The 125,479-nt window shown below is 38.8% G+C and overlaps 2 protein-coding genes across 5 annotated transcripts; both read left to right on the top strand.

The window, feature by feature from the left end:
* The first annotated feature begins 4,392 nt into the window (after positions 1–4,392).
* On the top strand, positions 4,393–16,953 carry TRAM (translocating chain-associated membrane protein 1). Its single transcript, XM_071585849.1, has 8 exons — positions 4,393–4,639; positions 4,744–4,929; positions 5,019–5,134; positions 5,334–5,549; positions 5,780–5,889; positions 8,974–9,118; positions 10,319–10,509; positions 13,446–16,953. Exons 1-8 carry the CDS (start codon positions 4,511–4,513, stop codon positions 13,550–13,552), a joined length of 1,200 nt encoding a protein of 399 aa, XP_071441950.1. The 5' UTR covers positions 4,393–4,510; the 3' UTR covers positions 13,553–16,953.
* A 19,015-nt stretch (positions 16,954–35,968) lies between these two features.
* On the top strand, positions 35,969–118,967 carry LOC139688342 (leucine-rich repeat-containing protein 26-like). Of its 4 annotated transcripts, none has more exons than XM_071585854.1 (5): positions 35,969–35,984; positions 41,282–41,519; positions 101,372–101,677; positions 110,140–110,677; positions 116,565–118,967. In XM_071585854.1, the coding sequence occupies exons 3-5, from the start codon at positions 101,378–101,380 to the stop codon at positions 116,873–116,875; spliced, it is 1,149 nt and encodes a 382-aa protein (XP_071441955.1). In that variant the 5' UTR covers positions 35,969–35,984; positions 41,282–41,519; positions 101,372–101,377; the 3' UTR covers positions 116,876–118,967. The 4 variants fall into 4 exon arrangements, with proteins under 4 accessions (XP_071441955.1, XP_071441954.1, XP_071441953.1 ...); XM_071585853.1 differs by lacking the exon at positions 35,969–35,984 and adding an exon at positions 40,731–41,123; XM_071585852.1 differs by lacking the exon at positions 35,969–35,984 and having other exon boundaries at positions 40,731–41,519.
* Positions 118,968–125,479: the final 6,512 nt, after the last annotated feature.

Raw genomic sequence — 125,479 nt, forward strand, 5'->3', positions numbered from 1 at the left:
GCTTGCAGCATCACAGAAGCGGAGTGAACCGGTTAGAACAGGGACTTGGAATGTTAGGATGATATTGAGGATATGAAGACTAGACAACATTAAGTAGGAGATGATGGGAGAAAGCATAAGAGGACATAATTTCGGGTGTTCCTGGTGGTAAACATGATAGCGATGGCAGGTGAAGGAAGAGATGGTAGTGAGGTAGGGGAATATGGTTGAGGACCAAGAAATGAACACCGGGAGAAAGTGATAGAGTTCTGAACAATACAGGGGTCAATCATTATGAACAGTTGGTTTAGATAACACAAAAGGTATAGGTATACATGGAAAATTCTCAGAAAGAAATCAATTAGACTCTGAAGAAGGAAGACACTTTGCTTACCAGCATAGAGTATTTTTATTACAACCTAGGTTTTGTTAGAGCGTAACATGAAAGACTCTTCATTCTCAACGAGCATTGAAACACGGGCGAAACTGTTGTCAGAAAAACAACCTACGCGGTGACATCCCGAGAATGAAGTCTTTTATCTGAACGCCGCGAAAATCTACGATCCCATAGAGCGTAACATCTTCAAGTAAAATTAGAATCTTAGAACACATATTTGCAGGGAAAGAGAGGGGGGAGAAGAGGAGGAGAGAACAAAGGATAAGGGTGGGAAAGTGAGGGAAAGAATGCATTGGGAGAAGAAAAAGGGAAAGGAGCAAAGGAAGGAAGACTGGAGTAATGACAAAGTTTGATCTACCCGTTAATCGCATGATGATTTGGTGGGGGATCATGGGAGAACACTAATGGTCTGATGTAGGGTGGGTTGGTGATGGGCTAGTCAGCCAGTGGGTAAGGGGGGTGAAAGGGTTGATCATTGGGAAGTGTCATTTTGGACAGCTAGAGGAATATAAAAATTCATTTGTCAAAATATATGCTCCTGAATTGGCGTGCTGTAGCCTCTCAAGTTGTTCTAGTGCATCCAGGTGGCATCCTTTCTTCTATGCATATAGTATAATGGGGGAGAAGTCACTTCTGAGGCCACAATTGCTCAGGTATTTGGTGAAGAGGGACGAGATGTTCTTCCTAAAGCATGCCTGGTGTTCCTTCACCCTTGTCTCGATCTTCCTTCCTATTGTAGAAGACAGGTTTCACCTTGTCCTCCAGCCTCCTTAGCACTTTCAATAAAATATTGCCTAGGAAAGGGAATCTTCTCCACTGAGGTTGTTCTTCTGTGGCACTGCCATACATGGCAGACTTGGACTGCTTTTCCCTATTAAGTCCATTGATTATGCTTTCCCTATAATATTGATAGCTTCTAAGAGACATGGTGCCTTGAGTTATAAAGCACTGTCAAGAAGTAAAAAGTAAAATTTTCCTCAAGAGAGATGAAAGGAATAAATAGAGGAACTACATGGTAAAGACATTAGGCCAGCAATATTAGACCTAGAAAAATAATATGACCTAGATGAGTACAGTTATGGTCCAGACTTACTCAATGGCAAGAAGAGGCATTAGTCAAATTGAATTCACATGAAGTCATGGCATTAGACAACATTTTCAAAGAACTACTTAAAGAGAATGTGGGAATGATGAAGGAAGAGTTTTTATGGACTTAAAGAGTGAGGAATTTAGCCGGAAGATCTCATCCGATGTTTTAGTGTCTAACCCAAACAAGGGAAGGCAGCCATATGCACGGACTACAGAACAACGAGTTTGGTTACACATGCATCTAAAATGATTCTCAGGATCATCACTAAGAGGATAGTGAAAGAGAGCAGGGTGAATGAGTACTTAGGGAGTTATCAGTTCAGGCTCAGGAAGGAGAGATGCCATTGCAGTGAAGAGGTCACTGGGTCAAGGCAAATGATTTTTACTCTCCGCAATTGTTGAAATGTAATACAATGAGGATGTATTTGTCTGTTTCATAGATTTTAAAGACACATTTAATCGTAAGAATCGGATATAATTAATGAGTGTTGCAGAAAATAGGAATAGGTTAAAGGGATAGGAAGCTAATCCGCAACCTGTACTTGTCACACACTGCTCAGGTGCAAGGGGGGGATGGAAAGTCCGGATGGGCTGTACTTGGAAGAGGACTGAGATGAGGGTGCCCATTATCACCCAAGCTGTTTAATGAACAATTTTACATGGAGGAAATGGTCGGAGAGACATGGGAACAACCGGACATAGAAATGAAAGTCAATGGGAAATCCAAAATCAGTTAGGTTTACAGATGATCAAACTTTAGTTTATCAGTCAGCCAGATGGTTGCCGACTCCACTAAGTGCATAGAAAAGTCAAAGCGATAATATTTATTTATTTATTTAGTAAAAATTGTGCACATACAGCAGGATTGCCAATTTACAGTGACACATATAACAGGAACATATAAGGACACAAACATACAAACATCAACAAGACTATACTATTGAGGGAGGTGTGAGAGATGTGTCAGAGAAAGGTTTATGAATGTGTTGGCTGGGAGTGAGAGGGGGTCGATACTTTCGGGAAGGGAATTCAGTAAAGCGGGGAGACGGAAGAAAAGGGACCGTTTGGTGAGGGACAATCTGGGAACGGGTTGGTGGAATAAAGAGCGGGTAACTCGGGGGGGAACTCTGAAATTGATAAGGGAAATTAGTTCAGGACAGTCGTTAATGGAGTTAAGGGTGTTATGCATGAGTTTTAAATCGGATTTTAGACGTAGAGTGGAGAGATTACAAATCGAGAGCGAGGAAAGAAGTGATTCAGTGGGAAGTGATAAATATGGAATGAGAATAAATGTAGGTAAAAAAATGTTTAGGCAGTTTTCTAGAAAGAGAAAAGCTAAGCTAAATATTAAAATAAGCACTGGAGCAGGTGGAACTGTTTGCCTATTTCACCAATGTTTTGGAAATGATCGAAATAGTAGGGACATAAGGAGAAGAATTGCACTAAGCAAAGAAGCTTCCATTTGGGCAAGAGAATTGATGACAAGGACGTTGAGTAAGGATGTTACAAGGCTTGGCAAAACTTTGATATGGAGCATAGCTATGCACAGCGCGGAAATATGGTCTTTGAAGCAGAATGATAGGCGTGGATTGGATGCTTTTGATGTGTGGGTGAGGAGAAGGATGGAAAAGGTTGAGGACTGAAAGGAAAACAGACGGGGTAGTGCTGGCCACGGTGGGGGAGGAGAGAAGATTGTTGGCAGCGGTCAGGAGGTATGAAAGGTAGTTCCAGGTGGTTAAGATTGGCTATGCGATGTTGAAGACTGTGTTAGAGGGGGTTGCTGGGTAAACAAGGGGAAGGAATAGGATAAGCACGATGGACTGAATGAAGTATGCGGACTCGATGGGGGACTCACGGTAGTCTGGTGCCAAGTTGTTTTTTTGCTAGGAGAGGGAACCAAGTAAATGAATGATTGTTCAGTTGTATCCGTGTCGATTCAAAGCCTAATTCAACCGGAAGAATAACATTAATAATAACCTCTCGGGAATTGTGACATGTGCGTTAAGGGCAGGCTGACGTATACGCCCCGGTTGGTCAAACAAGTGGCAGAGGTTTAAAAAAGTATTCCACGTAAACATTGCAACCATATGTAATTGCTACATATATATGTATATGTAATTGCTACAGTGAATATATGTCCCCTTGAATACTTCAAACGCGTCCTTATGCGTATTACGAGTGATATAGGTATTTATAAATAATATTTTTATCAGTTCTATAGTACAAAGTAAGTGCACATTCTTAACTTTTTATGCCATGGTGAAGGTGATTCCTTTGGCTCTATCGGAAATACACAGTTAAATGAGACATGTATGAGCCTTAAGAACCCGAACATGATTTAACAATGTCGGCGAATTAAAAAAATAACTTGGGCAAGGCAGTCGTATTATAATTTAAAAGAACATACTTTGAAAACAAAAACTTTCTTTAAGAGAAAGTTTAGAGTGTCCAGATCAAGGAAGACAATACGCCCGGGTCAATGAACACAAGCGTTAAAATCCGACTACCCCAGATGACCTAGTTAATAATTTCTATGAAAGCAGTACCTGGCCATTTCCGCTTATTTATAAACGTAACGCAACGGAAACTAACAATTTAGTCAATTCCACGATATAACCTCATTCCATAGCTTACTTTTCATAAATTATCACAAACACCAATCTTCGATTGATGGGCCCAAAAAGAGCAACAGGAAAATAGTAAGTACTCAACACAGCAAATTACTAAAAAGACCTAATTAAATAGAAAAGAATTATGATAAGTTATTCTGCAAAACAAGCTATAAAATTACAATTAAAATTTTAAGTTAGTTTATATTTCATTTAAGAGTATTATAAATCATGCAGAAGAGTATTAAATTGTTGCATTGATAAGAATATGCCAAATCGGCAGCGTCTGGAACAACACGTCTTTCCGGGCTGCTGTCGTGGATGTCATTTAGTAGGATCGGCAGGATATACAGACCGGTTTCCTCAACCACGTAGACGGTGGCTGGCAGCGAGTGGTGTTGGTTCCAAAGGCTGGTCGTGAGGTGCTATCCCAAAAATGGGTCTCAAAGGAAGGAAATCGTCGTCGAAAAACCCTCCAATTTTAAGTCACGAATTTGTTATTCAAAATCATGCCGATATTGTATCGTGCATTGCAATGGTGTTTGTCATAGGACTTATGTTTCAGGTTTGTTCAATTTTCTTCACAGCACACACCGTGTGCCCCAAAGACTGTTTTTGAGGCATATGTTTCGTTGGCATGGGATCGGTGTAATTTTTGTTCTCTTTCAGGTCACATCACCGATTGCATATATGTTTATCGCAGTTCACCACAATGTAACTGCCGACCAACATGAAGTAACTGATATTAGGGAATCGGTACACTATACATATGGATGGAAGGATTTTTGTGCAGTATTTTTCTATTTTCTTATATGCATAGTTATGCATGCAATCATTCAGGAATACGTCCTCGACGTAAGTGCCTACAATGAAATAATTGGAATATATCGGTTTGGCATTGTTTTATTTTATATTTGCCTAACACACTTAATTTTTTACTTTAGAAAATCAGTCGAAAGATGCATCTTTCCAAGGCGAAGCATAGTAAGTTCAACGAATCGGGACAGTTACTAATTTTCTTCTTAGTCTCCATTCTTTGGGGAGGAGATGTAATTTTCAGGTAATAAATGGTAGTTAAATGTTTTCTTAATATTTTTGAGGTTTTTACCAATATCAGTGAATGAGATTTGGCTTAAGTGAAGTTTTGAAACTACAAACCGTGTTCCATATGTTTGCTTTCATGCAAGGTGAATATTTGGTTTGGTATAATTAATCTGTAATAGCCATGCTTACACCAGTTTATTGATCCTCGCTTTCAGGGAAAACCTATTGTTAAATGTCCCTTCACTATGGGAAGGGTATCCTCATACATTGATGCCATTCATGTTAAAATTCTTCTATGTTGTTCAGTTGGCATACTGGACTCATTGTTTCCCAGAGTTGTACTTTCAAAAGGTGAAGCGTGAAGAAATGGCATCTCGTGTCCGGTACGCAGCTCTTCACCTCACTTTCATTGCTGCTGCCTACTTGCTCAAGTAAGTTACTCCTTTAACATTTCTTGATATAATTTGTGATTTAACAGTGTCCTGTGTGCTTATCATTATTTTCTCAATACCCATATCCCCCATTATTGATACTCGAGGATTATGTTCGATTTAATTCTTGAATCGGTCCTGTGTCGGTTTTTATAATAGTTATAGCTCATGTTAAGGAACTCAAGTGAAAGTAGTGCATTGTGTTAACTTGTGTGCTATTTTTATTTCAGTTTTAACCGTGTGGGCATTTGCCTTTTGGTATTCCACTATGTTTCTGAGGCACTTTTCCATGCTGCTCGCCTTGTGTACTTTGCTGACAAAGCTGAAAATGGAAGTAAAGGTGAGAAGCTTCAGATTCTCAGTATTGTGAACTATGTATCTAGCATTCAAACATGTAGTAAATGTATGGTAAATATGATAGGTGGAAATGAGTCATTGTTAGAAACATCTATTTCCAAGCATTATCCTATTGTGAAAAGTATTGGCATCAAGTTATTGAAACTATTACTGAAGAATACCTTTTGTTACTATCTAAGGATGTGTGAAAGTAACTGTATTGGCTTTTAAAATTTGCCAGGGTGAAGTCCCAGTTTTGCGTATGTGTCATTTATGGAAACATACCCTCAAATTGACGAATTATTTTCACGAATGAACATTTGCATTAATCAAGAATTCAGAAAAATGAAATTAAGACTGATGAAGACATTTTTTCCTATGTCATGAGTTGTTTTGGATGAAAAATATTCTTCACGCTTAATAAATATAGTTTAGAGAAACCTTTTTCTTTACTTAATACTCTAGATATAGTGACTTCTTCAATGTGGGTTTTATAAGTCTAGACGCCCATTGTTCTGTTCAGGGATGGGGTAGAAATTATATAATATAGATGTGGTCAACCCCTTGCCACATCATAGGTGACAAGCCTGAGTTTACATCTGCTCACCTGAATTGTCTTGTGAATGATGTTTTAGCCAGATATATTGATACAGCCATCGATGATCTCTTACTTACTGCGGTTTCTCTGAAGAGCTCACAAAATTAGTAATTTTCTTATTTACAATATTGGATTATAACTTTGCTATCCTGTGCAAGAGGCAATTCCAGTTAGGATACAGAGACAATTTTGCTACTTAAAGTTGTCTAGATGCTGTGAACAAAGTTGGGTCTTAGATGCGCAAGCAAAGAAAAGTTAACAGAGGGGTGACAAAATGAAGGATTATTCATCCAGGTGTTAGTATTTTTCCAGAGCCACCATGCTGGAAACCCTAAATATAGGTCAGGAATATTATATTACTTGATAAACCTTTGGTTCACCTGATGGCTTCTAGCAATACCTTCATAACTGACTATTTGTGTGTATGTGCATAAATGAATAAGATTTGCCAGCATGTAATAGTTTCACTCATGATTCAACATCAGCTGAGTGGTACAGGGATGTAATTGAGTTCAACTTTACTTTCTTCAAGAGTCAGTTCTCTTCTCTGGTAAATATTTACAGTTAACTTATAAAATTCCACACTTCGCGTAAACCAAAAGGTGATTTTGTTTAAATATTAATTTATTTAAATTGCATCGGACATACTAAAATAGCTAAATTATTTTGTAGCATAGAATAACATCTTAATTGATCTATAATAATTGATATCATCTTCTTGTAATGGGCAAAGTGTTGCAGTCATTCAGTGTCATAAGTTTTGCAACACTTGCATAATTAGAAGTAGCTTTCTCAAGGCTCAAAAACCCTCCCTACATTTGCTGTCACCCGTATTCTTTGCAAACATAGCTCCACTGTCTGTGTGCCTTCTATTAATCAGCTGAGAAAGTTACCAGGGATATGTACTAAAAGATAAAGCTGACAAAACCTTCTGTTATCCTCGAGGAGTAGTGTGTGGTTGAGCGTTAGAATATTAGCCGAAGGGCTTGGGTTCAATTCCTGGGGATGCTAATGGACATCCTTATTCCTTCACGCAAGCTGTGTAATTTTTCAGTTACCAGTTCTTGGAAAAATTATTGGTGACGTAGGTAATGGAACTGGACTCCTTTTTTATTTACCCTGATGTACAAATTTCAAATGCCATTTGGCTCGGTGCTTGGTTAGCTCTACCTTCACCTATCAAACCAACAATTGGGTTAATTTCTGTAATTCTTTAAATAGGTTATAGAGATTGAATTCGATAAGGTTTGGCATGAACAATTCAAATACCTTTGGGAGGCTTACCTTCCTCCACTCCCGTGTATTATTTAACTAAATGGCAATATCTACCACAGCAAACTTAAGACTAATCACAGATGACACATTCATCACTGCCAAATAATTTTAGGTCCAGCATGCAAAGAATTTTTTCTGCAACTAAAAATTATAATACCACCTGAATGAATGTTAAAAAAATTTACATGAAACCCACAATTGCAGTATGTCTCAATTTTTAAAAATGGATAAATATTTTTAATCTCACTATCCTTTTACCAATATTAATGCTGGACAGATTTGGTCATAATCCCTTTCATTAGCATAACTCCTTTGCCTTCAGCACATCAAAACAAATCGTCACCGTTTATTGCTGGGACCCATTGGTTAAATTTCAACAATTTACTCAACCTTGTAGACCCTAAATTTTCCCTCTTTATGAATGTGTCACATACAGTATAAATTTACTGGGATTCTCATGCTGGCAATTTGACATAGATTCTACCATTAATTTTCCACAAAAATATACAATTCTCTTATTCACCTAAATGACTAAATAATGAATTCTCCTTTCCATTTTCCATCTGATTTGCTTCTCATAATTTCCCATTCTCTTCTCATGAGGCAAATCCTACCAGGTTTGAAAGACAATGAAAGCCATTAATTTAAGTACTAAAGAATACATGATATTTAACGTCTCAATAAAATACACGGAAGTATGTGTTTACTGAAGTGAATATAGCTCAATAGGGAAGTTGCATAACTAAGGAAAGGAAGATAGCCTAAAGTGCAGGAAATAATAAATCAACTATACCTAAGTCTTTCCTTAGTTGCTCTGTAAGGTGCTGAAAAGAGTTAAGTCAAATGGCAGATGTCTTTCATGGAAATATCATTTCCAGGTTATCAACATTTGGTAAATACTATATATGGACTGTTTGAAAATTTATAGACTGCTCAATAAGCTCATGCAGGAGAGAAAATAGGGAAGTTGGAATGTGTTATTGGCAAGTCCTCATGATGTTTGGGTGCAAGAGATCCTTGGAAAACTTATGTTTTTGGCTGGCTAATGTTTTTAGTATTTCCATTCCACGCAAAGACAAGAAAATCAATGAAATGTTACCTAGTGCTTACAATCATAGTGTATATTTATTTACAGTATCTGTAATACAGACTCTATGGAACCTGTTGTTATGATAAATCATATGGCATCATTGAAGCATGTGTTTTTAATTTCAGGTGTTTTTATGGTGGCTAATGGAGTGTTCATCCTTGTACGATTGGCTTCTATCGTTCTCTCAGTTCTTACATTCTGGTATGGACTTGCTCTTGGTGCACCAGGGCTTGATGTGTCTGCTGGTAACTTCAATACTCAGTTGGTCAGGTGGGTATTAGTGTTGATTGTTATTGAAATGCTCTACTACTCAAATAATCAACTGTGAAATCCAATCATGATTTTGATTACAGTTTAATCTCACAATTTATTATGATTTTTGTCAAAAGTAGTTTAATTGTACGAGATAGCTGTATTAGAGAGTATGAATCAGTAATATCATCGTGAAAATAGAAATTGAATAGATTGTGTGAAAAAAATTGAAATTCCTTCTAGAGTGTTTTTCATACTGCCTCCGCTGTGGTTGTTGTTCATATCTATTGAGTTCATTTCAAGTTCCATAGTCTTAAGGTAGAGGTAAGAATTAGTCCTCACCATTATTTAAAGTACAGTTGCCCCTCAAACTTTGAGCCTTGTCTCATGGATTTAAAGAGAAGGTTAACGTACAGTATTGCACATAAACTTGAAGTCGTGTATTGCACTTCAGAACATGGAAACAGGGCAGCTGAAAGGAGTTTTGGATCACCTCCAACTGAGATGATGATATGGAAATGGAGGAAGCAGAAAATTGAAATAGTGAATGTAGAAAGGAGTAAAAAAACTTCACTTTCATGTGCTCCTAAATGCGTGAAGCTCAGGGTGTTGGTCAATAACTGGATAAAAAACATGGGAAGAATAGGATAACTGTTTTAAGAAAAATAATTTTAATTGAGGCAAAAATTAGTGATAGTTATTTTTATTGCTGATTTTTCTAGGGCAATGTTATGGTGCAAAAGATTCATGAAGAGAAATGGTCTCTGCATGAGTATCAGAGCTACAATAACACAAAACCTGCTTCTTAAATACAGAAGAAAGGTTACTGACTTCCCCAGTGGAAATAATTGTGTTTGTGACTTAAGCAGCGGTGATGATGAATGAACATTAATATAGTTGCTAATTTTTAATTGTAACAATCCTATTTTCTTTTTATGAAGTGTTAACATTCGAGTAATTTTTGGTCTGATCCAAGTGTTTTAAGTAAATTCTTACCTGGAAAATCACAGTGTATCTTATGCATCATATAAATGGGCTGGGAAATACAGTGTTTTGAAAAATGAAAAAAACTAGAAATGGAGTATGCAAGTGTACATGCCCAATTACTCTTTTAGGTTTGAATGTAAATTTCTTTTTCTTTATAAATGGTTTTTAAAAATTTCACCGCTTCTGTTGGAAGGGCAAACTAATAAAATGTTCAATTTCTTCCCCACTCAGAATAAATGCATTGGCTGCAGTGTGCCTACTACAAGCCTGGCTGATGTGGAACCTCATCACTCTGCATCTTCGCCGCATGAGAGAACAAGCTCCAAAGAACAGCAATGCAACGGCAGCTTCAATGAATGCTCGCAAGCAGAGGCAGGATCGCAAGAAAGAGGCCCAGTTGAAAAAGAAGAAAGATGCTGACAGTAAGTTTGTAATATAATTTAATAATTAATTGTTTTTTGATTTCAGTTTTTCTATATCTAAATATTGAGGATTATCCCATCCTATTTTGGGTATTACTCTATAATGGCTGTTCACTGTTTTAAAATATTTAAGATTATATTGTTGATATGCATGACAATCAAGTCTCCAGACATTGAAAAAACTCAAATGTGGAAGTACTTAAGAATGTATGAGTATATTAGAAAGTTTCTGGATCATCCAAAAATTGTCTGTGACAATCATGAATTAATTTTTTAAATAATATAAAAGCCCAAAGGTGAGGATGGAAGTGTCTACAAAGATAAAGTTGAGCCGCTTTATATGTAGTCAATTTTGTGTATGTTTCTTGTTTTAATTATTATTTGCCTAATGATGACTTGCCTAATCAGTGAATGCAATGCATCTGTCAAAATTGTTCATGAGACATACCTAGTAATTTGAGGAAATGTCATGAAATGGTAATACATCTTCAGGTACTAAGCATCAATCTGCCATGCTTATTTCTATGGTTCTACCATGCATTTCTTGTTATTTATATAATAAATGAATTTAGCTAAGTTTTATATTCTACTAGTCCATTATAATACCATATATGTATTTTTATGTACTTCTGGATTTTTACCAATTGACTTTTTGGGAGAGGATCCCCATTTAAAATATGTCTGAGAATCGAGTTTTTGCATCTTAAATGGAGATATTATAAAATATAACAGCAATTAATCAATTGAGAATCATTATTTAATGAAAATTGCCATGTAGTGCATGTTTTTTGAAAGTTAAAACTTCCTGCCAAGTAGTGTAATTTTTATGCAAAGTAGGACCAGAAATTTTTCTATTTCTATTTTTAAATTGTCCGCACTAAATTGGCAATAACTGAGAGGCATTTTCAGACCTCATATGCGAAAACCCATGCAGACATATGCTATAGTTCTTATTGAAAGAGTTAATGGTTTTCCTCTTTTTTGCCTTTTCCCGCATGATCTCAGTTACTCCTTTGTGTAACATATTTAACTTATGCATGTAACATGCAGTGAAAAATAATGGCATTGCATGTAGTGAGATAAATCCGTGGATGCTCTGCTATAATTTTCAATCACCTTTCATTCAAGAACCTTATATTGACTTCTTTGATGATATCAGATTTAAATATGTAGTTGAGGTTTGAAATATGAGATGTAGAGAGGTAGTAGTAAGTTGAAATTTGTGATGAAATAGAAAGCTGTTGTGAAGAGAAAGGGAGGTAATGGGCATTCTGAGAGGGTGAAAGTATGGATAAGGAGATCAGTTAAGAAAGCAGAAAATAGGTGGCAAGGGAATTTAAATGTTTGGCAATTTTAAATGCTTGTTTGAACTCACAGACTTAATCACTCAACATTAGTTGTATGCATATATCTTACAAATCATGAGTTGGTTATAAACTGAAAAACTATAGAGCCAATCAATGCTGATCAATACAGAAGTATTTGCATAGATCAAAGACAAAGTGGCCAAAAATTAACAATATGGAAATATGGCTTAAAAGAATTATGGAGCATTATCAGTTCTCAATAGTGGTGGATAAACGTTTTTGAAATGTGTTTTGGTTAAATTACGCAGAGAGTAACCAGGCATGGCCGATTCACTTATGCAATAGAGGGGACTGGTGCCATCATAGTTCAAAATCCTGAGGGTTTTGCCAACAATGTTGGTGAAATGAAAATTTGTTTTTCAATCTATAAAAATGTGTAATTACCATTTTTATTGTAAAATATTAATAACCTTGATTTTTGAAACATTTTGAGTTGGTTTTCAGCGGGTTTTTTTTTATATTCTGTAACCAATCAAGATTTTGAGAATGAGTATCCGATCCTCAATAATATTTATGAAATGAAACTATCCATAGTAAAAAGTCAATTTAGCACATTTTCATCAAAAGGTTTGTTTATTGCACCTTTTTATTTCTTGGAAAAGAACGAAAACCTCTCTAAGATGAATTCCTTCCACAACATTTAATCAAAAATACACATTATTATATTTTTATGGATCTAAACCCTTCACTTCCATCAGAAAAAAAGTACATCTCACTTTCTGCTGTTTATAGTATGCATTATAATATTCATTTTTTTTATTTTTCATTTTACATTTTATTTGGCCAAAGATCATATTACTAAAATACCAGGTGGATGTATGTACAAGATATAAAGCACATCGAAAAGGAGTAAAATGCATCCAGGCTCAATTGAGATACAAAATATGGTACCAACCATTACCTTCAATGTAGCACAAAAACACGCATTAAATGTAACATACTCACAAATATCCATTAAAAATCACGGAGCATTGCCGTAAACTAAACGCATTGTTGTAAACTAAAAGTTTGAACTCAAAGATCAGCAATATTGTTTAGATATTTATCAATGGAGTAGAGCATGTTACATTGTAGTTATCTTTTTAATTTATGTTTGAATGCAGTAGTTCCCTAAGCATCCCTTATACTTTTGTGTAATCCGTTATATATTCTGATGACCATATTCTTGGGCCCTAATTTTATCGTTTTAGTTCTAATATTGCCATAATGGATACTGTGCCTTCCCTGGAGTAATGATGATGATGATATTCGGAGTCAAGGGAATAATTGCTGATGTTGTTTTTTATGCATGGAATTGAAAACATATTATAAATGCTAGGGAGTGTAAGCAAATTTAATTCCTGGAATATGGGTTTACAATAAATTTAGTAAGGTCAGAGGAATTAGAGGTTAATTTTTCCAAGTTAGCATTTAATTTTTTTCTCAGTCGTCATATTTTGATGCCAAACACTAAAGGTCAATGTGATGGGACCTAATCATTCATTTGATCAAAAACATTGCATTTCATTTGTTAGACCTGTTTTAAGTTTAATATTGTATCATAATAATGAAAACCTCTCTTTAAAATAGGCAAGCGAGGAGCTTATGATGATGTGAATGAGCTACCAGAGGTTGATCAGAATACCAAAAAGAACCTCCGAGCAAGAGGACCTGCTGCATCACCAAAGGCAAAATAATAGTGTGGTGTTATGGTTATAAGATGTTAAATTCATGACAACATGTTTATGCATTCAGTGAACATCAAAGGAAAAATTGTGATCATTGAAGTAATAGACTATTTCTAAGGGTTTTCTATGATAAGAAACCTAATGTTATTGAAAATGCTGAAATGCACTAAAAAGCATTATTGAAAGGTGTTAAATTGGCTAGTGGTTACCCTGGATGGACGTTTATCAATCAATGATGCCAATGTAATTCAGTCAACACTAAATGTGAAAAAAATTATCTTGTGGACACAGATGTGTTTGCTCAAGATAAAATATTTTTTCATGGATATGATTTAGTCTTCCACTGTCAGAAAAGGGCCACCATTTGAATTTGGGGAACTACTGTGGCGTTCGAAATGTGATTTCATATCATATTTCAAGGATTTGATAGGAATATTTTTTCATATGTGATAATTTTTTTAGAAAACTAGAAGAAGTGGTGTTGTTACCTCAAGGATTGTATCAATTGCAGGTCACGTTTAAATTTTTTGAAATGTTTGAAGAGCTTTTAGCCAAATTTTTAATCTTCCATTTACCTATCTTCAGCCTGTCATAATTTTGCTTATGAGCTGGTTATAAACCTCTCAGCTGATTAGAAGATTGTTGAGCACAACATGTCATCTGTATTACAGTCCGGTATGTCTGTAATATGTTTTACATTTTTATAAAGGCATTTTTATTCCTTAAAAGACAAATTTGGGAATTATTTCCATAAATTTTGTACTGCACTAATACTTCTGTGATTGCTAATTTGCCTAACATGCTGATTGTGGTGAAACCTTAGTACATATGTAATGGCACTTGAAGTTAATAGTTCTCAAGGAAGTGTTGATTGATTGACAAAAATATAATAGCACTAGGAGAATTTTATGTTGAACTACTTTGGTCTAGCTATGGATTATATAAAAAATATTTGAAAGTTCAATGCTGGAAGACACTTTTTGATGCATATGTGGTTGTAAAATGGAATCACTTCTCCTGGAAATGAATTTTTTGACAAAGACTCAAAATTACTATTTCATATTCATCTGTCTCTCTTCAATTGTCTTCTGCTTAATCAGATCGTGCATTAATTCACACATTAGTGCTAATAAGTTTTGAAGGTTTACTTCAAATTTTATCTGTAAAAATCTATGCTGCAAAATAAGTATTAAGTTTTTTCTATGTCACATTACCTTATTTAGAAAACAAATGAATATAAGGGTAATTTCAATAATTTCTCAGTTTTGAATTTAAAGGCTGCAATTGAGTCACTTTCACGTTTAAAAAAAATGTTTTTTGGTTTAATGCAAGTCAATTTAATGTTAAGCTTATTCTAAAATTGCAAAATGAAGCTTCATTATATGCCCTTTTTTAAATTTGCACATGTTATTTTTCTGTACTTGAAAAAGTATGTCTTTTCTACTGAACCCATGTGTTATTGTTCAAGCCTGTCCATTAATAAGGTTTATTTCATTTAGGGTGTAGAATTCTTGAAACTTTTGGTTGCTATGGTGTACCCCTCAAAGTATCACAATGTTCAATGTTTAGGCTTTCTATATGATTGGTTTGTTTATTTAATTGATGGTCTAGGGTGCATTTTATTTATAAATAAAAATTTTCATAGTGAAATAATTATTGTTGAATTTATAATGCTCAACCAGGAGCTTAAATTTTTGTTATCTTACTTATGCAAAATATTTTTCACTTCAGACTTTAGGACAACAGTTTTATATTTCAGAGCTCCATACTTAATGCATTCAATGCATTTTGGAATTGTGAGTCCGGTCACATAACTATGACCAAGGCTATCATTAGGTTGATTTGACAAAATGCTCTATTGATGCTTATATTTATTTGATGTATGTAGAGAATGTGGATCAAATGTAGGAACTGGTTTTCGATATGGGCTCTTACAGGGTTCGTCCGGAAAATAAGTGTACTGAGCTCAGGAAAAAAATTTATTACACTTTTACATATCTTAAGCTAATATTCCTCAAAATAGGACCCTTGTGAGTCGATACACTTGTTCCAGCGGCGTTCCCATTCCTGGAACGCTCCCGCGAAGGCATCATCGGGAACCTCTCGAAGAATCGTCGTCGACCTCTTCTCTGCCCTCCACGAACATCTTGAGCCACCGAAAGATCATGTTTCTGGACATGGCTGACTCCCCGTAAGCCTGGTTAATCATACCGACAGTTTCGGTAGACGATTTCCCAAGCTTTACCGCAAATTTGATGGAATAACGCTGCTCCAAAAACTTCGGCATCGCGTTCCGTGACGTGGGTCGAAGCGTGCAGGTTCGCGTTAACAGAGCTCCTCACTACACCACAGCTCAGAGCCGACTGCCTTTTTCAGCGTCGCTTGCCAACATACCCCCCTCCAATCGTAGCCCGTCAGAGCGGTGCTGGGCGCGCCTGGAGCGGCGAGCCCAGCCCAGGAGTCAGTAAACTTATTTTCCGGACGAACCCTGTATATAATTTTCTGTTTCTAGTTATATATAACTTGTTTTGGTTTTTTTAAGAATAATTTACTAGAACCTTTTTACAATATCCAGTTGATTTTTTTAATATCTAGTAACATTTTGTGTTATATTACTTATTTATCACTTCTTAATGATAAGTCGCCAAATTTATATGCTCAGTGTTATATAGTTTCGTTTTAATTTGTTGGAAAAGGTTGAATGATGTTGTGAAGATAAAAGGCAGTTATTGTAGATGATTCTTATTGCGTTACAGAGGAGTGTGCAGCAGCAGCTCCTAGACTCCATCATATTCAGCTTAAAACGTTATCTCTCAGTTTCATTGCAGCACATCTTATAGATAATCATTGCCATGTGTAAATACCTGTTACTAGATTGAACAATTTTATTTCATTTTGATTTCTCCCAGGGAATGAATGCCTTCCTTCATTTTCTTTTTGCATTTTTTAACTATTCGCATTATTATTGCATTTCAACCATGAAATAATCTGCTAAATTTAATTTTTGCCAGAGGTTCTGTGATTGTTAAAGGAGTTAGGTTAAGGAGGGGACGTTCTAGTCTCGTCTTTACCCTAATAAGCTGAAATTGACATACTATATACCTTCTTTGTATGGTGTTTATAATAAAATGTCATCATGTTGTACAGAAATCTATTAATATTTTACTTTGACATTTGAAAATCCAGTCTGAGTTGGTATAGTTTTTAGTTTATTTTTTCAGAAAAAATGTATAAAATGTATTATAGAATTATTTGTTATTATCACCATTATTTCTGTGAAAATTGTTACAATTTATCATCATAAGCATTTAAAACTTTCCTCTTTTTTATACAAATGACTATTTCCTATGTTAAAATAGCTTTTCTTAAAAATAATGGTGTTTGTTTCTCACTAAGGTAAAAATAAATTGTGTCCTAATTAATATTTTTGTTCTCTTACTGATGTAATCTCCTTATGCATGCTGCAAAAACGGCAGCTTGAAATTCTGTAGCGGGGTGACTGCTCAGCCAGAAAATCTGAGGTCATGCTTGGAAAGCCAGTTATTTAAAAAAAATAAGGATAAGGGATGAATTTTTTCAAAGTTAAGGGTTTCACGCAGGATTCAGGAATCTAATTAAGCACTGGAAAAACATGACACTGATGTCAAGTGATAGCAGTGATCTATGTGTGAAGAAATAAGGCGGTTAGCGGTCTCTCCTTTTTCTTCCTTCCAGAATTAGGCTCAATGCCTGATTTGGCTTCACTTTAACAATCTGGTCGTTGCAAAAATTGAGCGATTGTCTTTATGAATAGTCAACCATAAGCACTGGTCATGTTATTTCACATACAATTTCCTTTCAATTCTTTTTGTTTGTCTTCCAGCTGGATTAGAAGGATATTTTCCAACTGTGTTTTGTGTGCCAAACTTTTTGGTTGAATGATGATAGATTAAGATGAAGCAGAATTATGTTTAGGGTGTGAATTTTAATAGGGCTCACCCTTAATTTTTATTTTACTAGCTCACAAACATTTTTTTGTTCGAAATTCCAGCAGGGTGCCTTCTTGAGCTCTGAAATAAGGAACCTCAAATGTTGGACATCATTCTTAACTAAGATCAGGGGGAGGTATTGTCTGGGGTATAAGGCTCAATATTACTAAGAACAGGAGGCTCAAAAAATAGTCAAAAATTCTAATCTCAGTAGCAAGTACAGGTAATCCTTAAACTTTATTTCAATTTTTACAGATATTTTCTTGGCATATAATTGGTATTAACTTGTCAATTTTGATTCACTACATAGGACCATACTTTTTAAATAATCACAGTAAAAATTATTTTTAATAGTCTAACAAGACAGCAGCAGTGTTTTACTCTAAATGTTGTGATATTTGTTTTCCTCTAATGTGCTTGTAAGTAGTTAGTTATATGACTTTAAAGTACATTTTTTATGCAGATTTCTCCCAGGCGATATTCATAATTTAAGTGTTTTTATTTTGTTTGAATTTTCTCGATAATTTCATATTGGAGTATAATTTTTTCCTGCAGGAAGTTCATTAAATTGTATGCACTATGCTCACCACTATTAAAATATAATCTATGTATATTTGGATATCATTCCCAAAATGGTGAGAATTCATGATTAATATTTATTTAGGCCCCAATCTATGATAAATTTGAGAAATATTTATTTCCATATTCAAATGTTCTCAAGCCAATCTTGTTAACCAACTCTCCATCTTTTTCTGTTTTTATTTAGCAGGGATGTTATCAGTCGTTATGGCTTTACTTGCATTCATTACCCTTAATCCCCTTCCCATCTTGCCACAAAGTATGCGTGGACCTAAGCTTTCCTCGTCTACATCCCTTTTTTTCTGTATCCAAGCTTGCTGGCCAAGTGTCTTTACCATATAGTTCCTCTATGCATTGTATTTATCTCCCTTGAATCTTTCCTGGATCAATTATTAGTTTAAAAAATGTTTTTCCAAGCAATGATGGACAAAATCTTGTTGCATCTAATTGAAAAAAATGTCCATCCAAATTTAATCTCGTGTTATATATTCAGTGGAGCAGGAAGGTTGCATGTAACGTAATGCAAATATTTATTTAGAAAATTGCTTTGCAAAAACAGTGGAATTTATGGGCCTGCTGTGGGAAGCTATGGTTTAAAGGAATCACTGGAGGTGTAATATAATTGCTAAGGAATTTGTTAGTCTTGTAGATGGGCAATACTTCCAAACATTACATTAATTTTAGATTCATGAATGCTCTTTCTGATGCCAAACCCATATTGATACTTTTGACCTATTGGTATCATTGCTTCGGATAAGGACATTATCTTCCTACATTTATAATTCCTGCTTTTTACTGTGTGACTAGGAAATACCTCGTGGTACAGCAGTGAACATTCCTTAATAACCTTGCAGTTTTTTCAAGCAGTCTAGCTACAATAGTTATCATGTCCATTCAGTCCAATCTATGTGGTAATAATCACTTGCCCATTTTCCTTGACAGAAAAGGTGGTATCAATGAAAATGCTATCCTGGCAGACAATTGGATGATGTGATAAAACAACTTAGCCAAGTTTCAAAGATGAATTTAAATTAATGCATTGCAGCAGATGTGAGGCAAGAAGACGTTATCATCTACCATAACTACTTCATGTAGTATAAGCATGTTGAGGTCATCAATTATCCCCTGACAACCCCTTCCAAATTCAAACCAGGATTGAGTGAAGACTATTTTGTGACATGTGACCTGTATAGATTTTTGATTAATTTTCTATGAAAACCAATTTATTTCATTTGAACACCAACTCGGAAAATCGAGGAGGTGAAGAAGGCTTCTTGTAAGGAATTAAGTGTCAATGATGAATTACAGGATCTCATTGTTATGGTATATGGTTACAGGTGTCTAGGGCTCTTTTCACGCTTTGACTCTGCAAGATTTATCTTGTGTGAAATTCAGTGGGATAGTGGTGACTTCCTCGGAGGTTTCTAGGGAGCTCTTCGGCCAGTTCATCGCAGAAACCTATGGCAATATGAAGTTCACCCCTTCCTTCTTGGGCCTAAAGGAGCATGGTAACTGTAGAGTTTAATTTTTTAATGTTGTATGGGTGATAACTGAGAACGGAAAGCCATTTTTATTGTGTAAGTTATAGTCTGCAATTGAAGACTCCTAAAACTTGAGGACTATTATAGATAGTTTTTTGCAAATTATGACATTTATTCCTAGTGCAGACTACGAAAAATTAACCAACCTGAGAAGATGTGAATGCTTCATTCTCTTATCAAAATTATGAAAGATATTCAGGAATAAGTAAAAGCCATATTAATTTAAGGGTGTAGGCATTTGTATGATTAAGATTTTGAATGTCATTGATGCAAGAAGTGGCCTCATGGAGAGCCAAAATAGTTTCTGTCTGGTACTTCAATAGCCGCATTGGGGTTATATAAAGAATTTTGAAGTGTACAGAGAAACTGAGGGAAAAGAAGGGTACAAAATACCAATTGAAAGATTAAAGCACTGCTGCTGCTTACATTTGACAAACTTCAAAAATTGAGGAAAAGAAGTTTCCCTTGTAAATTGCATTTTGATGAATGGCTCACGGAAATGTACATGCTTACTAATGTAAAGAAGAGGGTGCATCGTACAATTTGTTCAGACTGAGAAGTATTTCCAGGGAAATATCAATTAGAATTGTTTATTTCTGTGAATTCTATTGCCCAAAAAACTCTTCATTCAGTATTTTGGTAATTCATAGATTACAAAAATTGCAAAAAGTAGGCACCTACCTTAGCAAATAAATTTAAAATTTTTGGAAGCATGTAAGTATCATCTAAATACCATTTAGTAATCACATATCCCTGCCACACACCTTTTTGGTGGCTTGCAGGGTATTGATGTAGAAGTGACAAAATGTACATGTTGCATAAGTCGCAGGATATGTGCCTCACTTAAACTCCTCAAGCATCTCATTCAGTACTCTATTATACAAGCCTAATTTCATGTTTTAATATTATTATATACGTGTTTATTATTAAGGTAAATAAGGCATGATTACAAAAATTAATTATAAAATATGAAAAGAGATTAATTCAGGCTTTAATGATGCAATTGAAAATTGTAGATTTGGTAACTTATGCAATCAATTCTTGGTATCCAATTTTCTTTAGTAATAGGTAAGTATAGTTTGGAAGAAATTAAATGGATAATAAGCAATTATCTCCTGAAGTTATTATAGAGGGTTAAAAATGTTTATTATGTACATTAGTACCAGGCCTTGTGCTAATGCTAGTACAAGGGCAGGATAACACTTAATATTTAATATTAACTGGTGTTGAAAACTTATTTGAAACATATAATGAAGTGTTTGGCTTCAGTAGCTGCATTAAAATGATTTGTTGTAATTCAGTGAGCATTTCAAAACCATACTATCCCCTAGTAGAACAAAACATTAACAAACAAATGTCCATTGAATGTTAAATAAGTATCTACATTACATTTGCATATAATCCCTTTTTATGAAAAATATCAATAAATAAATTTTTTTTTAGTAAGATCTGGTGTTTTCATGTTGTATTGAATAAAGAAAGTCGTCTCAGATCTTCCACCAGGTAAGTGTCCATTCTTGCCAACTTTTTGATGCTCTACTTGAGCATTGAAATGTTGGTCAGAATGCTGACTCTCACCTGGTGGAAGACCTGAGATGAATTTCTACAAATTTATCTTACCTTTTCAACCTTAAACCCTTTGCTGTTTAACAACAGGCTAGTAGAATCGATTTACACCAGCACAATGTTTTACTGTGCAATATAATGATGGAAAATGCATGAATTTTTTCTTTGTTAATGTGGGCTTTGTCTGTTTAAATTTTTGGAACTGAATTTTTTAAATGTTTCAGTTAATTTAAGGAAATTATAATTTTATATCATTCTTAATAATTTATCTTCATGTAGTTTATAAAACAGAATTATTTATCATAATTTCCCCAAATTTGTGCCAAATTTCTTGACACCCATCATCATGAAAGGATAATCCTTTACAGATCTTGTGGCTTCACAATAATGTTTATCTCAAAAAAGTATTAAAGAAAGATTTTTTTTGTTCTTCTTATCTATATAACACCATGGGCTATAACTAGTAATATGGATATAAATAGTCAAAATGACTCACTACTATGGATGCATTGTAAATTCCTTGTATCCCCCAATATGTACTGTTAATCTGAAAAAAATACAGATGGGGATTGGAAAATGTAGCTCACTAGAAGCAGTTACTATAAGTTCTACAAGTGTTGAGGAGAGACATGAAAGGACTGTATATAAATAAAGTTGTTGCCAATCTCCAAATTCACTTCATTCAGGTTCATCATCACTCAGACTCAAGATGTATTTGTAAACCAATAGTTACCCAAGGGTTAAGCCATTTTGGATCAATATTAGCATGAATTGAAACAGTACTTTGGTTTATAGATTTTATTTAGCATTTAACCAACTAGTTTTGTCCAAAATAATGCCAATATAAGAGGTGGCATTATGAGTGTCTAACTCTGGAGATAGAGTTCTTCCATTATTTCCAGAATCCTGGGAACCTCCGTTGACATAGGCCACCCTTCATTGGTGCTTTGTTTAATGCGAAGGAACCAAGAACAATGAAAGCAATGGGCATGGCTAGGTTGGTTTTATAATCTCCTTGAGGACTGTGTTGTGCCTTTCTCTATCTCTGAACCCTCTTGCTCTATGACCTTATTATGAGATGAAAATCAGTACCAGCAATTTATAAAAAATATATCATAACCCCAGCAGGTAAGTCTGTGCATATATTTGCAATTGGTTCACATTCATGATAGTCAATACATGTTTTAAATATGAAATTTTAAGAATTTAAATTTATGAAGTATTCTGAATTGTTGGGTTTCACCGCGTCGTTGTTTGATTCAGACAACAGTTTCGCCGAAGTTGCATTCGGTGTCTTCAGGTCGAAGATGAGGGACTCGGAATTTTGCCACCCTTATATAGGTGGTCCTGTCTAGTGGCTGCTCGCTGATTGGTCCAATCCAGTGGACCCTCATGAATTGGTCCTGATGGACCAATCAGCGAGCAGCCACTAGACAGGACCACCTATATAAGGGTGGCATAATTCCGAGTCCCTCATCTTCGACCTGAAGACGCCGAATGCAACTTTGGTGAAACTGTTGTCTGAATCAAACAACGACGTGGTGAAACCCAACAATGCAGAATACTTCAAACCACCGCGGCAAAAACCCACGCAGCCAATTTAAATTTATAGCTACTTAGAGTGTGTGCTGAGTGGTAGGGAGGAGTTTTTGGGGGATTGTGCCACATTTTCATGTTGTGATGTGTTACTTTTGTGATCACTCCAGGTAACTTTTTCAAAAGAAAAAGCCACCAACTTCTAGTTTCAATGCTTGAATAGGTTTTGCGAGGGAAGGAGAGGGACATGGAGACGTATGCAATGAATTTAGAGAGTGGTCTGTGGTGGGTTTTTATTTAAAATGTTGCTCTAAGTGTGGCTGATTTAAGAGGTTAGTGTATTGTGAGGATTTTGTACTATGTGAATTATGCGTTATTTTGAGTTGGTAATTTGTGCAAGGAATTGTTTTTAAACAGGATGGACAGAGCATTAATAGAGGAAGATAAAAGCTTTCAAAATCAGATAGCGGTATCAATATTCAGATAAGGTAAATGAGTATGCATTTGTAATTTGAGCAAGTAGCTGGAAGAAGCCATATGAGTTTTATTAATAACTAGCATGATAAAATTACTCACTGCAGAAATAGAGGAAGGAGAAAACTTATTTAATGGAAGTTTTGATTTGATTTTGAGGAAAAACAAGGTAGACACCTGGAATACGCAGCATGTGGGAAACCAACTATCACCAGCCTGTCTACTCCTTGACCCAATGGTCTGACTGTAATGGATGAAATTTATAATGTGTTGGCCCCTTCTGATGAATAAGCAAACCTGTTAAAGAAAAGGAAAATTCATATGGTTGAACATCACAAAAGGTATGAATCTATGCCAAAACTTAATAGATCATGAAAAAATTACGAAACTCCTCTGACCAAGGTCATTAGAGTGCAAAAAAATACACTCCCATACATGAAGAATGACTTCAATTGATTAGCACCCAACAGGCTGCTTAAGGGGTTCAAACTGCACTCCATGTTCAATTGCCTGCTCAAAAATGAGTAGTAGTTATTGGGGTAGGAATCTGACAACTGAGGTACATATTTTACAACTTCATGAATGAGTGACTTCTTGTAGGGGAATGACTATGTGTATATTGCAGTGGAAGAGTACATTCAATGCTGGTTTCATACAGAAGATGCAAGCAACCAAACCTTAAGACTTCCCTTGATAACAGGTAATTTCCTCCCTCTCCATTTCAAATGACTTCATGGTCACTGTGAACTGCAGGCCACTTATGTATAACTACCAAGTTGACCACCCATGTATTATGGGCATTACTTTTAGGCAAATAAATAGGGTTCATTAATGTTCAAGGTTCAGGGTTTCTCTTAAGATAAATATTATTTTGGCATTTCCAGATGGAGTAAGTGAAAAAGTTTTGAAAGGGAATTCATGAATCTTGGCTAATGGTTGAATGGGTAGAAACAAAATTGGCCGAAAAATAGAATGAGGGCAAATTGGGACTTGAAAAGTATCGGTACTAGAGGAGCATGAGTCTGAAAGGCAGAGTTAGAAGTTGATGCTAAAGGAGGATAATTCAACTCAGAATGGGGAATATTTAGTTAAGATAGTGATATCCCATTCTCTCCAATATTTCAGATGCTTGGAATGTGTTTTATGAGCCAGGCAATCCCATAATTTGCAGGTTGTCATCCCGTATACTTTGTTCATTTGGCCATGGCAGCCCGTGGCTGTGAAGTGATCTCTGTAACAAACATACTTTTTATCAAAGTCATATGAAATTCATATGTGCTCAAGTCATTGGTGTCAGTGGCACTGAGGAATGATAGGCAAAAGGTTTTAAACTCCTTGGAGCAGTTATTGATCAGTTTTCCAGCCTATTAGTGATTATTTAGAACAGCATGAAATATGGTCATTGATCATAATGAGATTAGGGTCACAATGGTATCAGGGTTGAGTTCCATCTCCTCAACATTTTTCCCATCATCTCTTATTTTTTCGTTCTTGTAAAAATTTGGTTTTGTTGTAAATTCCAAGTTGTATCCTTGTAGAGACAGTTGCTTCTTCTATTGTTTATAGTGAATTTGATGGGGAGTGTCAGGAGAAGTAATAATGACTACTACTTCTAGAGTCAATTTATGAAATATCATGCATTAAGTAAGCTTTACAATGATCTCAGACTCCATAACAACTTATTTTCTATGAGGTGCCATTAAGTGGAAACATCTAAAATTTTCAGAGAAATTTGAGAGTCTAAGTTCAAAGCTTTTCATCAATTTTTTGACTTAGAAAGTCCATGAGGCGCAAACAGATTCTTCAGAAGAGTCGAGGGACGCCTTTCTGAAACAGAACATAGGTATTTCTGAGTGACTGAGGGTCACTGAAGCTAATATTTTCTGTCGAATATCATTAGTGAATGTAGAGGCATATATACCTTTAGTTAATTCCTCCCTCTTGTTTTTAACAAGAGTAAAGATTCCTGATGTTAGATGGCTAAACCGTTTACGGTAATAGTTCTCTTTCATTTTGTTCTAGTAGTTCTTTAAATGAATAAAGTTCTCCCGTAGGAAGGAGATCCATTAAAAGGTATTTTTCGACTGGCACAATGGGAATGGGATGAGAATTAAGGAGAGTTGGGAGAGTGTGGGGAAAGTCGTTACTCTGGACATGTTTGAAATGAAGCGATGTCCTTCGGTGTCAGTCCTGGGGAAGATAATCTTTGACGGTGGTTAGAGGGCGGACTCGGCGACGCCTGACTCGGTTGACTGTTCGGTCCAGAAAAAGCCGTCTCCTCCATTGATGAGTCTAATGCAGTTTCGGTCTAATGACGATTGGTGGCCTCGCAAGGCAGAGCTGCAGGTTTGAAGGACACAAGTCGCTCGAGGTGGCGAGTTGAGCCTCATACGAATTGTTTTTAAAGAACTGCTATGACCAAGCTCAAAATTATTGATCTTTGACTTGCGCTCGTCACATGCGCATGTACTAATACGTTGTTTTGAAGACACTGGTGAGGAAAATCCTTGTAATAAGTCAATTCTGTAGTCTATCGATGATTGCTCGATCCGAAGGGATCGGGTTGGTGCGGTGGATAGTCTAATCGCTACCCACCAGAGGTCCGGAATCCTGGCGGTGGCAGAATTTTGTTAAGGCATCTCGATCCCTGCTTAGGTGTCTTGTGGACAGCTTTTCGAGTCGAGGACATCGTCCGTTGAATTGGGCGTTTTTCGTTAATAGTGGGATAATGTCAAGCCCGGGTTTCTCTTCACCCTTCCGCCTTTCGCAGAAAATCCTACCGGCACTAGATTTTTCGCCTATATTACCAGATGGCCTAAATTACCTCACTTGCCTGGTCGCTTTTTCTAATGGCTACCACTACGGTGGAGAGAACTTTCTAACATGGGAGGCCATTACTGCGAGCTTTTCGTAAACAATACGCGACAATTGGTGGTCCCAAAACTCGGTAGAGTTTCAGGCCTCATACGCGTACCATCCGAAGAGAGAGGGAAAGAAAGAACAGGTCCGTACTCCGGCGAGGCTAAAGGAGGATGACATTGTTTGATTGCATGGCGGCAAATAATAAGTATGGAGGAGTGAAGAAGGAATTGGGAAAACAAGAAGTCCACGCGATAGTAATAATTGTTAGGGACCGCCCGAAACCTGCCTTCAATTGGGTACCAACCTACTTGTATGATGATAATGTCATTAATCGTTTTTTGATGTTGTGGCACTGTCATCTGTTTGAAAGTACGTCATTTTGTAAATTGAAAACATTTATAATTTGACATAATTGATATCCTCGGTCAACTCTCGACTTTAACTAACTATAATTTAGTGATGCTCCCACGGACTGATGATGCATTACTTCCATGTACTCATGAGTGCATATATATATAATAGTGAGCAATAGTAAATTGAAGATATTTTCTTGATAAAAAGGCATCCAATAAGTGCTGGTTCTCTGCCCTGGAGTGTAAAGGTGAAAGAATCTCTTAAAAGAGACCTAGAACTTCACGAAGAGTCAAAGAAGAGTTAACGAATTGAACCCATTGGTGACTGATAGCAACCAAGTAAATAAAAAGCAATGTCCCGACGTCGTAGACAGATTTATTCGACGAACGTAAAAATATGTCCAGAACAGGAAATATGCGTAGGTGTGGAGAGAAGCGCGGCAGCACCTGAATCGGCATACTCTCAGATAATGGCGGAAAGTAATCAAAAGCTTTAACTGTTGGCCAACTAAATGTTAATTAGCTTTCCTAAAGGTTTTCACTTCAGGTTAATTAAGCTTTCGTTCGATAGAGAGGGCCACAGGTGCTCTCCCGTTGGAGGCGCCTACACTTTTAGTGCCCACGTAGCATGTGAACATTCCGGAAATGCTCGTACTGTTCATTTTTCGAATCAGAACACTCAGCGAACCTTTAAATGCCAATTATCATAACCATGTTCTGTCAGTGTTCGTATCTGAATACTCCGTGAACCATTATATTCCTAAGTCATGGGGACGTTCAGGGAACTCTCAGCGAATATGCAAAAACATTGCTAAGTTTTCTGTGCAACTGTAAATGTACGAAGATTTCACGGATCTGTCGCTAAGTAATTGAAATGATGAATGTACTTTCATTGTTTCCTCAATTTTGAGTCAATATTGGTTGCCGAAAGGGAATATTTAATGTCTTTTACTTAAATACGAAATTTTTGATGCTCAATAAGTCCCGCATAACCCATGTCAACACCAAAGCACACTTGCAGAGATATTTTGACTGTCATAGTTAACCGAAGTGGAGGACTGTTATCTATGTGTACCTATGTATTTTTTGCAAATGATATTGTGCAATGTTCTTTAATATCCTCCACTGCAAAACCCTCATTGTCTTTCTACGCGGCAAATACGTATCATACAAGGCCGAAATGGTCAATGGATATCAGCCGGTTGAGCCGTTTCAGAGAATATGAAAGTTACTGGCTCTTGTCATGTTTATGTTTATCGGGTTTATCTTGAATTTGCTTATATAGGTGTTTATGAATGAGGTTGTATTCAGTTGCGGAAAAATAGACAATAATGTTTCTTTGGAAGAAATGTTTGTTGTTTTTCTGCTGATGCAGATTAACGACATCGGCATTTACACTTGAAATGTACTCTTCATATTCCAGGTAAGATTTTGATCTTTCAGAATTTTCTTAAATGAGACTCATGTAATAATGAAATGAACGAAATATTTCGTAGGATGCCTTCCATAGATTTTTTAATTGCGACGCCCGACGGTTCATGAATGCTCATATATTAATCTAAGTTCAAATATCCCAATCTCAAAGTTTATCAAAAAAAGAAACGTTTTGCTCATTGGTCTCATAAATGGTAGTTCATCTTTAAGTCGTACTTGGATATCATCCTTGAGCAGCAGTGATAATTACGATCACGGAAGCAAAATGGCTTGAGTGAGTATAAATTATTATACATAAGTTTTTGCGCAATCTCTTCTTTTTTCAAACTATCCTCTGTTTTCATCAATAGGCTCTGTACCCCAAACCCTCTGAAAGCAATTATGATGTCATTGTAAATAAGAGGGTAGGTTGAAAAGTAATGCACAGATGCTTGCAGATCGCGAACAAAAACAAATAGCAAGATCGGGCAAAAAGTACATTAAAGTACAATTCTTCAGTTTCAAAATCATATATTTATTTTTCGGAAAGAAATATTGAAAATTGAGGTGAACCTGAGTATGATACGATGTAATGAAATCCGGTTGGTAAGATTAAAACATTAAGTGGAAGTAACAACGTTTCAATTTTTCTCTCCGTAATGGATAAGTCCCGCAAAGTTAAGCTTGAAATTACCAATTTTATCCTTCCATTTAATTTGATTAAAGCTTGATCATCCGTATATCTAATTGATTGGAAGAGTATTGCATTGCATGCTTTCCATGCCATTTCCTCCCCATGTTTGTTGAAAAGCACGGATGATAATGATAACCCTGTCTTATCCATTCCCCTGCCTGGCACTGCAGATCTTGATTCCCCATCCGCTACCGGCACCTGTGCAGCCTGAGATATAACGGTTTCCGAAAAGTTTCCTAACCTTTCAGTCTACTACAGTAACCCTACAGTCTTTGAAGTACATTCATTAGCTGTACTCAATTTACTCTTTACCTCTGGAAACCCACGTAGGAAACAAATGTACCATGTTCCATTCTATATTTAGTTTTATTAATAATCTCCATTCGACTTCACGTGTATCTTTCCTGCTTCTGAAGCTTGAACTAATCATCTCCTCAGTAATCACTTGTGTGCTACTTTATCCTTTTGTTGATGATCCGAAATGACATCTTAGCTGCGTGCGAAATTAAGCTTATTGTCCCCTAGTCCTCACCTACTGCTGCTTTTCCCTTTTTGGGATGCGAACTAATCCAGAATTGAGGATGTCTCCCGAACAAATCCCCATAAAGAGCCCATAAAATCTTTTTCCCACGTTGTCCTAAACCCTAAGACTGTTCCTTGGGGAAATTATCAATCCTTACTTCATTCTCCCCATTGATATCCTTAAACTGTCTCTTTATTTCTTTCAAGTATGCCAGAAAATTTTTATCCTCATATCGTAATCTGTTTTTGTATCTAAACTTGGTGGCTTAATATATTTACCATATAGCTCCTTGACGTATTCTTTCCATTTTAAAAACATTTTCTGGGCTCATCAATAAATTTACTCTCGTATTTCTCAAAGAGTGCACAAATTTTCCTTTCTAACTTTCTGTAACTGGTTTCACCCTCCTCTACATCGCATCTATTTCACTGTCTCCCTCAAGTCTCCATGTTTTCACTCGTGATTATACTTTTCCATTCATTTACTCAAATACCTTCCTAACCATGTCTTTTGAAATCCATTAATTTCCACTCCTTTTTTTTATATTTCTTTTGTGTCTTTTGTGAGTTTCGTTATGTCGTTTAAAGTTATGCCCATCGTTCTTCAAGAGTACCCCTCCCATGGCCCTGGTCCAGGAATTTTATGAATAACTTCCTGGTATTCCTTCCTTTTCGTCCCAGTTAAGAGTTTTGGCATTCAGTTTTCTCAAACGTTCCCCTTTTTATTTTCATATAACTTACAGGACACTTCATGAACAATACATTGTATTCTGAATTAGCTCCTTTCCAGGAAACGTCCTAATAGATTTTGCTGTTCCTAAATGTATATGTAACGTTAATGAAACCTAAATGATTATCTCCTGAGATTTCCTCGGGTTTAGTGACTTCCATTACGATGTTTGAGAATAATTTTTAGTTATAACTAAGTTATTTTCTTGCAACAGTTAGTTGTTTTCTTTCTACTTTCATCCCTTTGTTTCTAACTCGTACTTCACTACCCGAGTTCCATTGCTTCCTTCCCCTACGACTTCATTGCAATCTCCCATCAATATCAAGAGTGCCCTTTCATGGAGTACTCAAAACCGCTTCCTCTGTTTGACCATATACACTTCCTACTTTTTCTTCCTTATGATTACTTATCAACATGTACACCTGAACAAAAACCATGTTTGTTAGTTCAGCTTTAATCAGCTCTCTTAATATTATATCACTCATCTGGCCATGATTACTCTCTTTTTGTGATAATTTGGTCTCTTCAATCCATCTATCTTTTAGTTTATATGATAGCTAACGGATATATTTAGCAATGAGCCAAAATACTAGCATAAATCTGACTTGTTTTAATTCTTCTGTAAACCATCGCTCGCTTTCTTTCACCCCGCTATCTATTACTCTGCAAACAATGTTCTCCGATTTCTTCCAGTATCACCTTGCACAGGTATATTACTGTATGTCCGTTCCTCATTTCCTGCTTGATATTTTATAGCTTTCCTCTCGTGAAATTCGTTTTAACATTCCAAGTCCTTATTCTAAGAGTTTCCCTCCTCTTCAGTTCCCCAGTTGCTTATAGTGTTATTAACGCGGCACCATCATTAGGCATTATTATACGTTTGTCCCGAGGGAAGGAAACCGTACATTCTATTCTCATACTTTATAGAGGAAAGGTTAATATTTTCAATTCTTTATAATGACGCACTCACATTCATGGCCGCCAACTGGGGTCAGAAGCACCTGCTGCCATCTTACTGAGGTGTTGACGCTGCACGGACTACCTTTCGTCTGGTTCCTTCCTTCAACATGGATCAGGATCAGTTATCATTGCTCCCACCAGCACAGCCCAAGGGATCATCATTACAATCTAGTTTTTTTGCCACGCCAAGGTTTTAGCATATCGGAAAGGACTAAACATACGAGGAATATTAAATAAATTGTGATCATACGAGGTAGACTCAAGTGAAAGCCGTAAAACTTCGCTACAATTTCGAAATATCGTGCCAATGCCCATTTTCGTTTTCCAAAGTGATAGCCATGATTTGACTAGTGATAAGTGAAGGTAGCATGATACCAAAACGTAGCAATACGGTGCAACAATAGTATAAAGATAACCGCTCCACTTTCAACATGCACTACGGAGAAACAGCGATTATTTATTCGTTTTTCATAAGTGAGGGAGGGAACATCTAAATTCATCGACGAATGAAATTTCAGAATGGTGATTCACCTTTTTCACTTTAGCGATAACGCCTGGACTCGGAGTTCTTAAACAGTTTTATTTTCGTATCAGACTCCCCTCGCCGGGTCAGGCACACACCGTGATGTGACAGCAGAGATTTTAAGAGAAGTTCAAGCTATGGTCTTTCTTGGGGTATCCATGAACTTCCGAAGCGCTGAAATAATTCTTCTGTACGCTAAGAGCTTCTGTACGCTATACACGAAAATTGTATGAGCCAGAACCTTTTAAAAAATATGTTATTTTGTATTATATTACTGGCTTAATCTATAATGTGAGGACTACATAAACTATAAGTTTGATTTCCCATGCAGCTAAATTGGTTCTCAGGACCATCAACAAAAGGATGGAAAGCAAGGCCAATCATTACTTAAGGGATGATCAGTTTGGGTTTAGGGGGGGCAGAGGCACGCGCGATGCCTTTGCACTAATGAGATTATTAATCGAGAGGAATATAGAACACAACCAGGAGGTATTTGCCTGTTTCGTAGATTTCGAAATAGCGTTTGATAGCGTGAATTGGGAAAAACTAATGGGTATATTGCAGAAAATAGGAATAGATTGGAGGGACAGGAGGCTAATCCGCAACCTGTACATTTCTCAGACTGCTCAGGTGCGAGTGGGGAACGGGGAGTCCGAATGGGAAATGTCAGGAAGAGGTGTAAGGCAGGGTTGCCCATTATCACCGTTGCTGTTCAACGTAAATGTTGAGGAAATGATTAAAGAGGCATGGAAAGAACTGGAAGTAGGAATGAAAATTGGAGGAGAATTCTTAAAATCAGTTAGATTTCCTGACGACTAAGCTCTAGTTTGTCAGTCAGCCAAGGGGTTGCAAGCATTGCAGAGAGAATTGGAAACTCAGTGCGATAGATTTGGGATGAGAATCAATACATAAAACAACGGTTATACGGTTTTCCAGAAAGATAAGGGCTAAGTTAAATATTAAAAGAGGAGGGTAAAAATAAGATCAAGTGGAACAGGTTACGTGTTTTTGAAGTGTTTTGGACCATAATGGTCAACGTAGTTAGGACGCAAGAAGAAGAATTGCACTAGGCAAAGAAGCTTTCACAAGGAGGCGTGGAATTGATGACAAGGACGTTGAGTGAGGATGTTAAGTAAAGGCTCGTGAAAACTTTCAAATGGAGCGTAGTTATGTAAGGCACAGAAACATGGTCACCGAAGTAGGAAGATAGACGTAGATTGGAGGCTTTTGAAATGTGGGCGTGGAGGTCAAATGGACCAAAAGGAAAATAAACGAGGAAGTGCTAGGTATGGCGGGAGAGGATAGTGGATTGTTGGGAGAAATCCCAAGGAGGTAGGAAAAATGGATTAATGACATATTGACCGGCAGTAGGATGTTGAAGACTGTAATAGAGGGGAGAATGTTAGGCAAACGGGGAAAGGGCAGGAATAGGACAGGGATGTTGGACGGGATGAAGGGAGGAAGAAAGTACACGAGATAAAGAGGAACTTGATGTAGAGTAGAATACTGTATTGTGTTTTGTTAGGATTCACAAAATATTTATTTGGTAGTTGTGTCCATCCATAACCTACCTTAATCGGTAGATTACTTATTAATGTGACTTACTTTTCATTCATATGACCCTGGATTTGCGTCAGCGGCTGCCGTTGTAAGTTGAAACTGTTCAGTAGGCTTACCGCAGCAATACTACTCTTGGTGATGTAAACATTGACACGGCTGCCGCCATTGCGAGAGAAGATCATCGAATAATAAAATATTGAAAATTTAATTGGTTGCCACCCAAATATCGATCAAAGGAAAATTGCGTACGAGGCGTGTTCAAAATTAATGTCAAGTGTATACCTCATCCTCCCTATTGTTCAGACCCCTAGCCCTGCAGTGATTTTTTTCATTAAGGATATCAGTCCAGAATCCTTATGTTTTTCCCAATTATTTTCTATGTGACATTGTAAATTTATTGTTTATTTTTTCGTATTTTCTTGATAATAAGTGGGCTATCAAAAATTGTACACACTTAATTGTACTGATTATTTACGTATTTAGGCATGTATGTGGCAAGAGGTTAGGTGGAAGAAGGGGCTATCTAGTCTCATTGTCATCCCAATAAAGACGTTAATTATTATTATCCCGTGTGGCTTTTTTCTGTTGTCCAATGTGAAAAAAGAAATACGATTTATTTATAAATTTGCAGAAAAGAGTAAATATATTTTACATTCGTTTTTTAATTGCTTTTTTTCGATAAACAGGAGAAATTAAATACTTGATGTCCCTATTTCCATGACTTTGTATGCAACTTTATGGTTCCAATGCTATGTTTTGTGAGGTTTTTAGTATACCGATTTTGATTTATTACAATTTATTTTATAATTACAAATTTTCAGTATCAATTCCTAATGTGATATAATGCCTGATCTCAGAGGTAGATGACAAGTCGCGCACAATTCATCCCCTGCTTCTTTATCGTGTAGTCCTCCATATGGCCTATTTTCCTGTGTTTCCTCGACACTTTATCCGCTCATTTGGTTTTCAGCATCCGCCTGCTGCACAATGTTTCTGAGGCTCATATTTTCCTCCGATCTGCTTCTCTATAGGTCCATGTCTCTGATCCATAGAGTACCACACTTCACACGAAGGCTATCTCGTCTTTCTGTTAGTAAACTTATCTTCTTTTAGCATAGTAGGTTCCCCACCCCTACAGACGCCTTCGCTCAAAATAACCTGCGATAGAATCTGTTCAAGCCTGTTCTATTTCGTTTTTTCCTCCTTTTAGGTGAAAATTATATTCCCTTGACTTTATCTCTTCCTAGGTGAGCAATTGCTATTCACACCTCTCTTCCGAATTCTATGATGATGTTTACATTTAACTGTGCTGATTAGGCCAGTAATGGTTTGCCTGGCACAGAGTTGTCATTATTCAGAGTTGCTATTTTTTAATGCTATTCCCACCATCCCTTCTGAAGCAAAGGATTATTCGCATTTCGAAGGATGCCCTCAGCCTGAGTTGTAAGTTGACCCTCTCTCTTTCCAATTTTAAACACAATAGACCGAAGTACCCGAGGTGGTGCACGTAACTACTCTTGTAATAATGCGATCACCAAACACTTCCAAATATATTTTTTGGGACAAAATACCTTAATCGGGAAAATTCAATGATGAACGAAGGAGGTATCGGAGCAAAGTTGGGGTGTTTTATATTCATTTTGAGTTTAGGTCAACTTTCTGGCACATTCAAATGTGTACCCACAAGCATTTGTGAAGGGTTTGTCAAAATCAGAATCCAGCTTATTATTTCCATCATACATGTATGGGTTTTTACAGACGGTTTTTTAATGAACTCGAATTGTGCTAGAGAGTGAATCGAGCACTTAATTCTGCAGACATATACACTCATTTGATTGTATTTTAGTGATCTCATGTTCCGGAATAGCATGGAGTATTTGCAATTACATTTCCTCGATCGCAAAATTACTCGTGAATGGCCAGTGTCATTCAAAAAGTCTTAGCCTGCCTCGCTGGCTGGCTGGGTGATTCAATCTGTAATTTTCCCAACATCCATGCCTATGACGGGACGCAAACCCATGAACTTTGAACTAACAGGACAACGGACTAATTATAAACAAAATAACTCACCCGCCCCTGCTATCTTTGGCTGTACCGACTTCAAGATAATTGATCACATCGGTTGCTTCCTAACTTTATGGCATTCCAGGTCAAAGTAATTTATTGTTCGCGAACTCATAAAATCACTAATACCGGGAAAACTGATTACCCTATTTTCAATAAAAATTGTCATCAATATTTTTGTCTTCTCGGGTGGAGTTTATGGTGCACTACTCGCTTGCCTACGCATTGAATGGGAAAGAGGCTAGAAGGCTTCAGTCAAACCGGCTTCCGATTGAAGACCTTATGAATGAATCATGTTTTGGGTGGACTTGAATGCAGGATACCATCAGAAAACAGACAAACAAATGGAGAAACATCATAAGACACAGATGTTGCTCATTAATTAAGTTTTTACCCGATTTTGGTGGACTAACGGACGGACCCTACCCTAGCTCAACTCCTCCACACAGCTGCCCGGTAAAAAAAATACATACCCGGCGGGGAATTATTGTGTCATTCACACGCATTCAGACCAGAAGCCGTACGCGATCTTCCGTTTCCGGGAGGACATCGAACCCTACCCTTTTCTCATACCTGTCGCGACCCCCACGATAATATATCCTCACTCCTTCATTCAACTCCAGCTTTTGAGGAAGGGGGGGCTGCTTCGACCGACTCCAGGGGCTCCACGCGCACGCGAAATTTCCTAAACACTCCCCTCTCCCGCACCCTCAACCCCCTACCCCGCCCCTCCCAACCACCCGCTTCCCAGTAGTCTTCGCCTCGCGCACGCCGCGAATATCGACTCGCCAACTGGGGGGGGGGGGGGGTCGCCGCCATGCCCCTCTCTCCCGGCGCACGCGTGCTCGCCGTACACCCACGGTGCGCCCCCCTTTGGTGTCTGCTGCCACCCCCACCTTTTCACTGGGGGAGAATTGATGGAGGGGGGACTTCGCACACGACGGCACCGAAGCGGTTGAGCCCCCCCAAATGTTTTCCCCGCTTCTCCTTCGACGAGGGAGGACGCGGCGATCGCGCTGATCCGACCACGGACAGGCTGTCTCCCACGTGAGCCGCGGACTTGCCTCGGATGCACTGGCGCTGCTACCCGGGACAGGTGAGGGACCTCCCCCGGTGTCAACCACTCCCCCCCGCCCCCGATTATTTCCATTCCACCCCTCGCTTTTGTCACTCCCTAGTTCTCCATTTCACGAATTTCCAGTATTTCGGAGTAAACGTAATGTTTTAGTGTACTCGTAGATCTCAACATACTGGTGCGAACCAAATTTCGATTATTTACTTGTGCTAATGCCTACATTCTTGCAATTATTTGGTTGTGAATCCCTGTTGGGCGGGGGTCTCTTGGTTCACCTGTTTCTTAATCCTCAGACGCACGACGTAAATTCGTCAAACTTTTACATAGCCGCAACCTTATCTATAGCATTTAATTATCTTTCTTTTATCTCTATTTCCCGGCCCTGGTCATCTCGTTGACTAATGAGGACGCCGGTTAAGTTGAAAGCCGAGGGTTTCAATTCATCTCGAGCTTCAACGATCCGATGTCATTTGCGGAAGTTTCTGTGAATGAGTGCAGGATGTGATATGGCCGAAGGCAAGTGAATTTATTGCACATCTATTGAATCAAACTGAACTTCAGTGATTCTCATTCAACCACCGTGCTCATTACACCCTAAATGTTATGACTGAAGTAAACGGGCAGTGTCAGCTAAGGGCTATTGAATATAGGGACGGAACAATATGTACAGTGGTAGGCATGGGCTTATTATTAAAAGTGTTACCTCAACTTCGCTAATGGTAGCAGTGGGAATTCATTGGCGCGAATACCACTCATTTATGGTCGCCTTTGTAGAAAAGACCATAAAACACGCCGATTTCGGCAGTCTTTTGATTTAATGCTTATTTCTTTCTTTTGAATTGAGTAAATTCACTTAAGCTGTCAAATAATTCCCACGTTTTTCATATATTTTGTTAATCATACGGTGTTTTATCCTTTCGAGTTAACTTTATTGACTGTTTTGGAAATGCAGACGACGTTTTTATTATTTTGATTTTGCGTTTTTTTCAAAATGGAAAAGCTTTATCAAGGTTCCACAGATATCTTTCATTTGCTCCGCTGTTTTCGAAGCAAATCATGACCATCAAGAATTATAATAAGAGTTTTCAGGCATTTTATAGGCGTGAAGTCTTGATGGTGTGCGGAGGATGTTTACGGTGGGGGAGGACTTTGGAGGTTATGGGACGCTAGGGCTGCAGCTTCATGAGGCAAGGTGAGGAGGGTGTGGTCAAGGGTGGTGGTGGGTGGAGTGAAGAATTGTGAGGGATGATTAGCGGGAGAAAGTGTGATGTTTCGGGAGACGTTTGGGGGTACAAGTTTGGTGAGGAGATAGTCTTTTCGTGAGGGTAGGAAAAACACAGTGAGGATTGGGGAATTCCATGAATACAATTAATTGCTCGTTAACAACTGTAAAAGGCTGGGAGGTTTGCCCTTGAAGGATTTCAATCTGTTCCAAGTCATCGGGTCTGGAGTCGTTGCTAACTTGTGCAGGATGTTTGGTTCAAAGTCACTTTCGCGGCCGCAATCAAGGAGACGTTTGGCGAAATTTGAAGAGTTATCATGATTTATGAAACATAACCGGTGCTCTTTGATTCGGGTGTAGAAATTCCTGCGGGGGGTTTTAAAAACATGAATTGCAATACAATCAATGCACTCAGGTTTGGACACTCCGCTGTGCTTCATTTTGCATATTTTATCTTTGGTGTTACATGAAAATTTTCCTAAAATTCTACAGCTGTAGAATGCTGTAGCTGAATTCATCTCACCTTTTGGAAAAAGTTTCGTAACTTCCGATTAAATCATGTATTCCCGGGGAATAGGATTTTAACCATTTCACCTTTCCTTCGTTTCCTTTTTTTTGCTGTACATTTGATTGATGGCAAGACGGTTTACTTTTTTCCGGCACATCTTCTCTATTAGTTACCATAAAGCAAATCGCCATAAAAAACGGATACCCTGGAGCCCGGGTTCGATTCTCGGAAATGTCTCTGGAACCCTAAGCTTCTCCCAAGTCGAGTAATTTTTCGGATACCAGATCATCCTAGGAAACCAAAAGCGGCATAGGGAAAGAAGCTGCTCTCACCCTGATTCGTGAATTTCTAACGATCTATTCAAGCCAAGGTGAGCACGCTACCCTTTCCTATCAAACCAAACTACGGGTTGATTACTTTGGAGGTATATTGATATATTTTGGAGACTATAGCGACCGTTATAATTTGGAAAAAAATCCTTGCACTCTACCCCAAGAAAAACTTAAGCATGCTCATTTCCAATAGAAATAATATGATTATATTGTTTTGCTTTTACTGTGTTATTCACCAACGCTGGTGACGAAAGAAGAAAGTTGAATTTTTTAAGTTCTTGCCGAATGAGATGTTTAAGTTTCGTTTTTTGAAGAATATTTTTGAATAAAATAATTATATATTCTCCAGATCCATCAACTTGAGTGCGAAAGGGCTAGTAATGCTTCAGAGATAAGAAAAAGTTCAGGCATTATTTGAGTCAGTTGAATCGGAAAATACGATGTCCATCAACCGTTTGTATCTTTCACTGATAACCTTTATTTCCGCTTCCCAGTGATCTCCTTTCAATCTAATCTCATTTTCCATGATTATTATTATTCAAGACCTCAATATTATTTAGAGCCATCTGCGAGTATCTCTGATTGAGGCGATCGATTATACGCATATATTTCGTCATTGAACATTATACCGTGCAATGTTCGTAAACCTCTGTGATTCCGTATGTTAATTTCTAAATAATATGGGGCCAATGTTTTTCAGCAATATCAGCTAATCGTGTTTGCGCCTCCAAATGGCCACGCTGTCTTCAGTGCTGGATAAATGGATTCCGAATTTTGAGTAAAGATGTCACTGTGTCCATTTCCACTAAAATATTTTTCTTTCACAGCCCAGTTTCAATAATACTGTTGTCAAACATTGTCAACAAAAAACATGAGTGATAACAGTGTTTTGTTGCTACCGTCAACAGGGGCTGAGCCAATCCTGTTGATCAAATTAACTTCGAATAATAATACTCTTACATCGTCGCTCGCTTTACCGCGTTTTCTCTTAGGGCGGGCATTTCCCCACTATCCCCACTAATGTCACAATTGCCTTACTGAAGGGTTTTCAGTATCTGTCAAATACGTTAGCAGTACGTATTCCATTTAAGATATTTGTCCTTTCCGTTACTTTGCCGTATTTCCCCCCCCCCCCATTGCCAGAAGTCCAAAGTGATCCACTTCCTTTCCCGTGGGCAAGTAACCTCCCCTTCCCTGACCCCATACCCCACCCCATGCTCTCCTCCTAACGATACCAGACCCCCCTCCCAATCTCCTCCTCTCCACCCCCACTCCAAAGGAGAGAAGGAGGGGCCGCAGGGGAGAGGGGAAGTGGGGGGTGGTGAGAGAGGGAGAGTATTAGTGCAACTCCTCTGCCTGGGGGCAGGAGTCCACCATCGTCTCAGCTCTCTATCGCATCTCCTCCTAGTCATATGGGATTCAAATGCAAAGAACGGACGTAAGAGAAAGAGACATAGTATATCATATTGACCAATAAGTCCAGTCCCGTCGAGATATCATCAAACGAGCCCGTCTCTCAAAAATTTCCCGGAGTGCCTGCTTTCGCTTACCAGTGACCAAGTGCGGTGAAGTCGTCGGCGTCGCGATTGAGCGAAGCGCGTTTCTCCGCAGACGCATGCGCATGGAGTGCGTAAATCGCGCACACCGACTGAGGTTTCGCGGTGCGAATTTTTGTAAATTTTATTTTATTAGATTTTTTTGTCCAATTTTAATTCGGGCCCTTTTCAAACCGCGCACGCGTGTGACCGCACGACGCCTGTCGTGGAATGAGACACGCAAACCTTCGGGGCTGGGGGTTGAGAACCGCTACCACCCCCATCATCCTCTTCCTCCCCCGCTCTTTCTTTCTTTCCACCCCCACTCTCTTTCCTCGTGTCTGACAGCGGGCTTCTTCATGGACGTCCCTATCAGTTCCGGAGAAGTCCTGTATCAAATGGTTCTAATAATACAGGAGGGGGGAGGTATTGAGGGAATCGGAACTGATTCCTTAAGAGATGCGATTTCAGGGAGTGCCGTCGGCGCGTCAACTACGACTGCGTACACTTCAGTGCACCGTTGTCTCTCAGTGCTTCGAGGCGTGGTGATGTGGAAAGTGAAATAAAATGGGAAATATAAAGAGTGCGACGGTGTGCTGAAACAATATCGTGTGATGCAAGCGCCTTTGCGTTCGGCATGACGTCAGGCTGAATTTTCCGTCGGCAGTGAAACAATAACCCCCCCCCCCCCTTATACCCCGGTCGCAAGACGAATAGGCACCAACCGAACCCCTGACGGGCGATCCGTTTCTTACGCCGCTCCTTGTCCAATTTATCGCTTGAGCGGGTGGGAGGATGGTGGCGGGGATTAGCTCACGGAACATCGGAGACAAATCATCTTCAGAGTTTTGAGCTAACGAGCCCTTGGCTAATAGCATCGAGAGTGGTGAAATTACGACAGGAATACGGCGAAAATAGTAAATGGAGGCGTACGGAAGTGTGTCCGTCTAAACGGTCCTCGCTCGGAAATGGAGTGGAAGTGACGCGTCCTCTAAGTGAACTCGGTTTCGTTTTCACGACGTGGGACATTCAATTTTTGCGAAGACCATAAACGTTCGGTTAAGCGGACGCGAGGGGTGCGCTGGAGCGACGGGGTGGGCGGCGGAGGGGAGGGCGAGGCGGGGGAGGGCTGGTAGCGAACGGAGCTACCCGAAGAATAGCTCGTAAACCAATCTCATTCGTGCTCTCAAAACTATCCCGCAAACGTCTGTACAAAAGCAGTATCTCGAGAGCAAAGCGAGAGCGGAAGACTTTTTGTCTTCTCGCGGAAGGAGAATTGTTCATTTTTTCCACCGTTTCTCCTATCCGTGGCGTCCCCAATTGAAAGGGTTATGAAAGATCCTTCGGGTTCGAAAAAAAGTCAACTCGGTGGAAGCGAAGGACGAGTTGAGGAAGAGAGAAAAACAAGCGGGAATCGGTGAAGGATAGAATTGGTGTTTTTCCATAGATACACCACCTACCTAATCGCAATTTTTTTTCTCTCCTGTCGAAAGCGATATTTTTTTAACTATATGGATTTTTTGAGAGCGGTAGTAGAAATCCGAGGACACGAATGACCCATGGGTGAGCCCGAAGGATAGGGGAAGGAGAAAAGGGCCCCACAGTCCCCCCATCGTCGTCCCTCAACGCTCTCCTCCCCTCCCCCCGCCCTTCGCAAATCCCTGCACTTTCCGGGAAAGTTCGAATTTTCACCCTCCGTTCCCTTTGTTTCATTTTACCAGTGGGAAGGACGTTGGGAAATCGCTGAAGACGAAGGAAGGGTTGCTTCGGGGACTTTGGATTACCGTACCCCACAGAGTGCTTCTCTCTCCTCAGCGACCGCTGGCCCCAGCGGAGCGGTAATCGAGAGGGACCGAATTGTGAGAGAGTCAAGTGCTGTGGACGAGGGGAGAGAGAGAGATAGAGGATCGAGACCTAGCAGAGGGACATTCCGTCGAGGAAGTGGGAGGCTGCTGAAAGGTGAGTCAAAAAACGTGAAAGAAGTCTCATGGGCCGCTGACTTTCCGGCAGCCCCTTTTCCCGATACCCCAACCACCCCCCTCACCCGGATTAATCACCACAGTGGGTACACCTGCCACCGTTTCGCAAAAGGTGCGTCTTCCATCTTAAACCCTTCCTACCCTCGCGACCGCCTGTTTTCATGACCCAACGGACAAAACTCCCTACCATTCGACACATCCTCCTCGTTAATCTTCCTCTCCCTTCGGCATTTTCTCCCAACCTCCCCTTTTCCCTCGCCGCATTCGAGTTCGTTTGATCGTTGCCCCTCAAATGAAGTAAGGAACGTTCCCTCATGGAATACTGGAGTATTGCACTGTGCCCACTTTTTCCTTCAGCAAGGCAGGTTCACAATCGAATATTGAAAATTGTTTGATTGCGATCGGCCGCCGTCCCGGACACTGTTTACAATTTTCCTTAACGACCTTTCGAATCGCGAAAATTCGTTCGATCCGAGGTTGGCTTCGAACTCCTTTGAAGTAAATGGGACTCTTTTTACCCCGCCGTCATATTCTTCGGTCTTTTAAAGAGGAACCACACGATGTCGTCAGTAAATGCGTGTTTTCTTGGTTCACCATCCGAAATACACGGAGTTTGCCAGTTAACATGTGTTTCAATGGCACCACTTGCGTTATGACCGGACGTACCACATCACGCTTGTTTTCCAATCGGAAACGCTTGGGCCAAACGAAGGACAACCTATTAGCAATTCACGATGCTTTGGTAATTCCTACCCCTGCCACCTGCCCCCAGATCACTTTGTTCCCACACTGTGCATACGACTCAAGATATTTCCTTTACACCATTTTAATTTATTAATTGAATTCACTGTCTCATATTGATTTTCACTCTTTAACCAGGATATTCTTTGTTTCCGCCATTTATTTAGTTTGGAATAAATAATACCATTTTATGATCAACGGGGATTAGTTTTTAAAGATTTCCATTTAACTTATTTTTTGGAATTCTTACTTTTTGGGGTCTTGTTAAATTAGTTTCCTTCTTAATAATAACACCATTTATCACCATCAAAGAAGCATGTATGTAATGCTTTCCGAATTATTTTCGATGGTTGCGATATTATTGAGCATCCGTTTTCGTTGCATATTTCGATGGTGCGATTCACACATCATTGGCCAGTTAATTATATGCGGGATACCACCTCTCCCTCTAAATGCGCGGTACACAACTTTCAGTTTGTAATTATAGCACAGTGTAGTGGACCGGCCCATGACGTCGAGATCCTGAATCTTAGGAATTTTAAGTTTTAGCAGCACATTCCTTCTCACGATTTCACTTTAACGCGTGAACTCTATTAACTATGGCTGTACCGTTCATTTTGCGTCTCGACGTATTTCCTAAGGAAGAGTCTCTTTCCTTCGCTTGGGAAAATATTTTTACCCACGATGTTTTTTTCACACCATTTCCGTTTTTGAAATTTGACAACTTTAGCGATTATTGTATGTCTATTCGTATTCTAATGGCATATTTTTCCCTGGAAAATTTATCGTGTGTAGTCCCTTTCTTAGACCATATGTTGGGAATTCCATCTTAACGGGAACATTAGTCATTTAAATTTAGTAGCCAACCAAATCAGTGGATCTTCTAAATTTCACTTGTATTACGAATAAATGAGAACGTCAGACAAGATTTGATGAAATCAATATATATATATATATATATATATATATATATATATATATATATATATACATATATATGATGGTTTCTGTATTAGAACCAGAAGAAATTCGCTTTTTATTTGAGCTATGTATGAGGAACAGCATCATACCCATGTACAATTTCAACGTGTAGTTAATTATTAAAGGACCAACTTAATTAACGTGTTTGAGGTATGTGAATTCTGGTGAATATTTATGACTTGCAAAGGCGAAATGTTAATAACCATACATCTACCTCACGAAACATCTAAGAATATGACTAATGACTAATCGAGCAATCGAACTGCTTTGGTTTAAGTCCATAAAAATAGATCAGAGTTATCATAGAGAGCAAAACAAAATATACCTTACCATTGTATGAGAGAACTTGAAAGCCAGAAAATTGGTCATCACACTACAAGTATTATTTTAAATACAGATTAAAAACATTTAATCAGCCGTAAATAATGTCGTTAAAGGCACGGTGAGTACACTTTTTCACGTGGCACGACTGCGCCACATTAAATGAGGGCGTAAAAGATAATTAGTGTCATCATAGCTAAGCCAAGAACTCAATAATTTGCCTTTTAAAGTTACCTATTCTGAAGATCTCGTTACTACTTTCTCTGTAGGGAGAAAGCTTTTTTTCTGTAGAATTTCATCGTCATAAAGAAAACTCAGATTAACGCCACCGGTTTTAGGCTGAAATTTCGTGCCGTCCTCCCATCAAAAGTGCTAAAACACGTGCTAACAATATCTCATTAAACCCTTTCCAGCTAATGAAGTTCTCGTGCATGGAGAAGAAATTCGAAGTGAGCCAATCCGAAATGCTCGCACCTGGAATGACGTAATGGGAAAATCGGAAGCTGTGCTCCCTGGGAGGTCGGAGAGAATTTATGACGGTCGTTAACATTTGTCGGCTCGAAATCAGTGCTCTGAAATCCGAATAAAGAGTTTGATTGATGAGGCACATAACATCGACGGCTCATCAAGTTGAACGCACGCTGACAGTTACTTCTTTGTTACTACCATTCTGATTACCCGAAAAAAACTGAAAAAAGTCGTCCGCGTGATCCTTGAAATTGTCTCCTTAAGATTCCTTCACGGTCCACCAAAGTTCACCTTGTTTACCACTTACCCTCGTCTGTGAATGCCACAAAGTCGGCGTGGGAGGCAAAGGTAACATGAGAACGAAACTTATATAGTTTTTCATTTTCCCTAGGGCCTCGGCATTTTCCTTTCCCGTTGAAAGACAAAACCGGACAACTTTTTCAATACCCCTCCGCCGTTAAGAGCTATCTATAAGCATGTATTTCCCACCCGTTCCATTTTATGTTAGCCAGTTGAAGAGAAAGATGGGGAGGTTAGAACGGCTATCACTGTCTCTACTCTCATTCGTCCTGATACCACTTCCATTCGGAAGTCCGAACTGGGAGTATCGTACTATTGATGGAGCTATTTGTAGAAATGGAACGAACACTGGAATTCCAACTAGAGGGAACATTTAAATCATTTCGGATGTGAATTTTACTGCGCCATCAACCATCTGAGGATCCTGGTTTTGGGTTCCCCCTCAGATTTGCGCGGCGCTTAACTCGATCTTCGTTTATCCTTCCTCTGCCCTGTTTTTTTTTTGTTTTTAGGCGTTGGGTTAGTCCATTTTCAACTCGTCGCAGAAACATGAATGGCCATTTTTATCTCCTGGACCTATTCATTTGCTTTATGGGTCAATTGCTGGAAACGTTTTTACTCTTGTCGTCTGCCTGGGAAACACCATCCGATATATTCGTAACAAATCATATGAATCTTCACGTTGCGTCGATGTGGACTAATACATTAATACTCTCACTTTGAGGACGAATCTTGTTCAAAAATGCTACCCACTATTCCGGGCACGTTTTCACCATTCAGTTAACATTACCCGTATTAAATGCTACACAGTTTATTTGATCTCTGCGTATCAGTTTTACCGATTCGTTGGTTTTTGTTTGACTTCCACACACATTCGGTGCCTATTGTTCACATCAAATTTAAACAGACAAGGAACATTGATAATTATCACAGTACAGTACATGGTATTAAATCACAAACTGTCACTCTCTAAGATGGGTTAAAAGATTGTTAAGAATAACTTGTGCACGGTAATTAACGTAACCATAGTAGAGGAACTGAACTGAATTTTCCATAATTTGAGTGTTAATATAAAATAGAAACCCTTCACGTGTCATTTTTCTGAGTATTTTTGCTGTAGTGTCGCCCACTTTTAATCACTGTAGTTCAACGACCCTTCTGTGCCATTACGCTTAAAATTCCGTGAGAATTAAGTGGCCTATCCATGAAAGTGAGAAACGAATTGTCAGCTCTGAATGCTTGTATCAATCAAATTGAACCACCAATCCCTGTTCTCTAAGAAGCCTTTCTGGTTCTTTTCTCTCCATCTTCGTTCAAAGCCCCGTTTCGCGCTCAGGCAGGAGTCGGCCGCAATCTCCGTTTATTGCCTACTTGGACTTGTCTGTCCTATGGCTTCGGCCCGTGTTAAGCTTTGCAGTGCAGCGTAAAATTATGACTTGAGTTACGTGGTCCTATTTGATGGAAGCCTTACTCAAGAGACTAGGGATATTGAGGGAGGTATCGATACGTTATGTTTAAAAAATATCGTATTCCCGATAAATCGTGTTGCGTAAAAACGTTTGCACAACGTAAGTCGTGGCCAATGTGGTGTAACTATTATTTTTATGAAAAATAATGCTGAATCAAGTCAGCGCCGATGCACGCGCATTGCAATTTCAAATAGAAGTTTCAAGAAAGTGAAATTTTGATTAAGAACCAATCAATTACGAACCTCATTTATTCCTGTCTCTAGTGCCACATATGCTTATAGTGTATTTATTCTTGTAAAATGGGCACAGTACTAGCAAAGGGATATACACTACGATAAAGGTAATAATTGCAAGTCCATGCTGTTTGAGAAGTAAGGGACTTGCTCTAATTTTCCCGAAAAACAAGGTAGTGGCGTATAGGTGTAGGTCATAAAGAAAAAACCATAATCACTAACATTTTTGATGATTACTTTGGTTTTTCGCTTTATGTACCTTCTCTAACCTTTGGTTTGGTTTCTATTATTTATTGAAACTCCCAGTTGCATTGGTTATATGTCATAGGTGTCTAGTGTCTATCATATTTAGAGCAATGCTTCACAACTCTTCAAATATTACCTTACGATTTTATATATCTCGCTTCGTCAACTCAAATGGGTCTTAAAGTCCAAAAGCTGCTGTCCATTTCTTCTCACGGATTCGTCTCTATGGGAATTTTTCCCTTTCAAATCGAATTATTTGAAATACAGATCCAGCTGACACGTAATACTGCTTGTGTGATACGTAGTTATGTTGAATCCTGTGTGGCTTCTTCACAGCCTCAGATGTGCTCCTAAAAGCAAATGCCACTCCTGAGGGGCAATCACGAATCTTTATAACGCACGAGAATTACGGTAAATATTTGGTAACGCCACAAATAACGAAAAAACGTTCACTGTTCCTCAGATTTCTAATTACGGGGTGCAAGCATGACGTGATTCTCCTCATAATAGTTAACTCTGAGAGCTAATTAAGTGCCAAATATTTGTATAATCTTGACAATGATATGACACGTAGCGCTCAGTCTTTTAATATTTTTTATGAAATGTATACATGAAACTTATACGATGATTTGCTCTTTACGAATTTTTCTCAACATGACATTTTTACTCTCTGTAAAAACTTCACTCCAGGTGAACATCATGGGAGCAATCTGAACCTTCTTATGTTATTTATACAATGGCCGACTTATCTTACTTTACTCAATCTTTCTAATACTTTTTCCTACTCACAGTAGTTTTAAAAGTTGCAGGATACATTTACATCATTAACCTTCTTTTAATATTCCGACCAAATTCCATTTATTCTTGCCACTCCTCCAGTAACATAGCATAACATAACTCCTGGGTTATTTCGAAATTATGGGTGCGCGGTCATCTTCGTGTATGACCACTGCTCAAAAGCAGAAAAAGGTTGTTCACACTTCAATGCTGACTCCTGGAAAGATCTCAGGAATCAGTGATACTTGTATTTATATATAGAATTTCTTATGGTTGCGACTAAGTCCGCCCAATTATTAACCCCGTTGCGGCCAACTCCAGTCCCACCACCGTCTCATCCCTAACCGTCCCCTCCCCATCCGATTCCAGCACCACTCGGGCTATTCTGGGAGAGATCTTTCTTTTTATATATCATCAGAAAATGTTTTCATATGAATTCAGTACGTGACTAATACGACGCGCTGCTTCCAGCCCATGAAAACTCAGCTGGTTAACCCATTCTCTTCGCTCGATTCCCTTGAGCCTACAAGCGTCGCGTTCTCTATCGAGGATACTGGACCTAAAGTTAATTAAAAGCAGCATTCACAAAAACTCATTTCTTAATTATTATTTCTTAGGTCTTCACGTTTCTGAGGATGAATTATGTGACATCGGCGGCATTTCAGTGTCAGCCATGTCCTTGCAATGCCATAGTTGCCTCATGTTAAGACTAAGTCGCATTAACATTGTCGTTCAAACATAAGGTCACTCGGAAGCATCGAGGGATGTGATCTTGGTGCAAGAAGTATGACAATCTACCACCTTTCGGAGCCTATCCCGGCTCTACAGAACATGGGAGAGTCGATTGATTTTTCCGCTGTGGTTGCCCGCTCAGGTGTGTACATACTCATTGCGTTCGTATCTAAACGCGCGGGCTTGGTCACGAACAGCGTATTGTGGTGAAATTTCCTTCGGTAGATATATATTATTGTTTACAGAAAGTCTGTTCCCTGGGGGCTTGAAGTCTGTTGTTGTGATAATTTTGACGCAGAGGTATGGGAAGAGGTCGATCACTAGCCATGATGTTTCATAGTTTCGAAGGCACAAACAATTTTGTGTTGAAAGATAGTATTTTGAGAGGTGTTTTTGATCCTTCCTAAGGAAGATATATATATATATATATATATATATATATATATATATATATATATACACATATATATACACACATATATATACACATATATACATATGTATGTACATACATATATATATGTATATAATTATAAAGTAATCTACCGGTTAAGGTAGGTTTATGGATGGGCACAACTACAAAATAAAGATTTTGTAATTCCTAACTAAACACGAAGTCTAGCAACCTACTCTGCATCAGGTCCCTCTTCATCTCCGAGTACCTATGTAGAAATACACACACACATATATATATATATATATATATATATATATATATATATATATATATTCCATCGTTTCTGTTCTTTACTAGTTCCAACGCTTAGGCGTCATCATCGGGTATTTGAAGATGATGCCTAAGTGTTGAAATGCTTGTTCTTCATTTAATGTATATTCGAGTTGATAAACTGCGTCGCAGCGATCGATAGAAAAAAAATGAAAAATGCTGAGTATGATTAAAAAGTAATGGAAGGCGTCCGTATGAGCCCATGTGCAAAGAATTAAAAAATACCAGACGCATGAAAAGAAGTCTAGAAAATGGAGGACAAGCGAAAGGATGAAACGGTTGAGCGCTCTCAGCCACAAACCCCACCCCTTGCGTCGCGGGTGCCCGCTTCGAACCAACTAACCCTTGGATGTTCTTTTGTGATCGGAGGACATTTTTTCTAGACCGGCCGTCTTTGAGTTTGTTTTGTGTGCCCCTGATCAGTCCTTGTACTAGAAGAAAATGGGGACCATGGGTATATCAATCAAATTTATAACACAAGGGTGGCAACGGGACAGCTGAGATCTCAATTCACACCCCGTCTTTTTAACTCTCATCTCTTTCCCTGTGGGTGCATCTAAGGTAATATCATAGAAAATGGATTAACTAAATAAGACGATGGATTAAAGTAGGCTACACAAAAGTACCAGCAGTGCGGGTACAGCTAGTAGAGGTTCGAGAATTGGTCGAAATGCACTTTGACTCTGGCTGATGAATAGATACGCCCTCAACTGAAATCAGGTGGATCCTCTGTTAGGCCATCTTATGGTGACCCGTGTGCCTCCCCTAATGCTAATATGCTATGAATACGTAGCCTTAAACGGCAGAACCACCGCTACCTTTTCCCATAGAAATTCCATGTTAGAGGAGGCGCTCGAAACCATGAGTTGCGGAATAGCTGACGCATTAACCACCAGATAATTCCATTCAGTCATGGGTGTCACATTTAAATGGAGCACTTGGACAGATCAGGGAAAGGCTCAGGTTATCCCAGTCAGGATTAATTATTTCTCTCATTGTGTGGGCTAGTGAGATCCACCCTGGACTATCGTGTTTGGAAGTCGTTTTAAAGACCATGAGTTTGAGGTCTTCGGCTGGATTCCCTCGGGGGATTTTTGCCAGTGAGAGTCGCGCTTCATCCGTCTGAGTGTCTTCCTTCCGAGGCGTCTTCTCCTCTCCCCCGTTCCATCACCACGCTTCCAACGCTCCTCCCCTTTCACCATCATCCCCGCTGTCGCTAGAAAGAATTCCACCTCACCGCACTTCCCCTTGGGAGGATTTCTCTTAATCGTGTTTTTCCTCTGGATTATTCCTTCACGCCGTCCCGGCACTCGGGGCGGATTTAAAATTATCATTTGAGGAGTCGGGCGAGCCGTGTAAATTCCCACTTGTGCGGATGCCTCACCTGTCACCGCAACCTCAGCCCCCCGACCCGTGCGTGTACGTATGCGCAGTTTGCGAGACGCTACCCACCCTCGTCCCACCCCCATCTCCAACGCGAACCTCAACGCTTTCCGTCGGTACCGCTTTAAAAGTCCCGCGGAGGAGTGTCCCAATCGGTCGACTCCTGGAGGTCGCTTTCTTTCGTGTCCCGGCCGCCACGCAGGGAACCGCGGAAGGGAAATTCTTGGGCCGTCGAATCACGCCCGCCACCGCGCCTGTCAGAGCGGTGTGCCGCCACTACCTGCGACAAGTGCGCATGACAGCGTTGCCGACTGACCAGTGACGTGTGTCCCGCTTTGGGCGTGCAAAAGACTGTTAATAGCGCAGTAATATAATGCGCGCGGCCCACACCCGATGGCACACTTTCTTGTTCTTTGATGACTCTTTTCTTCCGTCGCGTGTGACTCAACGGGTTCGCTCGTGGATGGGAGTTAATTAAGAAAATGCACTTTTCTAAACTCACGACGGATTCCAATATCGTTCCTTGTAGCCGCGGAAAATTTTCGCTATTGCGGCCGATACGACTCTAATGCGGAGTAAAATACGTGAAGACGGGGTTCACATCATGCGACAGGACTAATTGTTCAATGTCTGCCGCGTGAGACATACCCAGTCAAAAGTTCCCTGTGACTAAGTGCTTCCTTGTCGTTAATTCTTTTCGGAAAGTAAAAGCTATTTAGTTTTACCGTATTTTTCGAAAGAGGAAAATAAAATCTTTGCTCAACCGTATCTGTTATGGGCATGATAGAGAGACATTGGAAAATTCTCGACAAGCATTTTACTCTGAAGTGCATAAGGCTTATCAGGCCTTGGTTTTCTTTCTTGAAGGCTAATCTCTTATCTTACCGTCGTTACTCCTGAACATTCTCTAGCTTAATGGAATCATATTACTCCTGTGTTTATTCTTCCAGTAGAATTATTAATGAGTACATTACGTTTTAGTTGGCGTAGGCATTCCTGTAGCTACATCTTCGGAGCGCCGTTGAAATATTTGATCTCGGTTCCAATTTTGTGTGCATTCGTTCTCTCATTATTGAACTCATCTCTTGCATTGCAATGCCAAAGAAAATCAAATTGTCCATTGAATAATAAACTTGAATAATTCTTGGTAAACGATTCATTGTCATTTTTAATTCGTATTTTTAAATGATTCATTATTTATGTTTCAAAACCTGGGTTCTGGGTTAGCAGTGACTCTATCCCGTCGCATATGATCAATTAATTGAATGGAAGGTTCAAATGGGGATCTTCTTTCAACATCTCCAATGAACCGAATCTGTGACGTTTTAACTGACCTTAGGCAAAGTGGTTGTTTTAATCAACTATTTCCTAACTATTTATCCTCTAGCATGAGCTATGAGGGAGCGGCTACACATAAAGGATCTGACGATTGGCGTAATCACAACTGGTGGCTGTGCAGCTGAGTTGTTACATTACTTCATTATTAATGATTACAGGGGACTTTCCCCTGGCGGGGCTCTTAGCAGGCGAGGCGGGGAAACGAACGCTCTTGCGATTGGTTTTCCGATTTCCGCAATGGTGGCCCTTCATTCATTTAGATCTTGGTTGTTTGTGAATGTTTTAGTAGTTTATGATCCAGTGATCAAGACCAAGCGTGCGTGTTTTTTTAATTACTGTTAAAAATTGAATTAATTCAAAGTAAAATAGTAGGTGGGGAAGAGACATTGGCTCTACTTACTAATTTCCTATTTTTACAAAACGGTAACTTTTGTTCTGCGATGAAAATTTTACCTTATTATGGCCAGTAAATTTTCGCTGTTTTGTATTTGGAGTATATTCTGGATTATATTTTATTTTTCAATCATTATCTTTTGGCGACTCATTTCTTCAATTCTTCGAACGACCAATAGTCGTGGATCATTTATCACTCGTGACTTATCTTTATTCATTTTGCTTTTTTGACCCTTCCGATGATGCAAGCACCAACTGAAATTATCCATTCAAAGAATCTCGAGTAGCACCCAATGATACGATATATCTCTTCACAATGGAACTGTAAATTTTTCTTTTTCTATGGTTTGAGATTTTTTTTCACAATTTCGTGATTTGGAAAGCCACTCATAAATATTCTTTGCCGCTTCATTCTTCCCACCTAATCTCCGGTGTTCAAGCTGCAAGGTTGCTGTGAGCTCTTTCTCCGTGTAGGTGATAACGATGTCACGGAGGAGTTGTTTATCAAGTGAAAGAGACAGACGCAATCGGCCTCTCGCCTCTCTAACTTGCCTACCTAATAAAAAAGATAATAGATTCCCGCGGCGCGAAAGTGGCATCGTGACGTTTACCTTTTAGGACGACGTTAAAAATGAAGTTTAATTGAGGGAAGGACGAGAGTAAAAGTGAGCTCTTAGCGGAATGGCCAAAAGTTAGCGTCCCTCTTTCTCACTCCGGTGACTTCACTTGAGAAAACATTTCGTTTTCATTTGAATTTCAGCGCAGAAATATTGCTTGCACAACTATTAAGTTATGCTTGCCATACAAAGAAAGGATTTTTTTCGTTTACGATTCGAAGCTCAATCACACCTAATCCATTCGTTTCCAAAATAACAATTATCAGCTTAACCATGAGTGTTGATAATACCAAACCTTGGGATTACTTTGATGTTCCTCCCAAATATATTCTTCTGTCGATTTGTCCTCCACATTTCTGCGTGCTTCGTTTTGCTCGAGCTTTTCTTTATCAGTTTCAATACTGAATTTTACCACTTATTTCGTATTATAACAAAGAATAATAATCAATTGATTATATCCTGTGCTATGAAATTTAACGACCTACGTGAAAAATATTTTGGCTATTTTGGCTATTATGTACTCGGAAGGTACAAAAGAACAGATAGTGTGACAGAAATGTTAGATATACTGAAATGGGAGAGTTTGAAAACTAGAAGAAAAAGGAGTAGGTTAGGCGCGATGAATAGAATTGTTAAAAAGGACGAATCGTGGTAAGATTTATGGCAAGGGATAGAAAAGCCTAACTTTAAGGGAAAAAACGACCATAATTTCAAAATAAAAATAAGGACTCGAAAAACAAATAAGAAAAAATACTCTTTCTTAAATAGAACTATAATTGATTGGAACCAGCTGCCTGGAGGTTTTTTTGAGCCCTTTCCGTCCAATTTTAGAAGTTTTAAGTATAGATGTAAAGCAGCCACTGAGTAATAAACTTCATTGTAGTTATGAAAATATTGTTTGTATGTGATGTGGAAGTGTAATTGTATGTAAAAATATTTTGTCTCTTATCTGTTTTTATAGTGCATGTATGTATGTAATTTTCGCTGTAAGAGATAACTGTGACCAAACTTGACCGTTGCCACCAGGAAAATCGCCTAATTGTAACGTAATTGTGTAAATAAAATATATATTTTTGAGATAATAGCCAAGTTTTGGATGTATTGCGTTGTTTTTTTTGGGTAACACTGATTATCATTGCAACACTCTACATTGCTGCACAATCGTACCTATTCTATTTTTTACATATTTGACTACGTATATTATGCAGGCGGTATTTTTTCGGTGCTTCCGATTCAACCGTTTCGTTTTGCCCGAAAAGAGATCATAACCGCAGTTGCAGAACACTATGATCATTGTTTTTGATATTAATTTCAATAAATACCAAATATATTTATAATACGTACAGCGTAGCCGCCCTCAATTGGGAAAAACGTCTCGCTTGCGGCTTCTCGTAAAACTTCGTATCAATGCGGCCTTTCGACCCCTGGGACCTTTGCCTCATGATAACAGATAGCTAAGTTCAACCGGGATGAGATACTAAGATATTTAATGTTTTGAGGATATTTGACGGAAAATATTACCCATTGTCAATGCTTTTACTTCTGATTTTCCGTGAAGTCAAAGAAGTCTTTGTTGCTTTTAGAGATAAACAAGATTCCTTGTGTACAATCGTCATTCAGCAGTGACTCACTCCGAAGAAAGTAGCAAGAGCTATGAATTCCGTTGAATTTTCAACTTCTACCACAGAATTGCATTTGAATTTCGTTGAGAGACTAAAATATTACATTCTAATTCTTTTTGATGACCAAATAATTCACTGGCATTCATTTTATTTAACCTTCTGTTTCCAGACCTCGAGGTAATGGCTAGTTGGTAATTATATACTTGTATTATTTGAAGTATTGATCATGGCCATTTCATGAGAAAGGCCATGGTCAACTACATTTAAATGGTAGTTATATCTCGTGTGCGGAATACAGTGGAGGCTACCCCATAAAGATGTTGAAAACGCCGCCTGGCATGAGTAAGAACAACTACAAACACCCACTTTAGAAATAGAGTGTTGTTATTTATGAAGCGTGGTAGAGATGCAGAATCCGTTGATTACGGTGATGAGGTTCAATACTGGCAGCTTCAATGGGGATTTTGACTTACTTGTGTGGAAAGGACTACGGCTAAGGATTACGTAAGCTTGGGAAATTTCAATCAAAAATCAAAGGCGTTTAAGAGAGAGGAATATTTAAGAAACCGTTGAAAATGATTTGAACATTTAGAGCAAGTGCAGCATCGAACACTGTGAAAGGATTTTCAACTCGCCTGTTAAAGCCATCACCAGGATTCGCATTATGTTCTGGTACATTTTTTTAATCTTAGGCTTAATTGTTTATTCGGCGGAGGAGATATTATTCGCTCAAGGTGACATTTTAACTTGCTCTTTGTCACCTACTAAGTGTCCTTGCCTGCCTGTGGAGATTGTTCAGGATCATTAGAGCGAGAAATTTTCCGCTAGGAACTAAGCCCATTTAGTGGTTCGGTGATTCACGTCTTTATGTTGTGAAATTGGGTCATTGCGGCGCCATCGTCCCTGTATATAGGATAAAACTTAGGTTCGATTAGAGGCTAGACACAATGCTGGAAGTTGGTGGTGACGGAACGACAAATATGTCGGAGGAGAGCGAATTGGGCTTTCTTTTTAATGTGTAACTTCACACGCTACGGACGATTGGGAGAAATCTACCGATATGGCAAATCACGGATTGATCAGATGCGTTTGAATATAATGCATTGATTACAAAACAAAATTATTGACATGAGTGCAGATAGTAGCACATAATGTGATGGCTGAAAATATAGCTGTTTTCGTCTTTATTTTTTTAAATTGTTAGTTTATTTTTGACATCAATATATTGCATTGATTGTCGCCAAACAATGTATTTCCTAATTAATCGAATAGATTTCACGAACGGATTTACCTCCATATTCCACACAACTAATCAGTGGTTTTAATAGTACCATGTATGTATGTATCATTTTGGAAATCTCAAATCAGTCAAAAATACGTAAGTGTAATCCAATAAAGCGAGTTAAATTCACCCTAAAATAAATATTAACCATATTTCTTGTCAGCATTAATTGCTGTTATGCATTAAAATGTCATCATATTCGATGATGGTTGACAAATTTGGAGACATGCATATACGACTGTTGAATGAAAACGGAATTGTTTCACTGTTCTGGATTTCTGTTCTGTTCACTATTCTGGATTTGTAGGACCAATTTATCATATATAGACTTCGATAAGTAGTGTAGCAGCGTTGAGTATTGTCTCTGAGTTCCTATATTCATCCCTCTTTGCTCGTTGATATTTTCCTTTCATTATTTCTATGAAAAGCGCAAATTAAAGTCTATGATGGAATTTATCAACAGGTAAAACTACAAATCCTCATCTCGCCTTTTGATATCCAATTTCAGTCGCCTTAATTGGCGTCTTCACATCAGATTGTATTAAATAGAAAAAGAAAACAAGAGGTGCAAGCCCTAAATATTTTACATTCTGGTCTTTAGACCAGAATATGAACTACATTCAGGGCAATGCTTTGATGGGACAAACTTCTATGGGCTTCCCGGTGTGAACGTCATTCGGAATTCTTGGTAGCTTCTTGTTGACTTCTTCAGTGAGTGTCACCCTCTCCGTTGGTCGATATATGGGCCGTTTCTATGAGGAAGAGAAAATATACGTGCAATCGCTCATGTTGACGCTTAAAATGGAAGCGAGAGTGAGGAATGCTATTGCTATTTTTTTCCGTTACCCTGTATGTAATGTATTTAAAAAGTACCAGCGCCACTTTCATTACCCCACCGTGGCGTATCCAGCAATTTATTTAGACGATACCTTCCTTCAATCTAGAGATAGAGATATTTTCTCTCATTTGGACAGGTTAATCCAATGTTGTGTTGTGCAGCCTTTCCTCGATTCCTAGTTGCCGTTTTTCGTTTCAAAAAAGGGTTTTTTTCCGTTCCCGACTGCATTTCTACGAGGAAAACGCACCGCCTCGTGGTCTTGTGGTTTTAGCGTCACGCGGATCGACCCTAACGCGTAATTCGTTTCCAGTTGGTGAAGTGAGTTAATTCCTCAGACGAAAGCTGTACTTCCTTTATTTCTCTAATGATTTCCTACTCCTCGCCGACAAACTTTGAAAACCCCATGAATAAATCGTATTTCTCTAGCGGGTGCCTAGCATGTTCCCACGCTTCTTAATAGATAGAAATGGAACATATGCGATGAACTGCTAAGGAAACCCGAGTTTAATAAGGACATTTTGAAAGGTGATGATCATATTCGTAACAAGTTCAAAGGTCGGTTCTGGCTCTCAATCCAGTCAACCCAACCTAACCTTTTTTTTCTTAGAATTTGCTTTCACAATTTGTCCCTTACGTAAAACCCTATTGGAGGAACTCACTGCAAACTACTTCACCATATCTCACTAGAGTACTATGGAGCCAGCCATGGTGTCAATACAGAATCCCCCCAGTACGACATACCCCACAGAGAGCCACTAGTGTTAAATAATCTTCATATAACCTGTGAATTAATTTGAAATCGAAGGAAATGGGTTGAAGAAACATAAATTTCTGATTATGACCCCTGGGATATTTCAGGAAAAACCATTAGGACCGCGTATGAATACATATAGATACTCTTCACCTGAGAAAGAAAAGCACTGTGGTTTTACGATGCATTTGAGGAGTGGAATAGGTTGGAAGAAGAGAGATAGTGAATTTTTTCTCGGAACTTTTTCTTTCTCGTGTTTCTTTCCTACTGTTACTGACATGAATAGCACAGATCGCATTCCTAGGGCAAAATTTTAATTAAATAGTTTCATTATCACTAAAACTATTCATTAAATAGTTTTTGTTCTCGTGATAATCCATAGGAATGTTAGCTAGTTCAAAGATTCAGTTGTAAATTGTGCCAGTAGAATTTATCTGAGTTAATGTGAAATGGAGATGTAGCAGAATGAAACAAATCAATTTAAAAATATTATTTTCATTGTGAATTCCTTTACGATTACTCCGACGTCCTCGGACGCGAAATAAGAATGGTTAAGGAATACCGACTTATTTCTAAATGCAGTTCTTGATGAAATGCCGCAAATCAGGCATGGAACATAAAGAACACCTTTGGAATAATAATAGAATTTGGTGTTTCCTTGACGATTGTTAATAGGCTTTTACTTGAAATTATGCCATTGTATACCTATTTTAATATAGTTAATTAAAAATTACGAAATTATTGGGCACTGCTTTATCTCCAGGAATCCAGAGTTTTGTTCACTTCTGTCGGCAACCTTCTCAATTTCGATTGAGAAACATTTCTCAGCGTAAAGAAATATTTCATAACCAGCTGTCTCTCTTTTAGGGTGACTTCCAGTAGCACGTAGTTTTCGCTACCCTTCCTCGACTTGAGATATTAAATGATCATCTGTAATTTAATGTTAAATAGAAATTATTGGTGGCAGCCAGATTATTTCTACTACGAGTATGCGCATATGCTTGTATGTCCGTGGAATATTCCACAACTACGTTGTTATATGGTAGTTCAAAAGCTATATGTTTGCGCGTCCTTTTACATTAATATTTAAGTAACGAGGAGCTATGTAAATTAGTAGGTGTTGTACAAAATTTTAACGTAGAACACTTCAGGTTTAATTGATCGTTCTTTGTTTAGAGATGATAAGGTAAAGTATCAGACAAAGCTTCACTCCTTATCTTATCCCTCCTAAATTTCGCTGCTATCGCAATCAAAATCAAATGAGTACTCTATTTTCCTTATCTGTATATATTGAATACAACAGAATTCACGTAACTGGGTTAAAGTTTTCCTCCTGCGACCTATTTTTGTTCTCCATTCAATAGAGGATGATGTTGCAAAATCACATAATGAAATGTTTTGCTCCAAATATTTGTGAATATTATCCATTTATATAACAATATCATTTGCAATCAGTCATAAACTCCGTCACATCTTAAGAATACCATTTGATAATGTTGTCTCTCTTGTTCGCTAAAGCATTAGACCAACCATCGGTTGAATATACTCTTCCCAAATTTCGTAAGTATTTTGCCTACCTGGCCCAATGAAACAGTCCGTGTTGTTGGTAACCTTTAAGTAAATACACGGAAACTGTTATAATAATAAGTAATCTAAATCCAATAAAATAATTCTAGTTCGTCAATAGTACTGTTCGATTCAACACCACAAATGTATATAGTATGTATTTAAGGCGAGAGTGATTTGTGAATACGTGAATTGAGAGGAAGATGTAATATACGTACTCGTACTATATATTGTATGATGCCGTCGTATTAAAATATTGAAAGTAACCAATCATCTTCAAAAATTCGCTGGATATAGACGACAAATTTATTTTCTCGCGTCTATTGCCAATTGACTCGAGTGCGATTTTTCACTTAGCAGGTCCTCTACTGTACTCCGAAAATAGCTGTCATGCCATTCCCGCTACTCTCCGACTACACCTAACCTCTTCAGAGGACAAAGATAAGCTGGACGTCTTGTAAATTCGGAGTCAGCAGTTAAAGTGTTTGCCCTTCTAGTTACCAATGTAGCAGCCGATTCATTAGATGGTTGGTGTTAAGAGCATTATTTGTTCCTTTCATGGTTTAAGGAACGTCTCGAGTATGGTGACAAGATTAATTCTTGTTTTCGTTCAGTGGCTATGAGGGAGAATGTCATCTTCTTCCGTTCAACCGAAAGGTTAATATTTCCAAGTCGAATGATAAATTATCACCTAATGATGATATGATATCCCCCACCTTAAAGGATTTAAAAAATCTATATTTTATGCTATCATTTGAAGAAATCTGGGTAAAGTATTCTATTTACATGTAGTAATACGTGATATTCATATTGACATAAATATACGTGAATATATATGATTATAAAATACACGTATGCAGTTATATATTAATATCGACGGGAAAACTTGGCCTTCGAAGTAAGATGAAGCGAGGTATGGATATTTTTGAGAGGTGGATTCGGAAAATAATGGAAAAGGTAAAATGGACGGATAAGTAATCAAACGAAGAAGTGGAAGAAATCCAAGGGAGGCAGGAAAGGTGGATGCAGAACATTGGTCATGGAATGCTGAAGACTGTGAAAGAGGGGATGACGTTAGAAAAGCGAGAAAGGGGAGAAATATTAGCGATGGAGGTAGAAAGTATGCGGAATTGAAGAAGGGTTTATTTGCAATGTGGGATGTCACGTTGTCTTTTTTGGTGAGGCTTAGAAATGTAGGAATCGTCAGTCGGTGTGCTCATCCAAAACTTACCTTTTACAGGTATATTACCTGTACGGTAGACTACCTGATAATAGCAGTATAGTAATAATATTAGTAATTAAAATTTTAACTTAGTTTTTTAGTTGCTAAATAAATGTTTATTCCAGAATAAAATATAATAAGGGATAAATGTTAGGTTAAACTTGCTTATTGAAAGTTTATCTGAGCCATTTAGATGCGCTACATAATACATATTAATACACGGAACAAACAAATATGAGGATATTTAAAAAGTCAATATAATATCTGGAATACACGTAACTTTAATTTGATACATATTGGAATATAACCGTACCGAAACAATAAAGTTTACTGATGATTTTAATAGATTAATTTGAGACCTCAATATTAAGAAACATAATTTACGACACATGAGTTAATAATTACTCCAATGGCTCGTGACTTAAAATCCCCTGCCACACGCCTCTTTGGCGGCTTGCATGGTAAAATGGTAAGATCTAGATAAATCAGAATTGTAGGCTTTCTCTTTTTTTGACTGGGTTCGGGAACTACATTGGCCAGAACACGCACGCAACGGGAGCGTTCGTGTAATGTGTCCACCTTATTACACCAATAACGCATCAAGTAATATCTTAAATGTAAGTCGAACATTATTTCCAGAACTGTATGGTTACTTCAAGTTATGTGAAATATGAGCAAAAAATATTAATTTTTTTTTCGCTTGCGTTCAGTTTCCAGTTAGTTAAAAGGCTTTTATTTGCTCGCCAAAGTCCCTATTTCACATTTAGCAGTGCTCACAGAAGTTTAATTGAATGCAAGAAAAACCTGTTTTATGCTATAGCCTTTTCGGGAAAAGTGGTAAAAGCTCTTTTTGTCATTAAAAAAATGCAGGTTGTGTTTAAAGTAAAAATGAAGTTTTTTCATCTCCATGCCTTAATTGTAGTTTGTGGCTCTACAGCTCCATGGAAAGCCTCGCTTTTATCATTTAAAAGGGTTTAGAGATCGATAGGAGAGATCGATAGGAGTGCGTAAATTGTTCGTATTTAAACGGTCCTTCACATTTGATGGGCTTACAATGCCAACAGTGTCCTACATTACATCTGTTATCACTGGAGGACTTTGTCAGGGGTTAAAGATATCGAGATGAAAGCTATTCGATCAGATGTACGAGGGTCATCCGGAAAGTAGTACCCGTTCGTGCCGCATGAAGTGCTGACGACGCGAGTAGCCGCTGGACGAGGTCAGATAGCTTCAGTGGCTTGTCTGCCTTCTCTGAGCCAAGTTGCGTGACGCTAGCATTGCCTGTGTTGTTTCTGTGATTGTTTACAATGTTTAAAAAAATTGAGAACGCCGCCAGTTGTGAAGTGAGGGCAGTGATTAAATTCCTCAATGCAAGAAACGTTCGCCCATGTGATATTCATCGCCAATTAAAGGAGGTGTATGGAGACAATGTAATGGACGAGTCGTCTGTTCGGCGGTGGTGTCGCAACTTCAACATGGGGAGGGGGAACACACACGACGATGAGCGTTCGGAGAGACCGTCTGTCATTACAGACCAACTGGTGAGCTCAGTTGACGAATTCGTGAGGAACGATCGGCGCGTCACAATTGATGACATCTGTGAGCATTTTCCCAATGTTTCTCGAACAATTGTTCATGAAATTGTTAAACACCATCTGCATTATGCAAAAATTTGTGCAAGATGGGTCCCTCGCGTATCTCAATGAGCTGGCGGCGAAGGACTATGCAGCAGGAATACAGAAACTTGTCACACGTTATGACAAATGCCTTAATTTGCTTGGAGATTATGTTGAGAAGTAGTTTAAAGTATCCTCTTTCAAATAAAATTTTTTATGTTTGTTAATATTTACTTTTGTGTCTTTATTTCACGAACGGGTACTACTTTCCGGATGACCCTCGTATATATTCTCAAATACCTATCTAACTTTTAGAATTTGTCAATAGCTTTAATTTCGAGTGATTTCGTAGAAAATTCAATCTTATTATTTTCAATCACTGCAGTTGCGTAATTACAATAACCTTGTTAGTCAGAACCGAAGATACCTCCCACACAACTCCGGGGGTAATGTAATCTGTTCACCCCAATCAATCGGACTTGATGGCAACGAGCAAGGGTTCCATTTAGGGTAGCCAAAGGTAGACGGAATAAACAGCGTTACGGTAATGGAGAGCGAAGTATGCATTATGAATAATGATTTTAGATAGCGAACGGGCAAGGCGTCACACAAAGAGAGGTTCGAGGGTCTGGGGAGTACGGCTAACATCGGGCCCCTCCTCACCTCACTCTCTGTTCCTCGTTCACGTGCTTCATTTGAATGTTTTCAAGTGCCAGCCGTCATGTACACCTATCTAATGCCACGTATGCGCAATGAGGTAACTCCTTTTAACGCTTTATTCGCCTCGTCCCCCATCACTCCGCATCTCAGTCTTTGACGATCATGGCGGCGACTGGAGGACATGAGAAGTGTGAGGGGGGGAACGACGCCCCCCACCCTTTATCGCCTCACGAGTTGCTAACTCGCCCATGGCCACAGAGGACAGTGAATCGTCATTTATCTTTAGCGTCCCTTCCGTTGCCACGACATGTTTTATGATCGACTCCACTCGAGTCGTGGAACATCCAGGCAAGGTTTTCTTCTCTGTGCTCATATTTTGCGCCGTTTATTGATTGTTGATACTCAGGCCCGTGGAGCGAGTTGTCCCAATGGCTGGACGAATTAGGGACGTATACAAGGGGTGGATACAGAATTTGTTCAGGGTGAGTGGAGAGAGAAGCGCGATCTTTTGGAGTTGCACCCATAAAAATGATGATCACATGTTTCGGCCAAGTGTTTCCTGTTAATCTCCTTATTGTTATCCTTAATTAAAGACTCCAAATTATAAATGGAGCATTATAGCGTATTAGCGAAAAACATTGTTATTTTTGGTATTCATTTGAAACTCGCGTATCAAATGACATCTGCCGATAGTAATTAAGAGATTTTCGCGTAATTTAATTCCTATGGTTGCTTGATAATTGAAAGCATTTCTATTATAAGAATTAGATGACATGCATATTTTTCATATGATATTTAGAAGAAAATGTTTTATCATCAAACGTTTTCCAACCCAGTCTTCAGGTCAGCTTGCGCTCCCCATTTGTACCCGAATCCTACCAAAATGATTGAAGGATATTTTGATAATGTTCGGGGTCTTTGTCATTAAGTTTTTCATTCATTGTCCTTCTCAGGACTTCTCCTTTCGATAATTATCATTTTATTGTTATATGAGCGTCCCGTGATTTGAGATTGGTAGCATAGCGAATCTCACGACTAAAAATACAGAACCAATTTCCTTGATCTGAAAATTATCCAATGATGTAACGAGAGGCAGCAATCAACTTCATTGACCCCTCTCCACACCCTGATGCTATCTGCTCCAACGTATTCCCTTAATTCATGGCGGGCCTTGATCAGCAGAAACGGCTTTTGAGACAAAAGAACACCACGACAGCCACTGGCTGGATGAGCTATTATTATGTTTCGTTGAGATTAGAGAATGAAAGTCTCTCTTGCTAAAGAGTTTCTTTCATTTATTGTACTTATGAATCAATTTTTTCCGTTCTCATGCTCGATGTACTCTCCGCATAGTCCAAGGGGAATCGGCTGGATAAAAAATGAGTCACTTCTCCCTTAATACCAAAGTGCTTCCTGTAGGACCTCCACGGCCTCATTCTCAGTGATGTAAATTCTCAATAGTGTACTCGTACGCAATCTTTTAATAGCAATATACTTTTTCCACACTTTTCTCATTTACTTTTCATGGGAAACAGGGTTAAACGATATTATTTCCGATTATTTTTAGATCAATTTTAGCTTAGATAAATAGGTACAGATGCCATTAAAACCCTTCTCTATTATCAGACCTTTTGTTTTGCTTTATATCTTCCAAGTAAGTAGGTGCGAATCACAATTCGTTCGTATTTTTCCGAGTGGTTCCCGCAGTCCCGTTGCAAAAACCTCAAAGGAAAGCACGGAAAGATCACTAAAGCTGCAGAATGGACGACTTACTCGTATGGTACTATTAATAACGGAAATCGTCATTTTATTCCTTTGCTCAGTGCCGTCTCATGTTTTCTGCTGGTAAAATTCTTTATTACTCAATCGTGACTTAGTTTTCATTTTTCATATTTTATTAAAAAAGTAGAAGGGCGATGGATTACCTGGGCAATTTGTATTTGGACAATGATATAGAAGTGCATTTTTATGGAAAAATATTTATTTCTGTCTTGCAGAAAGCCGAAAATGATTGGCATCGTGATATTATTGAATCGATCTACCATTAGATAAATATATGGGCCTTACGAATGTAAAATCTCAACATTAATTCGTAGAGTAATAGGAACCTTCCGATCGTTTTCCCTCCATTATAAACGTTATGCTCATAAGACATTCAAAAATGGGGAGAGTAAACGGCCAAAGTTTTCAACAGTTAACCTTTGTGATCCACTGTCAGTAAGTAGAGGAAAACACGCCATCTTCCTAAGCTTCCCAGAGCAACGCATGACGAAATGGGAAGATGGTATCATTGTCTCAATAGAAGGAGAGTTACATTCTGGTGGATAAAAATGTTTCAACGGCGAGAAGACGAGCAAATATTTTTCCCTTGGGCTTCAGCGCCGTATTTGGAAATCCATCTTGAGTTTCGCCTCACAATCAAAAATCAAATAGTTTATTGACATATCATATGTTTAGCTCATTCATGTATGGTATTGTTTTCCGAAAGAATCCATTCACGCAGCTATGCTGGTGATGAGTGATCTCAACCGAGACGTTGGCTCTTATCAGTGGTGTAACCTATGTGGATGCTTGTAGAGTTTTAGTTTTGATAACACCATTAAAACTTCTCTTTATCAGTTATTGATTGAATCTCCGGCGTTCCTTTGTGATTTAAGCTGAGGGATCCATCTTTATCAAAGTCCTTGCCTCGGCCCATACTACTATTGTGTAAGACAATAGCAGGACGCACGGGCGAGTGAAAGGGCGTAAACAATGCATGCGTCATTGCCCGGCTGAGGAGATCTGTCATAAACAGTCTTCCGACGACCTAATGCCTCCTTCCCGACAACACTGCTACAGCTGCTGCGATGATACCGACGTTACCTACTCCCAATTTGGGCCAGCCATAAACAATATTACCTGCTTTTAATTTATTTAATTTTATATATTTTTGTACATCGTGGACTTTATAGTGGGTGCCATGCCAATCCCATCGCGCATCTAAATTTTAGTGAATGACAACACATTTAGCATTTAATTTTGCCTTAGCACTTATCATTGACTTAATCGTTGTAGCAAATTAAATAATTAGCACAGTTGGAGGATATCGTTCATTGGCGAGGTGTGGAGAAACACATTTACGGAGAAAATTTTTGTAAAAAGAATACAACCTTTAAGGCCATGTAAAGACGTGAAGCTTGGTGGAAGAGCTTTTACGATGGGTTCTATTTGTTAGCTCAATGAAGTTTGAGACAGTTTTCAGGAATTTATTGCAACAAAGTCAAATATTTCAAAACTATAATCGGGAAATGTAAAACCTCTTGCCCAGAAGAATCTTTTACTCATTTTACCAAAATCCACCTTGTACATGAGTCATTTGAAATATATCTCATGTGTCACATAAAACATTAAGGTTGAGATCAGATAATGTTAGTCTAAGGTAATTTCCCCGTGCTCGTGTTATTCCTACTTGCCAAATTAATATTTAGTAACATACTATACTTAAATGCCACTTGGAGCGGACATGATTCTCGCCTTAGAATTTAAAATTCCTGTTTCTTAATTGATCAGTTTTGTTGAGGAAATTATTATTACATTTTTTTCAATGCGTAGACTGGCTACAAAATATATTTGCCCGATACAACTGTGTGATTATATGGTAGCTCATGAGAGGTCGATTTGTGCAGATATCACTGCGACTACTGATGAAAATGCCAGGTAGGTGGTAACTTACTCGTATATGCAAGGGCAATGAGCTATTAGCTGGAATATTCTATGTTATTGTTCTGGTAATACAATTTGGTATTTTTCAACTAAACTCAGGTGGTGTGTTTTCCTAGGTGGCGGAACATTCTGGAAAAACGCAAGCGGCGCAGGGAAATTAACTTAATCCCCACTCCTCTCTGATGTGTTAATTCTACCTACCATCATGCTTGGTATAAAGACTTATGTGAGTGTTTCTTTTGATTTCTCGCATTTAACATTTTCATTTTTTGATATCTCTTCGATCTTATACTGGGATTGTATAAAGTAGTGCTTTCAGCGGCAACCTCTTCGTTTATTTATTTTCTTCCTCCGGTTAAACTTTTGCCTTTGCGCAATCCGAGCTTAAGTACCCAACAGATGTGTACACGAAATAATTTTGTTGGCAGATCTGTAAAGTAAGGCCCATTGCGATATGATCAAGCGCTGTCGAACTCAATCCTTCTCCTCTCGATGAAATCATTTTCTGTCCTCTAAAAATATATTCCTTTGATGCGGTCACTCCGCCGAAACAGAGCACGATCTTCGGAATAGATTATGGCGCTATGCGACACATCACACGCCTTCGGGAGAGAGAGTACGTGACGGCCGAGGTACAAAAAAAAGGGTGATGCGATGGAATGGTGGCAGGAAGAAGCAAAACAATTGAGCATTCCAGCGCATTATCATCCCAGGCGGACGCAAAAAAATAAGTTGGGATCTCCACCAACTCTGTTAAGTTGACCTTTTTCGTTTAGGGCGGCCGTCCCACCCACGTTTCAGGCCTTGTGTTTAAGGTCCCTTGCCCTGTATAGTTTAGAGGGGAGCGAACGGGAGGGAGAGAGCGGGCGACTTGGCGCCGAATAGCATTCACATGCGAGATGGACGCGGACGACTGACGAATGTTTTCTCACGCATTGTTAATGGACAGAGGTGGTTTGTGACACGGTGGAGCAGGGGTGGGGACTCTGGATAGAGACGGTGGGTGTCCGAACCCCCCGCTAAACTCCCACTCTTTCGATTATGGAAGGTCGAGGTTTAATCGCGTCTGCTTTCCAGAACTTACCGACATATGGATACGGAAACTTTTGCTGTCGTCCACATCGATAAACTTTTGTCGATGATGATTACTATCAGTATGGGAAAATCGAAAATGTGTTGTTTCCGATTTTTGCGATATCCATTTTATTAATTAAGATTTATATTGATGTGATGAAATCTAGAAGGAACCGACACCATAAAATACAAATATTTTATAATCCATGGTAGATATATACCGTAATTCGACATCAACCGTCATGTCGACATGGAGATCTCGTGTTCGAAATATCGAAATATATTTTGATATCGAAGCCGGAGCCGTCACATATTCCTTTACCCTCGTTTCCCTCTTTACTCTCCCATTGTATTAGTAGTTTTGCTTATCTACCTTGACATTGTATGGTTTTTCATATCGTTCTTCCTCGTAAGTTTTTCTTTCTGTTTCCGTTTTATCCTCGTCATATATTTAAACTTATGGTTAGTATGTAACTTTACCGAAAACATTTCGTTAACTTGCCGGATCACTTCAGACGATTATGGATGAGCCCCAGCCACTCAAATCAATTATGAGAAACCATAAATCATTGAGGGAGGCATACACTTTTACTGGAACTCTAAAACTTTACGCACCGGAAGATATATATTCAGACATTTCATGCTATCTTCCTCAAATATCAATGCCAATTTTCGGCTCTGCGACTGAGATATGTTCTTTTTCCGAGCGTGAAATTCAGATCCGGTCTGATATAATATCAAATTCTAAGCAGCATGTATAAAAATCTATTTTTTCCTGATAATGTCGGAACACTTCATGTTTGAAAGGGGGAATTTTTATTCGAACGTTACTTTCTGAATCATTAACCGTAGGCGGTGAGGAAATTCGCCAACAATACTAGTCACTTCAGTGACGCACATTCGCTTTATATCGCCTTATAAGAGGAACAAGAGTTGGTTAAGGAAGTGGCAGTGTTGCGTTTTAATGAGACTAGAAGTATAACTCTAGCGTCCAAAGTGATATTAGAAATTCTGAGAAAGCCGGATGTGGTAAGGATATTCGGCCAGTAGGTGTTAAATTAAGTGTATCCTGTATGTCAAGAGCAGTCCGTAGAACTCGCATTGCGGTAAACTGTTTAGTAGAGCCATGCTCCAAAGTATATTTTCACCCGGAATCGGTATTTCTCATCATACCTGTACTTCAACAGTTTCATTTTTCCTCTTGTTGGATCATCGATTAAAGTGGTTTCCGTATGACATGCCATCCATAATTTTCATTAATAATTTTTTCGTGATAGATTTTCTACAGAAATGAACCTTTTTATCTGAGAATTTATAGCTTTTTCTCCGCGCATTTCATTGTTTCTTTACTGTGGACCGAATTAAAAAGATTTTATCAAGTAATCTCGAGAAACCTCTCTCTTGCTAATTTAATCAAGACAATTAAAGCGTGCATATTTCTTTTGCTTTATCACATTCAAACATTTTTTCATGCAATCTTTTCTGTTCCTGGGACACTTTATTATTCCTTGTTCAGGAAGTCTTTTCAACGATATTCTCGGTCTGTCCCTTATCCTCAAACAATTTTTTTTCTCTCGCATTTCTGTTCAATAATTCAACTGTTAATCATTCACTTGACACTACCAAACCAGCTTAACTCATTAATTTCATACGTGGCCTAGTCAATAATAACCATACGTGGCAACTAGTCAATAATAACCAGTGTATCCAATCTGAATTCTCTTCATGGTCAAATCTCTCTTCTATTTTTCGCCCAAACACCCCTCAAGCATACCCACCGCATATCTATTAGAATAACAGTTTCACTTCCTTTCAAAAATATGAGTAGGGATAAGTTTTATGTACTCCTTTGGACGGGCATCATTTTATCCATCAACAAATAGAAATTTTTCTGTCACTCATCTCTTTATCTAGTCTGCGATCTTTCACAACTTTCTGCCAGTATATATATAATCTTTTCCTTTTTGCTTTCATCTTTTCTTATCTTGAAGATTCCTCGAAACCACTTTGCTATTCAGCCTTCTTAATTCTAAAACCTAATTCTAATTATAGTTTAAAGGCGTCGAAAAATATTTAATGCCAGCATAGCTCTTTCAACATGGGTGAGCTTCGAGTAATTGTTGGTTTTTATGGATTCCCAAGTAATGAAAGCCGCTTAGGTTGAGCGGTTAAGACCTCTTTAACAATAGAAGAACGAGATGCCGGTGAGAAATTTCTTCGCTACCGTACAAATATCGCATTTTCTTGGGAATTCCATCATGAAAAATAAACTCGTGTTTGTGGAAAATTTTTCATGTCGTCGTTACGGAAAATTTTCGAAGCAGCATCTGTCCACTTGGGCTTAGAGTGTGAGAAGTTCACTTCCGTCGACCTCTGAAACGGATCGCGCGCACTTAGACCGGCGACTCCCCCCGGCTGAAATCTTACCATCCCCCCCTCTTCGCCCCCTCCCGTCCTCCGCCCTCAAGAGCATCCATCCACCCCCACCCGCAATCTTTCCCTCCGCCATTACCCCGCATCTCCAGGCACTCCAGCCTCCCTTCCCCCACCAAAGCCCAATCAAAGGAAACCGCACTCTCTTTATCCCTTTTTTTTGTGCGGCACCCGCTCTTTGAGTTGGCGCGGCCAGAGTTACGCGGGGGAGTAGGTGGGCTGAGGGCTGGTGCGGAGGAACCGCAGGAGTCCGGCTTCCACCTCTTCCCCTCCCCTCCCCACACCCCTTGCGAGCCGCGCACCTCCTTTTAGTCCCGAGGGACATGAGGGGGGTAGGGGGGGAAGGTTTTCACCATCGCGCGGTCTGCTACCCACCTTACCTCCCTTCCCCACCCCGCCGCCCATCAAGATCCCCCGCTGCTACGTGATCTTGTTTTTAGGGAGGACACAGAGCGCGAGGGGAGTTGGGCGAGAGGAAAGGAACAAAAAAAATCTTCCAATGGCGATGGCAGCGTTCATAGATTGTTTATTGTTGGGACTTATGTTTTTCCTTCTCAGTTGGGCTGGAAGTAAAAATATATACCATACACAACGACTCCCTTCCAGCTCTTTCTCGGTATGTCTTTCATCGGTTCTTTGGCTTATCCGGAAGAACATCTTTCGAGAGGAGGAAGGGAAAAAAATCCGCCTCCTTTTCACTCTCGGCGGAGGTTTATGTCCAGGAGCTATCTCCTATTAATAAAATGGTTATGTTCGGAATGAATATCTGCGTCGGATACCGTGGGGCGAAGCATTTGATCTTTTTAATGGCTCGCTCCATTTTCAAATGCCCGTAACTCTGCTTATTTTCATATGCCACCGGATATTATTACGATTTCTACTTGATAAATATGCGTGTGTCAGTGGAGACTGACGAGGATACGGAAATTAGGGGTGGAGCATTAAGTCCGGGTGACGATGGGTTGAAATTTTCATACGCTAGGGGAACGTTTAACGTTCGTTATTTTCGTCCAGATGATATATTTTTTTCCAGGAAGTGGCCCGCCGAAAAATCATCGGTTCATTGCTGGGGTCTATTAGTGCCGTGTTATGTCAATATACGATTCCAGTAGATACCGAATCGAATTCGCTTGGAGAAAAGTCAGTCATGAGTCGAAAGCTTGTCACATTTTCCTTATTTGACGAGTAATTTATCGTGTAATTATCGTGCTAAAATAAATGTCACTTCTTGGATGATATTGATTCTAGCACTGATGCAGTAGTATTGCGTGTTGAGCTGCTACGGCCTTACAGAATCAATACACGAAGCGATCTCTAATGATCGCATTGACATTTTTATTGCCCTCAAAGAAGTTTTTCATCCTCTGTTATTGATCAGTAATGCAGTGCTGGTATAATTCTTCTATTTCAGTTGCTTGATAATGAGATACACATGATCTAAAACGATTCTTTGGTTCGGGGGTTTGATAAAGAACGCTAAAAGTAGAAAGAGTGTGAGGGATTATGAGTTTATAACGTCACCACAATTTTTATGTGATTTATAATGAATTTTGCCAAACAATAATTTTTGTATTCTCTTCAGTATTAATCACCAGGAAACTAACGATTCACTTTTATTGCTGATATCATGTTCATGGAATTAAGAACGAAGTTCGCCTTCGGTTGGTTGTTTCCTTACTTAAAGTCCACTTTAGTACTGGTTTCCATCCGGGTAATTCGTATAAAAGTCTTTTCAAATATTGGTTTCCTGATAATTGATCCTTTTGACATTTTATGCTGGATAATTCCAAGAATTGTATCATCCAACGATATTGTTTCCCATTTTTGCATGAATTTTCGCTCTTAAAATCCAAAAGATACCTCCAAGAACCACTGCGCCCGCCTGTGTGTACATTTCCTGGTGGGTAATTCAGATAAATTGATCGGTGTGACTACTGCTTGCCTCAGATGGTCATTCGACCACCCCGGGGCATCGATCGAACAGAGACTTGTGTGCATCGAACTCCGGCAACGGCGCCATTCCAGGAGGGGATGGAAACAGGGTTTTCGGCGTAAATACGTACTTTTCGGGGGAATTCCATGGGGTTCGGGATAAAGGGTCCCTCTTTCCCCAGTTTGGTACCGTCTTCAAACCCCCCCCCCCCCCCCCGACACTATCCCCCCAGCCAACCCAGGGCGCCAACCCTCCACCGCCTCCCCTGAAGCGCCAACCCACTCCGCCAGACACGCGGAGGATGGGGAAGACTCTCCCCTCCCACCCCGAATACTCACGCATCACCCTGCTTACGATCCTTCCGTCCCTTCCCCTCTCCACGTACCCCGTCCCACCCTCCCACCTTCCTCGTGGCGGTGCGTTTCGCCCTGGCAACCCCCTCGGTTCACTCTTTACCCTATTGATCCGCTCACTCGGCAGGGACACAGAAAGGGGAGGATTGAGGGGGGGGGCGTGGTCGCACGGAGGGGTCGCAGGCAACACAGCACGGCATGTAGGTACTCGAGAGGACCTTCCCATCCCCCCTCTCACATCGTCACCACGCGGAAGAAGGTTTTTTTCCTTCTTCTTCCGGCACAGGGACTCGGAGTGAGAGCGGGGGTTTAACCGGGGTTCGACCCGGGAAGGGTTCCGCGCGCGCGGAGCGAACGCTCCATGCTGGGGGGTTGCAAATGAGCTTCCACCGCTCGTGGGAAATATACTCGTATTCTGAAACGTTCTCTGTCGAGAAAATCACAGTAAGTAGGTGTAGTCACAAGGCCCCGGAGTATGAGGATTCTCGTTGAGCTGACGCATCCGATCGCCCCTCCCTCCCTTGGGAAAAGATGATCCAAAGAGTAATTGCTTTTTGCCGTAATTCATTTTCACTCCGGCTATCAAAATAATGAGAATATCAACCATTCAAATCCTCATAGCTCTCGTTACCACGGTGTCCATTCCCTGCAGGGCCCTTTTCTATTCCATTTTCCCTTTCCCATTATAATTTCAATTTGATATCCCTCTGAAATTCGTTTCCTTCACGGTGTGTCCAATCATATTGTTTTCACTAATTTGCAGTGATGGTCCGAGAACCTCCTTATTGGGAATCCATTTTCATTTCTTCCATGCCTTTTATATAATTTTTACACTTTTTCACAAATTGTATAAATATGCATTGAAATGCACAATTTGAAACTTGTGCATTTCAATGCATATTAGTGGATGACTCAGTTAAAAGTTAACGTCGCGGTATCTCCAGCAGTTTTTTGAGGCGTCCTCTTTGTTTTCAAACTCTATTTTGCTTTCATCCTTGTAGCTATTTACTGATGTACTGTAATTTTTCAGTGATCGTACGAATCTTTAAAAGTCTCGGAATGAAACAATATTGTTTACACGTTTATTGTACTTAAAAGCCTAATTAAACTATTCGCTAGCTATTTTATCTTAACTGGATCCGTTTGTCTATCAATAGTCCAGCATGCAATGAAGTTGATCTTAAATGAAGGTTTCCCACCACTAAATTCAAAGAAAACTTCACACGATTACGCCAGATTACGTTTTGTTATCAATCTTGTTGCTTTCGTTGCGCAAGTACACAGTTGCGTTGTACATGATTATTATTGGAAATGTTCCACGGCCCTCGCGCGAAGACTTTTGGGTCCGTGAAGGGAGGAAGTTATTCCGCTAGAGAACGTTTTCGACGCAGTGAAAGACACCGGCCATTTAAACATGGAGAGGACACCGCTGGTTTTCCATGTCCCACGGAAGTGATTTAATTGTAAACAATGACCTCGATGCTATGACTCGAGACCTTTCCACGCGTGGCATTTCGTCACCGGCAAACTCGAACCCCCCCCCCCTCTTTCGTCGTCGTCCCCTTTGCCCAGCGTATAAACTACCACTCCCGAATGAATGTCGAAAAAGGAGGGCGTTTGCTGTTCTTCTCCTCCACACCTCCTCTTCCCCCCTTTTCCCTCTTCTCCCCCCTTCTCCCTCCCATTCTCTTTCGAACAGGGGAACACCTGAGGCGGAACAGAGGGAAAGCTGCTCGCCGTCCGTAGTTATATTTCTTTTTAACTCTTTTCTTCCTCCCTCTCCTATCTCTCCATCCTTCCCCCTTTCCTTCCTCGCTCGGGAACATTCAACGCTTCCTTCCACGGCACACGGGAGTCCGCCCCTCTCCCTCTCATCGTCCGCCCTCTCCCGAACTCGCAGCGGTCTCCACCGAGCCTTCACATCCCTCTTCCCTACGATTGGCCTTCCTTTTTCGGCCGCGGGTGTCGGCTCCCTCGGAGAGCGCACGTTATGGGCTTCGGGAAAGGAAGCCTCGGCGGTACGTTTGGTTTCGGATTGATTCAAAAGACACTGACGGCGGTTATTAGTAGAGACTGAGTAATTAACGGGGACTCGACGAGTTTCCCGCGTTGTTGAGTTACTCTTACCTGACAAAAACGAGCGGAAGTATTCGTTTCATCCGCATACAGGAATTGTTAAAATTCCGACCAGTGAAACACGAATTTTGTGAATGAAATGGATAGCAAAAGACGTGAATTTGATGAAATGAGAATATGATGAATGAGGGAGGGAGACATCTGAGTTTGTGAAAAAGAATTGAGTACGGCAGTTAACATACCTTTACAGTCAACACTGCCAATAAAAGGAACCCATTTATTCTTGCTGAAAACGTAAAATAACAGAGAATTAATTATGCATTCAAAAACCCTAGATGAAGTTGCTTAGAATTATTTCCTGTCTGTTTCCGATGGTATTGCATATTTATCAAAAGCATAAAGCCTAAAAAGGAGAGATAGCGTTAGGATATGGTAAAGATAAACTTGACATCACCTAAAGAGAGGCATCTAATGCTTGGATTTCCTTCAAAAAAAGTTAAACCTCCCATTTTTGATAAACTCATATTGCCTTCAGTTGTAGGTACATATGGACGATATTTAGTTTTATTACTAATGCGTTGCGGTGACAGAGGCTGTTAATTGTATTTTCCGTGGATTATTTCATGTTCAATGACATGGAAACCCTTGAACTTTCTAATATTTATTCCTTTCTTCTACTCATAAGGAACTCATTCCCTTTTCATATAATATACATACAAAGAGGATGGTTCTATGTTTCATCTGTTTCGAGTGCTCGAAAGAGTTCAACCCACATTGAACCGTACCCGTTAATATGAGTTACTTTTGCAGGAAAAAAAATTTTTATCTCTTAAATATTATAATTTGAAGATTTCATATGGTTTTTCATAATATTCATTTTTCAAAATATCCTTCTTTTTTTACAACTTATATTCATATTTAATGCTGATATGCTTAAAGGTTGTAGTTATTTTCACATATTTACTTTCTCATTCGATGTGGGTGGATGTTTTGTATTCATGAAAGAAACTACTTAGAATGCTCAAAGGCAGATTAGCATGTGCTAACCATTTTCTCAATGATATCCTGCCGTATGAGAGTGTGAATGCGATTAGAGTTTTGTGGGCATGTTAAATTTAAAAATTAGCAATTCGAGCAACCAAGTTTTAGTATTTTTATAACCAAGGAGGCAGCAGCAAATCTAGAAAACGTGTTGGTGGGGATTTTCTTCTTATTATTTTTAATTGGTGTTCTCACATTTAAAGTATATTTTGGATACAGACTACACAACGGTGCAACGATACATTTCCTTGCCTCTTCTAGCATGACACAACCTGACATCTGACACTAAAATAAACCCTTCTTCAGTTCATCCCTCCCTTCAATCCCCCCGAAGCCCCTTCCTTGTTTTCCTAGCATTCTCCCCTCTAGCACAGTCTTCAATATCCCACTGCCAATCAATATACTTTGCATGCATTTTTTCTGTCTCCATATGATTTCACCCAAAAATGCCCTTTCTTTCCACGCCCCACCCTACCCTAGAACCATCTCGTTTGTTTTCCTTTCTGTCCAATTCACTTTTTTCATCCATCTCCACAACCATATTTCAAAAACTGCCAATCTACATCTATCATCTTCCATCTACAATCATGCAAAATCAAATTTTTGCATTTGAATAAAATAATTTCATATTCTTTCTCCGACAATGAAAGGTGAAAAATCTTGCTATGATTAAATGTACTATTATAAAGACCGCAACGGCTTAGCTGTAGATCATTTTATAAGTATATAAGTAATGTAAATTTTGAGCTTCATTCAAACCAAAAGTATTCTGCAAATGTGTTCCCTTGGATCCGTCCCCGGCAGGAGAACTAGAAATTATATTTTCGTGGACTGGAAATGACCCTTCGCCAAGGCTCCTTTTATTATTTTTCCTATTTCCTCGACCTGAACCTTTAACTTTATAAATTTGTTATTTAAATTTCATATGCGAAGAAATTAAAATTAAAATTTCATCAAATATTGCTGCCTGCAAATTTGGTACTACATGTTTTTCAGTAAAACTATAAAGCGCCGAAACTCTCTGACTCATTTCACATTTATGTTCTCCTATAGAGTTAAATTGATGAATTTTGCCGAATAGTAGTGTGACATGGAATTAATATATATATAGTACTTGTAATTCAAAAAGTGTTTTTGAAACATTTACATTTTCTCAGGAAGTGGGCTACTTGCTTTATATATTAATGACCTAATTGGGAATTCAAGGCACAAAGCTGGACACATGAGTAGCTACGTGGCGAACGAATTTCCTTTGCCTAGTAAATTAAGGTTCACTCAGTTTGGAATTGTTCAGCCTCTAGGCAAAAGTATCGTTAGATTCATTAATTTTAATTAGATAAGTTTAGTCTCAAAGAAAATATAATCTATAATTATGAGTGGATATTGAAGCATATAGATTGCATCTTTTTACTGGACATCATTTTGAATCGAAAACTTCGTACATATATTTACTAAGGCAAATATATTTGGAAGAGGTGGTCTTATTTTTGCCTTGTTGAGAAGTATAGAGAATGCAATGCTGTTGAATTAATACGCATAAGTCCAGATTGTTTTCATTTGATCAATGGTAAAATTTCATCTCAATGAAAAATTTATCAATACTTTTATTTACAATGTGTAACATTTGACAACGCTAGTAGGTTGAAATTACGTGTGTACTACATGTGTCAAATTGTTTTTCATCAGTTAGTTATTTAAATTGCACTCATTCTTCCATGTGTTAAATACTTTCCTATCATAGATAAACTATATCGTACGTGTTTTAGTGCTTTATATCAAAATGATTGCTAAGGAACTTTTTAACAGATTTCGTGGTCTTTTTTTTGGATAACTTCTTGGTTTTTATACGAATAGTGGTAATGTGTATTATAGTTTTTCACATGCAGTAACGGCCTCGCTTTCTATTAGTGAATGATATAGTGTATTTAGAACTTTTTTACTGAGTAAGCATGGAAAATGTTTGAGATAAAATTCTAGGGGGTGCTTTTGAATTTTATTCTCCAAATGCGTTTATTATGAATGTCGTAAAAAAAACGTCCCAAGCCTGTTTTTCGTCTATTTGTATTTGAGCATACGAATAGTAGTGCCGGCCAGATTTCCCAGGGGAGACAGAGATTTAGCAGATGCAAGCCTTTGGTAGTTCCAGAAGAGATGCTTTCAAGAAACTTCAGTCAGGTAAAGCATTGACTGTGCCACAGAAACATATTTCTTAATAATTCGTAGGTATTTGTGGCCTTGATGATGTCGGATTGAGAGAGGAGGATGGAGAAGTGAAAAATTTGTCGAGAAACTAGTCGTAATATTTTTTCAACGATTTCAATTTGTTTTCGCATGTCCTGTTGCTGGCGTGACGCTGACCGCACTCTGCCCAATATGTTTGAAATGTGGTTAACTCTTCCGAAATACCCCTTTCATTCCTCTTCACCGCTCAAGCATTTTTCGTCTCAATGACCAGAATGAACTGTACAAGACTTTTGAAAACAAACCAAAGTAAAAAGAAATAGCCGAGTAAGAACTTTGTTTGAATGGGTGTGTGACGCTGACGAAATACAAGCCGCTTCGGCCGAAGAAAGGTAAATAAACTGAGTAAGGTCGCTTCACAGTAAATAACCATCAGCGGATGTATGCGAACTGATGTTGGAAAGAGATTTTTAAAATAAAATATGGCCACGATCGACCGATTCCAAAGTCAAACTTATGGATGACCTCGGACGTTGATCTTGATTTTAATTACTTGACATTTATGCAGCATATGTCAGTTTTTAAGGGTTAGTTATGTTTTTAGGCCATCAACCTTCGCACATGAATGCATGGTGCTGAAATCTATATTTAGCGATTTAAAGTTACTTTCAACTTTAATGTTTACATTAATTGTAAAATTTAAGGAACCTTATCAACGATTATACATTTTTATAATGGGATTATTAAGCACAAATTATTGATTCAATATAACTCTTTGGTTTTAACTGTGTCATACATGCAAATCCCTGGAAAATGTCTTTCTGGCGTTATTTCTCCATTTCTAAAACAATACTTTTGATTATGAGGAAATTCTAGAGTACTGAAATTTAAAGATTAATTGATTTTTCAAATTATTTTAAGTGCCGTTTTTAATTGAAAAATTTTCTGGCCTGTTATGTTTTTATTTTCATTAATTAGTGGCATCCCTATTATCTTTTATATAAACATCATTTTAATTAAAAATATTGAAACAGTCATGTGCGTGGTAGTCATGCATCGGAGTTTTATGAAAATAGGGGAACAGAGATTAATGTAAACTGTTATCGTGAAAAGAAAATTCAAGTTCTGTTCCCAACATTGCATAGAACGACCGATAACGACCTAATAGACTACCTAATGTAACATTACTTGACGATTGGACGTTGAATAAATCGTTTATTTAAAACTTTAAAAATAAGCTTTTAGGCTTTTCTATGTCCTTCCCTTTATAAAACATCCAAATTTTATTCAAATCGTGCGAAACAGAGCGGATATTTTCTATAAGAAAACTTGTTGACGTTAATTTTATAAAAGCACCTAGGCTCATGTTTCTGAATTTTTCTTATTCCACCGTAAAATTAAATTAGACGACCTTGCTTGAACAGTTTTATGATGGGTGTGACAGATTCTTAATTACATTTCCAGTATGTTTATAAGGGATACTCTTTTGGCGGCAGATTCAAGCATATTTTTAAAACTTGTGTTTATATAATGAATTGAATGTATACGAAAGTTAATGTTTTAGAGAACAAATGGCTCTTGGCTCACTTTATACTAGTAAAAAAGATCCCTGTACTAATTGTTCCCAACGATAAAATTTCCGCTCACCAATGGCTAAGACTCTACAAGAAAATACTATATATCATCTTCAGTCAAGCGCAAGCATGCGAAAATACGAGGGTATTCTGACAAGTTTCCGACCTAACAAAGATACAAGACATTTTTTCTGAAATTTTCTGAGTCGGAAACTTTTCAGACCACCAATGTGTTTTTATATATGATTTTTTACAACTATTCAATCTCTTAATATACTTAATCTTCAACTGAAATCTTATACAAACGATTTAAGCCTCATCAGACGCCCAAGGAAATGCTCCATAATGATAAAGCTGTCCATATCATGTTTTACCCTGGCCGGAGTGAGTGGCTAGAGGACTCCATTATGCCTTTATTGTCCGCCAGCATGGAAACGCGAGAGGCAACGTTCGGGGGCGTACACCTTCGAACCCGGACCTCATCATTACAAGGTCGGCCGGTCGACCGCTACCGGTCCATGAATGGATGTCGAGGGAAGCGTCTTTCGGATGTGGAGTGGAATGGAGCTATAGGGAGCAGCACAAGTGGAAGGAGGGGGAGGCTTTTCCGAGACGCAGGGGCGAAGTACTGAGCATCAATCGCTGGAAAATACGAGGCGGAGTCTACCTGTGAGAAAGGCAGGAACAGAGTTGTGAGCGCGAGAATGAGAAAATACGAGTCCTCGTATAGAATGGCAAAATTCGACGGAGTGTTGAATTTTCCGAGCTTATCTCCAAGTGCAGGTGGATGAATTGAATATCGTTTTGCGTTTTGCAAACAATTCTGTTGATAGTATTGGGCTAACTTCGAGACTATACTTATCGAAAGGCGCCAAAGGGTCAGCATTTTAACGTCCCATCCGATGGACGACGTACTCACTCAAAATGCTCTCCACATAGCACCTCAATTAGGGATCGGGATACCACTGAAAATTTTTGTCTCCAGGATTTGAACCCGGGCCCTCTGGGTGAGGCATATATTTTTAACGGCGTCGAAACTGATCGCCATGTGCGCGATGGGCGCGTGCACCAACTTATTGGTTACGATTGACCAACGATAGCATATCGCCACGGTCACAATTTCTGAAAGAAAATAAAATTTCAGGAGTTCATATATGTCTGAGGGATTGATTTCGTCAATATTGAGTTAAACCTTTCAAATCTGCGTAGTGATTAACTGGAACGTCAATTCAACCTTGTGCCACTGACGGCATCTTAATATCAACCCACCAAGTGAAATTAACCCTTAGTAATTCACTCGCGAAATTTTTTCATGCTGTTTTCCAAGAATATTGGACCAGCGATCGGAATTTCAAGACAGTGCTTAGGGAAGTTTCGGCTTTCAGCGTATAAGTACGTGCATTTTCATTCTTTTTACGTGGGCATATACGGTTAAATTCTATCCTCAGAGTTAATGGAAACAATTACATCGGTAGCTGGCAGAGAAACATGATCGAACACACGAGGGAGCAAATGCCATCTCCCTTCATATTTAATATATCATATCTGTGCTATGAACGAATCATGAATGACATATACCTATTGTTCTTATCAACTTTACCAATCCTCGTTTGTGCATATCGTACTGGGATGCTATTGGTCGTAAAGAACTGCTCCGCAGCTCTTTCAAAAATGCATGGGAAATAACCGAGGAGGCCTCATGAAGAATTCATTGGGCATTGTGTCCAGGTTTTTCATGCGGGGTAGCAAGAGATAAGCGTCGATCCGGTCTTCACATTACTTCATTATTACTACGTGAAGCGCATATCCCATCGGGTTGTATCGAATCAGACACACGGCAGAAGCACGGCATAAGCAGCCGAGTGGTGAATAAAAACATGGCGAAATTCAACGATTAAAGGAAAACCTCCGTCCACTCCTCCTTCACTTACCTCCGAGACGACCCGTAAAAGGGAATCGAGGAGGATTCGAAGGAGGCCCAAGGGAAGGACAAGAGGTCTCGAGGACAGCCCAGTCCAGGGACCCGGGACTGGAGGAAAGGGAATGGACTGGAAACAGGTCTATAGCAGTCCGGGAAGTTGCAGGTCGGGAGGAGGGACGTGGTGACGGGATGATTCGGCGAGGAACAGGTGTGAGGGAAGGGGAGGCGACATTTCCAAGCGAAAATGTAAGCCTAGACTTGGGTTGCGGAAATGCTGGTAGAGAACTCGCACAAAATGCGCCCTCTGCGTACAATGCGCTGCAACGGCGAGGCGAGGAGTATTGAATGGCACACATGGGGTGGGGAGCGGGGTTCGGCTGGGTAATAATGGCGAACGGGAGGGTGGGAAAGGAACAATGAAGAGGAAGAAGAAATGGGGGGAGTGAAGGAAAGGGGACTCCGGAGAAAGAGATGGAGGTTGTGTGGGGAGGAGGGGGGGTTTGCGGCGTAAGGCGTATGGAGAAAAGATCCCGAGGTGAAGCAGCTCGTGTGTGCGTGTTTGGATGGTCATAGGCGTCCGTGGCATGGTTGAGGAGGGCCGATGGCAAGGAAGAGACGGGAGAGGGAAGACTATGCGGACGAGGAGAAGGAGGCTGTGTCTGGAGCAAGGGTTTCGTGCATCTCCCCATACCCCCTCCGGAGGAAGCCCGGCAGGAGAGGCCCTCGACATGTTTGGAGGGCGTGGGAGCCTCAGTCGGGAATTTGTAGTGTAGGTTTGGGCGATACATATGTGTGTATATATATATTTATATATATATATATATATATATATTTATATATATATATATATATATATATATTTATATATATATATTTATATATATATATATATGTATATATATATATTTATATATATATATATATATATATATATATATATATATATATATTTATATATATATATGTATATATATATATTTATATATATATTTTATATATATATATATATAATTCTGGCCTTAATTAATTTTATTAATTAATATTAGTCCACAACAAATCCAACATCTGAGACCTCCTAAACATTCCTATGTAACTTACAATATATCTCTACCATTTAATAATTAAAATATAGTTTTCTTTGTTTTTGTTTTATAATGTATAACACAAACACAATTTATACTATAATAAGTAAATGGATAGCCCCAGGTATTCATAATGAAATAACTTTAAATTGGATAACAATACTAATTTTATCCGATTCCAATGCTCAACCAATACCCTTTCTCCGAAGGCCAGAATTATATATATATATATATATATATATATATATATATATATATATATATATATATATATACATATATATACTTATCCGATTCCAATGCTCAACCAATACCCTTTCTCCGAAGGCCAGAATTATATATATATATATATATATATATATATATATATATATATATATATATATATAATTCTGGCCTTCGGAGAAAGGGTATTGGTTGAGCATTGGAATCGGATAAAATTAGTATTGTTATCCAATTTAAAGTTATTTCATTATGAATACCTGGGGCTATCCATTTACTTATTATAGTATAAATTGTGTTTGTGTTATACATTATAAAACAAAAACAAAGAAAACTATATTTTAATTATTAAATGGTAGAGATATATTGTAAGTTACATAGGAATGTTTAGGAGGTCTCAGATGTTGGATTTGTTGTGGACTAATATTTCACGGTAATCCCGTGTAAAATTGGATTGATTATATTTCCGATTGTCTACTCATTTCGTAGAGCTCAAATGTGTCGATAATTTTTATTCGAGGAGCATTTGAGTGAGTTTGATAACATTAAATGCATATTGTTATATAAGTAATAAGAAGTAGGATATCCTGGGAAAGGAAAGGTTTTGACTAGGTGAAAGGATCGTTAACTGATAAATTGATTTCAATTGAGCCGTGGAAGAGGTTTGTCAAGTATTTTGGGTGAAGTGTGGTTTTAGGTGGACGTGAAATTTGGACGATAAATAAGAAAGAAGGGATCATTTGGAAAAATGTGTCAATGGAGAAGAATAGAAAAAATGTAATGGAATGACGGGTGAGAAATGAGAATTTGTTGAATAGAAGAGGGGAAGCTGTTAAAGATGACGAGGAAGGGGAAGGCATCATGATTAGGAAATATATTAGAAATTATATTCAGCTGAGTTGGTATTATTAAAGAAAAAGACGAAGGAAAGAAAATAATTAGGATTGGATTGTTAAAAGATTTAAGGAGGTGGAGAGCCCATGTCCAAATGGAGATTAGGGGTCAGGCTAGAAAAGAGAAGAGAGAGTGAACTGAAAACCTATCGAGAGACCCAACAAAGAAGAAGAATCATTTCGTAATTGTCGAATCGATTGTTTCCCGATTTTTGATAATGATATTTTCTGCGATATTATGATTTGATCCGCAATTATTTCAATTTTTTGCCAATCTACCAAACAGACTATATAGGAAACATGCCAATTATGAAATTTTGTAAGATAACGTGGTCTTCAAGCAGTGTTTATAAAATACTTGATTGACTCGGATACGTGATATTTTCATTAAAACTCGAAATATAATTTCATTAAGTAATTATGTTTCTATGCGCTATACAATTGCGTAATATATTTCCCTTTTTGGAAAAATCTACCCTATATGTGACAGTTAATCAATCCATTTTACTAATACTACTCGCACGTATGAACTACATTATTATATGTTTTATCGTGAAATATAGTAATTTATTTTAACGACACAATGCTTTATGAGTGCGCGTTGCTATCGTTATTGAACTCTGTTCTTCCTAACAAATTTATATGTTACGTAAGCTGCAGAAATGAATGTTTAGTATATTTCAAATTGATACTTTATAAGACATAGCTATGTATCGATAGTAATTAATCAAATGTACAAATACCATTTCGATAATCGTCCGATATTTCGATAATTTCGGAATTTTCATTCCTAATCGGGGGAATTGGCCGGCCCACGGGCTTAGGATGGCATGCCGTCGTCACGTAAATGTTATTCTCGCTAAAATAGTGCCTTCTGTAAATTAAAGCGTTGGCCGGATTCGGCATGACATGTGCACGAATATATTAAATTGTTGAGTCCACCTGTGGGTGAGACTGTTGGGCCACTTATCGTCGTTTTGTAATGTTAAATAGGTCGTGTCTCGTTATCGGAGTCATTGAACGTGAAATTACCCTACTCCGAGTTGGTTTTCGTGCAAATTAAATGGAATTGCCATCATAATCGCAATTGGGTGTCCCACTACCAAATTATCTGCAGGTGGGTCAGAGCATTTTATTGTGTGTTTGTTATTCAAGCAGTATTTTAAAGTTAATGATTGAATTGTAAAAATGATTCAAAATAAGTCATCAATTTAAAAGTTATATTGAGAAGTCATTAATAGGCAATAATACATGGTTGCCCACGCTGTCCTTCGTTCATGCTAAATATTTATTTTTTCCACATTGTCTTCGTTATTACAGCTCCATAACTACTATACACCTAAGCTACATAATTTTTAAAAAATTCTAATGCCAAAATAACGTTACTCGCTGTATTATAGAATCTTTATGGCGGTAAAATAACTTTTTCATGATTTATTTTTACAGTGCTTTCCATATTTCCCTCGTACTTCTCGTCCGGACAGTATTCATTTACGCGCTGTTTTCTTATTTTAACAAGTCCTTACATCTGGTTTTGCTAAAAACATTACCCTACCTAGTTTATAACGTGATTTTACGTGTCCTTCGCTAAAGTTGTGTGTAAATAGAGACCATATTTGCATGTTGAAGGTGAGGAAACGTTCTGCAAACTCTCCAGGTCTGCAAATAATGTCTGATGTTTGCGCTGCTTTATAACGGCGTAATTACATTTAAGGACAGGCAAATTTTAAGCGGAAAACCGCAGCTTTCCACGGATTAACAAATTCAAACGCTATTAACGTTGATTCTACGTATATCCTTATGTGAGACGTGCTCGATGTAAACCAATAAAGAGGTTGCTGTAAAATTTACTGCGATGGCTCCAGCCTACTTTTCACTATTTTAGAATTTTCGTGAAATCATATTATAAGACAATAATATCATTTAAGATATTTTCGTAAGGCTCGATGTGAAAATAGTATTTTATGCGGTCATTCTTGTGTAGGAGAATGCCATATGTATCGTGGTTTTACACCTCGTCTGGGGAACTAATGATTTTCAGTTATTTCTCTCCAGAAACACTCTCTCTCTCTCCCAATATCAGTACATCTCCATTCAAATTTTTGAATATCGAAAAATTATTGAACTAAACATTATATTTGGGAGTATATATATACGTAAGTTTATTATTTTTACAAGTATTTTGTACGTGAAAATACCTCTTTCGATAATATCTCGTGTACCCATAGTTACCTTACAAAGATTGCGATTATAGTTCTTGAAAGTTTTATAGATTAATTGTTGTTGTGAAATCAACACAAGGCGTCATGTTTGGGCCTCACCCAAGTGCTGCAAGCATCACAAAAGCAGGAGAAAGTCCCATTGTTGAGTTCAAGCTTATGGTTGTCAGACTAACGTCCGCCAAGATAACTTTATGGACGCTCACTTCGTGAATGCTCGCATTGTAAATTTAATTATCTGGTGAAGGCGTGGTTAATCGCGAAATTTTATGGGTAATCCAGTTCATATAGTATGTGCAAACCCTGGACGCAAGTGGCTGGCTACCAAAGTTGTTTAATTTTCCTCTCATAACACTCCGGTCGGTTATGGAATACTGAACGTATGCATATTATTTTTCTCGGTATTGTTCGTGCTTTCTGAGTGTTTCAATTCTTGATTTACTGAATATATTCTTTTCCCTTTTGTTACCCCGCCAATTTCCATGTCTGCTTGGCACAGTATCGGTCATTTCCTACTTGGTTTCATTTTGTTTCAATTCGTGTTTGATCCATTGGTATGACGTCAAATATCAATGACGGTCATAAAATGTTTCTCATGATTGTCCTCATAAATGTGATATGTCTTTTTAATATGAAAGGAAACAACTGCTGCTAATGTTATGCACGTGTTTATCTGTGAGGTTATTACAATTAAGGAATGATTTCGTGACACCTCAATGCTTAAAACATATTCCGAACTACACAATATACACGAGGAAGAGAATATATAGAATATTTATACGAAATCTTTGTTCACCTGCCGTGTTCATATCATCATGAAAAACGTATTGTAAATTTAACATTTCCGTATGCCTTGAGTTTCTCATAGAGTTAAAGCCGGTACCATAACAGTATTTTAAAATTTTTGATAGCCATGGTAAAATTTTTAACGTTATGATCTAATGTATTATCATTAATGCTGATTAATGCATGTCTTTATTTTGATATGTGAAAGGAAATGAAGAATGACTGGTGCGTAACACATCATGCTTAGCATTTGACTCGTACCAATATTTCCAATCCTTGATCCCAAATGATGATTATAAATCCTTTTTTGTTTTCCTATTCAGGCAATCCGGAATGCATCTACCATTGGATTTAGAAACAGTTGTATTATAATCGCTTTAAGGAAATCCGGGAGTTTTATTTATTTTGCAATTAAAGTATTTTAATTGAATTAGAGAGAATGAGATTTAAGGGGGAAAAAATGGAGTGATGAAGAATCGGATTTTGGAAACATTGATGGAATTGGAATGGATTTTGATGATTTTCTTTATTTGAATGAATGAATTTTGAAAAAAATTCATTCACTATTTATTTCAAGCAGTGGTTAATAAGTGTTAGTTTTCGTGAATGACCAAGATTCTGTGCATTAGTTTTAAGAATACATCCAATACCTATATCGTAGGCCGCAAATAATAATGAATAACTCGTCAATAACATAATAATAATAACATCGTCTTCACCCTGAAGACGATGGCAGAGTCAGCCTTCGAAACGTCGGTGTACTGCAACCTGACCCGGTGGGAAACCCGAGAGAACTTCTTGAATGAATAACTGTTGATAATTTTACTGGAACGAAGATAGTACAGTTTTGCTACTATTGGATTCATAAAAACAATTTGTGTAGAATAAAAATGATGTACGCAGAGTCAGTCCAACAATTTCAATATATAATAAACATATATATATCCATATATATGTATATAGTATATCACATTTATCAAAATCTCTTGTGTATATAATAATATTAAAATTGCAGAATATTCTTTATAAAAATATTCACCCACTGTACCTTCAAGGGGTATATACTTTCGTTGACTATCAAATCAACAATAATAATAACCAGAGATATCCCTTGGCATACCGTTTTTAGTATTGAAATTGTGCCTTGTTGCATATCCATTCTCATGCCCAATAAACATGCATTTCAAAAGAAAATTCAGAATAAGTCGAGATCACCTGCTCAATCAATACAAAATAAATGTATTCACCAGACCAAAATAATTTCGACCATGGGATAAAGGTATGGAATAATTCAGCTTGCCTCCGGCTAAATACATCCCTAAATCCTCTTTGGACAGTTGTGAATTTTTCTTGGTTCGTCTTTCTTGCGAGTGAACAGGCGGAGACTTGCTATTTGGCTCAAGTTTCTCTTATGATTTTTTAATCCGTTTTACGATGTTTTCCCGCTTTATGACTGATAGCTTTGGCTTCGTTTTGGACTTGAAGTTTTTAGCCGAAGTTTTAATTTTTTCTAATGAAGCTATCGTAAGTCAAAAGAAGTAATTAAACTTAATTTAATGTCATGTGAGAAGCTTGGAAGTCAATTTTTTGTCTTTTCTTAAAAGGGAAATGAACCTTAAATAAAAGTAAAATTACTTAGGTCCTACTTAGGTTCAACGAAGGTTAATGACTGATTGATCGATAGTCAAAGCTTTTCTTGCTTGCAAGATTTCCGACATAGGAGAGTTTTTTTTAAATTTCTCATCACTAAAAATAATTGATCTAAAGATTTCAGTCGCAAGACTCCTCGCTTGAATTAAAACATTTGAAGGAGAGATAAGCATGAAGAAAGAACGGAAAATTAAAAAAAAAGCACTGATCCAGGAAGAGAATCCTTCCTAAATTAATGGTGCCAAATTCCTTGACAGGTCAAAAATTAAAAAAGCAAAAAACGAAAATATCGCGTGTAGCGAATCTGAATCGCTTCACGTTTCCTGTTTTTTTCTCGTGCTTTGCGGTGTTGCCGATAGCGCGAAACTAAAAAAAAATTAGTGACGGCGGAGATCTTTCGAATCGGGGAAACACGCATGGATAAAGCCGGTGCACCGACGGAAGGGGACACAAGTGTAGGTATAATGCGGCGTGGAGTCACGGGCAGAAGTCACGGCTGGATGCAACCATTCATTTTGAAGGATTCGTCTCCGGTCTATTGCACTCCGCTCACGACATTCTTCCTCCTGTGGTGCAAGTGAAACGTACGTACGAATATTTTTGTGTGTATCTTAAGGCAATAAACCACCACCTTCATGGCTGAAAAATTCCTGAACTACGTAGCCTGTTATAAGTAGACTATTAATCATGAGCAAGGGTTAAAAGACAAAACGTTCGAGTTTAATATTATTGAACAACTTCCGTAAACTCCCATTAGTTGAACAGAAATGAGAAATTATATTATTGTGCTTAAAGGAAGGAAGACCCTTTTAAAAATGTACATTTTTAAATTGTAAATCATGTAATTCGTACATGAATATGACAATATACAATAATATGACATGCGTACATGTACACACGCACATGTATATGTGTATGACATACGTACATGTACATTCGTATATGTACATTCGTACATGTATATGACAACTTAGCGTTAATCAACTTATTACTTTGCATCCTACTTGTGGTTTACGCTCGTAAACTACACATCATCATCACAAGGTATTTTGTCGAGTGGCAGGTCATGTACACCACCGTTGTGTTTTCCATCAACTTCCGTCCCACACCAGTTCCTTTTGTCTCCTTCGATCTTCATCACTTAATACCATCTAACATTTTCAGTCCGTATCAACAGTTCCTTCACAGTCCGTTGATAACATCTCTTTCCAAGTGGAAGCACATGGCCTGTCCAGTTTTCTTTTATCTTCTGGATATTTTAAACTAATATTCTTTCCTCTCCAACACTGTTTAACGCTCCTCATTCCTTACAATATCCACCAATTTTATTCTCTCCAGACTTCCCACAACTCAAAAGGTCTCAATCCTGCCCAACTCTCTCTTCTACGTTTTCCAACCGCGTTTATAAACACATAAAAATTTAACGTTTCTCCCTCACTTCCACTATAATTCAGTTAGATATTAAGCTCTTGTTCCTATTATAGAATTATTTTACCATTGCTATTATTGTTTTAACCAGTAATTAATTCTTCGATTTTCTTTTACCACCTTATCCATACACTTGTACCGTTCTGCGTGTTCTCTTCTTATTTCACTAGGAAGATCTTCTTCTTTAGTTCTCTTGACTTATGTTTTTCTGTCGTTTACTTTCATTGCACACGCCTTCATTTCATCTTAACATTTTCAGACTACTCCGAAGTGTTTTGAGGCTAACGGTTCAAGCCATCACATCAATAGCAAAATCCATCCGTCCCTTGATACTTATCCTTTCATCTTCTTCGTAAATGTTACTGAGCATTTTATCAATAAAATACATTAATACATTTAATATACTAATATATTTAATAAGGTTGGGGGAAAGCAGCAACCTTTCTTTCCCCGGATCCATCCAATATTTCAGTATTTTATTTACTTTTACAGCTGCTGTTTTGTGTTAGTAAGATTCTTTAATTGATAATTTGTGTGTGTGTGTATATATATATGCATATATATATATATATATATATATGTATATATATATATATATATGCATATGCATATATGTATATATATACATATATATATATACATATATATATATATATATATATATATATATATATACATATATATATATACATATATATATATATACATATATATATATATACATATATATATATACATATATATATATATACATATATATATATATATATATACATATATATATATATATATATATGCATGCAAAAAATTATTATAACTGAAACAAAATGCATTAAAATTAGAAATGTATTTATGCATTTTATCGAAAATTATGAAGACGATAATGTTCCAATTTATTATGTGAATGTGCTCTGAGTTTCACTTTATGTTGCACCCAACTAATTCAATCTATATTGGTTGCATATTTGTATCCTCGAGAATACGTGTGTCAATGGCAGTTCACTCTTGAGAATGACCTGTTAAAATAATAAAAATTATTATTCATCAATCGAAGATTGTGGATGATCAATATAATTGTTCCATTCGACTCAAATAAGTAGGGGATCTAATGATTTTTTCGGGAAAGAATTAATTGACAAAAATAATTCCTGGAAAATACTTCATTCATACTACTCACTGTATTCTATTGAACACTTTTGGTTGGCGTCAACTGTTTCACATCGAATACTTTTCATTGAGATGGTGCTAATAGTTGAAAATGATGAAGTGGTATAGTTTTAATTTGACTTGATTTTTGCCTATGGTCATCAACTGAGATACACCTATTACACCATTCCACCATATATAATTATAAACTTTACTATATTGATTGTAGATATGAAATGCCTTAGAAAATTAGTCATTTTTTAAATTGTTTTTCAACAGATTCGTCCGTGTTCGTTCGAATGCTTGAACGCAGAATGGTTTTGAGGTAGGCGGAGAAGGTCGTGTACGTTGTCAATGGTCTGAGATATCCAGAATCCGTGTCCACATCTGTCAATCAAAATGCATCCTCCTCTTCGCTCGCTTCCGTTTAAGCATTCACCGCAGAGCCGAACATTTGCAAGGGCTAAACTGAAATCGTATTCTCCCACGAGGACAAAAGTAGATGCAAATTGATTCCAGGGACGGAGAAAAATGATAGCGCAATAACTATTCAATTTAAAATTCTATCATTTCCCCAAGTAATTACCGCACGGTCGTTCGCCCCCTTTGTTGTGTCTCGGTCACGGCAACGCCTTTCTTCCGTGGTTAAAGCGATTTGCATACGCGAGGAGAGAAACGCTGGGGTGTGGGCACGAGGTCCGGAGAGCGCTCGCTGGGCGTGGAGTTTTGGGGCGCGCATTCAATTGGAGTGAATCGGAAGCCGGTGTATTTTGGAGGGCGGGAGGAAGGGGTGAATGGGTCGGGGAAGGGGAGGGACGAGCTCCCAGCCGTGCACGTGTGTTCGTGAACGTATGTTCGTACGTCGTCCACTGATATCTCGTTTCCAAGCCCGACTTCGTCCCCGGTGGGGTTCATTTGCCGAGAGTACCTTAGAGAAACGGTTGGTCCGCTGGACGGCGAGAGGGGTCGGGGGTCCCGCCGGTTGTAGGGGGAGCGGGGGCAAATCGGGGAGCGGGGAGAGAGGGCTCCGTGGTCGACTGCGAAGCAATGGTTAAACGGAGGGATGGTGGGGGGTGGGGAGGGGAGAGAGAGCAAGGTAAGGAAAGAGTGCAGAGTTTTCGCACCGCTCAGAGCTTCGCGAAACGTCGAGTTTGCAGAAACGACCGACCTGCTGTCGCCCTGCGCGCTCTTTCGCCGTCAGCGTTGCCCACCCTCGAGGCCGGCCACGATGGGGGAGCACAGGGCATGGGCCCCCACCTCCCTTCTTACTTCCCGCTCCCACTCCCCGCACGTGGTTCCCAGAGTAAGTTCCCGTACGAAACGGTTCGGGGATCGGAGAGGAAACTGTGGGAGGAGTCCCCTCTCTCTCTCTCTCTATCTCTCTGAGTCTCCGTCCTTTCGCCTCAGATCGCGGGACACCGCGGGAAAAAATACCCATTATTTCCGTTCCGTGTTCGTCGCGTATGGAGCGACTGCCGAATTCCAAGGACGCCGCATCTGCGTCTGCTGTTATAAGGGTTCGTGACGCAGATTCTGAAGGGATCCGGGTTTGGGGGAGGAGCAAGGGGGAGTGAGAAAGAAAGAGAGGGAAAAAATCGCCTTGACTATGCGATGGGAGAAAAGTTTTTCGGTCGGCTCCTCTCTGTTGTTTAGTGATTCGAATCCGTCGAAAGGCGGGGGTGGAAGTAAAAAGCGTGCGAATCCGCAAACAAACGGGGGAAGGGAGGAACGAGGAGGGAAGGAGGGAGAGAGGAGTGTTTTGGGACTGGAGATGAGAGGAAGTACCACACGGGGTGAGCGGTGCTGCCTCGAAAGTGCTCTCTCCCTCGGGGCTTGATTTGTTTGTTTGTGCGTGGACCGCGTTGTTTTCCCGGCTGGTCTTCCGGCTCCGCGTGGCCTTTTCCTCTTAGGGGAGGGAGAGGGTAGGAGTCGTAAGCACGGACCCGATATCGCCTCCGCGTTGCGGAGACCGCGCGGTAACGTTCCCGCGTAGGAGCCTATTTAGAGAAATGAGCGCCCGGAAACCACCGGTTCGAGATGAGTCTCGCGGAAATCCCACGCGAAAGCCCATCCATCAATCCTACAACTCGGCGAAAGGAATGGATATTTTCAACGGGATGAGAGTTTAAACTTGTTCCCTTCACCTCGCCCGAAAAATTTCGTTCGCGGTTCCACGAGGGTGGAGGGGTTCTTAAAGAAGGAAGGAACTAGTTCCTTTTGAGGCTCGAGTGACTGGGGGGGGGGGAGAGAGAGAGAAAGAATTGGGGCGGGAGTAGAGTTCGCGAAGTGTAGGGAGCGGTGTGGGCGGGGTCACGCAGTTGGGGGTCGCGTTCTTGCGGTGGGTCGGAGGGAGAGGCTTGAGACGGGGAGCGTGCCGCGAAGGACGCAAGCTCCCTTTGGGGACTTTAAGGAGCCGGTCGAAGGAGGTTGACTGAGGAGGAGGGCGGCGGTGCCTTGGAAGGCTTCGTAATTTTACGGGCTCCCGACCCACCCACGTCAACACCCGACACCCCATTCTTCTTCGAGGGATGGGTAGGGGGAAGGAGAAAGAAAAAAATAACACCCCTCACCCATCCTTCTCGACACCGCTGCGGTGAGGAAGCCATCTCATTTCAGTCCGAAAAAAATAAAATGAATCTTTGTTGTAAAATGACAATGGGAACTCGCGGAGGGTGAGAGAGAGAGAGTGAGGAGGGAGATGCGGGAAGGGAGGGATTTCGGCATGGTAGGGGAGGAGTAGGAAAGGAGGAGGGATGTGGAGCGGGAGATGTCGCCAGTCCTTCTAGGTGACTCCCTCACGCCACGGGTAAAGGGTCGATCCCCATATTTCGAACCTGGTACGAAATCCCCTGAGAGACGACACGGACACGCGGAAAGGGCTTCGCCGTCGACCCTCGATCCTCCGCCGGCCGAAACGACGCTCCCATCGCGGAAGCGGAGGACTCGTCTCTCGGTGAATCGGAAGAGTTTCGTCCCGGGGCCGAATCTTCGCGTGATCCCAGATTAAGGCCGCGGAAGTTTCGTCAACGCGACCGCCGGAGGACTACTTCCCTTTCCTTTCCTTCCCCTACCCGTCCCACCCTCCATCTTACCTCCCACCCCTCTCTCCGACCATCCCCCACACCTCGGACCCCACGTCTTACCTGGGCCTTCCCTCCACGACGCGCGCGCGTCAGATCCGCGAAGTTGAGGAGGGAAGAGGGAAACGATCATGTGGTGAGGAAACGCGGCCCGTCGACAGCAGTGACTTCTCCGTCCGCGAGCGGCGCGAGCGACGACGATCGCGGCGTCGTGCCTATCCCTCGCTCCCAGTGACCTCCTCCCCCAGGCCCCTCTACCCTTCCTCTCCCTCCCCACGTAGACACACACACACGCGCGGTCACCACCCCCCACATCCCTCATACTGCCCTCGAAGACGGCTGTGCTCTCGGGAGTGCGTGACTGATGCGCGATCCCGGACTCCGCGTTTCACCGCTGTGGAGAGCGCGTCTCCCCTCGCGGGGCGCCCTCTAGCGCGCGTTTTGTTTTGCTGCCCCAGCTCGATTCTCTCCGCGGGGAGATGTTGAGAGGAGGCGGGGGTATTGTGTTGTGTTCGCGGCTATCCCAGGGGCGGTGTTACTCCCTCCATGTGGGGTGAGAAGTTGAGGCCTCGGATAAACACACGCGGTCTTCTGGCGAGAGCGGCGGCAGGGGGAGAGTCGTCTCATCACAAGGTACGATCGTATGAAGTAGCGTCTTTGCTTCCATGGACCAAAGTACTCTCTCCTTCCTAAGTTCTTTTATTTTCACCACTTCCCGCTGCTCAGTTTCTCGAAGATCGCTCCGCTTTTTCAACTTGTAAATAACCATAAACCAACCATTAATTCTTTCTTGACATTGTTCCCTAATTTTCGGGTGAGGTACTACAGTGAGTAGAGCGCTGGCCTACTAACCGGATAGCCCGGGTTCGATTCCCCATCGACGGCTCTAAGAACCTCAGCTTTACCCAAGCTGTGTGCTTTCCGGGCACCAGATATTTCTGGGAAACCGTAGACCGGACTGGGAAATGATGTGTTCCCCCCTGCCCTGATGTATGTATTTCACACGGGGTATGTGTGAGCTTTACCCTTGTCTATGAAACCAACTCACGGGTCGAATACCTACTTTGGTTTTGATACCAACGACACAATTAACTCTTCCTAGAATCCGCAAAGGTTGAAGCTATATATTTTGTTTTTATTTGCAATGTGTTGTGTCGCCATTCCCCGTGATCTTTCCAACATTTGTTGGATAATAGTGCGCGGCTTAGTGATTCATGTTTAGTCTTGGGAAAGGAAAATCGCGGAAATGGGGAAACACTCGACTTATCGAAAGGGGCCGCCCTTTTGAGAATTTCACAATGTGAATGTTCGTACTTTCCGAGATGATGTCTCGCCGAAGTAGTTTGTCCGCGTAAACACGGACGCGAACCTCGTGGCCTTCGTCGAACAGGACCCCAAGCGGCGCACGGGTCTGTCCCCGGCTTTCAATTAGCCGAGGGGGGTCGGAAAACTCGGAAAATTCCTTCAATGTATGCATCCGATGATACGTATGTAGGTCGAAGGTACGTTTATATCTCCCAGACTAAAAACTGAGATCGTACCCTTCACGCTGGATAAAATAGTTGGCGGTCCCAGAGGAGCCGCGAAATAAAATAATATATACGTTAAATAGTTCAAGTTGGTTGAGAATTTTTGCTACAATGTTTTGCAAAAAAGGTAGGAAATGTTGGGAACCAAAAATATATAATAATACAAGTACATAATAATCGACTACTGTGTATAGGAATAAAAAAATACTTTATGTACTTCGTCATTCAATTTTCTTTCTCATTCTAAGCCGAATTTCACTTTCACTGATTATGTTGGCATTGCGATGGTTAATGACTTTGCGTGATTGAAATGGAGGTAACTATTTATGGTGAACTAATTATTCGTAAAATATTCCTTTTAGCATAATGAAATCCACAACATACGCACATTACAAGCGCTCGTATTCTATTGCACCTTTGTACGGACCAATGCCGCGGATCATGGCTTTACCGAAAGATTCAATATCATCATCTTGTGTGCTCTACGTTGCAAACTTCTTGAACTGCCGTAATTATTTCAGGATGAATCGATCTGTGGCTAACAACTGGATTTATTGGCATTTCATGGGGTTCATTTCTTCTCACCCTGGTGCTTGGACGTTGCGGCTCTTATGTTTTCTCTTACAATTTTGGTCTTTGTAATGGAGGAATGTGGATATTGAACGTGGTGCTCAAAGTTCACAATTTGATTTGCCAAAATTCGCAATAAATCGCGATAAATCTTCAGGGATGGTTTGTCTAATGTGCCGGTGCTTATGTCATTAATTGATTTTTACCATCTTTTCCTTGAATGAGTGGTGGCCACATGCTTAACCGCATGCGGTTTTGCGCTTTTTTGCTCCTTGACGTATCAAACGTCCGCCTCGCTCCTCTCGTCCTTTGGGTGCCCAGAAGTTTCGAAATTCTCCCTCGCCTGAGCGTTTAGCGGTGTTACGACCAAGGTCTTAAATACCGCCGGGACGAAACAATGTTTTTCCTTGGCGCGACTATGTTTTTAATAAGGACGTTGCTATGTGTAAATCGAATATCTTTTGAGATGAAAACAAAACGTCCATCTCGAATGAAATTCAAATCGGTGTATGTGCGTGTGTGTTGTGTTTGTGCGCGCGTGTGCAATAATGCCGTAAAAAGTCTCTTTAATTCACACCCTGGATATTGAAATGAGAATAGTGAAGCCGACGGTTCGCACCTTCTCCAAGATCAACCGCGGGGCTTTCTTTGGGGATTTCGTGGATTTCTAATTCCTGTTGTTGTCAAGTGAAAGAGCAATGTGAATCAGAACTTGAATGCTTTTTCAGTGAAAGGGTATGTATGTCTGCCAGATAAATCAAAGGTCATGAAATGAATGTCATGAGTTCTGACTAATCAATGGTGATGCAAGGGAGCATATTCATTGTATGGATAACGTTGTTCAACTATTGGAATACGAAATTGTAATAAAATGAGCACCTGTCACGATTCCTGTCGTTAAATGAAATTTTGTCAAAAACGGAATGCATTGACTCTTTCTGCAACTATTCGCCTGCGGAATCAGAAGCCCTTTGGGTGCATTTACATTTTGCTGGTCAATATATGACTGTTCTCACAACGTTATTACCAGAATGAAGTCTATACTTCAGGCATGAAAGCCTTTAATTTCACCCATTTTCGTCGCGCGAAAAAAAATTGCTGATAAAATTTAACGTTGTTAATTTTCATTTGCAAAAAGAACTAAATACGAATGCTCACGAAATTAGATCCAATAAATTTAAATAATATGGTTTATGGAAAATGATTTTGCCATTAGATGAGAAAATTATTAAAACTATCCGTCCAATCTCGTAGTAAGTTGATCGTTTGACAATTTCTAACTCCGTTGCGCAGCACACACACAACAATTTGATATGAACTTAAAAGCACGGGATCTGGCCGCAAACGAGCTAAAAAGAGCGAAACGATGTCAGTTGCGAAGGGAATCCGCAAAGCCGATGAAAAAACGTGGCAGCAACTAGAGTGGAGATAAGCCAGGGAGGGGGGGGCATAGTGGGGGAAGGGCGAGAGACCATCTGCTCGTCGCCAGTCTTGCATGCCATTTCCTCTTGTTTTCTCGACACGGAAAAACAAAAGAAATCCACCCTCCCCAACCTCAGACGTGGCTGTGTCACCTGGCGTATTATGGGGCACGAAATTTCCGTGCCTCCCCTATCCCCGGCGTTCGTTTCTCACGCAGCGAAATCGATTAAGGAGGCAGAGTGGTTTCATTCAATTCACGTCTATATTGGCGAGGATTATTCGCTTGTAAGGCTGAACTCAGACCGTAAATAACATTGGTGTTCCTGCCTCGGGACCTTCTCTGTCTCTCTCTAGTGGGTGGCCTCGCTAAACCGAAATATATGTGCGAAACATTAATGTGACACATTAGAAATTGATATAATTTAAATCGATTTTTTCGTAAAATATGTGTGTGTGCTTACAAAATGCAGTGCTTTGCAGATTTTGATAATGTCGTGAATTAATTAAATACTGTCGCATAAGAAATGTATAAGCTTATGGTGATCCCTATTCCCCAGATTTCAATCATATTTCCAAACCCTCTAGAAGTGTATTAAAATGGCACGAACTAATAATTTATGGAAACGAACCATATTAAATTGCTTTATTTTGTAATTTTCCTGGCCACAATTCACCATAGATTCTTACATCATTTATTGACAGATGATTGATAATGGCAGTAATCTATCAAAGCCATGGTCGGGATCAAATATATTGTGGTTAGGAAAGCTACAAAGTAGCTCATTTTAATATCGCCTGCCATTGATAAATGCAATATATATATATATATATATATATATATATATATATATATATATATATATATATATATATATATATATATATATATATATATATATATATCTCAGTTACATCATGACAAAGGTATTCAATCGCCATCACATTTTTGTTCACAGGTGGGATGCGATTTACAAGGACTTCGAGATTTATTTTTCCAATACGATATATCATAAAATATGTTCGTCACTCTTCAGCATTGTGTGTCTGCAGGCCAATATGTTCTTACCTCTTGAATGGCTCAATTTGAACCTGTGCTTATGCAACCGTTGGGATAACATCAATGATCAGTACATATTTTTGTCAAATATTCAGAGTTGACTGAACGTTCCTTCGTATTATAATAAAACATTTATTTTTGTTCATAAAAATAATATCTTCTGCAGAAAAATTAGACAATATTTTTTGAAATGATAGGTCAGCTGTGATAATATTACACCGTAAATATCAGATTTCAGACAGCGAAAATACCTCTTAAATAACTACAGAAATGTTATGCTAATTCACCAACGCCCTTCAGGCGAGCGCGTTCATTAAGGGTTTCTAGATGACATTTTTCCCCATTCCATATATATCTTTATCCCAATTGTTATCTTCGTTTGATTTCTTAAGTCGCCTTTTTCTTTATTATTTGGTATCCAATGTGTTTATAGTTTATAATTACGTTTCCTAAGAATTCTTTTTCATTAAATAGAATTTTTAAATTGTCATTGTTGTGTTAAGTAAACGTTATTAATATAACATTAACCTCCTGATGCTAAATGTTTACCATTCATCAAAATCAGATACTTGATTTGCCAGCCGTGGCTACCACTTTTTCAAAAACAGCTCACCATAGGAAATGCGTGCATTTTCATGAAGCGCCTTCTATAAACCTTAGAAGGTTCACCCAAGGAGTTTTATGCTCCAAATGATGTGCCTACACCGATGGCTTTCTTAACAAATAGGAGAGTATTCCTAGATGGCCATAAATCTCTCGAGTCCGTGTCGTGAGCAGCAAGATCACCGTCATTTCGACTGCATAAATACAAGCAATGGTGCGGGACTTGACCGAGAACGCTGTCGTTATTAATTGGCCAAATGCTGTTTTTTTGCCAAGGGTCAGAGCCACTGCAGAGGGCTAAACCGCATGTTGAAATGCGGAGTTATAATAAACGATGATGTTATTTACTTGAAGCATGATGCTGGGGGATTGTTCCTGACATATTTCATCCACAATAGTGTTTTTTCGAAGCGGAATTATAAATCCGTCATTTAACAGAAATCACCTGTAAATTATACTTAATACATCTCAAAAAAACTATCATTTCATGAGGGCAGTGTATTTTGACCAAATTAGCAACACTATCAGGAGACTAGGTAAATATTTTAGCTCTGTCTGGGAAATGGAAAAGATTAAAATCTCCAGCAATACCCTTAATGTAATTTCCTTCCAAAAAATACAATTTGCCTAAAGATACGCCTATAATATGGGGGATTCACGATTGAAAAATGAAGCAGCGGTGCATATTTTGGGATGGCGCACACAATCCTCTTCGAAGAACCAATTGGAGAAAAATCCATGGTAACGTAATAAAAACTAGACTTAATTGAATACGATTTTAAGGAAACCGGGACTGGAAAGGAAATATAATTTATCTTGAGCAAGGTTGGTTTTTTTAGCTTTATGACTGAAATAAATGATTTTTGCATTATTTTGAAAATAAACGACGTCATCTACATCCACGCAATACCAAAAAAGAATCAGGCAAGGGCGTGAGGCGGGGAGTTAGGACAACAGCCATCGATATCTGCATGACCATTCACTTCAATATAAATACGTATTTTAGCCAGCATAAGCTCACGTAAACTTAGAAACGTGAATACCTGTGAGCATAATGTATTAATGGGTGTGTTTAAGTGAGGTTTAAATTTTGCTTTTTCAATTTACAAAATTTTCACGCAAATGAATATAGTATGTTAACTTGTAGCATTATCGTGAGTTTCCACTAATTTTAAATCTTATTCACTGAAAGCGAAGTTAAATTGCATCGGTCAACTTGTAAATATTTTAATGTATTCCGGGTCGAAGACTGTCATTAATCCCATGTCTTCCGTTAATATCACCACGAACGTAAAGTATTACCTAAAAACTAATCTCATTGCTTAATTCGCGTCTAGTCAGTTGCCGACAACTTTGGGAATACTATGCCAATTTAAAACTATATATTACACTCTTATTAATTCATTTTACATATTTTCTGAAGCTCGTAACTATTCTTGGTGGACGCATCTCCATATTAGTATGGCTTATCATTCCTTTCTAGAAATAAGTCCGTTCCTCCTTCATTACTTACCCTTTATCGAGCGCCCAATTCCTCATATGATGTATTGATCGTTTTTCCTACTTCTCTACATGAGGTATTCGCTCTTAAACATCGTCTCTCAGGAGTACACCCAACAGACCAGGATTAATGAAAAATGTGTATTCCTTGCGGAAGCGTATTATGAAGTATTGTATAAGTTCTTTTCTGGTAAAATTTAGATTCAAATTTTATTATCTCTCTCCCTCCCATTCTTAAACAGTCGAAGAAAACGAGTAGTATTCCAACTTCCTGCTTGACTTCATATTAAAATTTTTTTGAACAATATACCTTAAAATACTAGTTTCATGCTTGGTTATCCAGCCAATAGCTGTATGCATTGACGCATGAATAAGTAAATTTAAAGGAGAATTTTCACTGAAATCACTTTTGTTCTTCTATGGTGGTGATGAAAAAATGGTAACTTTGTGATTCCACTGAAAATTTATTGCGATACGACCCGGGTTTCGACGTTCAACTCCATCTTCAGGTACTTAGTGCAGGACGTTAAACGTCGAAACCCGGGTCGTATCGTTATAAATGTTCAGTGGTATCACAAAATTACTATTTTTTTCATTTCCAATATGAATCGATTCCATAAAGTTACACCGGAAACCATCAATTATTCTATAGTGGTTTACATTGAGCATATGTATTTCATTTGGTTTCTCTTTATAATTCTGTGATTTTTATCCAGGTAATGTGTGTTCTGTGAAGTTTATAGGGACATATTTTTATTTTTTTAGCGATGCCATCTTTCAGTGCATCCAATCTCTGAAGTATTCATTTAAATAACCGATGGTGTTGTTTTTGTTAACTGTACAGCTCTGCTTCTGTTATGCGACCATTGCCCTGAACATTTACGACCCAATGAGGGCAAAAGCACTTTAACCCCGGCCCATTTGATTTTCTGAAGCATCTTCCTTTTTTGCTATTTTAATGCAATTCAAAGTTAATTTTCTAGATTGGGAACAATAACTTTAAATGATAATCGCGAACTATCAAAATATTTTTAAAAATTCTACTTGCTTTGTATGCAGACGTTGGAGCTGCCATTAATATTGAAAATAAGCAAACGATGGAAAATGCTGCCAAAATTTTGCTATTGAAACTTCTGGCAAAATTATTAAATTCCCATATAGACCACACCAATTATCCCAAATAGTGGCCCCTTGATTGGTGGAAATAAAGCTCATCTCGTGCTAAGCCCTATAAAGAATGTGAACTACTCTGCATTGTCGGGTTTCACCGCGTCGTTGTTTGATTCAGACAACAGTTTCGCCGAAGTTGCATTCGGCGTCTTCAGGTCGAAGATGAGGGACTCGGAATTTTGCCACCCTTATATAGGTGGTCCTAGTGGCTATTGTTCCAATCAGAAGCGCTCAGAATCTTGCCCAACTCCAGATGAATTGCGAACAATTCTTCTGAACAGAGGTGAAGAGCAAGGATTTATGAACAGCTATCTGGAGTGAAGATTCACCTTCAGGTGAAGGTGAAGAGCATCTGGAGTTGGGCGAGATTCTGAGCGCTTCTGATTGGAACACTAGCCACTAGGACCACCTATATAAGGGTGGCAAAATTCCGAGTCCCTCATCTTCGACCTGAAGACGCCGAATGCAACTTCGGCGAAACTGTTGTCTGAATCAAACAACGACGCGGTGAAACCCGACAATGCAGAGTACTTCAAACCACCGCCGCGAAAACCTACGCAGCCATATACAAAGAATGTGAACGTTACAAATTAACGGGACAATAAGGGGGGTCGGTTCCTTTCAATATTACGCCTTTGGTTTCCCAGGAAGATCTGGTACCCCAAAGTATCACACAGCTTGGGCGAAGCGGAGGGTGCCCAAGAGCGTCACCCGGCATGGAGCCTGGGCCCTCCGGTCAATAGGCCAACGTTCTATCCGCTGAACTACCACGCGCCGATTCACAAATAATCGCTGGATAAATCTTTCGTCAGTTGTCCATCTTTAATGTCTACAGTAGACTAATAAACAGTACTGGTGTTCAAGTCTAGTCGTGACATTTTTTTCATCAATTCTCGTACAGGAGGCGATGGAGAACAGGTGGAGACGCCGATGGGTCCTCCTGGCCCAGGCGCTCGTTCTACTGTGCTGCTCTTTGCCAGTGTCTCCCTGCCCGCATCGCTGTACCTGCCACCCCTTGGCCGTCCTGGGGATGAGCGGGGCGGACTGCGCGGCCAAGTCCCTGGTCGCGGTCCCGAGGGCCCGCGGCGGAGAGAAGCACCTCCAGGTGGTCGAACTCTCCGGCAATCGGCTGAGGACCCTGCCAGACGACGCATTCGGAGCGTTCCCCTCGCTCAAGTACCTCTTCCTGTCCGATAACATGATACAGGTGAGTGGCCACCACAGCCTATTGTGGCCTCGGTCCCTAGATCGGCGTGCGACGACGGGGGTAAGTGAGCGGGGAGGAGGTACGTTCGATTTCCGGGATCGTTTAGTTTGGGGTGGTTTGAAATGCCTCTAGACACACAGTTTCTATCCATAATAGCGTTTACGTACATACGTACCACTCTGTAGGCCAATCAAGAGGCGCATGGTGTTCGGACACCATCCATGAAGGAAAAGTCTGCATTGTGATCGAGTGCCGTTGAATTGTTGTTTAGCCAACTTTCACCTAAATAGCTTTCTTAAATTGTTTCTATATTGATCGGGAATGATGTACGAGAAAAAGTTCGCTTGTCTCGGATGTCGATATTCTATATCACTTAATGCATCACTTTAGTTTTGCCTAAAAGTGTAACGTGGAGTTAAAAATATTCTCTCGAAGCTTTGCGTTCAATTCGCGTGTTATGTTTTTCTTAAGAGTTTCAAATCTCAGATGTAATTTTCTATTGCAGACTTATTTTGTCACCTCCCACGTTTTCTAGAGATAGTTTGAGTATCTTTGTTCATCCAAACCAATGTTAGATAAAATTGGCACTTTTCTCTGCATTGAATGTAATTAACATCTTAAAACTTTCGGCCTTTTGTTCCAAACACCCTAGGCCCACCAAGAAGACATCAAGCTAATGTGAATTAACCCCTCCCTTTTCACCTTTGAAAAATAAAAATTTATCAAATCTCTCTCTCTTAAATCGTTTGTTTTCTTTCAAAAATGCATTGCTTACAGTGAAAACCTTAAATTTTCTCTAAATATTTCACTCTATTCCTTATGCAACCCAAGCTTCTTTATTTGCAGGTCTGTAATTATTTTGAGTAAACTCTTATGAACTCGAGGATTAGATATGGCATGATTTATTGTCTCAGAAATACGCTATTGTGCATTTATTTAGTTAACACTGCACCCGTGGTATCAAGTACCAATGGCGTTGAGAACGCTCGCAAGAACCCGCCGACACCAGCAATCGCCTCCGTATCTATGAATGACCAGCTGACTTTAGTTATTTTATAATCAGTGTCATTGATACAAATACGGAATAATAAGGGAATAGAATCATTTTCTTAGAGGACACGTGGGGCTACTCTAAATCGAAACTACTTCCTTCGATTATTATTTATTATTTTCGTTCTGCAAAAAAATATAGAACCAGTTTTCTAACTTTCATTGTTTTCTCATAATTGTCGTTTCTGAATTCATATATTCGTAGTACTTGATCAAAGAAAAAATACTTTTCAAATAGGAAGTAAATAATCGAATTAAACTAGGTGTATCCGTAATGTAGGAAACGAGCAGGACATAGAAAATGGCCCAAGCGAAGGCTTTCAGTGAGAATAAACAGCTACTTACGACAACTGGTTCTAACCTTAAATTCAGGGAATCGTTCACTATTATTTATTGACTCTACAATTGACTCTTCCATGACCCTGAGACTTAAACAGTAGCAAGATTAAAGGGAAGAAGAATGAGTGAAAGCATTGGAAATATGGTGTTTGTTTAAAATAAATTGGTACTCGCATCAATTGACAAATGAAATATTCTTACAGAATATAGGAGAAGTACGGAAGGAGTAGAAGACAGCGAAACTCATTAAACAGAAGTAGTTGAATTTTGATCGGGCATGTTCCAGCGCACAGTAGTTTACTGAATGGAGTCGTGAAGTGGAATGAATATGGCTAAAGGACAAAGATAAAGTTAGCGATGAGATGCGTCGGAACAAGAAACTACGACAGAACGAAGAAATAGGTCAGTGACAACATTTCAAGGAGAGCTACTGCAAAACAAATTCTACGATTACTTATGGTTATCATTCTCAAAAGAATTTTTGCTAATTTGGCAAAAAAGCCATGTTCACTCATCGACATGGCCAATAAGAACTTATTTACATGCGAGTATTTATATATTCAATATATGTTTTTTTTGGAAACTCCTATTGCCTGTGACTCACTACCTTATGCTCTTGTGTTATATTGATTTCGGTACTTGAAACCAATGCAGGCAGTGCTAACAGTACATTTTCTAACAGACGTAAAATAAAATTATTTCCCTTTGTTTTATTAAATATGGACACACATTTGTTTATTTCCGATTCTAAGATGATGGCCATTGAAATACGAATTTTTGAAGATTGTTGCTCATTGACTCGTGTAATCACGTACTACTCCAAAAAAATTCTAATCGATGAAAAAGAAATTAACGCATTTTTGAAAATGCAGTTCATTTCTTGTTTAACATAATTTGGCGATTACTTTAAAAGCTTTAAAGGCATGGCTATTCAAAAAAGTCAATATTTTCCATTTTTGTCCACATTTTCAAGAAATGCTTCAATTTTCACTACAAAGACGCCAAATTCCGTCTCGTTACGTTTTATATTCAATTACGGTGGACTATCCAAGTAGTATGGCAGTAGTATGTCCAATGGAGGAACATTTTTTTAATTCAAAATTTCAAAATAAATGTTTCCTCTCTACTAATTTAAAATGCCTGCTCCCTCAGAGGTATAAGATTTTCTGCTCAAGGGAGCATTGCAGTCTCTGTATTGGTACGATTAGTTTCAAATGTAACATGATTTTAAAATTTAAATTCCTAAAAAAGGTATAAAATTATTTTTTCGTGTATATAAATTGTGATTGAGATCCACTACTGGTTCAGAATAGCAGTAATTCTGGTGTAAGCTCTCCAATGGTTAAGTCACGTCGTGGATTGCGAAAAATTGAGGGAAAATGATGACATTATGACATCTCAACCACTCCAGATTTTAGAATGTGCTCCTGCGCAGCGCACGCCTAACGAGATGAGCACATTATATATACCTACTGGTCTAAATAGGAGTTTTAATGTTCAATATTTTAATGTAATGCTTCAGCTACTTATAAGTTCACTACTAATATTGAAAATTGACGTCCCTTGTCATAAACGTTAAAAGTGCAGCCATTCAGCTTTCTTCCCGTTTACCTTCGACCTTTCCATCTGTGGTCAAGTGTCGTATTAGAACGATACAGCTTTAGTCATATGAATTTCTACACTCCTCCAAATATTCTGACGCCCTGATATCATGTCCTCGAACAAGATAGTTAAACCGCAATTTTCTTTGGTTGATTTCCCATGCATCAACTTCTTCCTTAGTCATATGCGCTGCTGAAATTTAAAGAGGACCGAAAACTTTTTACGTCTTGTTCTTCAATATCAAAGTAAAGCGTAGGTCAAAAAAACTCACGTTGATTCAGAAGTATTTATCAAAAGTAATAATCGTAGCATAGACTCCAATCCTCTTTTTGAGGAAGGATGAAGTGATTAAGTAACTTTTTGTGGTATTTAACACTTGTTAATGCACTTTGCCTAAATTCAAAATTTTTCTACATATATTGAACCATTATGTAATTCCTTAAGTTTAAAGCACAATAGATTAGAATATTTCAAAGTTGAATGCAAAATTATATTTAAACAAGTGTAAACATACCTGAGTCGAAATTTATCGTAGTCATATAAAAAAACCTTGAAAAATCACGCAGCACTCACCACTCTAGCTTTAACTAGAGTAAGTCTTCAACACGTATTGAGTGAAATAATAATTTGTTTCATGTACACAGATATTCCACTAATTATTTCCTTGAAGAATTAGATAAAATAAAAATAACCATCTTTTCGGGCTCCTCATAGTTTATAACTTAAAATGTAGCTTTCTTCGAATTTACGCAGGTATATCCTGCCCTGTGTATGAGATAATTTTTAAACTGCTTACCCATATGAAGATCAAATCATAAGAAACAGATTCCATTCAGGCAAAACGATGACCTAATCCATTCAAGTTATTGCCAATTAATATCCATAACAAGCCGGAAGTACTGCATCCAAGAGTTAACTTTCCGTAACCTTAATCAACCATTGTTCTCGCGAATTATCTACCATGCCGGCTGGCTCAACCATGCGGAACTAAAAGGTGATTTCAACAGCTGAATGGGAAGGGTATGGATCTTCCCGCGTTCATAGCTTGGAAATCGCGAGCACTTTAATTTTTTAATTACTTTTAACCGCATGATGGAACATCTTTTAGCCCTTTTATGATTATTGGTCACATAAATAATATTATAGTTTTAATTTGACATGCATGTTAGTAGTATTACAGGGGTGTTTTTGCCATCAAAACGAGGTGGGTAGCCGACCGAGGCACCAAATTAAGAGGAGAACGTTTACTCGTCTCCTAGAGCCCCAGCACAAACAGAACCGCCTTCTTCACTACTCCCGCATGGGCATGAAAGGCACGAGAGTGTTCTTAATTCCAAGAACAAAAAATTTGGAACTGACCCTGTGGCTACATGTTCATGACCTTTCCATGTTGAAACAAGATGGAGAGCTTAAAATACTAATTATTTCAAGATATATAAATATTAAATATTTTCTGCAGTCTTAATGATCGCATGATTTTTTCATTCTTATCCAATCCACGAAAACGCAGCAGTTGTTAAAAAAATATTCATGAAATGAAAGGTAAAAGTCAGGGAGTCTACATAGATTACCGAATACAATCCAAATGGAGCGTTCTGTCGTTATGTCCTTTCCTTTGGAAGAGTATCTCAACTAAACAATCCTATTATTGTTTTCTCTTGGGGAGTTACCCTCGCGTGCGTCGTAATCTCTCCGCCCATAAAATGTCGGATCCCATGCAAAAAGCATGGGAGACTGTGAAGGTTTGCTCCCGAGTGCCAGGAAGAGACGCTAGTTTGAGTGGCACCGCAACAGTGGGACAGAGTTAAAGGAACCATAAAAAATATCTTGGACTTCCCGTTCAATACTCAATGTCTTGTTAAAAACCAACCTCCTCCTAACATTCCTTTGCTCTGTTATTCCTCTGCTTAAACGTTTTTTTACCTACCATCTCTTACTCCACTCATTCCTTGACATTTTAGGTCTGGCCATTCCCTCCCAAATCTCTATATAGCATATAGTAAACCATTATTTATTTTTGAAAGTTATAAAGACGACAAAGCAAGTTATAGTAAAATATTTATTAGTTTAAAACCGCAAGCCATTGTGTTACCGCATATTTTATACGTAAATATATAGTGTTTAGGTGAATTTCTAGTGATGTCAGCAATTGTGTACATATCTTAGTATTTTCAAACATTTCTGAACATAACATTGGGAGGTACCGAGAAGTTACAGGCCTATTTACTTCACATTCATATCATGCAAGGTCATGGAACATATAGCTGTTGGTTCGATAATGAAACACCTCTTCAGTCAAGAGTTATTGATGAAAAAGCAGCACGATTCCAGAAAGGATAAATCCTCCCAAGACACAATTTGTGCTTTTTTTCATAGTATCTTTATTTTGGGTGAGAGTAATGTCCCAGTGGACGCGGTTATTCTAGCCTAAAAAAATCTCTTTTTATTTCTTTTTACGTTAAATACGTTAACCCCGTAGTTAATATTTATTTTCCTACGACGCAGTGGTTTAGAGAGATATCCGTAGTCCTGGAGATAAGTAGCTTTGGCAGATGACCTTAATGCTATACAACGTTGGTGCGACACTTGGCAATTAGAATTAAACTTAAACCGTTCAGCCATGATTTTAGGAATATGAGTAGTTCCCTCAAGTACGAACGACGTATAGTCTATGAAATACTTAGGCGTTACCCTCTGCGATCTCTTCTGGGTGAAATACTATATACACGGGGCATATAAGGACAAGCCAACAAAAAATTAGGATTTATTCTAAGAGTATCGGGAATTTGTGATGAGAAGATTAAAGAGAGAAATATTATCTTTCACTAGGCCTCATTAAGAATTTTTTGCCAGTATAACGCGTGATCGTGTGCAGCGTAGATTTGTAAAATGTTGTTACGATAAGCTGAGTAACATACAGGGGCGCACCCAAAAGTGGTAGGACTGATTTTTTTTACAAGAATTTTATTGACGATATACTTACATCGACTTAACAATCTTCAAAGTATGCTCCTTGAGCTGCAACACACTTAGTATAACGTTGCTCCCATTCCCCGTACGCCCGCTGGAAATTTTCTTTGGGGATGCCGTTGATGACCCTCGTCGAACCCTCTTGAACGGCCTTTATCGAGTCAAAACGTCGTCCCTTGAGCTGTCTTTTCATCAGGGGGAAGAAGAAGAAGTCCGGTGGTGCCAGATCGGGAGAATAGGGCGGGTGCGGCAACGTGGCAACGCCGTATTTGGCCAGGAGCTGTCTGACGACGAGCGCGCCATGGCAGAATTTTCGGCACCATCTTGGCGCACACCTTGCGCATGGCCAAATCCTGTGAAATAATGCGTTGGACGTTGGATGCAGACAGACCCAACTGGTCTGCAATTTCTTCACTGGTTAAGCGTCGGTCTGTGTTCAGCAGTGTCCTCACTCTGTCCGCATTCGTGTCGGTTCTTGCCGTCCGGAGCGATGGTCGTCTTCAACGAGCTCCCTACCCTCTTTAAATAGCTTGTGCCACTCAAATACTGTGGAACGGCTTAAGGCAGTGTCCCCATAAGCCTGCTTGATCATATCGAGGGTCTCAGTGTCCGCCTTCCCGAGTTTCGCACAAAACTTCACGGAATAACGTTGCTCTAAATTCAGATTCATTTTGTTTTTCGACGCGGACGAAAAACTTGCTTCACTAAAAACGGTGTCCTCACTCAACGACAGCCCGCAGGCGACTGAGGTTGGTGTCGGTCTGTTGCTAAGAGCCCCCTCCACCTTACCCTGCCAGGCAGACCCCCCTCCACCGCTCCGTTCGCGCCAGAGAAAATCAGTCCTACCAGTTTTTGGTGCGACCCTGTATCACCATTATTAGAGGAAAAAGATTGGGAATCACTTTCGGAGAGAAGGCTAAATTAGATATTAAATCTCTTGAATCAATTATAAGATCTCTTTAACTTTGATGTTGAAAATGTATTATTAGCCAAATTCTACGGTAGGAGAGATCATTTAAATACAATTAGATGGTAGTCCAGGGGGTAGAGCGTTGGAATACTGACCGAAGAGTCCCGGGTTCGATTCCCGGGCAAGTCTCTGAGCACCTGCAGCACCAACCAAGCTATGTGATTTTTCGGAGACCAGATCTTCCTGGAAAGCCGTAAGCGGCACAGGAAAAGGACTGTTGGACTGGCCCCCCTACCCTGATGTGTGAATTTCACACGCCGTCGGGCTTAGTATTGGGTGAACTCTACCATCACCTACCTAACCGCTATGTAAAATAGGTTGCTAAATTGTTTTTTGTTAGGATTAAAAAAATATTTACATGGTAGTTGTGTCCATCCAAAAACCTACCTTAACCGGCAGATCACCCTATAATATTTTAAGTGTAGAACTAATAGAATTAAGATGTAATTTTTCCCGCGAACTATAAGAGATCAAGACAATACCTGTATATCCGACGCTATGGGGTAAATGTATTTTTATTTTTTCATTCTTAGGAAACCAATGTATTGTGTTTATCTCATCTACTTCATTTATTGTCTTTCTTGCTATATATAACTCCTCTTGTATAAGTAGAAAAGTAGCTCACTTAGATACCGTAGTGTATGTACCTTTATTAATCAAGATATGTTTGCGTGTGCCGCCTCTGCCACGCACACCTACGGTGGCTTATTAGGTTCCATCTAGATCTACAACAGGTTACCTCATACCCAGTAGTAATGACTACAATATCGCCTCATAATTTCTTCATGGAATTCAGAGTCGAAAATTTCTTACTCATCCTATATTTTACCCAATTTTCTTACACCCTCCCATCTATAACTGCCTTCGTTAAACATCAACCTATCCGCTCCGTATTTTTCTTATTTTCGACAAAACGTCTTGTCTTGCCTTACCGTCTTCATTTCTACGTTTGTTTTTACTAATTCGTTTGCCGTCTTCTAACCCTGCCTATGTTCTCCCCAGGAGCAAGTAAAAAGCGTTTCATCTACGCTCACAATATTTGTTTAAAGAGTGAAATTTATCTTCCAAGCAATTCGCTTCATATTATTTTAACATCACTCGTTATGCTTATACTAGATCACCATGGTTTCAAATTCCCACCTCTTCTTAATAGCTTTTGATGTAGTAGCAATTCTATAAGTCATATTATATGTATTATAATTTTCGTTCCATATTTCTTCTCGTATACATAGATCTCTCTTTTCTTATGTGACCTAATTGCGGGACATTTGTGGTATTATTTCTATGGCCCTAATTGGCTTTTTCTCAATGCATACTGCCGCATTTACTCGCCATCCTGTTTCTTAGAAAACATTACTACTCATTCCGTCCAGTATATCTTAGGCGTTTGAGCATCTGAACTCGCATTGTTGTCCTGTTTTTATGCAAATGACAGAACTGAAGATCTTGTAAAGTATAACCTTTGACCTAGAGTTATTGGCTCACGTCGCGTTCCTTCCCACGCTCAAATGACCTACTTCTCACCCATTAGGTTGTCAACCAGTACGCTTTCCGCGGAGTGCCCGACCTCGAGGTGGTGTACCTATCGGAGAACAGTCTGACGTCCCTGCCTCCCAACCTATTCGAGGACTGCGTGGCGCTACGGAAGGTCGTCCTCAGGGGCAATCCCCTCCTGCGGCTATTGCCCCCGGCTCCCCCGCCCGGGGCTCTGGCCCCCGTCCCCCCCGATCCGCCCAGCCTGCCGCCCTTCATCTCCTCCAAGATGCTCCAGGAGCTGGACGTGTCCGCCTGCGGGGTGGACTTCATCCCGAACGAGGCCTTTTCCGCCCTGCCGAATCTCAAGAAGCTCAACCTCTCCTCCAACTCCCTCACGGAGATCGACCCGCGGCCGTTCGGCCCGCTCTGCTCGCTCACCCATCTCGACGTGACGGGGAACCCGATCCAGTGCGGCTGCTCGACGGCCAGGCTTTCCCGGTGGATCCGGGAGCGAAGGGTGGAGACGGCCCGGGCACTCACGTGCTCGCGGTCCCGGGCTGACGATGCTTACGTCGTCGACGAGAACGAGGAAGGTTCGTTAAGTACTTCTATTCTTTCAGAAAAGTTACAGGCAGCAAAAAGCCACCAGATACCCCTCCATCGTGGTTGACCAGTTGGTATTTCACGAATTGTATTCATGTAAAGTAATTGACAGGAGGAAATTTAAATCAGCCAACAAACTATTCTTTTCTACGTCATGGTACTCACCATCTATACGAATTAAGTGCCTAACAGTCGCAAAATTACAAATTTTATGGAGACGGTTTCGATTATTGTATATAATACATCATTCTCAAAGTCAAAGCAGATGGTGACGTTAAAAAGCGTGCACCAAAATGAGAGGAATGGATCGCCTTTTTTCAATGAAATACCAATGTGTGTTGCCGTTGACGACAAAGGAACTAATGACGATAACGAGAATAACTAATAATGAGAGAATAAAAAGCAAATGCCATCAAACTTCAATATGAGCTTACATTGTTAATTCGGGATTTCTATATATTCAAGTTATAAAATGTGATAAAAATTCAATTTTATCAAAAAATTATTCATTCCGGTACAGCTCCTGATTCACGAATCAGCAAATCTAGCCTCAGGTGACTCACGACTTTTGATATCCTGGGCTCTCCTCTCATTACACATCTTGAGTAATCATCCATTTAATGGCTGAATTAATGAGTTGATGCTGTGCATGATCCACTAAACCAGTCTTACTCGCTAGTTTTCATGGAGATGCGCACATTCTATGAAACTGTGGGAGATGCCGCAACTATAACTTTTAATGGAATCATCCGCTAAATACGCATTAGAATGCAAGAATTTGAAAGATTAAAACTCATTCGCCTTGCCCGGGATTCCAAAACTTCGGAGTGTAAGAGGACGCCACGGCAGCTTAACTAGCTCATCCTGACATTCCGGTCAAGACGAGTGACTTTTACACTTTGAAATTGCTGCATTATTATGCGATGTACGCAGTTGATGGTGTAAAGTTATAGTACAGTCAAGTTTTTACATGTGTGTTGCAGCAGCACACTTCCTCTGTGCTGTATGCAATGAATATGATGTTTTGTTTGGGTAACTAGCAATTCAATGTATATGCATGGGGTCGTTACCCAGCGAGGTAATCGCATCTGGTTTTTTAAGTCCCATTTTCTTCCAAAAATCGAGTATTTTCCCTGCCTATGTATTTTGCATATTTAAAAGTTTCGAAACAAACTGAGCTGCCGGCGAAAGCGGTTCGGCGTGCAATGGCCTTTCATTGTGCGGTCCTCGGAACTAATTTCCTCGTGCCCTTTTACGTCATGAAGACGCATAGTCCTTATCGGCAATGCGGAATCACCTCCGATTCAGGAGGAGATAGTAATGAGCAACGTCTCAGACTTTCGGAATATTTGGGTGACATGAAGTAAGCTATTACATTTTTCATGAAATCCATATTATGAGCCCATTGGAAGCATGCCTCCACTGTTACAGAGACCACGGTACTCCATGCATCAGTTGATCATGCATCGTTCTCTTTATTTTATTTTATTATAATGTGCACGGAAAATATTTTTACAGTAAAGTAAGGAAATAAAGTGGAATCCGGCTTTTTCTTAGACAAAATCCTTGATGTTCATTATTATTTTAAACATCTTAATCCCACCTGAACTTCTTGTGAGTTAAATTCAGTAAAGAAGCATTGAGAAATCCACTGAAAAAGTACGAAGTTGAACAAAATGCAGTTTTCCTTTAGATATTTGAAAATTAATGATGGGTATATTTTCTTCAGACTTATCAGTACGGTATTAAATTTAGATAAGCATACAGCACTAAAGATGAAACTTTTTCAACTCAAGAGGACTATTGGGGAGTATCTTCATGTATTTTGTATGTGTATTCATTAATTTTTGTCCTTGAAAATTAAACTTGCGAAAAATAATTACCATTTAATTGTACTTAATTGAAACGCACGGCTCTTTCGAAATTTAACGAAAAGTAGTTTTTTTCGTCGCGGATCCTCAGAAGGTCACCTTTTGTACAATATTTGGTCAAATGATAGTTAAGAACCCCACAAAACATGCAGCAAGAAAATGCCTTTCTTCGGTAATTTCTGAAGCCATTAAGATAACTCCTGTGACTCTAAGGTCGTTTAGAGCGCCGAGAAGAGTCACGACTTGGCGAAGCAATGACCATGGTTCTTCTTAATAGTCTATATAATATCAATTTTCCAATGAATGTTAAATCCACTTAAAAACTAAGTGAGTGAAGTGGTATAAAATTGATTTAAAAAAGTAAAGGTAAGACTAAAATTGGTATTTTAGGATAAAAACTAAAATGCGTTCCTTACCACTTCGTTCGAGTTCGTTTTTACATTATCTGATAGATGTAATACACATTATTTATACCTTCATTCGTTATGTTTCGAAATTTACCAACTGATTAGCGTACGTCTAGCTATACTTTCTATTTCTTCGAAAGCCTTGTTACTAATGGATTCTTATGCAAGGAACATATTTGGGAAATACTGTCGAATGATTATAGATACGAAAGCCATCAATTAAGGAATATATGAGGCAATGTGCGCAATTAAAAAGTTCGAATTAAAAAGATCACATCAAAAAGCTTTGCCAATTCACTGAGAAAGGGAAAAGTGCTTCCGAAATGCACATTTAATCAGGTATTTCTGCATGGAATTTTTTGCAATTATGATATCCTTAATGAAGTGTTATATGCGTTATGAAAATTGAAATACTTGGTGTTGTCCACAATAGAACATTATTGGTTCCACAATGCTTTTCGACTTTTCCTGCGTCATAATAATAGGAGAAAGATAGTGTAATTTGTATTATCAGAGCAGAAATATACTAATTAGGTGGCACATAAATTTATAACCACAATATAACCCACCTTTTATTTCTCCCCATTTATAACACTGTCAGTGCGTCGAAACACGTTAGATGGCTAATGAAGACTAGCAGTAGTTTTCCAGTTACTCTGATTAATTACTAATATAATTAAATGGAATCAAATCATATTTTATTATAAGTGTACCGATAACTTTATAAAGTACAATTGAGTTAGAAATTTCGGAAGAAAATAAGATTTTATCAATTTCAAGATGTTATCAATTAATTTATCAGACAATAATTGATTTCTGATAGAGTGCAATTCAACATGAAATAAATATAAATATAAACAATAAATATTTCTAACATTAAATATAAATATTTCTTCTCAAAATATTTTCTATTTACTATACATGATTCCATCCCTGTCGTTTGTCATAGATTTATTTTATGATCTTAAGATTGAGACTTTGATGCAAGGTTCAATGAAGGGTGGTTCGAAAATATAAAGCATATTCTTGTCATAAATTAATAATATATTAAAGCAAATGGAATAGTTGAACAGCTAATAACTTTATTTGGTGATGAATTTTTCTAGTCCAACTGAGAGAACTAAAACCTGTTTTCTTCGAAATGAATATCGTGATCCATATTTTTATTCATGATTGTAAGTTATCCTCTGGATGAGCTTACGGTGTGATATGGTGTCAGTGAAATGAGTATCTGACAAACGTGAAATTTAATACAGATGGATCATAATTATGAGAACTCAATTCAATTTCATATGCCTAGTTTACGAGATGTCAACCAAATCATCAGCATAAAATCAAATAAAAAACAGTTCGTTGAGCGAGAGCTTTGCGAGATATCTTCGTGTAGACTAGCCGTTCATTTTTTTTAGTTGAGCACGTTTCTTCCTGCTCTATCATTTTCGCATTTTATGGGCTCTTTCCTCACGCCCATTGTTTGTCAAGATGGGAGAGAAAAACGTGCATATGACGTATTTATCGCTCCTAAAACAAAGAATATCTAGCGCTGCGCTCGTTCTTTGTGCAAATACCAAAATGAAATGGCGGCACACCTCCTTGTCAAATGAAAACCATTCCGCAAAAGCCAATGAACGTGATGTCACCGTTGTAAAATACGGGCGTAAGGTTGTTTGGTGAAAAATTATTGCTATTTGTTCGGAGTTAAGATATGTGAGAAGTGATCTTTTGTATACTCGCCGCGATAAGGTGGAAACAGGGCCAAATCAAGACTGCGGGAGAGTCAAGTCGAGGAGTAATGTACTAGATTTGTTGATGAACACTTATAAGTTTTATTTTGTAGTGCAATTTGAATTCCTACAATTGAATATCCTATTCGGCTAAAGCCAATTGCTGGCCAGCTAAAATATGACCACTATGGCTTACATACATACATTTTCAAAAACTCGACAAATAAAACGGTTCCCAACCCGTCCATATTTTCCAAGTAGACAATGTAATGCATACGTATTAAATACATTTTTAGCGAATAAGTCATGTTTAAATTTCGTGAGGAACAATCACAAGAAATAATAACATATGAATGTGCAATCACGAACCGGAACGACAAGTAAGGAGAATCAGCAGGCTGCAAAGAAAATAATGGGTGGGGACATAGAGGTGGGTGCTATAGAAGAAAAATAGGAACATAACAAAAAAGGGAAATTGGAATCCGCGTTAGCGAAACTATTTGGAAAAGGGCATAGAAACCATGGATTACCAACGAAATGATTGGGAAGATGGACAAGAGAAGGAAATGGAATAATGTAAACAGATTTAGGTAAAACGAAATATAATGAGTTCGGTAATAAGCTAAGGCGCGCAACAAATAGGGCGGAAGAATCGTGCTGGAATACTCAGTGCCTGGGCATAGAAAGTTTGCGGAATGGGATGAAATTGATGAGCTGTACATGTAGCCAAAACTGTCAGAAAGCAAAGAGGGAAATCTTTGCAAGCAATCAAAGATAAGTCGGAAAAATATCAATTGAAGCCGGAAGGATAGAAGAGATGTGAAAGGAGTACATAAAGGAACCACATGGTAAAGACACTAGGCCAGCAAGGTTAGACATAGTATGAGATTATGACGTACTTGAGGATTAGGACGCCCAGGCTTACTCGATGGCGGGATAGAAATGATATTAAAAGAATTAAAAGCCAATAGGGCCGTGGGAGTAAACGGAACTATTGAAAGGTTTAGGGAAAGATGGGAGGGGGAGTTTTTATGGACTAATTCGTAATATTTATGAGGCGGCCTCTTGTGAGGATAACAGAGCTATTTGTTTGATTCACACGCAGGTAAAGTGGTTCTCAGCATTATCAATAAGGGGATGGAAAGCAGGGCGAAAGATTTCTTATGGTATGATCAATTGAATTCAAGAAGGGGAGAGGCACGAGCAATGCCAAAATAGTAATGGCAGAGAGAAACAAGAGGAACTGAGAAGATCAGGAGGAACTAAGGATACAATAAGTATGTGCTTGCCTGTTTCGTTGGTATCTGGCAGCGTACAATTGATTAAATGGGGTAGAATTTCAGAATTGGAGAAAGAGAAAATCCGAGGTAGATATAAAAATAGAAGTTCATAAACCGAAGCAGATGGATTAGTCTGACCTTCTTGGTCCAAAGCACTTCCGAGATAGGCAAAGTTAATGAATTTATATCTAGAAAAGGCAATTAAAGATGTCAAGAATTGGGTATCAAGGAGGTCAGTGTGAATTGTGAAGACATGAAAATGATGCGGTTAGCAGGTGACATCGCAGTAATAACAGAAACGCTAGCCTGCAAGAAAGTCTGAATTTTTGGGTACATATAGAAGGAGGTATAAAGGGCTAAATAATAAACAGGTGGGAAACATACAGAGCGAAAAAGGCAGGGTGAAACACGTATTGGAAGGATATGGAAAGTTTACAAAGGGAGGGTGAAAATGGTACGCAGTACATGAAGGTGAAAGCACTGGAGATACATCGCCATAATTTTCAGTACACCGATGAGGAAGGAATGTTCTGTGTCGGAAGAATTCGGTCGGAAATCTACGTCGAGTCTCATATTCTCCTTTGCTTCGTTACAGAAAAAATGTCACAAAGCGTCTCCCCCCGGTGCGACATGCTGCTGTTAAAAGAAGATAAGTTCTTTGCCGCCTGCCAGGCAGCCCTCGCCGAGGCGAAAGAACTGCAGCGCCGCGCTGTTGAGACGAAGAAAACCTGGATCGGCGTGGGCTCCGCGGTCGCTGGGCTTGCCGTCGCCGTGCTCCTGGTGCTGTGCTTCATCCGGAGGCGACGACAGAAGAAGAGGCAGAAGGAAGAGAGGGCTGCCCGCGCCGCGGCCAAGGAGAAGAACGGCCTCGACCACCAGCCCCTCCGGGACGACGCTGACGGCTGACAGCGGCGCCGGGAGACGTCGACCGGAACGGATTCCTTCGGGCCCTTGCCCAGAATGGGAGGAGAATCCTTCGCGGGCATAAAAAGAGGATTCCGTTTAGTAGAAAAACTATTCGTTCTCCTACCTTTATTGCCTCGAATCAATGGATAGGATCCGAGAAGAAACCTGTCATTCGGAAGGTGAAACAAGACTGCCGGCGCAATTGAGTTGGTTCCACGAGAAGACTGGTTAGATTTATGATGCTGACCCGGCAAAGAAGGTGCCTTATAAACAAGTCAATCGGGGTCCTCTTTTTTTGTAGGGGTAAACAAATATGTTCTTTCCTGGGGCCGAAAGAAGAAAAATCTCTCAAAATGATGTTCCTAGAGGTAAGATGGGCATTGAAAGTAAAATAGAGACAGTAGTTGTGACATGATATCTATGCCACATATAGCCAGTCCGTCGATTGGGCTCTTTTTACAGCAGTATTTTGTCAGAAATATTTGCGATTCAATTAAAAACTGCTCATATTCCATGTGCCTAAAGGTTTTGTTAGGTGATATCAGCTACAGGAAATCAAAGGTATTCGGAGAATGAAGGGAAACTATGAAGCCAAAGATGAAACCAAATTGTATTCAAAATATGTCTATGCTAATGCTAAATGAAATGACAACTTCTTAGAGCACCACAGTGATAATAAAAAAATCATTTGAATTGTTACATATGACCTTGACAAGTCCAATAGGTATATAATGCTTATGTGCTTAGTATATCCTTTTATTACTGGTGAAAGTAGAATTGTTCAGAAAAAATGTTTTTGTCTCAAGAGTTCAAGGCTGAAAATCTACTTAAACAGCTTCATAGGCCTCCCCAAGAGCCTGTATTGCAGATTGGAAACATTCTTAATTACCAACACATTATTATTAAAATGGAAGCTGAGCATTGTAATAGGTACCTGCTACTGCATCATGACTGATTTTTGAGGGAAGCACACCAGTCATTGTGATACTTGGTTTTTTTTATACCTAAGTCAAACTATTTATAGAGATATCTGAATTTATAATACTAGCTAATATTTTACCTAGTACTTTTCTCATGTTTAATTTGGGTTATGTTCTGTTTTTCTTACCATTTATTGAGAACTTAAATTGATTTTTGTCTTGTTATTGAGATTGAATTTATTACCTACCAATCAAGTCTTTGACATTGGTGTGAAACATAAATTATATGAGGCAATGAACTCAAACTAAAATGTTTTTTTCTGTAGTTGGTGAAACTAAGTGAGTTTAGCTACACTGTTATATTATTTTTTGTCATAGAAGTGTTAGATAAAGAGGGCAAATTTTAAAGAAATTACTGCAATTAGTAATTTAATGCATGTATTATAGGATCTCTGGTTATTATATAATCATTGACTGGAAAAGAATAATTTTTTCATTTACCATACTTTTGACAGTGATACGAGATTGTTATATAAGGCATTGATGCCAGTGGAAATAAAACTTGTATGATTCAAATTAATCATAAACATTAAAGCCTTGGTGATGACTGGTATTAAATTTGCTACACATCGTTGAAATGTTTTCCTATAGGCAATCCCATGAAAATCCTGAAGGAGCAAAAAACCTTTGCCATGGAAAAGCTTTCTTTCATACCAAAAGAATCAATTAAGACTGAAAGAAAATTTTGAAAATTTTTCACGGAAGTGTTCTAATTATATTTCAAATTGCAGGTTAATGCAGTAAAATGGTTTCCAATATCTTACAAGGTAATTTATTTCATTTTTTTTCAATTGGAATCTTATGAATTGTACATGTGAAGTCTTGTAAGTAAAAATAAGCACGGCAGTGTGTGCCATTTTGTAGCTTGAATTTTGAAGCTTGTTCATGTTGTGGTTGAACTCAAATTTTGATACCTATAATATTTGTTGTAACTTAATTATTTATTGAATTCTCATGTAAAGAAAGATTATGTAAAAGATTTGCAGAGGAGTTGAAGATTATTTACTTAGAAAATATATCTTGTCTTTTGAACTTCGATTACAAGGAGAAACTTAAAAAATGTATTAATATTGTACAACAGACTTTGATACAATACATTTCTACTGATATAATTCTTGATTTTGATTCATGTTTCAGCATTTATTCATTTTGAGCAGATTGAGCATTTTTTCATTTTGTAAATAACTTTTATTTTGTTGGAGGTAGATCAAAATAATTCAAACCAGATGCAGATGTCGCTCTACACTACATAGATATTGGGAAAAATAGACAAGATTAGAAGAGTGCTATGAAAACAAAGTTTTGTAATAACTTTTGTGACAACATGAAACATTGGATATGTGTACTGGAGCACAAGATAACAATCTGGAGTTCATGCAACAAGAGGTGCACCAGATTGTATGCCCCGCTGGTATTTCATATAGTTATCTTGCAGGAAGATCAGTAGAGTGCAGAATGCATGAGCAAAGGAATAGAAGTGATACAGTCTATCTACCAGAGCAAAACTCACTTGATCTGAGCCTGGCCATGACTAAAACTTTTCAAAACACTAAGAACATAGGGATGGAAAATAGCTATTTTCTGGGAACAAACAAGGTAGAAGTTAACATAGTAAATGAATTCTAATGACTACTAAGATATAGGATTCCTTTATTATGGGCTACTCTGTCACTTTGAGCTGGAGGTGTTCCTTTTGCCTTTAAAAATGTCAGCAAATTAGAGGGAACTGATGAATTATGATGTCCAGAAAGCCTTCCTTAAAGCAGTTAGTGGCAATGAAAAATCTGACATGAAGATGTTCCCAAAATGGGATGAAACTCTTGTCTTCAAAAGTTAATAAATTCAGTGAAGACTGCCTAAATACAGTTTAATGTTTTTCCTTTAATGTTCTGTATGGAAAACTATTATGGCTTCACTTTAATGCACCTTTTCCTGATGTTATTATAGCTGCAATACTTTATACCACTTTAGGCAATCTTGGTAATTAATTGATTTCCTGGATATTTAGTATGGCAGTAGGACTACTGACTGGCTACTATTGCTCTGACAGGTACCTCAATCACAAGGTAATAATTGACACAGCCAGATGCAAATGATATGTAGAAGAGGATGAATCATCATTTCACATTTTATGCTGGAATATGCTAGGACTGCAAAGCTCGGTGCAAACAAATTACCTGCAAATGCTTCCAACTTGCCTGCTTTGTATCTCTCCTGTCATAAATATTGAAGTCAACTTGAAATTTCACCCTCTACAGCATCTGTTGTATTTGGTCCAGCTAATACACTTTCTTCATTGTAGTTTGCCCCAATTTTTCACACACTGACATTTTGTCCTACTGCTACCGGAATTCTTCATCTGTGATTCTTTTTTCAGAAATTTTCATTAGCCTGGGACATTGCAGAATTTGAAAAATTGTACATATTTGTCAAAGATTTGTCAGACTTTTTGGTCCTCAGTAGGCTCCTCAAAATTTGGCATTTTTTGAGGGACTTTCCTAAGATTGAAAGTCACTATTCTTGTACTTCTGAACCCAGTGTGAATGTTATTCTTTAGGTAAGTCCCAATGGCATCAAATGCCGATTTCCATATTCTTGAGAATTCACATTTTGGGAGAATGCTCAGCATTATGTTTTTTCAGACTGACAAGGAATTTTCTCTAAGTTGAAAAATTCATCATCTTAAGACTAAAATAGTGTAAACAGAATATTAAACTCCTCACATAATTTTAAACTTCCACAGACAAATGGTTAAATAAATAATCTCTGAGCAATACTTTAGGGCCAGGAAGGTGTTTCATTAGAGGCAAATATGTATTGGCAAATGAATTCTCCAAAATTACAGAGTAAAACCACTCAGACATATTTCTGCTGTAGCAAACATCAGAAATTCCTCCTCCAATCTCTAGTTGGACAAAGAAACCCTACCTTATATACAGTGTATGGGGGCAAAAATACTCTGCTTCCAGAAGTAGCCATCAGGACTGACATGCTCACTTTTGAATTGTTTTTTAAAATTTCTGGATGCTGTTTTTCCTTTTAACAATGACTTTGGTTCTTCTAGGATCATAAAAAAATTAGTTTCATCATTATTAAAAATATTTCAGAGGTGATCACATCTAAAAACACTTCCAAATTATTGAAATAATCTAGAACGAGACTTATCCCCTGCCACCCTTTGAACATTTTCCCTGAAGGTGTCAGTGTTTGTTTCTGCTCATGACCCACAACCCCAATCAACTCCAGGGAAATTGTATTCAAAACACCTTCCAGCTATTTTTTACTGTTCAGATAATTTTTCCTAATTTTGGATGCAAGAATCACTTCTTAAAAATACCCCCTTAGCACACTTAAAGAGCCCTTTCATCAGTTTTACCTCTACTTCATAAGGAATATCTCTTTGACCTCCAGTAAATATCGGTTATTTTTCTGAGAACTAATCTTGAACACACTCCTCAGAACCTGGTACTGCTCTGCTGCCCTTCAGATCGTCATTTGACTTCACTAACAGTTCTTTCAAGTGTTTTTCATTGCACATTAAGTATGAACGCCAACCTTAGACTTTTTGATAGCACCTGTGCATGGCTAAAATTGCTTCACAATTTTTCAGTTTTTTTCTAAAAAGCCATACTCTACCCATTTTGAGTACAACATCTTAATTTGAGTATTTGGTAATTTTGAAAAAAATAATTGGAACCTGATAAAAAAATATATTTTGGAGGGCATCTCAAGGAAGTCATGTTTAACTCTTGGCTCCCCTTGGATCAGTGACTGATATTATGAAGTTTCTATATTTTTTTCAACCCTGCATAATTTGTGTACCTCACTCTACGACCCACACTGAACCTCTTAGGCTTGTGTCCTTATTTCACAGTGCCAAACAAATAAAATCCTGGGTATCCTGTAGCTCACAATATATTAGACACTCTTTATGAAAAAAACATATTGTCTTAAGTGCATACATGCATGAAATCAAAGAAACTTTTAATGAGCCATTACCTGTGAAATTCCACTAACAAACAAAGAACAACGCTGAATATCTCAGTTTAATGTAAATTAGCACACAAAAATGAGAGACCTTAAAAGTTATTATATTACTTTATTACCATGAAAAATCTGCTGAAAATAATGTAATTTTCATTACTTAACAATATGAAGTGTTTCCATTTCCATAATGCTAGAAGCACAGAGGTATACAGAATTGAGGTGATTAATATTCCAAAGACAAATCAGCTAAATATAAAAGCCAAAATAATGCCCTTTTCCAGTGATAACATACCTTTGATATTTCAGTGATACCTTTCTATTGGTCATGTAATACAGTGAGTATTTATTAATTATGGAGGATTGGATTGAGAACAGAAGGATAATGCTTATTTAGATCTGGGAGTCACACATGCTTATTCGATAACACAACATGTTTGGAAGTGCCAGAAAAGGCATTGCTACATTCTCAGATATGCACAAACAACTGATCTTAGACCTCACTGTCAACCAAACAAAGATTAACAGATGCAAATTGAGCCCAAGAATTAATATTTGCAACAATCTCCTTTAATGATTTGGGTCCATTCCTAAACCTTTCACGTACATAAAGTGCTTTGACACACGGAGTCCTTCAGTCAGTACATCAGCTGGCATGTCATCTTTAGGAAGATACATAAGCTTTATCTGATTACATTCCACGAGGTGCCTTATGAAATGGTGGTGAATGTCTATGTGTTTTGATGGACCATAAAATACAGGGTTACACGCTAACTACTGGGCACCCGGATTGTCATTATACAGGACAATAGGTTTTATCCATATTAAACAATCCTAACAGAAAGCCTTTGATATAAATGGCCTCCTTGGCAGCCTCTGCCAATGCCATGTACTCAACCTCTGTGTTTGATATAGCCACAGTTCTCTGTTTCTTGGACTCCCAAAATACAGCAGCACCTGCTAACTTGAACACAAATCCAGTATATTACCTTTTGTCTTTCATGTCATTTCCCTAGTCTGCATCAACAAAGCCCTAAGTATTCAAGGTACTCTTTCAAAATACAAGACAGTGATCAACAATACCCTTCAAGTATCTTAATACTCTTTTGGCACTTTCCCAGTGATGTTCATTGTAATTGGAATTAAACTGACTCAGTACACTAGCATCATGTGAAATGTCAGGCCTACTATGCGCAGCTAAGTACATTAATGAGCCCACTAGACACTGGCATGGCAAACGAGAAATATCATTAACCTTATCATTATTCAGATGATTTGCATACAATTTACATTTCACATCTAAGAGAATACTCACAGGTTTACACTAACTCATTTCAAATTTGGACAACAATGGCTCAACATAGGATTTCTAGTCAACATAAATCTTTCTCTTGCTTTTATCTCATGAAATTCTTAGTTTAAGGCAATGCTTGGCTTCACCTAAGTCTCTACACTTAAACTTAGTCATAAGTTAGACCTTAAGCCTGTCTTTCTCCATTTTGTTATCAAAGAAGATTACAATATAATCCACATACACTGAGATCACAATTAAGCTGCCTTCACTTACTTTCATATAGATACAGAGTTCATAATTTGATATCATAACCAATTTAAATCAGTGCATTATCCAATTTCTTGTGCCATATTTTACAAAGACTTCGGGTTGCTCCCCATAGATTTCTTCTTCTAGATCTCCATTCTGAAAGGCCGACTCTACTTTTTTTACATGGTCAAAGTCGAGATTTAATTCAGCTGCCAAAGCTAACACTGATCTGAATGTTGAATTCCTTACAACAGCAGAAAAGGTTTCATCATAGTCAATTCTCTACTGTTGGCTGAAACGTTTTGCAACAAGTCAAGCCTTAAAATGGGACACCTTACCATTAGCCCCATGCTTAATTTTGAAGACCCACTTGCTCTTGACAACTTTTCTATCCCTGGGACGTTCAACCATTATTCAAGCCTCATTTTCTAGTAGGGAATAATATTCCTCCTCCATGGCTTGTTTCCAGTTTTCCCTAGCATCACAAGAAAGTGTATCCTTCAGTTATTTGGTTATCTTCACTTGCTGTATGAAGGGTCACCATATCTGAGAACATCTTAGGATGCCTCTCTCTCAGGGTGTATCTGAGATCAACTGCACAAGCCTGGTCCTTGGATGCCTTCTATTCAGTACCCTCATTTTTTCTCTGATGAGAATACAATCATCAAGGAATGCCGCGATTAGAAATCCTATTCCTGTCTAGCACTAAAGGCAAGAAAGCACATGGCACAGCAAATTACAATAAGTTCAAGAAGAGCCCATACCAAGTTAATTATAAGCATTTTGACTGTGGTGAAATTGGTCACAAGACTAAGGACTGTCCAAGGAAATAGTTCAAAACTAACTCAGAGAGAAAATATTGGTCATTGTTTATTTATTTAAAAAAGCCACCAAAAATGGCAAAAAGGCTTTTACATTTGCTGATAGACAATACATACCTACATAATATATACATTAAGAAAAAGAAAGGGTAGTAGCAATAAACAATAATGAACAATTAAGAAAATAAATGTCAAGAACGGCTGTTAGATAGCAGGAGAGCACATATGCAAGCAGAGAGGGCTAAGTTACTATGTGGTGTTTAAGGAAGGAGATAAAGGCGGTGATAGAGGAAGAGAAGTCCAGGGAAGGATACTGAATGGTTAGGGAATTAAATGTAGCGGGTAGTTGATGGAATAGGGAACATTGAGAGATTAAAGGATGGAAATTTGGAATCTGAATCAGACTCAAGTAATGTGTTGGTCAAGGGGGAACCCGGACTGAGAAGAGAGGAAGAAGCTTGTTGGTATGGAGAGTTCTGTTGAATATGCTATGTAATATTTCATATTACATAGCAATCGACAGTGGTAGAGATAGGAAATACCAAGGGATGAGAGAATAAGGTCCCTGGTCATATTTTTGAGGGAAGGTTGCGATAACGGGAAATGGCAAAATGAAATAAGGAGGTCTGTTGAGTAACTTTAAAGTAGTTGGGGAGGCGGTCAACCAGGTTGTTTACCACAATGTCCGTTAATGCGAACACTGGTGGTTGGTATGTAGATGCGACCATTCATATGACCAATTGCCTGGATTGGCTGGACAACTACAATATATGTGTAACTCCCAGATGCAAGTATTATCCTTCTGTACTCAATCCTATCCTCCCTAAATAATAGTATTAAAGCCCAAACCATCAAATTAGACAGAATACAGCCTAACCATATAATTTCTGGTCAGTAAACATTTCCTTGGGTGAAAGGCATCTCAGATAAAAAGACCTATCTAACAAACAACCATAGTTGTATTTATGTCCAAAAACCAATATGCAATGATAAAGAAAGCAAGAAACTAGTTATATTACCTCTAATTTGAGCTAGAGGGGCTGGCAATGTGCACTGCTGAAACAAATATGCTATTTGCATGGCATAAGTGCATCAAATAATAACATTTAATTTTATTAAATTATGAGATATTAAAAATATTACAATGTTTTAAAAAATTAAATTTTATGCACTAAATATCACTAAACGAGTGATGGAAAGACAGAATTTCTTACTTGTGCAGACCAGTTCTCCAAAATTATTGTGAAATCAAATATAACAGGAGCCTGACAGAACC

This window comes from Hetaerina americana, unplaced genomic scaffold (genome assembly GCF_022747635.1).
Source record: "Hetaerina americana unplaced genomic scaffold, ioHetAmer1.1.p SCAF_2, whole genome shotgun sequence".
Lineage (NCBI taxonomy): Eukaryota > Metazoa > Arthropoda > Insecta > Odonata > Calopterygidae > Hetaerina > Hetaerina americana.

Coding starts and splice junctions, on each gene's coding strand:
- LOC139688342 (XM_071585850.1), top strand. CDS start 93,166: ATGTGGGGTGAGAAGTTGAGGCCTCGGATAAACACACGCGGTCTTCTG. Junction 101,678..110,139: donor TGTCCGATAACATGATACAG/GTGAGTGGCCAC, acceptor CTCACCCATTAG/GTTGTCAACCAGTACGCTTT. Junction 110,678..116,564: donor CGTCGACGAGAACGAGGAAG/GTTCGTTAAGTA, acceptor GCTTCGTTACAG/AAAAAATGTCACAAAGCGTC.
- TRAM (XM_071585849.1), top strand. CDS start 4,511: ATGGGTCTCAAAGGAAGGAAATCGTCGTCGAAAAACCCTCCAATTTTA. Junction 4,640..4,743: donor TCATAGGACTTATGTTTCAG/GTTTGTTCAATT, acceptor GTTCTCTTTCAG/GTCACATCACCGATTGCATA. Junction 9,119..10,318: donor TTCAATACTCAGTTGGTCAG/GTGGGTATTAGT, acceptor TTCCCCACTCAG/AATAAATGCATTGGCTGCAG.